This window comes from Phyllopteryx taeniolatus, chromosome 13 (genome assembly GCF_024500385.1).
Source record: "Phyllopteryx taeniolatus isolate TA_2022b chromosome 13, UOR_Ptae_1.2, whole genome shotgun sequence".
NCBI classification, from domain to species: domain Eukaryota; kingdom Metazoa; phylum Chordata; class Actinopteri; order Syngnathiformes; family Syngnathidae; genus Phyllopteryx; species Phyllopteryx taeniolatus.
In genome coordinates this window covers 13,758,948-13,896,412 of record NC_084514.1, presented here as the reverse complement: position 1 = coordinate 13,896,412, position 137,465 = coordinate 13,758,948, and the positions used below count along the sequence as shown (strand labels likewise).

General features: G+C 42.8%; 15 protein-coding genes and 1 long non-coding RNA gene across 44 annotated transcripts; 7 read left to right on the top strand and 9 right to left on the bottom strand.

The window, feature by feature from the left end:
• Positions 1-18,511: 18,511 nt before the first annotated feature.
• Positions 18,512-29,104, top strand: gale (UDP-galactose-4-epimerase). 9 transcript variants are annotated; one of them, XM_061795447.1, is made up of 12 exons: positions 18,526-18,659; positions 21,214-22,221; positions 22,723-22,846; positions 22,931-23,046; positions 24,686-24,799; positions 24,990-25,166; positions 25,243-25,356; positions 25,439-25,505; positions 27,279-27,364; positions 28,143-28,220; positions 28,344-28,458; positions 28,555-29,104. In XM_061795447.1, exons 3-12 carry the CDS (start codon positions 22,726-22,728, stop codon positions 28,617-28,619), a joined length of 1,053 nt encoding a protein of 350 aa, XP_061651431.1. In that variant the 5' UTR covers positions 18,526-18,659; positions 21,214-22,221; positions 22,723-22,725; the 3' UTR covers positions 28,620-29,104. The 9 variants fall into 9 exon arrangements, with proteins under 9 accessions (XP_061651433.1, XP_061651430.1, XP_061651426.1 ...); XM_061795443.1 differs by having other exon boundaries at positions 22,922-23,046; XM_061795444.1 differs by having other exon boundaries at positions 22,666-22,846; positions 22,922-23,046.
• Positions 29,105-29,344: 240 nt separating this feature from the next.
• zbtb8a (zinc finger and BTB domain containing 8A) lies at positions 29,345-36,617 on the top strand. Of its 2 annotated transcripts, none has more exons than XM_061796101.1 (4): positions 29,345-29,546; positions 31,570-32,453; positions 32,558-32,724; positions 35,848-36,617. In XM_061796101.1, exons 1-4 carry the CDS (start codon positions 29,482-29,484, stop codon positions 36,160-36,162), a joined length of 1,431 nt encoding a protein of 476 aa, XP_061652085.1. In that variant the 5' UTR covers positions 29,345-29,481; the 3' UTR covers positions 36,163-36,617. The 2 variants fall into 2 exon arrangements, with proteins under 2 accessions (XP_061652085.1, XP_061652086.1); XM_061796102.1 differs by lacking the exon at positions 29,345-29,546 and adding an exon at positions 30,164-30,472.
• Positions 36,618-39,281: 2,664 nt separating this feature from the next.
• On the top strand, positions 39,282-45,189 carry hmgcl (3-hydroxy-3-methylglutaryl-CoA lyase). Its single transcript, XM_061796103.1, has 9 exons — positions 39,282-39,577; positions 41,329-41,412; positions 41,523-41,630; positions 41,738-41,833; positions 41,920-42,068; positions 42,160-42,223; positions 43,120-43,308; positions 43,890-44,015; positions 44,563-45,189. The coding sequence occupies exons 1-9, from the start codon at positions 39,410-39,412 to the stop codon at positions 44,662-44,664; spliced, it is 1,086 nt and encodes a 361-aa protein (XP_061652087.1). The 5' UTR covers positions 39,282-39,409; the 3' UTR covers positions 44,665-45,189.
• Positions 45,190-47,193: 2,004 nt separating this feature from the next.
• On the bottom strand, positions 47,194-57,159 carry gjb3 (gap junction protein beta 3). Of its 2 annotated transcripts, XM_061796107.1 has the most exons (3): positions 57,023-57,159; positions 51,033-51,156; positions 47,194-48,970 (listed from the first exon to the last, which is right to left on the bottom strand). In XM_061796107.1, the coding sequence occupies exon 3, from the start codon at positions 48,908-48,910 to the stop codon at positions 48,047-48,049; it is 864 nt and encodes a 287-aa protein (XP_061652091.1). In that variant the 5' UTR covers positions 48,911-48,970; positions 51,033-51,156; positions 57,023-57,159; the 3' UTR covers positions 47,194-48,046. The 2 variants fall into 2 exon arrangements, with proteins under 2 accessions (XP_061652091.1, XP_061652089.1); XM_061796105.1 differs by lacking the exons at positions 51,033-51,156; positions 57,023-57,159 and adding an exon at positions 50,439-50,966.
• On the bottom strand, positions 53,114-57,160 carry gjb10 (gap junction protein beta 10). 2 transcript variants are annotated; one of them, XM_061796108.1, is made up of 2 exons: positions 57,023-57,160; positions 53,114-56,518 (listed from the first exon to the last, which is right to left on the bottom strand). In XM_061796108.1, the coding sequence occupies exon 2, from the start codon at positions 56,486-56,488 to the stop codon at positions 55,706-55,708; it is 783 nt and encodes a 260-aa protein (XP_061652092.1). In that variant the 5' UTR covers positions 56,489-56,518; positions 57,023-57,160; the 3' UTR covers positions 53,114-55,705. The 2 variants fall into 2 exon arrangements, with proteins under 2 accessions (XP_061652092.1, XP_061652093.1); XM_061796109.1 differs by having other exon boundaries at positions 53,114-56,539; positions 57,023-57,153.
• Positions 57,161-59,021: 1,861 nt separating this feature from the next.
• On the bottom strand, positions 59,022-62,597 carry ppie (peptidylprolyl isomerase E (cyclophilin E)). Its single transcript, XM_061796104.1, has 10 exons — positions 62,536-62,597; positions 62,160-62,258; positions 62,007-62,050; positions 61,783-61,809; positions 61,606-61,687; positions 61,420-61,520; positions 61,220-61,343; positions 59,959-60,144; positions 59,729-59,871; positions 59,022-59,233 (listed from the first exon to the last, which is right to left on the bottom strand). Exons 1-10 carry the CDS (start codon positions 62,564-62,566, stop codon positions 59,165-59,167), a joined length of 906 nt encoding a protein of 301 aa, XP_061652088.1. The 5' UTR covers positions 62,567-62,597; the 3' UTR covers positions 59,022-59,164.
• A 2,872-nt stretch (positions 62,598-65,469) lies between these two features.
• Positions 65,470-77,834, bottom strand: pabpc4 (poly(A) binding protein, cytoplasmic 4 (inducible form)). Of its 2 annotated transcripts, none has more exons than XM_061795567.1 (15): positions 77,291-77,834; positions 72,909-73,102; positions 72,385-72,500; positions 71,419-71,558; positions 70,432-70,526; positions 70,204-70,341; positions 70,018-70,113; positions 69,664-69,933; positions 69,247-69,334; positions 69,066-69,155; positions 66,427-66,557; positions 66,241-66,331; positions 66,023-66,153; positions 65,810-65,928; positions 65,470-65,718 (listed from the first exon to the last, which is right to left on the bottom strand). In XM_061795567.1, exons 1-14 carry the CDS (start codon positions 77,481-77,483, stop codon positions 65,827-65,829), a joined length of 1,875 nt encoding a protein of 624 aa, XP_061651551.1. In that variant the 5' UTR covers positions 77,484-77,834; the 3' UTR covers positions 65,470-65,718; positions 65,810-65,826. The 2 variants fall into 2 exon arrangements, with proteins under 2 accessions (XP_061651551.1, XP_061651552.1); XM_061795568.1 differs by having other exon boundaries at positions 65,470-65,713.
• A 1,107-nt stretch (positions 77,835-78,941) lies between these two features.
• Positions 78,942-82,694, bottom strand: zpcx (zona pellucida protein C). 2 transcript variants are annotated; one of them, XM_061795979.1, is made up of 9 exons: positions 82,267-82,694; positions 82,092-82,201; positions 80,885-80,958; positions 80,643-80,814; positions 80,439-80,565; positions 80,271-80,356; positions 79,858-79,943; positions 79,161-79,785; positions 78,942-79,009 (listed from the first exon to the last, which is right to left on the bottom strand). In XM_061795979.1, exons 1-9 carry the CDS (start codon positions 82,651-82,653, stop codon positions 78,982-78,984), a joined length of 1,695 nt encoding a protein of 564 aa, XP_061651963.1. In that variant the 5' UTR covers positions 82,654-82,694; the 3' UTR covers positions 78,942-78,981. The 2 variants fall into 2 exon arrangements, with proteins under 2 accessions (XP_061651963.1, XP_061651964.1); XM_061795980.1 differs by having other exon boundaries at positions 80,439-80,541; positions 82,267-82,693.
• A 461-nt stretch (positions 82,695-83,155) lies between these two features.
• LOC133487498 (tubulin beta-4B chain-like) lies at positions 83,156-86,371 on the bottom strand. The gene is made up of 5 exons (XM_061794149.1): positions 86,101-86,371; positions 84,886-84,994; positions 84,677-84,787; positions 84,167-84,411; positions 83,156-84,080 (listed from the first exon to the last, which is right to left on the bottom strand). Exons 1-5 carry the CDS (start codon positions 86,155-86,157, stop codon positions 83,271-83,273), a joined length of 1,332 nt encoding a protein of 443 aa, XP_061650133.1. The 5' UTR covers positions 86,158-86,371; the 3' UTR covers positions 83,156-83,270.
• A 980-nt stretch (positions 86,372-87,351) lies between these two features.
• Positions 87,352-94,085, top strand: tmem54a (transmembrane protein 54a). 2 transcript variants are annotated; one of them, XM_061794150.1, is made up of 6 exons: positions 87,354-87,530; positions 89,754-89,950; positions 91,737-91,796; positions 92,513-92,707; positions 92,780-92,917; positions 93,775-94,085. In XM_061794150.1, exons 1-6 carry the CDS (start codon positions 87,518-87,520, stop codon positions 93,910-93,912), a joined length of 741 nt encoding a protein of 246 aa, XP_061650134.1. In that variant the 5' UTR covers positions 87,354-87,517; the 3' UTR covers positions 93,913-94,085. The 2 variants fall into 2 exon arrangements, with proteins under 2 accessions (XP_061650135.1, XP_061650134.1); XM_061794151.1 differs by lacking the exon at positions 92,780-92,917 and having other exon boundaries at positions 87,352-87,530.
• Positions 94,086-94,129: 44 nt separating this feature from the next.
• On the bottom strand, positions 94,130-100,575 carry LOC133487497 (histone deacetylase 1). 2 transcript variants are annotated; one of them, XM_061794146.1, is made up of 14 exons: positions 100,421-100,575; positions 98,704-98,816; positions 98,510-98,627; positions 98,342-98,416; positions 98,119-98,257; positions 97,510-97,651; positions 97,343-97,435; positions 97,165-97,273; positions 96,947-97,087; positions 96,563-96,671; positions 95,911-96,041; positions 95,640-95,810; positions 94,975-95,026; positions 94,130-94,902 (listed from the first exon to the last, which is right to left on the bottom strand). In XM_061794146.1, the coding sequence occupies exons 1-14, from the start codon at positions 100,467-100,469 to the stop codon at positions 94,875-94,877; spliced, it is 1,470 nt and encodes a 489-aa protein (XP_061650130.1). In that variant the 5' UTR covers positions 100,470-100,575; the 3' UTR covers positions 94,130-94,874. The 2 variants fall into 2 exon arrangements, with proteins under 2 accessions (XP_061650130.1, XP_061650131.1); XM_061794147.1 differs by having other exon boundaries at positions 95,658-95,810.
• Positions 100,576-102,959: 2,384 nt separating this feature from the next.
• Positions 102,960-114,467, bottom strand: lck (LCK proto-oncogene, Src family tyrosine kinase). Its single transcript, XM_061794145.1, has 13 exons — positions 114,204-114,467; positions 113,149-113,261; positions 112,783-112,843; positions 112,412-112,502; positions 111,485-111,583; positions 111,246-111,349; positions 109,892-110,041; positions 109,644-109,796; positions 108,220-108,399; positions 105,662-105,738; positions 104,897-105,050; positions 103,421-103,552; positions 102,960-103,329 (listed from the first exon to the last, which is right to left on the bottom strand). The coding sequence occupies exons 1-13, from the start codon at positions 114,235-114,237 to the stop codon at positions 103,133-103,135; spliced, it is 1,545 nt and encodes a 514-aa protein (XP_061650129.1). The 5' UTR covers positions 114,238-114,467; the 3' UTR covers positions 102,960-103,132.
• LOC133487500 (uncharacterized) lies at positions 104,265-112,394 on the top strand. 10 transcript variants are annotated; one of them, XR_009791352.1, is made up of 7 exons: positions 107,430-107,630; positions 108,249-108,698; positions 108,787-108,843; positions 109,613-110,270; positions 110,350-110,450; positions 110,588-110,747; positions 110,921-111,251. It is a non-coding gene; the product is annotated as an uncharacterized LOC133487500 (long non-coding RNA). The 10 variants fall into 10 exon arrangements; XR_009791348.1 differs by lacking the exon at positions 107,430-107,630 and adding exons at positions 104,265-104,332; positions 106,878-107,421 and having other exon boundaries at positions 108,249-110,270; XR_009791354.1 differs by adding an exon at positions 111,275-112,394 and having other exon boundaries at positions 108,249-110,270; positions 110,921-111,111.
• A 3,949-nt stretch (positions 114,468-118,416) lies between the features above and the next one.
• fam167b (family with sequence similarity 167 member B) lies at positions 118,417-121,926 on the bottom strand. Its single transcript, XM_061795818.1, has 2 exons — positions 121,414-121,926; positions 118,417-120,034 (listed from the first exon to the last, which is right to left on the bottom strand). The coding sequence occupies exons 1-2, from the start codon at positions 121,849-121,851 to the stop codon at positions 119,771-119,773; spliced, it is 702 nt and encodes a 233-aa protein (XP_061651802.1). The 5' UTR covers positions 121,852-121,926; the 3' UTR covers positions 118,417-119,770.
• Positions 121,927-122,987: 1,061 nt separating this feature from the next.
• On the top strand, positions 122,988-131,185 carry zgc:154055 (uncharacterized protein LOC556036 homolog). Of its 5 annotated transcripts, none has more exons than XM_061795465.1 (11): positions 122,988-123,378; positions 123,565-123,624; positions 123,902-124,010; positions 124,118-124,243; positions 126,555-126,728; positions 126,882-127,024; positions 127,854-128,015; positions 128,105-128,246; positions 130,325-130,545; positions 130,629-130,780; positions 131,011-131,185. In XM_061795465.1, exons 1-11 carry the CDS (start codon positions 123,194-123,196, stop codon positions 131,109-131,111), a joined length of 1,575 nt encoding a protein of 524 aa, XP_061651449.1. In that variant the 5' UTR covers positions 122,988-123,193; the 3' UTR covers positions 131,112-131,185. The 5 variants fall into 5 exon arrangements, with proteins under 5 accessions (XP_061651449.1, XP_061651446.1, XP_061651447.1 ...); XM_061795462.1 differs by having other exon boundaries at positions 122,989-123,378; positions 126,807-127,024; XM_061795463.1 differs by having other exon boundaries at positions 122,990-123,378; positions 123,568-123,624; positions 126,807-127,024.
• Positions 131,186-131,333: 148 nt separating this feature from the next.
• On the top strand, positions 131,334-135,989 carry tdh2 (L-threonine dehydrogenase 2). The gene is made up of 8 exons (XM_061795467.1): positions 131,334-132,208; positions 132,671-132,713; positions 132,790-132,860; positions 132,938-133,087; positions 133,172-133,344; positions 134,523-134,613; positions 134,699-134,968; positions 135,243-135,989. Exons 1-8 carry the CDS (start codon positions 132,037-132,039, stop codon positions 135,374-135,376), a joined length of 1,104 nt encoding a protein of 367 aa, XP_061651451.1. The 5' UTR covers positions 131,334-132,036; the 3' UTR covers positions 135,377-135,989.
• Positions 135,990-137,465: the final 1,476 nt, after the last annotated feature.

The window sequence follows — 137,465 nt, the reverse complement described above, 5'->3', positions numbered from 1 at the left end:
CGTTTTTTTGGTCAAAGTGCCTCTTGTCGCATTTGCGGATATTTGCTACGTTTGTGCTGCCGCCTTTGTTGAGACTTTGATGGTATTTGAACGCGTTCCTCTTTCTGACTTGCTGATTTTGTGGGACGCGCGTGGGCCGGTTGAGGCCTCAGCGACGAGTGCGCATGCGCGGTGTTTGCTTGTACGGGAAGCATTGGCGCCTAATTAGCATACAGCTGCCGCCGGGAGGCCTCCTCGAGCCTGTTGTCATCCCCCCACTTTGTTGTTTTCTTTTTGGGCGTCTTGCTGCGTTCACTTGAATTACTGCGATCGTAGAATACGTGTTTTACGTCAAAGCGACGTTTTAATCACGTGCTGGGTAAATATTTGTAAAGCCTTCAGTAAACCCGGCCTGTAAATTGCGTCAGGTGCCCTTGAAATAAAGGCTACTCGAACATTGTTACAAAAGGCTAAAGCTGAATAGACAAAAGGCATCGACTAGCCACTTGCGATTCAATTCTCTTCAGTTGGAGTTGATTATATATATTTTTTAAATATTTTGCTTACCCAGAGTGGGAAGACAAAAAAAATATATATCTTTTATGGGGGAAAGAAATCGTCATTTTGTTGAAAATATTGCATTTTCTCATCAAACGCGTTGTGTCGGAGAGGTGGCAAAAGTACTAACACTCTGTATTTATTGTCAAAAATGATTCTTACCAGCAAATATTCCTTAGCTATATGTGTTTTTTCAGAGTGGACTCTGAAGCTGGCAGTGTGTGTGTGTGTGTGTGTGTGTGTACGTTGAGGAAGTATAATGAGTATACTGTAATACGGTTTTTAAATACCATACAGTAATCCCCTCCTCATCACGGATTTTATTCCAAACCACATCCGCAATAAGTGAAATCAAAAGTATAGAAATACGGTAGTCATATTTTATTACTTATTAGTTTGAGTATTTACGGCACTTACATTTTTCAAGATCCTTCAACACACTTTTAAAACAATACAAACACTTATAATATATCGGGAGAAAGAGCAAGAGCAATGGATAGCACCAAAAAGTACAAAAATAGAGTAACAACTGTAATAACAATCCGTGATATAGCAGGACCGCAAAGCGTGAACCGCGATATAGCAGGGGATTACTGTATATTCATAAGGGGGTCAAAATATTACGAATGCTCAGTATGATGGAGTGAAGTGTTACACCACTGCAAATACACAGACACGACGATAATGAGCATGTCGTTAAGGTAATAATAGTATAACAGCCATGTTTCATGCAGCTTTTGATTAGATTGGGCAAGTGGTCACAATGTTGTGGCCGCTTAAATCTAATTTTCCCACGGTTTGTCAAACATTAACGACTGTTTCCAGGGTAGCATTTATTATTTTTATTATTCTTTTTTTTTTTCCACACTGATGTGAAATAAAATGCCTGATTCCCACCGCAGAGGCCTCCAAATGAATGACCGGCAAGCCAAATTGAAAGCGCAATAGGACAGGATTCCAAACGGTGCTCCCTACATGGCCGTCCGTCTTCAATGCATTGTCAATCAATTACTGTAATGGATTAGCCGAGGTCTCGTTCTCGCTGCTCCTTTCCATTCCAGATTTAATAAGGCTGGCCGTGGACCCGGCACAGCCTCGCTCTCAGCCTCTGTCCTCCGGCTGAGAGCGAGAGCAGGTGTCAACAAGAGAACAAAAGTGACAAAAAGTCATGCACATGACTGCTTTAGTGGCTCGCTGTCGTGAACAACTGTCGAGAACTCCTTTTTGATTCTGTGTCGATTGCTAAAAGTGTTGCTTGAAGTCCATAGGCTGTTTTTTCTTCAGGTAAGAGTTGACTGAAATATCTTTTTATTTTTTATAAGGGATCAAGTCATTGCAGAGAGCTGGCGCAGACATCATTTGTGAACATCCCCCGTCTGTCAGGAACTATCCTAGTGTGCTTAGTTGTTCACAGTGAAACTATTTCTTTCCATGAAGTCATGGCGACATTTTACCTCACGCAAGCTTGTTCGAGATCCAGTACAAGATCCTCCTGCTACTTCATGGACAATGCTCAGTTTGGTGTTGTTTATCATGGTGGATGTAGAACTGGATTTTATTTTGCAATGAGAGATGTTTCTAATATTCTGCACTCCTTGCTTGCCCCGTTTGTCACAGCGCAGTCATACACAACTACAAGTCCCATAAGAGCATATTATTAAACAAATAAACCTCTCTAAATACTCAGACTGTTGGTTTTGTAAAGTTGTCCTGTGTAACATACAAGAGTGTCAGAAAGGTTCCAGGACATGTGTTTTCACACCTCTTCTTGCGCATGCACAGAACCAAGCACACACACGCCGCGGAATCTCTTTGTAGCCATACCGGTGGATCGTCTGGCCGACATTGAAGGCAAAAGCCTTTTGGTTTTTGTAGCTTGGGGTCTGAAAGACGCCCCTCCCGGAACTTTTCTGACACGCCTTGTAATTACTGTCGATCACTGATTCACAACTGGCGGATCGCAGACAGCTCGTAAACTATTACATGTATTTGTTTTCTATTTCTTGTATGTTTTGGTACAATGCAGAGGCAAACCAAGTTCCAACATGGAACATATTAGGTAAGTGACAGGAAAGGTTACTCACTGGTAACTATAGTTTACTCCATAAAGAAATACAGCGCAACTCAGTCTCTGGCTCGCGGCGCCATCGCTAGCAACGTGGGCATACTTTACTGTGCATGTGTTTTCAGAGGTTATTTTTGGATTCAAAAATGTTTGTTTTCTTTCATTCTTAACTTCAAAAAGAAGTTCACGACTCTGCAACAATCGGAAAACGGAGACCTCGGGGTGACGACAGTTGAGAACCACCGCTGCGGAACCTCTTCGAGACTTCTCGATTGAGTCTACTATAAAATAGTCAGCAAAATGGTGAGAGACCATAATGTAGACTAACGCTGTGAGGTGTGTGTAGTGTTGTTTTGACAAGGATTCTGATGTGCCTGCCTGGTCCTTAATCCACACTCATTGGCCACAGTATGAGGTACAGCACCAGTACAAACCGATGGGATCCACTACGAGAGCTGTATCAAAATGTGCGCATGTGAGTGCAAATGCTTGCCCGTGTCTATGTGTGCCCTGCGACTGACTGGCGACCAGTTCAGGGTGTAGTCCGCCTTTTGCCCGAATTCAGCTGGGATCGGCTCCAGCGCCCTGCGACCCTAATCGGGATAAGCGGTGTTGAAAATGGATGGATGATATGAATATTCCGATTATTGGCAGTTATTACCATATCATTGTTCCACACTTTGAATGCCAAAATGTCTTGACCATTGCGTCCCAAATGAAATCGAATCATTTGCTCCGTTTTTTGATGATGCTAACATTTCTGGATATGAAGGATTTTTTTCCTCCTATTGCTTAAAATGCTTTTTCCATGAAAACTAACACAAATGTCTTGTTAGTGTTGCGAGAGTTCCCCTTTTTCGCGTCTTTTAAAAATGGTCCTTCTATGTCACTCAAGCTGTCGTCGCCATTAACGCCGCCGATGTGATCTGTGATCAGGAGTGTCCGGGCCATTTTGCATTCACACAATAGTTATTTCTGAGGTATGTGTGAATTGCATGTCTTTACTGTTACTATGAATGCATCAAGACAAGAGTGCAATGGGTTTAGGATCATTTATCCAGTTTTATTTGCAGAGTTTGAAGGGCGACACATATGCAGTAAATTGTAATAAATAAATAAAAGTTATCATTGTTTCTGATTTTTCCCACACATGTTTACGAACTTTTGTTGTTCAGAGTACATTTGCATTGGACTGCCATGAAATGAGTGCATTTATCTCTCAACTGTCTTTACTATTATGGCCTAAAATGGAAAACAATCAATGACTTTTTTAATAGAATACTTCAACCATGGCTGTTTCAGCATATTTAAAAAAACAAACAAAAAAAAAAAGTTTCTTTCCCATTATTAATCAAATTATATGAAAATGATCCATATATTATTATTATTATTATTATTAGTAGTAGTAGTAGATATACTGTTTTATATAACCGTACATATTTTGTTATTATTGTCATGATAAACGCTATCACTGTCAGTGAGGTATTAGTGTCGTTTGAATGGGGCCAGTCATAATGTTAGGTCAGCGGATGTAGTATGAAGCCAATGATTAACATGACACTTGTCAACAGACACAGCATGGCGCTGAGGGATTGTGCTCACATCCATAGCAAATAAAGCTAAGTGTTGCTGAAGATGATTTCAGCATGGACGGACACACAGTATGAGCACAAGCTTTAAAGGGACAGCTAATGCATCTAAATGTCACATTTGCGTCTCTTCCGGAGACGCTATTGTTAAACAAACCAAAAATGTCTTCCTGCATATCAGTAGCTGGAGTCCCAGGGGCACGTTTAGCTCTAATTTCCTCATCAAAAACATCAGAGTGTCTCCCGATAATCTCCACAGTCCATCGGTTGTTTGGGGTGGGGTCCCCTGCCAGAAAGCATGCCATGGAATGTTAAACACTAATTCACCTCTGAGCTGCCGAGGTGGATAAAGTGATTGTTCTATCTGGGAGCTGATTAAAGCCGCTCTGGCCTCTTTCTCCCCACCTCCCTCGTTCACCTCTGACGTCCATCACATTCATTTCTGTATTCATGAGCAGACGAGGAGGCGCAGGGGGCTCGGAGGCCGTATTACAGATAATAAGGCCAGCAGGCTTCGCATTTGCTGCCACAGGTCCCCCCCAGCACCCTCACCCCCCAGCTCATTCAATTACTCCACAAGAGTTCTCAGAGGCGCAGCTGCACTATGGGGGTGAAGAGCAGTAAATTGAGGTCCATGCATGTAGACGCTCGTGCAATGCACGCGCGCACACACACAGATACAAAGAAGGCGCACTGTATCAAGGGGGTGCTGTAGCAGGTATTTGACCTACATTTTTCACGACAACAAAAACTGCTGTGCGACGATGGTCATGGTGTTGATCATGACTTCTGCAGAACACAAATGATTGCAAATATGAGGTCACCATTATCTTGATGAAAGTTGAGACAGCAGCTGTATCATGTGAGAGCATGACGGCTGGACTGTGGCTCACCTAACGGCTCGAACCTTTTACTTATCCGCCACCTTTTCCACCGCCACCTTTTCTTCCAGCAGAATACGATTTGTATGCTAAGCCCACTTACTTATTGCAATGTGGTCACAATTTCTCGATATAACTATGCTGTTTACTTTTCAAGTGCTTAAAATGAGATGCAGGTTGTGACTCGGTGTCCGATTGCTATCCATGGTGCTGAAACTGCAGACTTTACCAAGCATTCATTCATTCATTCATTCATTCATTCATTTTCCGTTCCGCTTCCCCTCACTTGGGTCACGGGCATGCCGGAACCTATCCCAGCTATCTTCGGGCGAGAGGCGGGGTACACCCTAAACTGGTCGCCAGGCAATCGCAGGGCACATGCAAACAAACAATCATTCACACCTATGGGCAATTTCGAGTCTTCAATTAATCTAATCTGCATGTTTTTGGGATTTGGGATGAAACCGGAGTACCCGTAGAAAACCCACGCAGGCACGGGGAGAACATGCAAACTCCACACAGGCGGGGCCGGGGATTGAACCCCGGTCCTCAGAACTGTGAAGCGGATGTGTAACCAGTCGTCCACTGTGCCTCCCTTTACAAAGCAGTCAGCCAAAATTCATCACATCTGCGACTCCAAAACTCAAGCTTTCAATATGTTAGTCACTGGAAATGTCTTGATATTTTGTCATTTGACAACGTTACAAACATTCTTACCAGTTGTTGTGTTCAAGTTAGAAAAGGAACGCATTATTGTTTTGTTTTTCTTTACACTTGTGGCTATTCAGTCTTGAGGTCATGCCACAGCATCTCAATCAGGTTGAAGTCAGGACTTTGACTTGGCGACTCCAGAACACATATTTTCTTCTTCTGAAGCGATTCTGTTGTTTGATTTGCTTCTGTGTTTTGGAACATTGTCCTGTCGCAACACCCATCTATTTTTGAGCTTCAACTGTTGGGCAGATGGCCTCAAGTTCTTCTGTAGCTGGATAAACTTGTGAATTCATTTTTGTATTGATGAGAGCGAGCTGTCCAGGCCCTGAGGAAGCCAATCGCGCCCATAACACCAAGCTTCACAGTTGGGATAAGGTTTTGATCTTGGTGTGCTGTGCTATTTTTCCTGCACACACGACGTTGTGTGTTCCTCCCCAACGATTCAACTTTGGTTTGGTTGATCAGCAAGACTTGAATAGATACTTCTGCAACCTTGTCCACCTTTATACAAGTTAGAAATTCTTAATCGTAGGTTTCCTGCATGGTACACATCAGGCAGTACTTCTTGACAAGAGACAGATTCTCAACTGGTGTGTGTTTTCTAGTGGTCAGAGCAGATTTAAGCCACACCTCCAATCTTGTCTCATTGATTGGACTCCAGGGTGGCTCCCACCTGACTCTTGAGTGAATCCATAGCCAATAGGTTCGCTTACTTTTTCCTCTCTGTCCTGTGAATGTTTTATGATCATTTCAATAACAATATGAAAACAAAATAATTGTTTGTGTTGTATTAATTTCAACAGACTCTGTTTATTTTTGTGATTTAGATGAAGATCAGACCACATTTAATGAACTCATTATTCAGAAATGTAATTTTAAAGCGTTTTTTCTCCCACAAAAAAAAAAATTAAAAATAACAATAAATTAGATATGCATGTATCTCTGCGATACAGTAAAGACGCAAAAAAAAAAAAAAAAAAAAAAGAAGTGCGATATGGTGGGGGACAATTGTAAACTTCCTCTGGAACTCAAGAATGTAAGGACCCTTAGCATTAAACAACCCCACGTTTGTTTGACCTTCTTATTTTTTGAGGATTTACAATTTTCCAAACAAGGTGCCTCCCAGAAAGTGAACACTCCTCATTAGACAGCCTAATTTGCTTCTCGGTATAATTGTGCTGTTTCCTTGATTATTAAATGATCACCCTAATTAGTGGAGAATAATAGGGTTAATCAGACTCAGCTCATCACACTTATTGCTATTCCTTCAAAAATGAAAGGAAAAGATACAGTACTTGAATAATTATATCAGCCTTTTCATCAAATGGGCTGCATCCCCCCCCCCAGCCCCCCTAAAATTAATATCATGTTGTAAATGGAAGGAAGGAGCCGGCCGGACACAGACAGATGAAAGATTTCACTCAAATTAATTAAGCACTAATTATGCGGCAGGAGTTGGGAGCAGTTTGCATAATGAGCGCTATCAAAAGAGATCAGTCATGGAGAGGGTCTGTGTTGAGTTTCAATGCAGCTTGCAGACGATACGCACGAGGCTGAACTACATGAAGGGGAGTGGGCACGGGGGTTAAATCACTTGTCAGGCTGAGAAGTATTTCTTTTTGTTTTGGGACAAATTCAAGGCTTCCTCTTAGTGCATTACTGTATTTCCAACCCTGCAGCAAATTTGGCCTATGTTTGTGTGTCCGTGTTCCTCTTTTGCTCGAAGCACCAGATGATGAAATCCCTTGTCTGGCAAGGAGCAATAAGAACCAAATACAACTTTAAATCGGAGCTAATCACCAACAAGCACAAGCCCCCTCCAGGGAGCCTTAAAGACCCAAATCACCTCCCCGCCCCAACTGTTGCTATATTGTGTTATTGCTGATCCACTGTGGCTGTCCACGCACGCAATGTGGGGAAAGGGATTAAACGGACAGAAATCATCTCTCGCTCTCTCCTTCTTAATCGCCTGTTTAATCGCCGTCCATGTGTGTGCTGTGGTGCACGGAGTTGAGCATCTTCAACTGTTTTTCACCGCAGCGGCGGCGGCGGCGGCAATCATGCACACGCAGGCTAATCAAGGTGTGCAGCCCATCAAGGTCTCCGAGAGGAACTACAAAGACTATGATTAGTTAATCAAATGAAGAAGGCTATGTCCTTTCTTTATTTGTGTATACGCCTTATCTAAATGGAAATTGTATAGTAGAGGTACTTCCACACGGACACATCTACATGTGAATGATTCTTCTTGAACCTTGGCGGCGAATACACAATAAGCTCGCTCACCAGTCACCATGATCACGTTGTGGCATTGTGGAGACTTTTGCACGTCTCAGTTCACATGATGGACCCAATCACTCAGTCTCTGGTGGAAAAAGCCAAGGAGGACGCTACTGCCATACAGATGATTGGAAGGGGCAGAATGTCAAGACAGTGTTATGGAGTAACTTGTTGGAGGCCTTTTACTCATCGTGCAGCAATAAATACAAACACGTGAGCAGGCTGCGAGTTCAAATCCTGTGATATTAATTTATTTCGTATAATCTGCACAACCCAAATGTTTTTTTTTTTTTTTTTATTCTTTTAGAGAGGCGGGGTACAAATAAGCAGCTGAGATCATGTGGTTGCACAGGTGTGCACAGCCTCTTTTAACTGCGATGTGGCTGTGTTTTTTAATTGACCAATCAAATGGGAGTTAGCACAAACCTGCCAACATTTAAAATGTCTCTGATGACCCCCAAATGAATTTTAGATGTCCAAGTTGGCTAATCCTGGCTTTTTAAAATGTGTTATTTGTTTGTTTTCTGTCAGAAGCCTGAAGGCTTTGTGGTAATACTTCCGGTATTTCAAACTGTTCATAATTCCCTCCACCTTTTCTGAGACCCTACCTCCATCTTAAGAACAACAGCTCCAAAGCATGATGCTGCTGCCGTGCGTCACTGTAGCTTTGCTGTTCTTTTAGTGATCAGCAATGATGTGTTTGCGCTAAACACGCCTTTTGGAATTGTAACTAAAAAGTTCAACCTTGGTTTCATTGGACCATCACAAAATCTCCCAAAACACGTTGGAAAATGTGTGGATCGAGCTCCTGCCTCTACTTATTTTCCACCTTCATTTTGACCAATACTGGCCACTCATGCCAGAGTAGCATCAACCCCATTTGCACAATTGACTGAGTAGTATCTGCAACATTTGTCCCAGATTATCGCGCTACTCGTCACTTTAAACCGCATCCACTCCTTGAAGTCTCGGCGCCCTTTGCACAATGGTCATTGCACCGGTCTACTGCTATATTAGTCATTCGAACTGTTCCAAGTGCGAGAGGACTCTGCATCTTTTTGCACAATTGTCAAAAAAAAACAAAAAAAAATGTACTGGCATTACCAGATAACGAGCAACCCTTTATTGCTCAGTGACTGTTTTTTTCAATGTCTTTATGTCTCAAAACTCCAACTACCGCAGACAAATTCCTTGTGTGTTTTTTGGACATACTTGGCAAATAAAGATGATTCTGATTCTGATGTCTAGCTACTACATACCTTCATACCTATGTGCCTACCTTCCTACTTTTCAAACTGCCCATCTAATGTGCCTACACGAGCCGGGTAGAATTTATTTCATTTTTATTTCAATTGAATTCTTTAAAACAAAAAAAATAAATAAAAAAAATGAATGCTTTGAATCTGTGGGCTTCTCACAGTGGACATGAGAGGCCTCATAAGATCTACTGTTCACTCCAAAATATTTGAAAAGTATGCATTCTTTGACTTTGGATTTTAGTTTTTTTTAGATTGATTACAATCCTATTACTTCATTCAGTCGTTGTCGCCGGAGCATCAAGGCAAACTCTAGCACACGTCCGTCTGTCACAGGCTTTGTGAGGGTTGTTGTTCCCTAAAGAGAAAAGAATTTCCCTCCATTGCTTTGTTCTAACTTCCTTCCAGGGGCAGCAGACTTGACCTCGGCACTCCCTTTAAATCCACTCCTATTATTGGTCTGCGACAGCCGCCCCTTGGATGGCAGGGGCCTCCCGCGAAGGTACAGGGTCGTGGACGACCCAATCCATCTCTGTCTGCCCAACTATTGATTGTAATTTAGTGCGCAAGCCCCAGAGATGGCGGGCTTCCATTCTGACGAGCAATAGGTGGGACCCCCTTTGACTCCCAACACATGGCAAGCAGAGGGAAGGCTATGATAAGGGGTCAGAGGCAGCTGGTGCGGGAAAGTGGGGGCGATCTGGGGTGCATAGTTTGCACAATCGAAAGTGTCACAGATTCCGGACAAAGCCCCCCGACCGACAGACTGAGTCTATCTCTTCGCCCATCCATCACCCAGCCAGTATAACGTTTGCTAGCTTTAATCAGTTTATGATCATATGGATAAAGAAGATGACAGTGGTTATAGAGCAGCAACACCGTTGATTTTTGCGAGGCAGGTGTTGACGCACCTTTAGATGTTATGCACTCGCGGCTCTGGCGTGATGTTTCAGCTTCGCTCCTGTAACTTGTGACATTAAGTTACGTGCAATGACACTTCTGCGTGCAAAATGAAGTTTGGATACGCCAGTCCATTTAGTCGTACAAAAACAAAGCGTGTACTGTTATTGTTGAACCAAGAACTTCAAAATTGCTGCCAGCCTGCGGTCAAAAACAAAAGACTTCCCGTGCATCAATTCGCGGACACCTTAAATATCCTTCCACCACCTCACACCAGGGACACATAAGTATTCCCACAGCTGCTCGGCGACGCTCACCATGGGCAACTCCAGTGTGGAATAGAGTCCAATCCCTCTCAAGAATACTGGTACCTGAGCCCATGTGTTGAGGTGAGCCTGACTACGTCCAGTCAGAATTTGTCAACCTCACACAGCAGTGCAGGCTCTTTCCCTGCCAGAGAGGTGACATTCCATGTCCCTAGAGCCAGCTTCTGTCGCCGAGGGTTTGCCACGGGCGAGCCTAGCAGGGGCATAGAGCCCAAGACGACCGAGCTCATAGGGTCATTGGGACACGTAAACCCTTGCACCACGATAAGGTGACGACTCATGTGTGCGCTAAATATTACGGTTTTTTGGGGGGAATTGTCACTAAAACTAGGGTAAAAACCTTTTTGAGTTTTGCTGGACGAAAACGACTGAAACTATCACGTATAGAAATGAGTAAAATGTGCCTAAGACTAATGAGCATTTTCATCCAAATGGCTGCCAAGAACAACACTGGCCGCGACGCGTACTGAAAATAACATTTAACTCTAATTTCCCCGCCCTCATTATATTGCCAATTTGCAATGTGCAGCATACATGCTTCTTTTCCTCGTCTCATGCCTCCAAAGAGACTAGAGGACAAGAGGGTGGGGGAATCTTTTCTCTCCCAGTGCTAAGGGGAGGCTTGACTGAAACGGACTGAATCGATTTTCATGACTTTCCAATCTTGATACCATCTAAGATTGAAATAGCCATCCTACATTCCAACTTTTGTGGCTGGATGACGCCAAAGGAGAGGCCGCCTTGATTCATCAACAGGTGAAATCCGAGGGCCAGTCACCTGTGTTGGTGTCTCAAGAGCAGCTCGCAGTGATGGACTGCTCTGGTGCTCCTTCAGGACCTTCTTCCATCTTCCTCTTCTTTTTGGTCCCCATGGCAGACAGGCTTTTTATTTGCATTTTCAGTCTGCACTCAATCCATTGTTGCAACGGACTGTAGGCTACCTAACACGCGAGCGAGTAAGGCGGTCAGGTCGACATTTCAGACTTTCATGGCCATCTCGTCACAGCACACTCGGGGCTCGTTTTGTTGTGTTTCTGGCTATTTTCGATTGCAAACATCTCTCCATGTTGGGCAAAGCCTACGCACGGTCGTCAAGATCTTCTGAGTTTGGACCGCGAGCGCAGACCCCCCTCCCACCGTAGCTCCGTTAACTCCAATGTCCACCATTATACAGTTATAAAGTTATGTAAAGCTTGTAAAGATATAAAATATATAAAGATATGTATGCAACTGTTAAGTCCTATGTCCGCCAATAATATAGAGACTACTATACAGTGTCAGCGTCCCACTTGACTCATCATGTAAATCCACAAGTTCCTCATGAAAATAATTGTGAAAAGGTTCCAACTGAAGTCGTTTAGTTGTAATTTTATGTATTACATGTTTTGAAGTGGCACGGTGGATGATTGGTTAACACATCTGCCTCACAATTCCGAGGAACTGGGTGAAGTTTGCATGTTCTCCCCGCGCCTGCGTGGGTTTTCTCCGGTGACCTCGGTTTCCTTCCGCATCCCAAAAACATGCACGGTAGGTTGATTGAAAAACTGAAATTGCCCGTGTGTGTGTTAATGGTTGTTTGTTTTATATGTGCCCTGCGATTGGCTGGCGACCAGTTCAGGGTGTCCCCCGCCTCTCGCCCGCAGTCAGCCGGGATAGGCTCCAGCTCGCCCGCGATCCTCGTGAGTGTAAGCCGTACGGAAAATGGATGATTGTTTGGAAAGCACATCGTGACTAATAATCAAGTTCTGCTTGTTTTGAGCGGAAGTGTTTGATATTAAAATCCCACCTTGTTTTTTTTCTTAACATAACCGCCCACGTATGCTGATGCTACGTTCAAGTTATGTCGCTGTCATGCTAATACTGCTAAATGCACATTCTTATGTTGATGAAATGAAATGCTTTGGTTCAATCTTCTCACACACAATTATCTTACAGTAATGAGGTATAGCTGCGGTAGGGAAACACTTCACTCACATGCAGGCCTGGCGTTTGTTTGAACTTCAGTTAACGGTTAAACGTGAGTGTGTACACAAGTGCATGGTGGAACCGGTGGAATTCCATGAAACAATTAGGCATCCCAGAAGTTAACCTTCAACTGAAAATCCAAAGGCTCCTTTGCTGAAATGTAAAAATCCCAGAGGTAATATAATCCTATGAAGAATATTGGGATTGGGATCGACAGGGATCTAGTCCAACTAGTGGTTGAGGCAGGATGGGACTTCGCACAGTTCTACCGAAGATCTGTGTAAAGTCTGGAGTGAGCTGGTCCACGCAGACTTTCAAGCAGGAGATGGACACACTATCAGGGTCCGCCGCGCTGTTGCTCTTTTATTCTTTCAACATACGACGGTATCTAAATAACACAAAGTACATTTCAATAATGACACCGAGCTGTTCTATAAATGACGCCGCAATTTGCAGAGGGGAGAGAAAATGCATTTTTGAGGGTATCTAACTGCATGCTGTAGTGGTAGAAATGATAAATAATTAAACTAAACTAAATCATCATAATTAAAGCCACTGATGGCAACAACAAAGTAGCTGAGTTCTTAGTGGGGGAGGAGCCGCTCACGTTGGACGCCCAAGCGTGTCACTGGGTGCCATTTTGGGCCACGCTCCCCAAAAACGAAAATGGTGAAAAACAGTTCCATGTTCTATCGCCACAACTGAGTACTACGCAGTTCTCAGTCTTTGCTCATGTTTTTCATCAATGCTCTTCAAACATGTACTGTATAATGGTTATCGTATTGTCAGTACTCAATATATGTGGAACGTACAGAGGGCCGAGAAGTAGTATTAAGAAACAAATCTCGGAATTCACTTTACAAGGAAAGCAGCGTTCGTGTTGTGTATTCGTGCAGGCCAGCGCATTGTCAGTGACAGGACGTTGTGTCAGCCAGGTGGATGTGTGGCAAGGAACCTGATCTGCTGTTGACAGAAGAGGGACAGGTGCTCCAGCCAAACTAATCCATACGTGCATGCTTGACTCGCGTCGTCCATTAAGGTAGATTGATTAAAAGCTTTAAAAGACCACTCTCTGCAGTTCCCAGGGCTTCACCTTCACGGTTGCCATGATACCAAATTGCACTACCGGTAATTCCACATGGCCTGCACTGGAAAATGAAAGGAATGTCCAATATTTGCTTTGATAATGCTACAAACATAAGATGAGTGGACATGTTTGGAAAATGTCTCGCAATCAGGCACACGGAAACCTAATTCAGCTTAGTTAGCGGGAAATTTGTGACGGATGCTGGTTTCAGATAACCACATCGGCAACTTGCGAAAGCGCATTCACTTTGATTCAGTGTGTTATTATCCAACCCACTCTGTCACAGCCCCTAAATGCCAAATAAAGGTTTACAGGGAGAGCGCTGACATCTGCTGTGCTTTGATTGGCTGAGAGGTCTGCAGTGGTCTCACCTGTTATCCACAGCCCAGTGGATGGTAAACACCCTCAGTCAGACCTGCAGGGGAGAAGGAGCCCATCTGGTCAGCCGCATTAACAACCACCTCTTTAACAATAGCTTCCAGGAAAAGGAGAAGGGTACAACAGGCCATATCAGCCAATAAAAGTGGGGCTATGCATGCCATTTAGCGCCTGATGCCTGCCTTAACTGTGTACAGGGTTACCGAGTGGCTGCATCACCCCCTGGCAATAAAACAAAAAGCAATCTCGCCGAGCTTTAAGTCAAAAAAAAAAATGCTTTTTGCTCTCGTGATCTCTGCAAATATTCATATATCTCACATTTGATTCTTAATACAACAAAACGACAGGCTACTTCAATTACACAACAATTCCCTTCTTTTAATTACAGCGTCTGACAAATATAGTTTTTTGGGGTTTTTTTTTTTTTTTTTTTATTGACAATAACAACATTTCCCACTTTTAAAAAAAAATGAGTGTAGAGAAGACTATGAGAGTATCAATCATTGTAACGGGCAACTATCTGACTCAACAGTGACACCTTGTGTTCAGCAACTCTTAAAGAAGAGTGACTACTCTCAAAGGGTGACTAAGTATCACGTTGAAATGTTTATTCCCCCCCCCCCCCCCCGACAACAATCTAACATGGCACTAAATAGGCTCATTTATTTAACGGCTCCTTTTCCCCTCAGTTCTTACTATGCTGACTATTTGCTGCAATCGAGCATGTTTAGAAATGGAATGTGAGGAACAGAAAAACGAGGGAGGCAAAACAGCAGAAATGATCGGGTGGGGTTTGAACAGCAAGCAGTGGGCTCGCTACAGCTGCTGGCACTAATGAGCATAATTACCACAGTAATAACATTAGCCTATCTGAGGGAATGGAGGAGAAGGACAAGTGTTTGTATTGATGTGTGTGTGTGTGTGCCAGTGATTGCTGACCATACCATCTTACTTGCAGCCTCACTCCCCTTCCCTGAATCTCAATATCTCTTTGTTAGCCTACAATAATTGTGTTTGGGCCTCATATCCGCCATATCAGATTGGAGTTTGTACAAGGTAATTAGCAGAGGAAGGGAAGCCTCCACACCAGGAGGACAAATGCCCCCATGACATCATTGTGGAGCGGGAGGCATCCTTTTTCCTCGCTATCTTCTCTGCCTCCAATTCATCTTTCATGTCATTAAGTCTCGGAAGAAGCAGTGAAAAGGGCAGAAGGGCAGGGGAAAGTGAAAGTTGATGACATTGAAAGGCTGCAGAGTCTGGATTAAGAGTGATGAAGAGAAGAAGGGGTTTGAAAGTGATTTGAGATAAGATGGAGGGCTGTGTTGTCGCTGCAGGCCTGTAATCTCCAATCAGCTTTGACTAACAGACAAGCACGAGGGGGAAAGTTCTTGGCGTTAATGCAGCTCGCCTTTCAGTGGGGGCCGCTACATCCTGCTGGGAGTCGGGGGGGATGAGGAGAGGATTAACTGGCACTCTGGTAGAGAGAGATGAAGAGAATCAGATGGGGACCCCGCAGATGGTCACACCCTCGCTCGTTCCATCCATTACCTTGGTTTTTTTTTCCATCAGTGAATCAAAGCACCGTATGCTTTTAAAGGTGACTCCATCCAATTAACACATATTGTGACTTAAGGGCGGAGACATATGCCAACAATAAGGGTCAAGATATTGTCACAAGGTGCAGTGGAAAAGGTGAGCATAAGAAAACTTTGGATTCAAAAGTGAAGATGTTATTCTTTCCCATTGGCTTCTGTTGTCTGCAACTATAGAAAATACTTTTCCCAGAAGAAACAGTTTGGGCTTGCTATAGTATGTATGATGATGTTGAGACTCACATGACATCACAGAGGTGGCTCCATAAAACACTGGGATTCATAATTAATTCAATAAATATATATGAATTATTATATCCAATAAAATTAATTAAAGCCACATTCAACCCAACAGCAAAGTTACATTTAACATAATAGCACAATCACATTTAACCCAACAGCAAAGTTGGGTTACCTTAACAATGCGTTGGGTTGGGTTATATATATATATATATGGATAACCCAACGCATTCCTAAAGTTGGACTGACACAGCCAGTGGTTATTGTCGACCCATTGACCGTTGTATTGGGTGGGACCCTGCATGTTGGGTTGGGATTGGATGTCCCAAATGGGTTAAACAGGAGGTGGCGGAAATGAAGATGTTGAGGTTCGCTCCAGGAGTAACCAGGTTGGATAAAATTAGAAATGAGCTCATCAGAGGGACAGCCAAGGTTCGATGTTTTGGAGAAAAAGTTGGAGAGAGCAGACTTCGATGGTTTGGACACGTCCAGAGGAGAAATGGTGAGTACATTGGTAGAAGAATGATGAGGATGGAGCTGCCAGGCAAGAGAGCGAGAGGAAGACCAAAGAGAAGGTTGATGGATGTCATGAGGGAAGACATGAGGACTGTTGGTGATCGGGAGGAACATGCAGGAGATAGGCTTACATGGAAAAGGATGACGCGCTGTGGCGATCCCTAAAGGGACAAGCCGAAAGGAAAAGAAGAAGAAGAAGAAGAAGACTTGTAGACAATAGCATGTTTATGGCTAAAAAGGGGACACAGTGGCCTTCAGACGAAAAATCTAATGACGGTACAGACGTTACTTTTGGGCATGACAAATTATTGCAGGTCCTGGATCAGTGATTATGCATAACTGACCGTGACTGATTTTTTATTTCTTTTTTTGCTAATGTTAGCATCTGATGAGCACCTGATGAACCTTCACTTAGCAACATGATTCTGTAAACAAGCTGACTGTGTACCCTTTAACAAATACATTTGAATTTCTGAAAGGTTTTTATTGGATTTGATAGGACCGAGTGGACATGTTACTATTGACATTATCAAACTACACACATATGATGAAAATGATTAACTATAAGTGGAAATATTTATTCTGAAAACTTTGGACTAATTCAGTCTCCATTAAAGAAAGACCAAAAGGCTGCTCTTAATGTCACTGAAAACAGCAGAGAGTTTCTTAAAGGGGCACTTACCTCCTAATGGACGGGGTGGACAGCAATTTCAGGGACACCGGCAACATTTTCAATACGATTATAAAAATAGAATAAACATGATCAAAATTACTCATTTATATCAAATTACCTGTTGTAGACAATAAAACCATGTATAAAAAAAAATCATATTTAGTGTCACTTAATCAGTTACTGTAATTACACACACTATAGTTCGCAGAGCAATGTGTGGGACGTGCCAAAATAACGTACATCAAATTCAAAAATGGTATACAATAAAAGAAAAATGTTTTCAGGATTTATTGTTTTACTGGTATGTTTGAAAATGTTTGGGCACTTATAACAACACCTAAGAATTGTATTATTATGATACATTTTCATGACTGAATGATTATGTTGAGGACACCAAAGGCACTTTACAGGTACATCTACAAAAAAAATTGAATACGGTAGAAAGGTCCACTTATTTCAGTACTCATAGATTATTTCGAATCTAAATAAGTGATCAATATTATAGATTCATTAAACACTTCAGAAAATAGCTTTCAGAGGGGAAATTCCTGCCTAATTTCTACATTTAAAAAAATCATTGTTTATTGATTGTTTCTTACAGAATATTCTACTTTCTAGAGAATTTGGGGTTTCCGTTTACTGTTAGCTAAAAAAAATCATTACATTTATTTATTTTGTTTTTTTCTAAATCATGTAATATTTCACTCTGTGTGTTGCGCGCATCTCTATAATATGAATTTCACTTTTTGAATTGAGCTGCCATAGTAAGTTAAGCTTTTGACACTATGCTAATTTATTGAGATGTACCTTGACCCCCAAATAGAACAAAACATTGCAATAAAATGATAATCTCATTGGTTTCCAAATGTTCTTTTCTTTCATGTTGTTCACGTGTCACTATTTAAATGTTGAGAAAGTACTTTTCAACACCAATCGTCCTTCAGATATTATTATTAAATGTTTATATTAATATACTGTAACATACGTCAGGTTATTTCATTACTAGAATAGTAACAGTTCAAATACTTTGGATGTTCTCAAGCGAGATTTGTCATGTTTACTGTAATTGAGATTACGTATCCACTGAATGTATTTTTTTTTTTTTTAATTTTATTTTTTCTCCCTCCCCCTACTTGAAACGTGGCACTTTTGCTGTCCTTCACTACCATGTCATCGCAGTCTCAGGTAGGCGGCTTGCTTACAATCACCTCTGTGTGAATGGCCAAGGACTCGGCTTCGTTTCCGTACGAGCTGACGTCAGTGGCATGTGACGCCCCCAAAGGAAAGGAACTGGAGGGGAAGACCATCAAGCAACTCTGCAGTTTATGGTGAAACTTTCAAAATAAAAGGTTTTTCAAAACGTTTTTATGGAGTATATCGCTATTTTACCAAATTTCTAAAATGTTTTAAATACGAAATAAGCGTATTTAATTTATATTCTTTGAAGATTACGTGAATTTAGTTTAATTAAAAGTGGGATTTTTAAGCTTTTCTTCTATTTTGAAAATACTCACAGAGAAGTTACGTTTCAATCGTGAACTTGACTCCAGTTGACGTCTAACAGGAAAAAGACATCCGCAGGAGGCAAATATTTGGTCACGTACACTTTACATGCTACATTTTCATCTCATTTCACGACCACCGGAAGATTATCTCAGTGAGTATTTCCACTCGAAAGAAGCGTGGAGTATTTTTTGGTGGTTTTCTTACAAGTTGTAGGCTACCTTTCCCTCTACCTAATTGGTCAGCCTAGATATATTCATTGGTATGATGACGCTTATTTAAAATAAATGCCACATTTGGCAAATGCCTCTAATGCCAACGAGTGGCTGACTAAACAGAACATTGGACATGATACTTCACAGTTGCATATATATCCTTATTTGTTTCACAAAGCTCATTCCCACAACTTTAAAACTGTATAATTGTGGACAAATGAGTCACCGAAGTTGAGTTACAGGTGGGGAGGACTTGCCGTGCTCGGCGCTGCAGCTTTGCTTCGCTTTCTGTTATAGTCTTTTTGCGGCATAATCCTGGAGACAGTACGTAGGCTTTGCCCAGCTTGGAGTGGTGTTTTCAAGCGAAAAGACAAACAAAAACAGCACCGAGTGCACTGTGACGAGATGCCATTACGCCGGCTGGAGCAGCGTCGCTTAGTGTTGTTATCTTCACGAACGTTTCGTTCAGAAGAACGAATCTTTTTAGTGAACGAACTGAACCGAATCAGTTTATGACATGATTCGTTCTTTTAGCTTCGCGAGTCGGCTGGGAACGGAAACGGAACTGTTGAAGCGTTCTGTCACTCACTTCTGAATCCTCGGCGAATGACCAATGAGCAGCCAGCGTGCAGTCGGGGGCGGGACCTCACTCAACGTACTGTCGTGTGATTTGCGATTCGCCACGTTGTCACTCACTTAGGCGAATGACCAATGAGCAGCCAGCGTCAGGCAACGCCGTGTAGGCGGGGGAGGGACTTAGTTGAACTGGTGTACTGAGGAACTGAAGAGTGATTCGTTCGTTGAACTTCTTCGTTTGTGATCCACTAAGGAGCCATGTATTAGTACGATGAGTGATTCGTTTGCGCAAGGAACGACGTACTACGCAGTGAACGTACTCATGAGTGTTATTAACCGCAAGTCGTGATGTCCTCGCGGGGATAGCTTTCACTAGCAGCTTCAAGCTAACGGCTAATTTTTGAGTCAGTCAAGTACACGAATTTAAAATAAATGTGAATTTATAATAAATGTATATAAGTACACATACATATCATTCTTAAAGCTTTTTTAGTTTATAATAATAATACATTAAACTTCTATAGCGCTTCTCAAGACACTCAAAGATGCTTTCCACTAATCAGATGACAATTACAGTAAGGTGAGTGAGCAGAAAGCCCGGGTGCCGGTTGCTGGCGTCAGCGACCTTCCACCGCGGTGGAATGCAGAAAAGTCATGCCGGCTGGCGAGCGCCGAGCTGGACGTCAGGGGACACAGAATCAGAATCAGAATCATCTTTATCTTTATTTGCCAATTATGTCCAAAAGCACACAAGGAATTTGTCTCCGGTAGTTGGAGCCGCTCTAGTACGACAACAGAGCTGAGCCCGCTGCATGCATGTTTACGACTCACAACCGAAGCCGGGTGTTCGAGCGCTTGCTGAGAAAGAGATAGGTAGGTGATCATTTGGCCGTTTTTATAGATATAAAAATAATCTCCCCGCCTTTGCTAGTTTACAATACATGACAACAACAACGCACAGTCCTTCAGTGAACGTGTTGAGTGACCGTGAACATCAGGGATGGATCCTTAACTGAATGAGGAAGCACCTGAATGATTTTGTGGAAAAAGAACTGAACGATTCTGTGAACGAACCTTTAGAATTGATCAGTTCTTTTTAATGAACTGATTCCCATGATTCAGTACACTCAAAAGAACTGCCGTGCCCATCACCATGGTCACTGGCGTGGGGAAGGATCGATACTGTCTTAAATGTCGATGTCACTGATACCAGATCGAATCTCAAAATGAAGTATTGATACTTTAGCTATTTGCAAGAAACACACGAAAGGTGTACGTGGCGCATGTTTTCATAAAAAAACATAAATAAATGCTTAACGGTGTGAGGGGTTCAAAATTTTTTTTTTTTTTAAAAGTCATACATGACTTACTTATGGGGAGGCACAGTGGACGACCGATTGGCATATCTGCCTCACAGTTCTGAGGTTGCGGGTTTAAATCTGGCCTCGCCCGTGTGGAGTTTGCATGTTCTCCCACTGCCTGTGTGGCTTTTCTCCGGGTTCTCTGGTTTTCTCCCACATCACAAAAACATGTCAGGTTGATTGGAAAAAAAACTATAAATTGCCCATAGGTGTGAATGTGAGTGCAAACGCTTTTTTGTTAACAGCCATTGCGCCACAGCGATAATGCGTTTTAAAAAAAATAAAATAAAACTGTTGTTATGACGTATTGACCTATTCAAGGCTCTAATTTCTTCATATCAAATATTCCACTTTGAAATTTTTTTTTTTTAAATATGGCATATTTAGAGTTATAGTCATCATAACACTACTGCTTGTATTGTTCATAGAGGGCATTTTTAAAAAAACGACTATATTTATGGATGGGTGTGAAGCTGCTGAACATTTCGAGAGGTTGAAATAAAAAAAATATGACTTATGACACTTTTAAGAGCTTGTGCATTTTTTGTGTGCGTAGATCGACCGGTAAATCGAGAGCTTCGCCTTTCGGCTTAGCTCCTTCTTTACCACAACGGATCGATACAAAGTCCGCATCACTGCAGATGCCGCGCCGATCCGCCTGTCGATCTCCCGTTCCATTCTTCCCTCACTCGTGAACAAGACCCAAAGATACTTGAACTCCTCCACTTGGGGCAGGATCTCATCCCCAGCCCGGAGAGGGCACGCCGCCCCTTTCCGACTGAGGACCATGGTCTGAGATTTGGAGGTGCTGATTCTCATCCCAGCCGCTTCACACTCAGCCGCGAACTGCTCCAGTGAGAGTTGGAGATCACGGATTGATGAAGCCAACAGAACCACATTATCTGCAAAAAGCAGAGATGCAATACTGAGGCCGCCAAACCGGACCCCCTCTACGCCTTGGTTGCGCCTTGAAATTCTGTCCATAAAAATGATGTACAGAGTCTGTGACAAAGGGCAGCCTTGGCGGAGTCCAACCCTCACCGGAAACGAGTCAGACTTACTGCCGGATATGCGGACCAAACTCTGACTCCGGTCGTACAGGGACCGAACAGCCCGTATCAGGGGGTTCGGTACTCCATACACCCGAAGCAGCCCCCACAAGACCCCTCGAGGGACACGGTTGAACGCCTTCTCCATGTCCACAAAACACATGTAGATTGGTTGGGCGAAGTCCCATGCACCCTCGAGGACCCTGCCGAGGGTGAAGAGCTGGTCCACTGTTCCACGGCCAGGACGAAAACCACACTGCTCCTCCTGAATCTGAGATTCGACTTCCCGACGGACCCTCCTCTCCAGCACCCCTGAATAGACCTTACCAGGGAGGCTGAGGAGTGTGATCCCCCTGTAGTTGGAACACCCCCCCCCCCCGGTCCCCCTTCTTAAAAAGGGGGACCACAACCCCAGTCTGCCAATCCAGAGGCACTGTCCCCGATGTCCACGCGATGTTGCAGAGGCGTGTCAACCAGGACAGCCCCACAACATCCAGACCCTTTAGGAACTCAAGGTATACCGCGGTTTTAAAAAGTAATAGTTTCAAAAGTGCTACAATTTTCCATCAGTGATATTATTAGCTGTTTTTTGTTTTGTTTTTGTTTTTGTTTTTGAGTCATCAGTGAATTCAGTGACATGACACCTGGCCCTCCTGTTGTATGTCTGAGCAGTCTGTGAGGGTACTGCAGCTTGGTGAAGGAAGAATATCACATTTACAACGGCACCGTCCATCCAGTGGTCATAAATTCGAGCCCAGGGCTGGTCCATGTGTAATTTATTTTTTAGATTAAAAAAACAAATGAGAAAACACCAAATTATTTAGGGGGGGGGAAGAAATAAGCTTATCGATGCAACTGCTGTAACCCAAATTTTATATTCCACAGTTGGCATGTTGCATCATAAAACAAAGTTAGTTGTACCTTTAAAATTGAACATATATCCTGTTTTCCCAGAGCAGCTTGAATGATGATGATGATGATGATGATGATGAGTAGCTGCTAAATTTGACGTACAGAGAATGGCAGAGAAGGTGCTGGTCACAGGCGGTGCAGGCTACATTGGAAGTCACTGTGTGCTGGAGCTTATTGACGCAGGCTACCAGCCAATTGTGGTTGATAATTTCAGCAATGCTGTAAGAGGTAAGCTGCGATAGGCGTATGTGTTTTTCCCCAGTTATGATTATATGTGTTCACAATGAATGTATGTATGTGTTGTGAATGGAGGAGAAGGGGGTATGCCGGAGAGTATACTTAGGATAGAGAAGTTGCGGGACACCAGCATTGAGTTTCATGAACTCGACCTTCTGGACAGAGCCGGCCTGGATGGACTTTTCAAAAAGGTTAGTGCGTTCCTCCAACACAATTCATCCAAGTACCTGAATTCTACAATTTACGGTACTCTTTACTGGCCCCAAATTTACAAAAATACATTATGAATTGCTGCTATATTTATTTACTACATTTAATGCAGAGCACCAAAATAATGATACAATAATTATAGTATAAGTACATGCAGCACTGTGGATTAGAGGTTAGCACGTCTGCCTCACAGGTCTCTTCGAATCTCGGCTGTGTTTGCATGTTCTCCCCGTGCTTACCGTAATTGCTCGTGTATAATACGCTCTTGAGTATATTGCGCACCCCCAAAGTGGACCTCAAAAATCAGGAAAATGTGTCTACCTATGTATAATGCGCACCGTCCATTTGCTGCGATCCATATGCTCAAAACATTCCGGATTATCGGTGTTTTAGTAGGTTTTACCAATAATTATTCTGCTCTGTGTGCATGCACTAATGTAATTGTTACTTTGTTCTTCATTATCTTAACTTTGATAGTGCTACTAGCGAGCACACTTTCCCTCCGCTGTGCTATATTCTGCTACGGTTACTCCATTTCTGGAAACTGTGCCACTTTCCCACATCCCGAAGGTCTTGCATGTGCTTTTTCTCTGAGGCTTTTGTGCTTTGATTTCCTCCACAATCTCACGTTCGATTGATTCACATTGGACTGCCGCACTGCTCGACAGTTTCCTACATCTTTAACAAAATTTCTTACTTTTTGTTTAAAGGTGATTGAGTAACAACACCTGTTAGTAGACATTTCCTACTTTAGGTTTAAGGTAAAACAAACTCACGCGTGAGCACTTATACCATCTATTGCAGTAGCAACAGATAACAATAGGAATATGGCGGCTGACACGAGGACGTCAGGATGCTCCGGTGAGCAGCGCCCATTTATCGTCGTAATACTATATAAAAATGTGTAAATGTGAATGAAAGTATACACCTTTTTCACACGCCCCTAGGTGGCAGTATACAGTTATACCATTTATACCCATGAATAACACGCACTATTGATTTTTGACGATTGTTTTTTTAGGGGAAAAATATGCATTATACAGAAGAAATTGTAGTACATGTGTTTTCTCCGGGTGCTCCTGCTTCTTCCTGCATTCCAAAACATGCATATTGGGCTCATTTAAAACTCTATACTGCCTACACCACAGATGTGGATGTGGATGGTGGTTTGTCTATGTGTGCCCTGTGATTGGCTGGCAACCAGTCCAGGGTGTACCCCTGCTCTCACTCAAAAGGCAGTACTTTGCACAGTGTGGGACAGTCAGGCTCCCATCAAAAAGTAATGACTGGGTCCTTCAAAATCATATTAGAATATCAAATTTTAACAAATTAAAACTCATTCCTTTTTTTCAGATCAGAGAATTTTTGAACACATTCCAGTGTATCTAGAATATTTGATCGCTACAAATCATGCATAATTCTCCTTTGCGTATTTCCGTTGTACGGAAATCATCTTTAATATCTGCCCTCCTTAAAAACCTTTTTTTTTCTCTATTATAGCAAATATCACTTCTCTCAGAGTAAGGACTAAAAACATGTTCTCAAATTGTCCTTCTTTTTTTGGGGTTATTCTGTGAAGACAATTTAACTTGAATCACTGAAATCTCATGTGCATCACAGCATTCTTTCAGTGCTGTGATCCACTTTGCCGGCCTGAAGGCTGTTGGAGAGTCCACGCAGCAGCCATTACGCTATTACAGGGTCAACCTTATCGCCTCCATGAACCTGCTTGAGGTCAGTTAAACCAAACTCAATCTGCACTGTGATGTGAGCACAGTTGGATTGCAAACAACATGTTAATCTAACCTTGTATGTTCAAATAACCAACTAGACCCCGCACTTGTAGCTTGATTAACTGTATGCTCGCCAAGCCTCAGTTGTGTTGCCTGTGTGTCATGATTGCGTGCAACCGCATGCGCTGCAGGTGATGCAGGCTCACGGGGTGCACAATCTGGTGTTTAGCAGCTCGGCTACAGTGTACGGAGAACCCCAGCGTCTGCCCATTGACGAGCAGCACCCCGTCGGCAACTGTACAAACCCTTATGGCAAGACCAAGTACTTCATAGAGGAGATGATCAAGGACCACTGTAAGGCCGAAAAGGTACTGAGCTGGAGGTAGAGAGACGTTCACATGTGCATTCAGGAACTGAGTTCTTCTGTGTGTTCGATGTGAGCAGAATTGGAATTCAGTCTTGCTGCGATATTTCAACCCCATCGGTGCTCATTCCTCTGGCCTCATCGGAGAGGACCCTCAGGGTATCCCCAACAACTTATTGCCATATGTCGCTCAGGTACATGCACAATATGATTTGTCTTTTTACTAGTTGCAGAAGATGATGTATGGTGTGGCATCACTTCATGTCTTTATCATAGGTTGCTGTTGGGAGAAGGAAGTGCCTCAGCGTATTTGGAAACAACTATGACACACTGGACGGGACAGGTATCGAATATCACATTTTTATCTGGCTTAAGGCAGGCTACACACATAGTGATTTTGAATATATTTTCACATTTTTTTTTTAATGGGAGCGACCCCACACGACAAGGAAAAAAAATCATCATGCGTGTTCTTGCTGCTGTGGCAATTTCGTGTTGTTGTGATGACAAACACAGCACACCGCACATAAAAATGATACCTCCACTGACAATTGTGACTCTCCCCCCCTACTCCAAGCCAAATATCTGCCTAGTACCAAGACTGACCTATGAGTCGCAGCATAGATGTGTCTTTGTTTTAAGGTTTCGGTTTTTGTGACATTTGCCTGTTGAGAAACAATGTTGGCCCTCTGTATGTTCCACTTATACAGTATTGAGGACTGGCAATAAATTCATACCGTACCATACAAAGAAGAAAGAGAAGTAGCAGTCGTGGTAAAAATAGAAAAAGGGAGGCGAACTGTTAGTTATCTGGTAACTGCATTGCAGTTGTGAACTTTTCTCCTCGTCATTTCTACTGTGGTGACTTTCTTGGGAGACCCATGATACAAAAAATTCCACACAACCAGTCGCTCCTCCATTTGTAAGTCCGGCAACAGCGCGAGCTTCAGGTCGCTTTCTACTTGACTATCGTTCTGTTTAACGTCACAATTACAGAGTCCGTGGCTCGACCAAACTTGGTGTCGACCGCACACATAAGGATTTGCTATCAGAAATATTGAACGGGTTTACAGTATTTCTCATTTGCTAAAACACAAAACCCTATTGTCTGTGGTGCCACTTATTGAAATGATCACTCTTATGGTAGAACCTTAAGCACGTTTCACGTAGTTAGACACAACTTGCCAACATATTTTCACCCACTTAAACACATTTTGCACGTGTTGCATAATGGTAAGCACAGGTAGTAAAAGTGAAACTCTACTAAAGCACCGTTGTCTCAACTCAAACACAGCAACTCAAAACTGATCACACTTGTGGCTAATGACGTGAAGAACCCAATATAAAACAGTTCAGTGAGCACTAGTTTTTGAAGTTCAACTATGGCTCGAGACAATCAGAGAGACAGAGTAAGCATAAGAGGTGCTCGAGGAGGACGCGCGAGAGAGAGAGAGTAGGTATTGTATTAGACAAAGGACAATTTTGGATTTCAGATGAAATACGCGTAACTTTTGTAGACCATGCCCTTTTCCTCGGTTTGACAATGAGAGAAATGAGAATGCAGCGAGTGTAGCTCAACCTGAGCAGATGCACTGCGTCCACCGTAGTCCAAAAATTCAAAGACGTGAACGAGTAGTCCGACTCGTTTTTTTCCACTACGTACGTTTACAGTATGTCTCTATACAGAGCTGTACACAAAAAAAGTGTGCATGTATGTGTGTACACGTATACACGTACAGTGTGTGTATGTGTGTGTGTTTGCAGGAAGAATCAGGGGTTTTGTGAATTTAGGTTGAATTTTTGGATTTGCGTTGAAGGTATTGCGAAAATGGGTGTCAGTTTCAAGAAATGTGTTTTAGCAACTGAGAAAAACTGTAACATTTAAGATTGTCAGCCTAGATTGTTTTCTCAGCCATGCGGGGAGGAAAATCACTCTTACTATAATCCACACAACAGGATAATCAGTCAGGATAATCTTTAAGATTAGAGTCTTTGACAATTGGGAAATGGGGGAAAATGCTCAAATTCGGCCCGTATTGGTATGTGTGTAACATGCTTTAAAGACATCTTTTTTCAGTATTTCAATCTAATTTGTCATGTATTTTTTTCTTTCAAGGTGTGAGAGATTATATTCATATTGTCGATTTGGCAAAGGGACACATAGCTGCGCTGAAGAAGCTGGAGGACAACTGTGGGTGCAAGGTAACCAAACAGGAAAAGGTGCAGCTTTCTCATGTGAATGCTGCAGCAGAATATCTTTGCTTTTTTTTTTTTTTTTAAATAAGCATACACAGTTTTGACTGACACAGGTGGGTTACATTCAGTCGTTTTCCACTCTAATCCGGGAGGCGGTGGTAATGCAAAGTGGTTGACAAAAACCTCTCTGACCATGTCAAACAAATTTAACACAAACAAAAGTTACAGTACTGCTTCTCAATTGTAGGAATGGGAAACAAAGGATGCAGACCATACCAACCATAACAGGTTTTCTATTGGATTTCATTTGATGGTGCATGTCCAGTTTATTGTGTTGAGTATGCGTGTAGGATATGCAATAATGCACTGATTCCCAACCAGTGTGCCATGAAAGATCATCCACTTTCACTTGATAAATCCCCACCCATTTGTATTTATTTTTTTGCCACAAATAATCAATCACTCAAATTGTCTTTATATAGCACTTTTCGTACATAAAAACTGCAACCCAAATTCCCTCACAGAGATAAAAAACAGGCAAAATACCTCCATTTAGAAGCATCAACAGTCTCTGCGTTCCAGATGCCCTCTGGCTGGTTTGTGTCAATGTCTTTGTTCAACGATCGATGCTAGCGACGTACTGCAAGTGCGGTGGCACAGCCACTTTTTGTGATATTTTTGTTTGGTGGTGACCCTCGGATTAATTCCTATGTAAAATACAGTATATGCCTTTGGTCAGTAAAGGTTGAGAAACGCTGCATTATTATTCTTATTATGTCTGCAGGTTTACAACCTGGGAACAGGAATAGGCTACTCTGTGCTCCAGATAGTAAATGCTATGAAGAAGGCCTCTGGGAAGGAAGTGAGTTACAGAGGAAGTCTTACCTCTCCAAAATAAAATCATTGTCTCATATGGGTTAAACTCCAAACCGGTAGTAAACAGCAATTTTCTGTAAATTGAAGGTGCCATCTTCTCTCTCTGTAGATTCCCTACAAGATTGCCCCCCGTCGAGAAGGAGATGCGGCATCCTGTTACGCTGACCCTCGCCTGGCCGAGAAGGAGCTCGGCTGGAAGGCTGACTTTGCACTGGAAAGAATGTGTAAATGTTCCCACAACTTCCTCCTTTTTAAAAGTTACATTTCCAAAAGTATCATACAGAAAACGGATATTGTAATCTGTATCTGTTTGCGTGTAGGTGAGGATATTTGGCGTTGGCAGTCGATGAACCCCGCCGGATTTTCCAAAGAGGCAGCTTCCTGACCCCATTCCAGTTTATTAGAATTGCTAAACCAAAGGGCCAAAGCACACAGTTTTATTTTTGGTTCACATTAAGTAAGGGGATATGAATGATGGTTTTAACCAATTGGACAGGAAACATAAGACTTTGGTTATTGAAGTTGTTGTTTAAAATGAACCCTACATGCCTTATTTGAGCAAATAGAAAATGTCATGGCTGCTAAAACAGGGATATTTTTTTTTAAAATGTTGAATATAATGTTATGGTATGTCTGCGGAAATTATTCTTATATACTCCAATAACTGTCAAGGGTGTGATTTTGAAATTGGATGTTGTATGGAAAAGGTGCCCTAATTAGGGTTAGCATCCCATCACTTGTAAAATGAGATTGTTGAAAACATAATTTGGTTTTTATCCGTGTCTCTTGCCTCCATATTGTTTGTTTGGTTTCTCTTCCTGTACTGATCTCCAAGCCATAATCATGAATAATAAAGTACTGTTTCACACATTTTGCGTGTATGAATTATTGTTGTCGTCAGCTGACTTCGAACGTCAATACTTACACTTTCGAGGGCCACTCCAGATTTCTTTGGGAAATCCGCTACGTATTTCGAATACTATTGAAGGGTGTCGACAAAATAGAAGCCTTTTAATGTTTAACACAAATGAGATATTGTGCATGCAAAAGAATATCCTAAGCGCGGCGCTGGGGCTTTAAATGGCTCCTTGAACCCTCGGGCACCCAGTTAATAAAACACCCACGTCAGCACAGCGCTCCAGTCTCTCTCTCGCCGGGTTTCGGTCTTTAGGGCTGAGCAGGAAGTGGCTGACTGTGGACCCTGATCGACAGAAAAGGCCCCAAAAAAACTACAGGGAATTCAAAAAATGGATATTGTGACGGACGAGGGGGAGAACAGACTCTATCGGGCGTCGGGTGAAGCCAACCACCAGTGAGTATCGATGGATTTGTTCGCGGGTATCACGGCGAGGGGCGTAAGCGGGTCCTGACGAAGGCTCGCGCCGGGAGAGAGTCGCTGCATTCGGGTAAGCGAGGCAAATCCTCCCCGCTGCTCGCCGTGCTCCGGACCTCCAGCGAGAAGTATCAGAGGGTGGGCGGTGCGGTGCGGGGCGGTGGGGGTTACACTCGAATAAAAGCGGGTGTTTTAGCACGTATAACCCGTAGACGGGTTTTCCAAGAATACATATGAATACTAGCCACAAGTACGTTCTGTTCGGAGGTTTATTTTCCATTGTGTGCTGGTCGGAGCCTGAAGTGGGCGTCGCTCCAGGACACAGTGGGCTGTTCTGGTGCGCCACTGCCCGCGTTACCCTCACAAGGACTACCGCACTCATACGACGCTCTGCAGCTCCCACGCGTGGACGAGCAGTAATTTCAATATATTGACATCATAATACATTCCTCTGTTAAAGATTTGAGACTTCTGGGTCTAATACGGGCGGGTGGGTTATCGGGCGATGCAGGCTGGATCGCATAATTAATAATGAATGTGTGTCGTAGTCGACACGAGGATGGGAAAATAGGTTACTGTTAATAATAATAATTTTCTAAAAAAAAGTATGAATTTGGTTGAGTGTATTTAAAGCTCGTGCCTCTCCACGATCTTGTATTGCCTCTCCCCCATTCTGTAGAATGTTTGTGGCATCACATATTCGACGTGCAACGCGCCTCCATTAAGGGTGATTACAGGATTTGTCACCCGAAGCTCCCTGCCTGGTGTCGGGTGGAGCCCAGGAGATGACGCCGTTTGATTGAAGGCGGCTTTAGCCAATGGGCGTCCACAGTTAGGTCGACTATAGGCGGCGCGTCTGCAGGATAGTCCAAGTGCAGACAACGGCATCGTTTAGGATTAGCAAGGTACATTTAGACGCATACTTTATACACACTGGAATAATCTAATGAAAATCAGGACACGTGTTATTCGTAGATAATGATGCTAAGTTTTCATGGACGCTTTAGAGAGGTGTTTATTTAACAATCGATATATGGTTGTGGTTACAAGTGGTGTACTGCATTTGGCCTAGGTAACCAACATGTGGTATTATTAACCCTTCTCACTGTAATGCAGTTGTACTTTATATTGCTGCAAAAATGGCAGCTATGAACCACTGCGTTACCGATGGCCCTCACAATAGGCCCATTCATCCATGGGTCTTCCTTCCTTCCTCCCTTCCTTCCTTCTAGCCTAAAATCCATCGATTTTATTTATTTCTTTACTTTTAACTGCTTCCTTTTCCGGGTCACACGGTTAGCGCCACCCCAGGACAGATAAAGCAGCGTACACACTTAACAAGTTAATTATTTGTATTTTATTTAAGTTATTTATTTATTTGGGGAAATCTTCGAGATCCCACACATGACAAGGGGGGGAAATGGCATGTGCGTGCTTACCGCTACCACTCTTAATGCGTCTGGTGTACTCGAGATCGCCAACACAGCACCTCACACACGTAGCGATATCGCCACTGATGATGTCTGTCATTGTACCAAGACTGATCTGCCTGAAAATACAAAGAAGTAAGAGTCGTAGTAGAAGAAGAAATACAAGTATCTATCAACTATGGGCAATATATATGCTTCATTAACATAATATACAAGTTTTTGGATCATCTTTCCATCTCTGAACTTCCTGCCCCCTTAACCAAGTCTTTGGTCAAGACATGGCTCAATATAATACAGACACATTACTACTTTTACATCCTGCAGTAACATTTAAATAGCGTAAGTCAATCAAACTATTTGGCTCCAACACCCCATCATTTCAGCAGACTGTTTTATACAGCTCCTGTTTTTTTGCCTCATTAAATTGTACATGTGTGAACATGACAGCCATTAGACTAGATATGATGCCTCAAGAGTCCATAGTTTTCCTTCAGTCAACTGCAAACACTGCACAATGCTTGATGCTAAGTGCAAGTGATGACGAAAGTGTCCTGCATTGTTGTGTCCTGCAGGCAGCCTCAGAGATGGTTCAACACGGCCGACATCACAGTGGCTCACCAAACCAACCTGCTAAAGCAGCTCAACCAGCAGAGACGTCAAGAGCTCTTCTGTGACTTCAGCGTGCTGGTGGAGGGCCACCTCTTCAGGGCCCACCGCAACGTCCTGTGCGCCAGCAGCGGCTACTTCCGCATGCTGCTGACCCAGGGCCCTGATGGCATCCCGGAGTCCGCTAATGCCACCTTTGACTCCTTCAGCCCTGAGATCTTCACAGTCATCCTGGATTTCATCTATTCGGGCCAGCTGGACCTCTCTGGTCAAAATGTGATTGAGGTGATGTCTGCGGCCAGTTACCTGCAGATGAACAATGTCATCAACTACTGCAAGAACTTCATCAAATCATCTTTGGATATCAGTGTGAAAGATGAAGACAGTGATCGATGTCACAGCTTGTCAGAGACGTGCAGCTTCACCAGTGGGGCTGGAGAGGAGACTGTAGAGCAGCAGCAGCAGCAACAGCAGGAGCCGGAACCACGTTCTGACAGTCCACCACCTGCACTTTGGACCAGGGACAGCTCCAGATCCCAGTCTAGCTACATGGGCAAGGACTCGGAGCAAGACATTTCAGGTTCAGCTCTGAAGACTGAGCCAAGTAGTCCCACCAATGAGCTCAACACAGAGTCAGAAGATCCCCAGGACCCTTTGTATACTCTGCCAGTGTCAGAGAGGCGGCGTACCAAAGGTGCAAATAAGAGGAAGGCGACCAACAGCACCCACTCTAACCAGCATGAGGACCAAGACATCCAGGAGGCCAGCACAGTAAAGGCGGAGAAGGCTGATGAGCTTTATGCCAATTTACCACCAATTGTGGGTGTTGTTGCACACTTTAATGACAATGGTAAGCAGAATGCTGTGGAGAGAAATGAGATTGATGTCAATATGGCAAAAATGTTGATTCCATGGATTAACAAAAAGTGAACAGCTTCTCCTTCTGCTTTACAGAATCCAATGCCATGCGCTTCAAATGCCCTTTCTGTACACACACGGTGAAAAGGAAGGCAGACCTAAAGCGTCACTTGCGCTGTCACACTGGTGAGAGGCCGTATCCCTGTCAAGCCTGCAGTAAGCGATTTACTCGCCTGGAGCACCTGCGCAGCCACTTTGAGACGGTATGGCAAAGGTTCAGGATTGTTTTTTTTGAAGGCAAAGCTACTGGGAAACCACCATGACCACCAGTAGAAAGATCGGTTCCCCTTTTGCAGCTAAAACAGCTTCCAATCTTGAAGGAAAACTTACTTCAAGGTTTAAAAAAAATCATTGTCCATTCGTCCAGATTGTCAGGCCGGGAGCTCAATCTCTGTTTTAGATCATCCCAAAGATATTTGACAGGTTGAAGTCAGGACTCTGAATGGAAGAATTCCACCGCAAAGTCATCCTTAGCATGCCTTTATGGACCTTGCTTTCCGCACTGGGGCACAGTCATGCTCGGGGGAAAAAGGCCCTTCCTCACACTTTTTGGAAGGTAAAAAAGAACAATTGGGATTGACGGGAGGAACTCAGCCTAACCTGTAATTTGGCCATGTAGTATATACTGTATGTTGTTTCTAAACGGGGATCTCGTTTGTGTGCGCCCCGCATTTGAGATGCACACAAATTAGCAGGGACACGTAAAGTACTATCAATCTGCGTTTTAGGATGCAGAGCTATGACTTACTACTCCGCCGTGGTGCTGGAAATCCGGCGTATGGATTTTTTTGACCAGACAGGACTCTAGAGTGCGACTCATTTGGTCGTGTCTGCACCCTTATTTCTGAATGGTGCAGCAAAAAAAAAAAAAAAAAAAAAGAGGGTGCGTACAGGTGCGCAATTTAAGGAAGAAAAAAAAATTCCGCACCTTGAAAGCACACACATGAAACCCGAAGATAGTGAAGGGCGGGGACCCTCCGTCTGATTGGTCGTGCGCCCGTGGCCAGTATTTTTCTGGCACTGTCTGCCCAAACGTGGATATTTCAGCTCACTTATAACTTTAGAAAACACCATGCAGTAAATTGCAGACGTTTCTACACACACACACACACACACACACACACTGCAACATATGAATTTGCACATTCACATTTTTATTATTTGTTCTTTTTATTGATGGTCATGCTGTGGTTAAAAAAAAAAATCAGACGTTACTCACTATTTACTCAGTACTTGAGTAATAATTTCACTGTGTACTTTTTACTCTTCAGTCATTTTTTTGGAGGATTACTTTTACTTGAGTCGCATTATTGTCAAGGAACAGTACTCTTACTTGAGTTCAATATTTGGCTACACTACCCACCTCTGGAGGGGACCTCCTCTATCGCTATTCTTACGTTTAAGCAACATTTTTGCTCATCGGACCAGCCCGTGTCATATTTGTTGCACTGGTCTTTTTGTATTTTCGCGTTGAGGTGCTGCGGGTCGTGGCCCTGGTTGTGCTCCCAACGAAACCGCGAAGCACACATAACATCGGTGACAAGAGTTGATCCGCTAGTACATCTTGTATTAATTAGGAAACATGGCTACAATTATCTAATTAGTTTACGGATGTTAATGTTAACTGTATTAAGTGACGGAGCGATGTTAGGCATTATGTTGCAACACAATGAACTAACTTCAAATTCAGAAATGGCCAATAAAAAGAGAAAAATATCGTACTTAATATTTTCCTGGAGGATGCATTTGGGATTAGCCTTTGAACTTGGTCAAAGTGAAAAATGAAGTGAAACAGACAAGGATTTGAGTCAGTTCTTTTCCAGAATGAGAGTGCTTAAAGAGGAGGATGCTATTCATGTGGCACAGCTTGAAGCAGGCATCGGGTGCAGGTGGAGGTGGGCCTGGCCCAAGTTGGAGAACAAAAAAACAAAAGCAAAAGCAAAGAAATTAGGCAAATTTAATTTGAATCTTACATTTGTACATCAACATGTACTTGAGCGGTGTAAATAAGTTTTTCTGCGTAAATACTTTTTTTGTTTGTTTTTTTTGCGTTATTGTTCCAGATTGCTTAATTTATGTTAAAATGTTTTAAAAAATCTCCCAGACCCCCCTACAGTGTGTTTTTTTTTTTTGGTCACCTTTTTCATGCCTTTGTTGTTTTGAAACGCGGCCACTCGCATACTCAAAGCTTAGTTTTATGACGGCAAGCCGGTAGCTGCACAGTTACAGCATTGAGCGGCATAAATGGAATTAGTTACAAAGCCTAACGCCACCATGACGATTTGGGAACATTTTGGATTCAAGCCAAATGAACACGGCCATCCCACTAACACCAACGAGCAGATGTGTCGAATTTGTATGAAGTCACAACAAAGACAACACAACTTAAAACCTAAACGTGGCAAAATCCATCCTAAACACAACCATCCCACACAATCTCTTCATGTGGGAAGAAAAAACACGGTTGAACATTTCCCGGCAGCTCGCAGTTATGTAACTCTTTGCCCAAACAATGCAAATACAAATGTGACAGTGTATATGGTGTACGTATGTTCACATTACAGTATAGCGTTATTCGCTATTGTAAGAGATGTAGCCATTGAACTTGGTGACAAAGCAGTGTTTAAAGAAAGGCTGCACACTGTTGAAAAGTAGTACAAATCTTGAATCAAAACAAGTTGCTTTGTTGTTATTAATGTTTCCACTTGGCACATTTGCTTAACCAACTGGAAACTTGATATTGGCAGTATATTGCCTGTTCATGCATTAATGAGTGTTTATGCCGCTCCCAAATGTTCAAGTCCAATTTTGGTGAACAGAGCCTGAGTCTGTTTTATTTCTATTTTTATATATATAAGATATTTTATTTTGGTTATTGTTCTACATTACAATGTCAGTGTTCATTATTCTTAGTGGCATAAAAGCCATCAACGATACTATTGTTTGTCGTGATAATGTTTGGGGAAATATATCATCCTAAAAAAAATTGCTATCGTGACAGGCCTAAACACATCATATATTCAGAGAGAGCAAGAAGCAATGGATAACACAAAAAATATTATACAAACAGTATAAAAAATAGAGTAACAACCGTAATAAAAATCTGTAATATAGCGGGACCGCGACGCAAGAACCGTGATATAGCGGAGGATTACTGTATCCGTACTCCGTAATGATAAGTTACAGTAACTCATTGTTTCCATGACATGTGCATCCCGGGACTCACGTAGTCTCAAGTGTAAAATGATCTATGCTAAATAACACAGTAGCAGATATACCAAATTAAATGACAATATGCTGTGATCGGTGCGACTTGTTGTTGTTAGATTCATCAAGCCAGGAAGCTGGTGTGCAGGAGGTGCAAGTGTCCAGTGACTGAAGACTCCGGGCAGGTGGTGTGTGAGGGCACACGGCGTTACCGCATGTGCCCCCTGTGCGTCCACGAAGTGGGTCGCGATACTGTGCCCATGGAAAGTCTCGAGGGAAGCAATGAGGAGCCGGCTCTGTTACTGGGCGTGGATGGCGAGGAGGAGCAGAGTAACAGGGCCTGGATGGCGACCGATGATGATGACCTGGCCGAAGACTCGGGGGCTGACCTCATCATTCAACAAGTGGATGACAGTGATGAGGAGCTGCAGTGAAACTGGACCAAAGTGTGTGTGCGCGCGTGTGTGTGTATATAACCTCATGACTTACTATGATATGCTGTATTATTCTTTTACTGTAATATAACTGGCTGATCAATTCTTTCGAAGCAATCTTTTTACTATTGTGACATCCTCCTTAAGTATATGCAGTATCTAAAGCATGCGTCTTGAGTGTTTCTTTTGCTGTGTTTAAGTGACAAATTGCTACATACAATTTTTGTATAAACAGAAAACTTTTTTCACTTTTGGAGACATTCAGCTCTGATAAAAGTTAACAGTTGAACAAGATAAAACACAGAGGACTGTTTAATGTAGAACTGAACAATATGAACCCTTCTGTTTTGAACCATATGTCATTGCAAGGCTACCTTATAATATGCACTATGACATTGAGGCAATTCACATTGGTTTTTTTTTGGACACATTAAAGATATTTTTGTAGACTTCCACGACTGGAAATTTCATCCTAAAATCCATGGAGACCTTCTATATCCAAAGTCTGATTTTTCTGTTGAAGTTACAATTCATAATTTTACATGTAAAATACCTTTTAACTGAAATGAATTGAATGAAGTCTTGGGGAGTTAAGACCTTGAAGGGATATAGCAGTGGAGGACCGTGCATTTAGTACCGAGCCCTTTAGTCGTGACTAAAGCGACAATCCACGTCTTAATACCACCCATATTAAGTCACAGTTAAAGAAAGCAAAAAGTACTACACAAAAATGCAATATAAAAGTACACAACTATGCCACACACATCATTTGGAGCAGAATAATTAGCTACTGAGATCCCAATTCCAATTAAGTTCGGATGGGGTGTAAAATAAAAACTGTAAATAAAAGAAATTCTAAAAGAATACAGCCGGCACGGTGGGCGACTGGTTAGCACATCTGCCTCACATTTCTCAGGACCGGGGTTCAAATCCCGGCCCCGCCTGTGTGTTCTTTCTGTGCCTGGGTGGGTTTTCTCCGGGCACTCCGCTTTCCTCCCACATCCCAAAAAACATGCATGGTAGGTTGATTGGGGACTCTAAATTGCCCGTAGGTGTGAATGTGAGTGCGAATGGTTGTTTGTTTGTATGTGCCCTGCGATTGGCTGGTGACCAGTTCAAGGTGTACCCTGTGGAATGTTCCAAAGGGGTGTTTTTTTGTTTTGTTTGTTTTTGGTAGCATACTTCAACATTCCAAGTCTTTTGTTGCCCCTGTCCCATCTTTTTTTTTGGAACATATTGCAGGAATCACATTCCAAATGAGAGAACTATTTTCATGAGTGGCAGATCAGTGAGCCACTGGTTTTGCCGTGATTCAAAATTTGAATCGCCTGTGCGCAGTGTTGCAAGGTCGCCGATTACAGCCAATCAAAATGCACAGGGCCGGGGTTAGCAAACGCGAAGGGTGTAGTGGCCTCAAGGGGGCGCCAGAAATCAGGTGGAAATGTTTTTAAATTAATCTAAACAAATAAAAGAAGAGGAGCAAGGTCAACTATGAACAGTACTTTAAAATCAGGTCACCTCGAGTCTCTCTCACTCCATTTTCCCCCCACAATGTGCGGGGCGATGCATTCAAAGCCCATCGGAATTAACAGCGCTAACGACAACGGAACACTTCTTGCTCTCACACAACAATAAACACACGTAACAGTTTGGGAAAATTTGAAAGGGCAATAAGAACTTGTAGATACATTAATTATTTAATGTTTAACTAAAACGTTGAAAAAACAACAGTGACGGCCTCATTTGTTGTGGAGAAAATTAAAAAATTAATAAATCTAAGGCTGGAGCTTAGATTAATACAAATTGGTGTATTATTTTTCTCTTTTACTACTTACACTTACTTACAATAAAACATTTTCTCTTGTTATTTTCTCAGATATTTCTCAACAGCCTAAATATAATCAAAATGCACATTATAAGGCACTTAAAATTCCCTCATTGCGAGAGACAATTTTAAGAAATGAAACTTCTTGATGAACTGTCAAACTACTGTATGCTAAAATAAAATGAAAATTCCGTCTCTTTCAAGTGGGGAAGCTGCACATATTTGCAATAACTTGACAACTAGCTTTTAACATGGAAAACATAGATTCAAATTTGATTTGAGATGCCCAATTAATATTATTACAAATGATAATAACAAATACTCCCACCTTTGGCTAATTGGTTTACTGATCGCTCTCTGTTAGGGCAAATTTATTGATGTGACAGAACAAAAAGAGGGAGCAAGAGAGGTCAAGTTGTTGTTACTTTTGGTTTGTCCCATGATGTTCTAACAGCAAGTTACTCGCATGATTTGTTTGGCAGTAACGATACAGTAACGGAGTGAAAAGAAAATGTTCTATTTTATATTTTAAATTGGATCTTGGATCTATGTGCTCTTGTACTTTTGTAATACAATAATCTGATTTGTATTTATTTTTTTGCCAATGATTGTATGCCACCCCATGGCGATTTTGTTCGTATATGTTATATAATAAAAAATAATGGGAAAAGAATCTCTAGCTTGTTTTCTTTATTTTCTGTCCTTTTCCGGTCCATGTTTCTGTATTTGATATTTTGTGCTGACTGTTCTTTTTTCTGTATTGATAGTAATGTTAGTGTTACATTTACTGAGGCAAATTTGTACGTTTGTTTACATTGCCATTGTCCACGAAGAATGTATTCCCAGCGCACGTTTGTGGATATATACTATTGTGGTAATACAGGGGGGGGGGAAATTGAAATTATTATAAACAATTACATCCATTTCCCGTGCAGTTTATCCTCATTAGGGTCACGGGTATGCCGGAGCCTATCCCAATTGACTGCGCGCGAGAGGCGGCGTACACCCTGAATTGGTCGCCAGGCAAATCGCAGAGTTCGGTGCCATTTTTACTAAAATAAAAGTTGTATTTCATTATTTTTTCAATCTCTTACGTGAAATTCTCCGTCGGTGGTCTGTTGCTTTAAATATTGCTGCCGTAAAGGACTGTGGGTAACGTATCTCATTTCCTTTCGTAACGGTTGCTCATTCGAACGTCCTATCCTCCAAGTACTTCCGGTTCATCTCGCTCGGATAAATTGTGAAAGGAAAGTTCCTAAGCAAAAACGAGAAAACGAAGAGGGCCACAGCTTTCTTCTAGCCGTGTCTTGCCTCGCGATCTCTGATGGTGATCTCTAACGAAGAGATGATAAAGCACCAGAGGTTGCACTGAAAGAAATAAGATTAAATCAATGAGCGCGTCAACCAATTTGTGGCCACTAGATGGCGCCCGGGCGCTACTCATCAGGTCAAGTGTTTCTTCAGAAGAAGAAGCGTTTTCAGTCTGGAGACCGGACCAACATGGCGGCCGTGTGGAGGCTTGTAAACAGGAGTGCATTTAGCTCAGCGGCAATGGGACATCAATACCTGTCGTTCAGCTCCGCAGCGAAGGTTAGCGCACATTGTGTGTGGATTTGGTCGCCCAGCAGGTTGTAGAGCCTGTCTCGAGACGGCCTCTCTTGCGTCTGACGTTTTGAAAAGAAAGTAGCACACGGCACTGCTAAATCCTAATACAGGAAATTGATTTTGACATAAACCTCATAACTCTCCAACATCTGAGTTTATAGACAAATGCCTGGAATAAAAATCATTCTCGCTCTAAATTGAGTTGGAGTAGTTTGTGCTTTGTAAACTGAAAAGAATTAAGATACTGTATCCCCCATGTTGTAGGTATGATACTAAAATTTTCAAAATACGTTAATATCAATATAGACGACATCGTTGGATAGAGGAGTGCTATAGGAATAAAATGAGCCCTTGCTTGTAAGAATCGGATAACGATGAAGGATTTTCTGCCACTTTTTATGTTGAACATTTCCCAAAATGCTCTGCCCAAAAATCAGTGTAAATTAGGAAATGTGTGACTGAAACCTTGACTCTTTGTTAGAAAAGTGCCCGGATGTTTCTTATTAGTCGAGAAGAAAATGTGACGTTTTAACAGTGCGACGTCCGCTCGAGCCGTCTGAGCATCTTCTTTTCATGATCAACCTGAGAGCAAGCAAAGAGTCAGAATTACTTCAAACTTCACAGAAATTTAGACTAATAATAATGACTCACTACCATCTAGTTATCTCTTGTCACCAAAACCTATGAATGTGTGATTTTCAAAGCTGAAATCGAGGAACATTTTCATCTTTGTCAGAACCACAGAAAATCTCATCTGAATTGAAACATTCATTTTAAAATACGAGCTGGTAAAGGGATTCACCAACAACGTAATCTGAAAAGAACAGGAACAACAACTTTGACACAATGAGAAAACGAGATTTTGGGCACCCTCCTTTAAATTCACCTATCAGATTTCCGGCACACCGAAATGGAAAGAAAATGGTGGGCGGTTTTCTGGATTTAGTAACATACCTACATATTGGGATAGAAAATTCTAAATGTATATAACATAGGTTTGATATTGATGCTGGTTATAAAGAACCTCGAGTCAAATGTTCATTTTAGTCTGTGCTGCGGATAAAATGGATGTCTATAATTTGGACACCATGCAAACGTTTTGGACCCAGCCCCCGAAAAGAATCGGAATCGAGAAACGTTTGGAAGCGCAATTGAAATAAAGAACCGAAATCGGAACCGGAATCACTCAAATTCAAACGATGCCCAACCCTAGTATTAATACTTTTGAACACTTTTGTTTAGTGGTGTGCTATGTGATTTTTCGAATTTAAATGGGTGCCTTAGCTCAAAAAAGGTTGGGATACACTATTGTACAGAATTATTTATTTTCTCAGGAACTTTAAAAAGAAGCTTCTCCACATCTACAACGAACTAAAATATTATTTTGAGAAAAATTAAGAGCGATACATATGTTTTTTTACCCACCTTTAATTTTTGTAAAATCATGCTTGACTTAATAAAAGAACATTTCTATCAGTTTTGTAGCGCTATGACAGAGCTTTAAAATGCTACCATGATTTGTGTCAGTTTCAAAGATAGATGTTTAAAGATGACCGGTAGCGCTAATTAGCTGAAAGTTTCGTAGTCTGTATTTCTCAAATGTTCTGGTCTGATTCTACTATTTCCAACCACACCTCCAAATTTGAAGAAAATATGAGGGGCAAAGGGAAAATGCTTGATGTTTGCAAGGAATGCTGCTGGCAGGCTCTGTTTCAAGTGTTGTATTTTATGAGTAGGTTGGCATGAGAGCAGGTCAAACGCTCCCGGAGAGGGTAAAAATCGTGGAGGTGGGACCCAGAGATGGCCTTCAGAATGAAAAGGTGCTGTATTATGTTATGTTTACTCCATGTTTCTGTCTTTCCGTTTCAAATGGTTTTTGGAGTTTCGAGAAAAGAGGGGAAAAAAATCATTTCACTCTTTTCTTTGTCAGGCTATCGTTCCAACAGAAACCAAAATCCATTTGATTGACATGCTGTCAGAGTCAGGTCTGTCAGTAGTAGAAGCCACCAGCTTCGTATCACCCAAGTGGGTTCCACAAGTAAGTTTCTCCTTCCATAGTGATTCACATGCAACATGGTGTCACGCCTGTACACAGCAGCGTTGAAACTCATCCCACCAATGAACATTTGCACCGATTTGTTTCAGATGGCGGACCAGGTGGAGGTGATGAAGGGGATCTGTAGGAAACCTGGGGTGTCTTACCCGGTCCTCACTCCCAACCTTAAGGGCTTCCAGGCTGCTGTGGGTATCGAGCACACCTTCTCCATCAGTGCCTTCGTCCTACTTGGCGCTTACAATGGTATTTCCCGACCCTGACTTCATCAAAGGTGAAGGCTGGAGCCTCCGAGGTCGCCATATTTGGTGCTGCGTCCGAACTGTTCAGTCATAAGAATATAAACTGCTCAGTGGACGAAAGTTTACGCCGCTTTGACGACGTCGTGAAAGCAGCGAAAGAGGTTGGCGTGCCAGTAAGAGGGTAAGATGACCGGCAGCTTAAAACAAATATTTACACTTTCGGAATTGTCTGCTTTATCAATGAATGCACAAGCTTTTGTTGTCCCTTACAGCTATGTGTCTTGTGTTCTTGGCTGCCCATACGAAGGCAAGGTTCACCCTGAAAAAGTTGCACATGTGAGTTCTCAATTATATTTGTTAATCATGCTTAACGAGGCTTAAAATTCAAGTCCATGTTTCGATATTGTCATGGTGACGGGGGCTGACACACACAATATTACAAAGTACACTTTTCAATGACCTCAACCAAAATGCCCCAAAAGAATTGAGAACGATAGCACTGAATAATATATCACAGCACACTTAAGCACATACGTAAGTATTGTAAGTATTGGAGTCACAGAAAGATAATTGCAGTCAGCAGCATTGCCTGTGTGCATAACATGCTACACCTATCGTGATCCTTTATTGATCCCACATTACGGGTTGAACCGATGAATCCACGAGTCGACTTTACGAAGTCGATTAATCACTCGTCACACGTTTTTGGCATCTCGTTTTCTTATCGGCCAATTCACAGAGGACTTTCGGCTCGTCTGTCCACTACCGTGCCGGGCTGTAACGCTCTGTTGTGCAGCCAAATGTCCAGCCGTAAAGGTGACGCAGTCTTTGTACGTCTGTGAGTGCAATCATTTGTTTGTTGCGGAAGAGAATAGTGCTTATCTTTGCTAGCTTCGGCAATTCCAATCGCAGCTCGTCCTCAAAGATTCATACCAGCCGTACCTTAGGACTGACTGGCGGTGAGGAGAGGGAGCAGCGGTGCGAATTTAAACTCCATTTTCTTCCTCAAAATGTTGTCTAACAATGCACAGACAACAACTATATGCTCACAAGAACTTTATCATAGATTTGGAAGTTGTTTGAGACAACACACACCGCTCATCGTAACAATTTTGTTGCTTTCTAATCCTAACGTCACTGTGGCTGCTATACAATCAATATTATGTATGTCTTTGTATGTGATGCAAGCATAGTCACGACTACCAGCTTGTACAGTATTGGTGTTCCTGCAGGTAGCAAAGTGTCTGTACTCCATGGGCTGCTATGAGATTTCCCTTGGCGACACTACTGGGGTGGGCACTCCAGGCAGCATGCAGGAAATGCTGATAGCGGTGAGCCGCGAGGTGCCAATCAACGCCCTGGCGGTGCACTGTCACGACACGTACGGGCAGGCCCTCGCTAATATCCTCGTAGCCTTGCAGGTTTGTTATTTCGTTTATATTTCAAGTTCATTGTCAAAATACATTGGGCATGCGTGCAATTTAGTTAGTTCAGATAAAATTGGTGCTTTTACAAAGAGAATGATCCTCAGTTTTCTCTCAAGCGGTGTTAAGCTAACAATTCATGTGTATATTTGTTCTGGACTGCAATATAGTCAGAGCTGTTTCTAATATTTTGCCCCACACTAGAAAAAGTGACCAAAACATCAGAAGTGCAGTGAGTCCCTTTTATCTTGGGGTATATGGTCCAGACCCACCTGACTGAGTGAAAATCCGCAATATTGAGAGACCACATAAAATGATACTTTCTTTTTTTGTTAGTTTTTTTTTTTTAACCTGGTTTAAACACAAAGCTGTTTGTCACTCCCAGTTGAGATGTACTGTAAAACTGACACATAAAAAGCGAATTAAACATTGTATATTTAAAACACTCATCCCCGAGACTTCACCTTATCGTGGCGGAGGGGTTTGCGGAGCTGTCAAATGTTACGGATTGTCCATATTTTGTTACAGAAATCGCTGAACGCTAACTTGTTACACCCGTGAATTTCTTTTGCCTGTAGATGGGAGTGAGTGTGGTGGACTCTTCTGTTGCTGGGCTGGGCGGTTGCCCCTATGCACAAGGTGCTTCTGGGAATGTTGCGACAGAAGATGTTGTCTACATGCTCCATGGACTTGGGATTCAAACTGTTAGTAATTGTCTCTGTTTACAGTGTAAAAAAAACAACAGAAAAACATAATGAGATGTGTAAAGATGAAGTTTAATGGTGAACTTAAGTTTGTTTCTTAAAGGTTTGACTTTTTCTTCTTTTCAAGGGGAAGAAAGCCATTATCTAGCAATGAAAATGTTAGAATGTGTGTTAGAATATGCTTGAACACACTCAAAAAGTGTGCGCCATGCAGTTTTGACGACATTCTGTAGAAAAAGAATACGCTCGCGAGAAAGCAGATTTGGACATGGTACAACAAAGCAATTCAAAGAGGAAGGCAAAAAGAAAAACGTGTCACTGATGGTGTGCATGTTGATTGGGTTATAAACACGATAGTTGTGTCAAATTTTCATGGCAACATGAAGACTTGAATTTTGATTGCTTCGGACATGGAGTTACTCAAATTTCAGTTATTTGGAACACCTGGCATTGTGAGATTGTTTTATTGGATAATCATTCATGACAATCGTTTTGTTAAAAGCACTTGTTTATTCTTGTCATCAAAGTCATTCTCTCTTCTACGCAGGGAGTGGACCTCACCAGGCTGATGGATGCAGGAGCTTTCATTTGTCGAAGTCTCAACAAGAAAACTGGTTCTAAAGTGGCACAGGCAGCCTGCAAACTGTAGGAAAGAATTCAGTCCTGAGGACTTCCCCACTCTGCACTTTCATCAGCACACATAAACCCAAAACCATCAAGTGTTCTCTTGCTCGCTCTCAAATGTTCGTCTACCAGCCTTTTGACGTTTGTATGATGCTGATGTGGAAGAAATTCTCATCTGTTTCCTTAAATTCTCACTGTATGATAGTGGAGCCCCAACAGTGCCTTGGATCGAGCCAGTCGAGTTATACTAACTATCGAAAGAAGCAGTACCTTCCTCCTTTGTTGTATTTTCAATGGTACTATTCTGACTTTATTCGCAGTTACATCCAATCTTCGAGTAAAAATGTGTGATGGATCAGCTAACTGTTTATGAAATGTTTTGTTGGTCCTGAAATCTGAATTTCTATTATTTCAGCTGGCTTTTGAAATAAATCTGAAATTTGGGAGTTTTTCATTTTATGCAGAATTTAAAGTTTGTGTTTTCAAAAATGTTGTATTTGTGTACATAGCATTCTTGTGAATGATGGAAATAAACACTTCTGGTCCACCATCTGGCGTCTCTGGAGGGGGAACCAGTGCACCACCAACACTGTGTATCGTGGGGATGGGGCGCTGCTGACCTCGACTCGGAACGTTGTGAGTCGGTGGGGAGAATACTTCGAAGACCTCCTCGACTCAACCGACACGCCTTCCCATGAAAAAGCAGAGTCTGGGGTCTCTGAGGCGGGCTGTCCTATCTCTGGGGTTGAGGTCACCGAGGTGGTTAAAAAGCAAGGCCGCGGGGGTGGATGAGATTCGCCCGGAGTTCCTAAAGGGTCTGGATGTTGTGGGGCTGTCCTGGTTGACACGCCTCTGCAACATCGCGTGGACATCGGGGACAGTGCCTCTGGATTGGCAGATGGGTGGTGGTCCCCCTTTTTAAGAAGGGGGACCGGGGGGGGGGGGTGTTCCAACTACAGGGGGATCACACTCCTCAGCCTCCCTGGTAAGGTCTATTCAGGGGTGCTGGAGAGGAGGGTCCGTCGGGAAGTCCAATCTCAGATCCAGGAGGAGCAGTGTGGTTTTGCTCCTGGCCGTGGAACAGTGGACCAGCTCTTCACCCTCGGCAGGGTCCTCGAGGGTGCATGGGAGTTCGCCCAACCAGTCTACATGTGTTTTGTGGACTTGGAGAAAGCGTTCCACCGTGTCCCTCGGGGAGTCCTGTGGGGGGGGTGCTTCGGGATTGTGAGGTACCGAACCCCCTGATACGGGCTGTTGGGACCCTGTACGACCGGAGTCGGAGTTTGGTCCGCATATCCGGCAGTAAGTCGGACTCGTTTCCGGTGAGGGTTGGAGTCCGCCAAGGCTGCCCTTTGACACCAATTCTGTTCATAACTTTTATGGACAGAATTTCAAGGCACAGCCGTGGCGTAGAGGGGGTCCGGTTTGGTGGCCTCAGTATTGCATCTCTGCTTTTTGCAGATGATGTGGTTCTGTTGGCTTCATCAATCCGTGATCTCCAACTCTCACTGGAGCAGTTCGCAGCCGAGTGTGAAGCGGCTGGGATGAGAATCTGCACCTCCAAATCTCAGACCATGGTCCTCAGTCGGAAAAGGGGGGCATGCCCTCTCTAGGTCGGGGATGAGATCCTGCCCCAAGTGGAGGAGTTCAAGTATCTTGGGGTCTTGTTCACGAGTGAGGGAAGAATGGAACGGGACATCGACAGTCGGATCGGCGCAGCGTCTGCAGTGAGGCGGACTTTGTATCGATCCGTTGTGGTAAAGAAGGAGCTAAGCCGAAAGGCGAAGCTCTCGATTTACCGGTCGATCTACGTTCCTACCCACACCACAGCTCGTGACCGAAAGAACAAGTTCCCGGATACAAGGGGCCGAAATGAGTTTCCTCCGCAGGGTGTCCGGGCTCTCCCTTAGAGGTAGGGTGAGAAGCTCGGTCATCCGGGAGGAGCTCAAGAGTAGAGCCGCTGCTCCTCCACATCGAGAGGAGCCAGATGATGTGGCTGGGGCATTTGATTCGGATGCCCCCTGGACTCACAGATACTGAATGAAGCCACCATTAACCATGTTTTCCCCCAGGGTTTTGTAATTTTTTTGAAACGGTGGCTCCACTCATTGTTGAAGTATGTTAAGGAAGTGATTCAGACTTTGCATCTTTCCGATGCCGCACCTCATGGGAGCCTGTCTGACTGGCAGGCTGAGATTCTTATTGCAGGCCTCTTAACACTTTGACACACATAGTACTATCACTTTTCCGTGTCATCGTGATTTGCAGCTCAGTCAAATGGTCACGTGCCAATTCAAATAAGCCAACTAATGGTTGATGCTGGAGGGCCACGGTAAGCAATGGAGTGGTACCCGTAGTGATGGGGGCATTCGGGGCAGTGAACCCCAAGCTGGGAGGATGGCTCCAGCAGATACCAGGAACAACACCTGACAAAACTGGGAACAGCTAAGATCCTGCGCAGAAGCCTCGTGCTCCCAGGCCTCCGGTAGGGGACCCGAGCTTGAAGGAGATACCGCAAACAATTTATAGATTTTTATAAAGTAGACCACAGTCATATGTTCAATATATTTAATATGTATAAAAATAAGGTGCCAAAATTACATATAATACAATTCTAGGAGCATTGTCGCGTTAGTCATCACAGAACTATCAGGAACATTCCTTTTGGCTGATTTAACTCAACAGCGGTCATGGAGAAGGCGAGATTGTGTACGAAAAAGCCAAAACAAATGCACAATGAGATGCTGCTGTTTCGAAAGTCATGAATGTGCCTGTTCGGGGGTTTACATGAGGAACTACTGTACGTGCAATGCACTTTGTCACCCCTCCCGCCCCCCCCCCCCCCCCCAAAAAAAAAAAAACCTGTGAAAAAACAGGTTTTGAGCCAGTTAACATACTTTTAGGTACAGTTCTCAGCCATAGTGTGTGCTCAGATTCCAGAATCATTACCACTCTTCAGTGACTTGGGCTCTGCTTCCAAGCGTCACCAGCACGTCGGAATGAAATTGAAAAGCTGGACGAAACGTACAGGCGAATGGCAAGGCGCGTCCAATCTCAAGTGTCTGCCTCCCGACCGCTCACAAGAAGGAGAGGGAATAATGTGTGTGAAGGGGTGACTGGAAAGGCCTGCAACTTTTATTGTATTCCAAAACAATCCCACATATCAATAAGAAATCAATCTGCTGTAGGTGACATGTAAATATTGTGGATGTTGACATCTGCCAAGTTCAGATGCTCAGAAAGAGTCTCAAGGTGTCGGCGTAGGGGCCCACAGCTTCGCTCAGTGACAGGAGCTGACGCACACTATGGTTTGGCCCATAGCTCCTAGTGTGTTTTTAAGACTGCAAATGAATCATTGCCCAAGCTCAGCTGATGGTTTGGATCCTCAGTCTCCTCGGCTTTGGCTCTCAGCAAGGAGTAGACAGATTTGGAGCAGAGGCCCGAATCTTGTCTTCAATCATCAGCGTGGAAAATCTGTACGCTGGTTTATTTGCAGAATTGAAGGATGGAGGCTTATCCTTCAAGTCCACTTTGGACGGAGGCTGGACGCAGTTGTTAAAGAGGTTGTCCATGTAGTCGTCCTGGACCACGGGCAGGTTAAGTTTGCGTCTCTGCGCCTTGTTGGCAATTCTCACGATTCGCTTGGAGATGAGGTAAATAATCTCGCAGATGTTGAGGACGATGCAGAGCGCAGAAGCGCCCACCATGAAGTAGGTGAACACTTTCTTCTCGGTGGGATGGCCGATGTAGCAGTCCACTATGTTGGGGCACGGCGACACCTCACACTTGACCAGCCTGGGCAGGTAGAAGCTGTCATAGACGTGGTGGAGGATGTAGAGGAAGGCGACCTCGATGCCCGTCTTGACAAAGAGGCTGACCAGGTAGGTCCACCACAGGCCCCCGTGCTTCTTGCCTGTGTTGTTGTACAGCTTGGTGCTCTTGCCGTGCTTGGCGCTGTGCTTGCGCTCGCGGTCATCCCGGTAGGCCACGTGCATGACCACCATGAAAGACGGGCAGGTGATGAAGATCAGCTGCAGCGCCCACAGGCGGATGTGGGAGATGGGGAAGTAGTGGTCGTAGCAGACGTTGGAGCATCCCGGCTGCTTGGTGTTGCAGTCGAAGTCCTTCTGCTCATCGCCCCAAACCCGCTCGGCCGCCACCACGTACACCATCACTCTGAACACAAACACCACAGAGAGCCATATGCGCCCAAAGGCTGTGGAATATTTGTTCACCCCGCTCAGGAGGGCTTGGAATGTCTTCCAGTCCATGACTTTGGCAGTTGCTCAGATATCTCTTCTTTGGAAGGCTTAGTCTTTACAAGGTTGTGGCTTAAAGAGCAAGGAGAGGACACGTTAAAATAATTACTTCATCAAAGATGGCTGTCAACATACAGTGGGTACGCAAAGTATTCAGACCCCCTTAAATTTGTCACTCTTTTTTATATGGCAGCCATTTGCTAAAATCATTCCACATTAATGTACACACAACACCCCATATTGACAGGGAAAAAAACGGAATTGTTGAATTTTTTTGCAGATTTATTAAAAAAGAAAAACTGAAATATCGCACAGCCATAAGTATTCCGCCCCTTTGCTCAGTATTGAGTAGAAGCGCCCTTTTGAGCTAATCCAGCCATGAGTCTTTTTTGGGAATGATGCAACCTGGATTTGGGGATCCTCTGCCATTCCTCCGCTCCAGTTCCGTCAGGTTGGATGGTGAACGTCGGTAGGCAGCCGTTTTCACGTCTTTCCAGAGATGCTCAATTGGGTTTAAGTCTGACGTGCACTGTGAGCTGTCAGGTCTTATATCGACAGGGGTGTGGCTATCCTAATCAAGTCCAATCAGTATAATCAAACACAGAACACAGAACAGAACCATCTCAAGGATGATCAGAAAAAATGGACAGCACCCGAGTTCAATATATGAGTGTCACAGCAAAGGGTCTGAATACTTATTATGGCTGTGTGATATTTCAGTTTTTCTTTTGTAATAAATCCGCAAAGATTTCAACAATTCCGTTTTTTTCTGTCGACATGGGGTGCTGTGTGTACATTGATGATGGGGGGGAAATGAACTTAAATGATTTGAACAAATGGCTGCAATATCACAAAGAGTGAAACATTTAAGGGGTCGGCAAACTTTCCGTAGCCACTGCACATTTGAACTCAGTAACATAACGAAGCAACACAACAACATGAATAGTTGAACTTGAAACCAATCGACCTTGAAATGAAACCAATCGTTATTTAACCAATATTTATATAACGCCACAAACAAATATATGATTTCGCTTTTCTGTTGACCCATAAAGTAGATTTCACATATTTTCATGGACAGTATAAAAACAACACAGACTACACGACACGCAGTTTCAAAGCCTTGTATTTCCGTAACATCACGAAAATTGAGTCTTGTATTGCCACAAGGTGGACAATATATTTAATTGATGTATGTACATTTACATATTACATTCGCAATTATAATCAATGAGAAATGTTTATTACTCTCGGGCCTTGCACTGAACGCACGTTTATCACACCAATTATAGACAAGCCTTATGGTATATATAGCTTTTACTCTTTCACAAAAAAACGTATAGGCATACACAACAACACATATTACACTCAAGGCGATCTTTCATTTTCTGAGTTGGTTCGATTCTAGTTTATAACACAACCCGCGCGACCGCTCTCGGAAGTACAAAACCGTGGAAAGCGACAAATCCAGTGGAAACGCAAATTTACAAACGAGCCCCGAACGCACCAGGGGGAGGATGAAAGCGAGTTGTCTGCTTACCAAAAGACGCCTCAGTCCATTTGGAAAGTGAGCAAGACGACGGAACGAGCGTGTTGCCGACGCATTTGTCGATTATTTGGGGGTGTCCTTTTGCGCCGTGAAACTGGAAGGGTTGGCAGCGCGGACAGGTAGACGAGCGCAGGCTTGACGAATGCGTCTGTGGGTGTGGCTCGAAAAGCCCCAAAAGAAGTCAGCCCGGATGTTCCTCCCTCCTCAAGCCTCACGCTCGCGCTCACGCTCGCGCTCACGCTCACGCTCACGCTCACGCTCACGCTCACGCTCACGCTCACGCTCACGCTCACGCTGCTATTTACGTTCGACTATTACTTAGAAAAGTGCATTGCTGTACATGAGGATCCCCTTCCGCTTGCGTCTTTTCAGCTTCGGGACGCTTTTGTTCTCATGCCAAGCTAATGTGCGCGTAAGAATGTGTTGTTTGCGCTCCGTGTGACCGGGAACCAAAGTCTTCCTTTGTCCTGACTTGTTTCCACTCGCTCCATATTCACCAAGACAGACACACCCTCCACTGACACGTTTGTACCTGAACCAGCGAATATTAAAACGCTATTGTGTTCGCTATGTGCGTCATCATACCTGCAGGGTGGAGTCAGCGCGAACACAAACTCTGTGGCGTTTGGCTTGTGGCTGTGCCTCTCTGTGACTCTTCCGGTCTCGCTGTATCTCTGTTAAATCTGCTAATTTCCTCTGAGAAGGTCACCTGTAAAGGCGATAGTTTTATATTTTAGGTTCTTCCTGAATTTTTTTCTTAACTTTTTGTGAGTCGTGTATACTGAAAAAAACAAACAAACAAAATGCCACATCTATTTTTTTTTTCGATTTCGTAAATAATCTTTCATGTCCTTTCAAGATAATTTGGGTTGGAAATGCCCAGGATGCCCTTTTCCAAGCTATTATAGGTAGTCCAAAACACCTGGTAGATGAGACAATAATAATAATATTAATAATGATATAAAGTAAGATATTACTATCACACTAATACAAAAAACAAGTGATCTACTGATGATATTTAAACATTAAAACAACAAAACAACTTAACTATAGTGATGTAGTGTATAACAAAGGCATAATGCGAAGGTTAAGTTGTTCATCTTACTTTGTTAACACTGTCACACAAGAAGTCAATCGCTGTTTATGTTAGAATGTAAAAACAAAAACTTTGTTAACAAGGGCATAGCTGAACGCTCAGTATGGCGTCCGGTTTATATTTTTCTCTTCTCAACTTATGTTTTGTGAATAAGTGTGACAAAAAAAACAACAACAACACAAAAGACAACATCCTTTCATGTGATGACAATTGAGTGGTTTTTCATTCTCAAAATCGGGTGGAATTTTGAATTCTGTCCTCAATCATGAATTGAAATGAAATGAAAGTTGAACGATAAAAGGCCAAATCTTAATAACTCTTTGATAGTGCAAATGTATCTCAACTGTAGAAAAGCTCGATCAACAAGTCAGAAGCCAGCAAGTGTTGTCTTGTCTGCGTAGACTCTTAGTCATGCAGGTCTTGGCACTCCGCAAAGGTTGAATTGCAGCTTGATTTACCAAACAAGTCGACACTTGTAGACGAGGGCTCTGTTTTCAGACATGTTTATGATCATATTCAGGTATTAATGCAGCAAATATCCCTTTCAAGTCCTGTCAAGAGCCACAAAGGATTGCCTGTAAGCGGACACAAACCCACAAATTCAACGATGAGGAAGCACGTTCGGTCCGATAAATCACAATGCTGCAATACGGAAACTGGTTCACTGCCACCATTTCAGATTGAAAAACAAAATAACAGGAAACCTGATGAGCAAGCCAACAATGGAAATATGTTTGAAAATGTGGCACACTTCCTGCGCATGTAAAAACTTTCAGGCTTCCAAGATTGGGAGTTGACAACTTTGGTTGAAACGTTTCAGGGTGTCCTGTCAGCGAAATGAGAAATTCTCAAAGACCTCGCTTCCAAGGTCTCGCAGCCCTGAGCTAAAACTCACAGAATGTCGCCAGGAATCCAGAAGAACCTGTGATCCTTGTGAACTGAAGAGACACAGATTGTATACAAGATAGAGAGGGGGAAGGGTGAAGCGCTTGCATTTTGGCTCCATTTGAAGAACCGGTCCAAGCAGTTTGTTGGGACACACCTGGAGGAATGCACCAGTTTACTCAACTTCTTCCAACATGTTTCCACAAGCTCACCCCACACAGCAACGTCACAACAACATGTTGCACCGGAGGATTAAGGAAATATAATAGCAGGATGGAGACAAGGCAGGGACCAGGGAAAGCCACAACCCGGAAAGTTCTCATGATTATCAGCACATTAGCGAAGCATTAACACGTTCACATCCACGTGTTGGTGACGTGTGAGCCTTTTTGTGATATGACCCTTTCTTTTACACTCAGCCTTTCACAAACTCCCCAGTGCAAATGAAAAGAATAAGCAATCAACAGGCAGCACGGGCAGAGAATTCCTAAGCCGGGTGGGCCCGCACGTCAGCGGGGTTGACTCAAACCACGGAGCACCGGGCTCCTCCTTTTTTTCCCCTCCTCACAGTACCAATCAACCCAAACTTAAAGGGTGTTGCTCCTGGCAACAAGGCAGACAACAAAAATGACACAACGTGAGGAGAACCCCCAATAATGTTTTTGAAGAAGAAGAAAGAAAGCAGTACAGTGGGAAAACAAGTATTTACTGGAAATATATACATCTTAACAGTGTAAAAAACAAGCAACTTGCATCTTTCATACTAAAGTGGTGATAAATTACATACACAGTGTAAAACAATGTAAGCAAATGTACATACACGCACTCAAACATACGAACACATTATGGGCAAAGGTATTGGGACAGGACCACGCGGAAAGTAAAAGCGGAAGGAAAATATGACCGATTCCACTCTTTTGGGAATTCTTAAGATACTTTAGTAGTTCCTCTTGGCTCAGTCTCTCTCTTGGAGTTCAACCCGTTGGTATTTGATGGCGGTTAGCTCTAGGATTTGACTTAATAATCCATTCAGTGATCGTTAGGAAATGATCAGTAGATGGTGTGGAACTGATTGTTGAGCAATTACAGAAATTGGGGCAAAATGGAGTGCACTACTTGGCTGCAAACGGTAGTTGATTTGGTCTCAACTAGTTAAGAAAGTCGACGATATTAGCGTTGGGAAGTTGAGTACGAGAACACTAGCGTGGAAACAGGAGTTCAGAACATTCAAAGAACATTTCCATCCCATTCCAAAGTAATCTGAAAAGACGTCTATTCGTTTTGACTATCCAGCCATCCAACCATTTTCTACAGTGAGCTGGAGCCTCTCCCAGCTGACTTTGGGCAATCAAACATGAAACAACTAGACTTGACACCGATTTGATCGGGCTGATCGGTATCGGCCGATATTTAGCATTTTATGCTGATGGGCTGAGCGGCTTTAATGCCATAATTCGCCGATCCGATCAAAGACATTTACTCCGCGTCGCCACGTGCACAGTATGTTTGAATCCAAAAGCTAGTTTATTTTTAGCCTTGTCGCGTGTCTTTTGACGTAGTACTGTAAATATCTGACGGCCAATGCAGTTGAAAAAAAACAAAACAAAAAACAATAAAAACATGTCGGCGGTGACGTCTGAGACAGACAACACGTAATGCCCGATCAGACGAAAAGACAAATTTGCTCAGACCACTGCAACAAAAGCTTGTATTCTGATACCACCGCATCCCGTTTTTTTTACGATCATTGGGCTTTATCTTGTCAACTCAAATGCGCCCGGATGAACTCGTTACCGTGGTGACGACAACAAGAGTGGAGCGGGTTGACTTTGTATTATGAGGACAAAATGGTGTGTTGGTGGTCAACGGTGCTCAGGACAGGAAAGGACGTTCGTTTAAGGGTCGCTTGAGGTACGTTCACATACTTTGAATACGATACGGCTCACAAGCAGGCAACAAAACGTTATGTAGCCTAGCAAGCTAGCGCTAGCGCGAATGGTTGGATATAAACATGCCGCCGTTCTGTCGTATCATGCTCTAAAGTTTCGGTGTGGGTGAAGTAATTGAATTACAATAAAGTAATTGAATTACAGTAGGTTAGCAGCCATTATTTCCGTCATGTTGTAATGTTGGTTTGACCCGACTGATTAGAATACACGATCTGACTAGAGCAGTGATTTCCAACCTTTACGGAGCCAAGGAACATATTTTACAATTGAAAAATCTCACAAAAAGTGGATTACATGAATTAGTGTATTGACTTCCTGCCATCTAAATGGAAGACCATTCATTTGTTCTGTCTGTCACTATGCCTCACTGGCATAAATAGAGGAACAAAGATACATTATTTATTGTAAATGTAATTTTTGGAGCAATTAAGTACACAAGTACATACAGTAAATGAACATGTCATTTAAATAGACACCTTCCTCCATCTTGTGATCGGATCGGTCATCGTTTTTTTAAACTCGCCCCAAAAATCCTGATCGTGTAAAGCCTAGAAACAACCATTCACACCGATGGAAAATGTAGAATCTTTAATTAGATAACATTCCTGTTTTTGGAATTTGGGAGGGAGCCAAAGTACCCGGAGGAAACCAATGCGCAAACAGAGAACACGCAAACGCCACAACTGAGATTCAGAACCCCTCGTCCGCTGCGCTGGCCAGTAACCTGGGAATTCTTTGTTAGTTTCCCCCAGAGCTGATCAAGAAAATGTCGTCAAATGCCCATCCCAACTTTCATGTTCTTCCTTGACTCTTCCAACGATATGATTTGGATTTGGTCTGACAAAGCACACAACGTATTCATTCATTTCAAAGAATTAAGATTCAGGGGGAGGTCAAAGGGTCTAATCCCAATCTCTGATTTGCTCGATTAAGAGTGTCCCAAAAAAATGTTGTCCGCGCAGTTGATATGCGAGTTGCAAAGACTCCGTACAATTTGAATGAAAACATTTGGAGGTTTGGCACTGGCCACAGAGGAAAATCTGACACAGAAACCCCGTGGGTGTGGAAGAGACCACAGGAACCAAAGCACAGACTGACTCATGTAATGCTCTCAAAGCCCACGTCACACAAACTTGCTTTTTTGCTTTGTTTCACAAACTGCCACTGAAAACACTACAGTGACCATGTGCCATCGAGGCGCAAGAACCTCAAATTTCCAGACGGTAAGAAGTCATTGCAGATCATTTTCAAAAGACATGAGGATGCCTTGTCAAGTCTTTGCCTGAAAAACAAACAAACACACACAAAAAAAAAGAAGCAGCATGATTTCAAAATATGGCCGCGCTGTACGCAGGGGCAGGGGTTTCCAGCGGATTCTTCTTGGACATCTTCAGCTCGTTTGACTCCATCAAGTTGCTGCCACTGGTGGTCACAATGTGGTGAGAGTGAGGGACACCGCCGAAGAACTCGCGGCAGCGTTTGCCGACCAGGTAAAGGATCTCCAATACCGAGAGGAGGATGCAGGCCAGGCTGGTGACCACCATGAAGATGGTGAAGATTTTTTTCTCAGTGGGCCGGGAGATGAAGCAGTCCACCTGGTTGGGACACGGCTTCTGCGAGCACTTGATGAGCAAGGGGAAGTCGTAGCCCTCGTAGATGTGGTAAACGAGGTAGACGAAGGTGGCGTCCACGCTGACCTTGAAGACCAGAGTCAGGACGTAGGTCCACCACAGGCCTCCGCGCTTCTTGCCCGTGTTCTGGTAGAGGCGGCGGCAGTTCTCGCCGTACTTGCGGCGGTTCTTGCGCTCCCGGTCCTCCCGGTAGGCCACGTGCATCACCACCAGGAACGAGGGGCATGTGACGAAGATGAGCTGCAGGGCCCACAGCCTCACGTGGGACACGGGGAAGAAGTAGTCGTAGCAGACGTTGTGGCAACCCGGCTGAGCCGTGTTGCATTTGAAATCCTTCTGCTCGTCGCCCCAAACCTTCTCGGCCGCCACCACGAACACCAGCACCCTGAAGACGAACACGATGGACAGCCACACTCGCCCGAAGGCGGTGGAGTACTTGTTCACCCCACTCAGGAGGCCCTGGAGGAAGCCCCAGTTCATGATGAAGAACTTGCTGCTGTTTCTTTCGTGCTGCCGGCGAAAGTGGCAAAGCTTAGAAAACGGAGTCAAAACAGTCTCAACATTTTTGCTGGGGCTCGCTCACGCCAAAACACATGCACACTAAGCGACAGTAATTCATTACGGCAGTAAATTATATACCAGTACTTTTGTATTGTTCTTGTCGCAATGAGGTCACAGATTTGGAAATGGGGTCCGCAAACTGAGAGAGAAAAAAAAAAAAAAAAAAAAAAAAAAAAAAAAAAATTGGGAAGCTGTGATCTCGTGTAGCAAATGAAAAGTTTTTCCTAAGCCCTAAAACGGCCGAAAATAACACTATTACCGGGAGCCGAATAGAAACGTTACTTTCATCTCGTCCATTTCGATTACAAGTCAGTCAAGTTGCGTTCACGGGATCAAGAGTTAAGTCGTACAGCCGACGTACGAGAAAGCAAATTTGCTGCTTTCGAACCTTGACGAAGACGACAAAACAGAATCCCCTCCATTGTTAGGATTTATGATCATTTGAGGACTTACGGGTTCAGCGCGGAGGAGCAGCGCTCAGATGAAGCTCACCGACGGGCGAATCTGGGCGCAGTTGTCAACAGGACCGACGGGTGGAGGCTGGAGGGTGGAGGGTGGAGCTGTACCTCTGCTGCCATGTCTTGGCGAAATGCAACCCGCCCGCCCAGGTGTGGCACGATCATGCCACCGCCGTTTGTTCACCGAAGCGGCCGCGTTTGTCTTTCTTTCTAGATGTTATAGAGCACAATTGCAGTGCATTTGCTCACCCTTGTGGGGAAGTTGGTGGATTTCGGTTGTTGTTGTTGTTTTTTTAAGCCCCGGAACCATCATTATGGTGGTCCTTAATGAGATTTTCATTCACAAGTCAAGAATAATGGTTTGTTCAGCCATTGTTCAAGTCACTGTAAGGTTTAGGTTATCCAATGCGTTCTTTGGCAAGTCCCTTGCCTATATGTTGGCTTCTTTTAAATAAATGCACAGTGTAAATAGAAAGTCAACACACCCCTGTGCAAATGCCAGGTGTTTGGGATATAAAGACACCCTTAATTGACAGAAACTTTCCAACCTTTATGTGACTGACTTGTACAACACAAATGGATTTTTTAAAATATATTTGAAGGAGAAAGAAAAAACAAAAAAAAAGTACAATAAGCTGATTGCATAAATATTCAATCAACTAATTAATACCTTGTTCAACACCTTTGGCTTTTCTTTTTTTTACAGCACTTGAGACTTTTTGGGAGGGAGTCTATCAGGGCAGCAAATCTTGATGTGGGCAATATTTGCCCACTCTGGAAAAAAAAAAAAAAAAAGAAAGGTGGCTCCAAATCGTTCAGACTGCAAGGGGCAAACAAATCGAGTCGGCCTTCGGAGAATTTTCTCTCTCCAAGATCTTTGTCTTGCCACCCGACCCCTAAGCCCGGACATATGAAGAAGATGGGAGATTATCGCATATAATAAACAGCCAGTACATGCCAGAAATTCCTGCAGCTCCTTCAATGTTGCTGTCAGCCTCTGACCAGCTTTCTTCTTATCTTCTTATCAATTTCAGAGGAACATCCAGTTCTTGGTAATATCATTGTGGTGCCATAGTTTCTTCACTGACTTCAATGATATACAGAATTCAATGCCTTGGAAATTCTTTTGCATCCTTTGTACTCTGATGTTGTGTCAGCATCGCTCACCATGGCTTGTACTGTAAAATGAGACTACAAAAATGTCAAGAAAAGCCTACTAGAACCGCATAATTTGATTTGGATAAATAGAGGAACATGACATGGCGGCAGGTGTGTACTGACTCCCATTTAACGTGTTGGAATACGATTGGTTAATACTGAACCACATCCCAAATTACAAGAGGGTGTGCACACTTGTGCAACCACATTATTTCAGTTCATTTTTACTCCCCCTCTCTATAACATATTTTGTTTTACAGGTTAACAAGTCAGTTTAATGGTGGAAATAGTTTGAAGTGTTTACCTTGCTCATTTTCTTTTTTTTTTTACATCACAAAAGCATGAAACAATGGTATGTGGACTTTTTTTTTTTTTTTTTTTACATCCACTGTACAAAGTAGTCTAATCATCATGGGTTGAAATACCATTACCATAGACTCCATGCAACACAGATGTAAACCAGCTCTCATAAAATTCTCTTACAACAAATAATTATTTCAGCGATTCACAGGAAAGCTAAAATCCTCAAGCATTTTTCAATCCAGAAAATGTTGACTATGTAAAGATATGGGAGACCTATTTTTTGAACAACCTAATATTTCTTCTTTACTTTCTGCAAAGGAACAAGATGTTGGATACATTTTCCTTTTTTTCATTTGCGACAATAAGTGCAATCCCAATTTATGTTGATGCATGGAAAGAAAGGCTATTAGAAAGGATTTGGAGTTGTACTCACTTTTTTCAAACACACCGTTATTATTCTGAACACAACTACGTCGCTAATCTAGTAGGCATTTAGTTGTCACGGATTATTTTCATCAAGGCGCACCACTGAGTACAACTGTTGCGGTTTCTTTATTTAAAAAAAAAAAAAAAAAGTTTACTGAAATATTTACATGCCGAAAGATTTGGGCTCACCGTGTAAAGGATGGCACCATTCAGAGACAAATTCAAACGGGCACACAAAGTTCTGTTTCATTTACACACATTCGCCACAGTCTGAGATGATGACTTTCTGCTTCGCCTTGCCATCTTTGGTCCCTTGGGCCTGCAAAATAAAATGAGAAAACCTGTCCTGTTCAGTTGCTTGGTCACGAATGGCGGAGCAATTTTTCGGTGCAACAGGGGACTTTGATATACTTCCGCTGTGCTTATTCATATTGTGATGGATATTTCTTGGGAATACAGATGGACAGAACAAGGTTTGAGAGAGAACAGAGGAAAAGAAAGAACGAAAGCGCCGCCCATGCCGAGGGAGCCACGGCTGTCCTGTCGGGTTCATTTCAGCGAGACAAGAAATGAGGTGTGAAAAGTGAAATGCTAATTATCGTTCCCAGGGATGTTGTGATCAAAAACATGTTCCGAATATGTTATCGTAATAAGTAATATAATACAGAGACCCGGGACTTTTTGTACGCATAACGTCCTTTAACAAATATATTAGAGCGCCCTTCCCTACTTTTCTCATTGACCATCCATCCTCACAAAGTTCTTTCATGTGAACGCTTTCCTTTTCAGTGAGCTTTCTTCCATTAACCCTCACCTCCATTGCACGAAGCACATCCATCCCCTCCACCAGCTCTCCGAACACCACATGTTTGCCATCCAGCCAGTCTGTTTTGTCAGTGGCGATGAAGAATTGAGAGCCGTTGGTGTTGGTTCCAGAGTTGGCCATGGAGAGCTGCCCTGTGATCACCAGAGACAAAGCTAAACCACTTGACCAGTGAACACAAACCACGAAGTTTAGTAGTATCGAGACGGGACATTCTTCACCTGGAGCAGTGTGTTTGAGGACAAAGTTTTCATCATCGAATTTCCGGCCATATATGGACTTGCCGCCAGTGCCGTTGTGGTTGGTGAAGTCCCCACCTTGGCACATGAACTGGGGAATGATGCGATGAAAGCTGCTCCCTTTGTAGCCAAATCCTTTTTCGTGTGTGCACAAACAGCGGAAATTTTCTGCAAAATAAATCAATCGGTTCCACGTCAGTTTGCATTCATGACACCCAGTTTCAATTCTCCAATCTGCTTACAGAATATATATCGCAAGTGTATATTCACAAATGGAGTCTCTAAAGTACTGCACCTAGGGTTGTACAGTTTGAAATTGGATCAACGTTTTCAGGAAAAATAAACCTCTTAAGTCAGACAAAACCTAGTTGAAACGCCGTCATGCAAGATGTCACAATTCTTCAGCGGAAATTAAAGGAATTCTGCTCAGTATGCATCTAAAGCAGCGGTCGCCAACCTTTTTTTTTTTCCCCACCACAGACCGGTTTCACATAAAGCAATATTTTGATGGATAGAAACAAAAAGCAAATCATTTAGCGGGAGCTAGGCACTTATTTCTCTTTCCGCCGTATTTTTGTTTCGGTCACAAAATTCCGCTTCACAAAGATTGTATATGTTGGCAAGGGAACCAAGATATTCAGTGTTTTTTGGGAAGTCTTGAAGGCTTAATTGCCTCATTTGTGAGCTTGGCTGTCACCACATTTTATGTAGCGGGGGCTTGAAAATCACTTGTCGTAATAAACCCGTATTTTAAGTAGGACTGCTGAGATCGTCTTTTAAATGCGGCTTTCTTTGTCTTAGAAGTTGTAGACTTTTTCTCCAAAGGAGTATATTTTTTGTATTCATTTTTGCTAGCTTTCGGGGCTTTCTTTTTTACCACCATATCGCGTGACCAAGATGAACGGTTTGACGTGTACGGAGAGGAAGATGCAACTGACTTTCAAAATAAAACTACCGTCAGACACTGATGATGAGTATTATTTTTTCAGTCTTTCTGTGCAGCCCGGTACCAAATGTCACATGGACATCTGCCGGCTCGTGTGGTGAGAGCCCTGATAAATAGGATCCATCGCCTGTAGAGTACATAGCGGTTTTATGATGGCATCAGTTACTCCCTGGAACGGATGAGTTAATTTTCCATTATTCCTCTCGGGAGAAGGAACAATTTGTCTCCCTACCCAGAATGGATTGCATTTGACCTAAGATGTCTCACTGAAAGCCCTGTGCAGAGCAATGTACAGACCTGCTGTCATGGGAACAATGTCGGCCCGAAGGAGGAAGCGAAGTCTCCCTGCGGGCTTGTTGCCGATCTTGATGTCCATGTAGACCTGCGGATTCATTCTGCCCTTTTTAGCAGGGGGCTCAGCCTGCAGAAGCACATAATACCCATCACAAGAGGCTTGCAATCATATGCTGCACACAGTCGAAGGGAAGTTAACCAACCTCTTGTGCAGCAGTGTTGCCTGTTTCACCCGCCGCGTCCACCTCAGCTTCTTCTAAAGTCTTCCCCGAGAACTTCTTCAGCCAGTCATCATCCGACCACACTAAACGAAGAGAGGAAAGATCAGATGCAACTCGGGACCTGTATCTCAGTTCAACAAAGCAACCAGTCTGTTATCATGTCCCCACCTGGTCGAGAGGATCCTTCTTTGATTCTCATTGGCTTGGCGATGTTGACGCGGACTGTCCGACCGAAAAGCTCAGATTCATTCTAAAACAAGTATGGAAGTACAACAGAACATCATAACGTGGTGACCTATTCACAGTACATTGCCGTACATGTCTGCAACAGCAGAAAACACTCACCATGTTATCAATAGCAGCCGCAGCATCCTGCGAAACACGAAAAAGTGGCACACACCAAAAAAAATGTTTATCGTGACTGTAACTGCAACCAACCATTCATCAACTGTTACATTAGTGAAATAAATAAGTTATCATTTCTTTGTCAATAGCAACACACCTCATGTGACAAATCAAACTGTTTCCAGAAAAAAGCAGTTCATAAACAAGTGTAACCTTAGACATACCTCTGCCAGCTCAAACTCAACAAATGCAAATCCTCTGTGTTTTTCTGAAAATAAGAGGATAGGATTCACTAACACACTGCAGTTTATCAACAACTATTAATCGTAACCACATTAATGTACAGAAAATGGTGGAGGAATTCTTATTGGCCGAACCTGTCTCATAGTCTAATGGTATTTGGATATCTGTGATGTCTCCGAAGGGGATAAAAGCAGCATGCAACACTTTCTCGTCCACTTCCTCTGCCAGCCCACCTAAAACAAAGACGCAGCAAAATGTCGGATCAATAAACAAATTCATCCCGTTGTTATTTCGAATTCCCTTCAAATTTGTCACAAAACTAAGTAATGTGCATTTCAAACTGCGACGCTGAGAACACTTTCTACGTGTTTCGCCGGGTCATTCAAAACGGCTTTTTTTTTACACGCACAATAAACGCTTATTAATTCGTACACATATTTTATAGCATTTATGTCGTCAAAAATACGCTTGATTATTAAACTACGTTGTGGACATGTAACCAAAACCCACCAACATACAAGACTCGTTTGCTTGCCGCCATATTAGAATGTACCTTTCAACTTTGATCCGTGCCCTGATTGGTGGAATGAAAGCAAAACCCCCAGATATAAAGAGAAATAGAACTGAACACTAGGTACGCTAGCGCACCGTACCAGCCGGGCGAAGCGATGTCCCTACCTGGCGGCCATGTTGGGAAGGTCGACGCTCTCATGAAAGGCGACACTGAAATGAAGTCGTAACTTGCTCAATTCTCAACCGATTTTCACTAGTTTTACTTTTTTTGTCAGCGCAAAAGCGTCTGCTATCAACAAAACAAAAAGTAAAAACATATTTTTCCCCTTGAAACGTTATTCCCAGTTCTCTTGATGTGATTGTGCAGCACTGTGTGCAATTACAAGGGAACGAAGAGAAACCTTTCACAGGTCAAAATATTTTTGGGGCTGTTTATAAAAAATATTATTATTATATACATTAGTGATAGGGCCGACTGGTTAGCACATCTACATCACAGTTCTGAGGGCCGGGGTTCAAATCCCGGCCCCGCCTGCGTGGCTTTTCTCCGGGTACTCCGGTTTCCTCCCACATCCCAAAAGAAACATGCATGGTAGGTTGATTGAAGTTTGGTAACTTGCCCTTAGTTGGGAATGTGAGTGTGAATGGTTGTTTGTTTATATGTGCCCTGCGATTGGCTGGCGACCAGTTCAGGGTGTACCCAGCCCCTCGGCCAAAGATAGCTGGGATAGGCCCCAGCACGCCCGCGACCCTAGTGAAGATAAGCGGAACAGAAAATGGATGGATGGATTAGTGATGGACTACGGCCAACTTGTTACACATTCGGTTTATGTATCGTATCTGAATAATATACTATAGCCCGTGTGTGGTCCCACATAAAGCCTTCTAATATCAAAACGCGTTTGTTAAATGTCCCATAATACAAGTGTATTTCAAAATGTTGTGATTAACATACAAATGTGCTTTACTTACTGGGTTGTTCATTTTTAACCACAGCGATCTCTTCTATTCTCCTCCACTATTCCAACATGTAGCTTCACAGATTTGGTCATTAAGTAGAGTATTTATGTAGTCTTTCCCTGCATAACCAAGTGTAGGGCAATGACCACAGTATTTTATTTTAATTCTATTCCAAGTGCTCTGCAATTGATGGTGACAAGTCCAGGATGTGCCCTGCCTCTTGCAGAAGGAAGCAGGGATAGGTTCCAACTAACCCCTGAAACTGAATATAGTTTTTAGAGAGTGCATGGATGAATGAATAGATGAATGCATGGATGAATTAATTTTCTATACAGAAATACAGAGATTTCACCCCCCTGAAAAAGGAAAAAAAAAAGTGTCAGGTGTCTTATTTAATAAATATTATAGGTGCAATGATACACAAAATTCCCGGTTCGGTTTGGTTCGACAGTTTACTGTCGCGGTTCAATATATTTTCCCAATAATAATTAAAAAAAAAAAAAAAAGTAGTTTTCCTTTTTAAACTAGTAGTTTATTGAAATTACTAACATTTGTTTCAACTCAAAAGTGCAATTTTTAAATTAAATGTATCTAGTGCAGCTATACCTTCCTTATTTTATGCTGTGCATACTTAGAAATTAGAACCAGCTGCATATAAAACAAAAACAGCTCCTTGACAAAATAATAAAATAAATGCATCTGATGAATCACCCATCTTCTGTTGTGAATTATTAGCAGCAGTTTATATATTAAAAATAAATAGGTCCCTAAATATATTTTGGAACATAATTATCCATCCATCCATCCATCCATCCATTTTCAACACCGCTTATCCTGGTTAGGGTCCCGGGGCACTGGAGCCTATCCCAGCTGACTTCGGGCAAAAGGCAGACTACACCCTGAACTGGTCGCCAGTCAATCACAGGGCACATATAGACACGGACAACCATTCGCACCGTCACTGAGTGGGAACTGAACCCACGCTGCCCGCACCGAAGTCAGGCGAGTGTACCACCACACCATCAGTGACGTGGAAGATAATATTTGGAAATATTCTGACAACACAATGTCAACCAAATGCAGTAATGTATCGGAGGTGTGGGAGACCACACCCATTCCCTGACATGAGAACAACTTCAGAACCACTATTCTACAGTGTACAAATATATATATACACATTTTCTGCTGTGCAGTTGAAACTGTGAGGCACACAGTTTTTGTGTTTGCAGTTTCAAATGTGTAGCATGCAGGCTTCTTGTTTTCGTGTGGTTAAAATTGTGTATTGTTCAATATAGGGCTTATCGAACCGAGATGGTTTGATACAGATGCATACTGTATATTTTTGCACCCCTAATACAGTGGGCCAAAAAAGTATTTAGTCAGCCACCAATTATGCAAGTTCTCCCACTTAAAAAGATGAGAGAGGCGTGTAATTTTCATCATAGGTGTACCTCACCTATGAGACTACAGATTTACGGAAAACATTTGACCTCTATCATTGCCAACAAAGGGTATATAATAAAGTATTGAGATGAACTTTTGTTATTGACCAAATACTTATTTTCCCCCATATTTTGCTAATAAATTATTTAAAAATCAGAAGTGATTTTCTGGATTTTTTTTTTTCCTCATTTTGTCTCTCACAGGTGAGGTACACCTATGATGAAAATGACAGGCCTCTCTCATCTTTTTAAGTGGGAGAACTTGCACAATTGGTGGCTAACTAAATACTTTTTTGCCTCACTGTAAGTACTTATTATGTTACGAATTTAAAACCATTCTTGTGATGTTTTGCCTTAACAAGTGGGTATGCATGCCGTGTGATGTTCCATTAAAGGATATATGAATCAGACAGGACTGTTAAATGATACTTCATCCCTTTATTGAGAATACCACAAACCCATTGTAACATAATGGGATGCAGAAACCCACCATTTAAAATCAAATGGAACACTTTCAAGCACAAAAAAAAAAAAAAAAAAAAAAAAAATGGACAAGGGTCATTTTCCTTTTTGGAAGTGGTCTTTATGACTGCCTAGTGTTTGGTTTACAGTTTATTAGATTTGGAAAATAATCACCTGTCACTTTCTTCTGAAATCTTCACATTTTCTAGTTACATTTTACTTTTTTTTTTTCCCCCCCTCCAGATTTTTTTTCTTCACAATTGTTCTAAACTTGTCTGGTTTCAGTGTAACGTTTCTCTCCACAGCTCAATCTGCTCTGCAACACACAGTGATTCAATTCATCAATACTTTGTCATTTACAATATATACAGTCAGTGTTGATATATTCAGAATGTGTTGTATCATACCGGTTTAAATTAACCATTCAGGAAGTGGTAGCAGCACCGCTATTAGTCATGCTGCCTACTTTCTGAGTGGCATCTTTCTTTGCCTGGTGGGCCTGCAGTACTGCAACAGCTTCTTCCACCTGTATCAGGAAAACCAGCAACAATCATAGAGTGCAACATTCCACATAAAAAAACAACAACAACAATATGGAAGGAATACAGGAAGTGACGCACCTTGGAACGCAATGATTCATGAGATTCCAGCATATGTAGCAGTTCAGAGTTGTCGATCTCAAGGAGCATGCCTGTGATCTTTCCTGCGAGGTTGGCGTGCATGGCCTGAATCAGTGGGAAAAGACGTTCTCCTGTTTGGAACAATAGAACAGCATGAAGGAGAACAATCAACATCATGAACATGGAAATTGTGATGCTTTGAGGCTACGGATCGTTACCGAGCATCTGCTTCTGCTCCTGTGGCGGTGCAGAAGCCAGCATGGAAGCCGTCAGCGGCTCCTGACCCTGAACATGCACAGCTGGCTGAGTCTGGAGGGGACAAAGATGAAGTCAACATATTTACAGAACTTGACATAAACAACAGCATACTGCTAATGAGATGATGCTTTCTGCTTCGACCATACCTGCTGTAAGGCAATAGGTTGCACCACCAGGGGATTAGGGTTGCGCACACCAGTGGCGTATTTGTAAGGCGGCACAGTCCGGGGGCCTGGTACTCCCATTGAAGGACGAGGACCAATGGTCTGGCCAGAACCTGCCCCAAGGGGGAGGGGGGGGGGGGGAGAAGTACAATATGAATATCCAGCCATCCAGTCTCAGTCTCACACGCCAACAGATGTGGAAGCTGATCTAATTGATTAATTGATCCAACCAGGATTGCATCAGCCAAACGGGCATATTGGCGCACAGTTTGTTTTACGCGTTGCGGGAAGAATATATGAAAATAGATGACTCAAGCACGCCCAATGTGATTTCTCAAACCTGAGAAGAATTGTGGTGGCTGATTTTGCATCTTTAAATATCACGTCTGAAAGGCAAGTGGAAACCCACACCAAAAGCGGTGCCAGCTTGGCGCAGGCAAAATGAGAGGCAGCGGGGAGAACTTTTCCACTTGTTTAAACATTTTGGAAATGCCACCAAAAATTATCATGACATATCGTCTATTTAGCAATACAATTTTGGAGCTTTTGGATGATCTAAGCCTGGGCCGACCTGGAGCATGGCTTTTGTGCGGTTGCTGCGCAATCCATTGATTTTCTGTGACACAGTAATATGTTTGCTCGCCTCTTTCACTAACAATTCTAATTCTATCACTTCAAACTTCATTTCAGGCTTGCGGTGCTCCTACATTGTGCATGGTGAAAAGCATCAGAGCTTCCTAAAGTGCAAAACCTTCCTTTAAGTATGACTTGTTGCCAACAGCACGCCCAATCTGTTAACGATTGAACATGCAACTTAGAGCCTGCTGTTAGTAGCTTGGTAAAAAAAGTAAATCATGCGCAACACGCTCACCAACAGCATCCACAATCCGTTGGATGGTACACGTAATTTAACACTCGCTGTTTGGGTTTTTAGTAAACCAGGGGTGTCTACATGTACTGATACCACAACGGGTACGGAAAGTCTCCCTGCGGGCCTTCAATTTTTCACTCTTTTTTTATATTGCAGCCATTTGCTAAAATCATTTAAGTTCATTTTTTTCACATTAATGTACACACAGCACCCCATATTGACAGGGGAAAAAAAACGGAATTGTTGACATTTTTACATATTGATTAAAAAAGAAAAACTGAAATATCACACAGCCATAAGTATTCAGACCATTTGCTCAGTATTTAGTAGTAGCACCCTTTTGAGCTAATCCAGCCATGAGTCTTTTTGGGAATGATGCAACAAGTTTTTCACACCACGATTTGGGGATCATCTGCCATTCCTCTTTGCAGATCCTCTTCAGTTCTGTCAGGTTGGCTGGTGAACGTTGGTGGGCGTCCATTTTCAGGTCTTTCCAGAGATGCTCAATTGGGTTTATGTCAGGGCTCTGTCTGGGCCATTCAAAAACAGTCACAGAGTTGTTCTGAAGCCACTCCTTTGGTATTTTAGCTGTGTGCTTAGGGTCATTGTCTTGTTGGAAGGTGAACCTTCGGGCCAGTCTGAGGTTCTGAGCACTCTGGAGAAGGTTTTCGTCCAGGATATCGCTGTACATGGCCGCATTCATCTTTCCTTCGATTACAACTAGTCGTCCTGTCCCTGCGGCTGAAAAACACCCCCCACAGCATGACGCTGCCACCACCATGCTTCACTGTTGAGACTGTATTGGAAAGGTGATGAGCAGTGCCTGCTTTTCTCCACACATGCTACTTATAAATTGTTGGCCTTAATTCTATCTTGGTCTCATCAGACCAGAGAATCTTATTTCTCACCATCTTGGAGTCCTTCATGTGTTTTTTAGCAAACTCCATGTGGGCTTTCATGTGTCTTGCACTGAGGAGAGGCTTCCGTCGGGCTACTCTGCCATAAAGCCCCGACTGGTGGAGGGCTGCAGTGATGCTTGACTTTCTCGAACTTTCTGCCATCTCCCGACTGCATCTCTGGAGCTCAGCCACAGTGATCTTAGGGTTCCTCTTTACCACTCTCACCAAGGCTCTTCTCCCCCGATGGCTCAGTTTGGCCGGACGGCCAGCTCTAGGAAGGGTTCTGGTCGTCCCAAACGTCTTCCATTTCAGGATTATGGAGGCCACTGTGCTCTTAGAAACCTTAAGTGCAGCACAAATGTTTTAGTAACCTTGGCCAGATCTGTGCCTTGCCACAATTCTGTCTCTGAGCTCTTCAGGCAGTTCCTTTTGACCTCATGATTCTCATTTGCTCTGAGATGCACTGTGAGCTGTAAGGTCTTACACAGACAGGTGTGTGGCTTTCCTAATCAAGTCCAATCACTATAATCAAACACAGCTGGACTCCAATGAAGGTGTAGAACCATGTCAATGATGATCAGAAGAAATCGACAGCGCCCGAGATAAATATATGAGTGTCAGAGCAAAGGGTCTGAATACTTGTGGCTGTGTGATATTTCAGTTTTTCAAATCAGCAAAAATTTCAACAATATTTTTTTTTTCTGTCAATATGGGGTGCTGTGTGTACATTAATGAGGAACAAATAAACTTAAATGATTTTAAGAAATGGCTGCAATATAACAAGAGTGAAAACTTTCCCCTACCCTTTGTATATTGCATAATTCAGTCAGCATGGACGATTATGAACCTACCTCTCGGGCCCTGCGTGTTGCTGTTGGGAGACATGTGTCTCAGGTTGGTGCGCGGTTGACGCAGCGAGCTGGGCATTCCTTGGAAACCACCTGGGAGCAGAAATATCAACAATGAGATTAGCACAACCATACTCACATCTTAAAAGGTTGATTCAAATACAATGTGTTGTTACATGCCCACCTTGACCCCTACCACCTTGTTGCCACCGGGGATTTGGTCGGATCTGGGCCATCTGATTGGGTGCGTAGTAAGTCGTTCTATTCTGGGCCTAATGAATACAAGAAATTGAAAAAATGAGGACCAATGAGTCGAGAAAAGGCTGAAAATATTTCTTGGTTTTCAATATATTTTCGATCTAGTCAACATCACGCCACGCTAAACCTCCACTAGCTTTGTGGCCACCAGTTATACAGCATATATATATTATTTTTTTTTGACCGTTTTCTTCTCTCCAGCTCGGCTCCATTGCAAGTGGAGAGTTAGGGTGGAAAGTGAAAATATATTTCCTGATGGAATCTGTCATTCTACTGAGTTATGGCTTTCATTTACCCTTCATACCGACCTCCGGCAATCAAAAATGTGTTGTAATTCTTGTACCTGTGGTACGGTTGGCATGAAGTAGCCACCGGTGGGTTGGAACTGATTAATGATGGCGTTGGCCGGCATGGCCCTCATGCCAGCGATGCGCTGCATGTACTGGTTGGTGAGATGAGCTTTACGCTCCTCTTTGCGCTGAGCAAGAGCCACATAGAGCGGTTTGGAGCCAACGATGCGTCCGTTCATCTCCGTTACGGCTTTGGTGGCCTCCTCGGGGGAAGAGAAGCAAACAAAACCAAAGCCCTTGGAGCGACCCTCCTCCAGCATCACCTGCCACGGCATCGAGAGTGTGGTAAACTTTTCCGACATCTACAGAGCAATCACATCTCATCTCATCTCTTTGGAATCGCTCACCTTGGCACTTGTAATGGACCCAAATGGTGAAAACTCCTTACGCAGTTTTTCATCATCAATGGTGTCATCTAGATTCTTGATGTAAAGATTAACACCCTAATTCCAAAAAAACAACAGTCATGAGCAGAGCAGCTCATAAGAAACATTAACTCGATCACGCTTGTTGTATCAGTGAGTCCTGCAGACCTGATAGCGGCTGATTCTTTCCTGTTTCAGCATCTCAAACTTGCGCTTGAGCTCTGCCTGTCGCTCCATTTTCTTCTGAGCTCGTCCCACAAACACAGTCTTGCCGTTGTGATCTGTGCCGTTCATGTCCTCCACAGCCTAAGGATTACGTTATTATCATCAGAGGAACCACATGGGTTTTGACGTTTGAAATTGGACATTTTACACATTTGCATGACGCCAAAATACCTTGTTAGCATCCTCATGCTTCTCATAACTAACAAATCCAAAGCCTCTGGATTTGCCAGTAGGGTCTGTCATCACCTTCACACTGAGTGTTTTGCCTGCAGAATTAAAAAGCCAATAGTAAAAACGCAGTACACTGAATGACCCAAGAGATACAGCTCGGTATCAATGAAAGACCCCGTCAAGTGACTTCATGTGATTTGTTCCTTAATACATTATACATGTTTGAAGACAACTGCTGAAAACGTCCAAAGACTGAGCATTACGCAGTACTCAATTGTGGAGAAAAAGCGTTTTCAGATTTTTTGGGCCATTGCGAGAAGGGGGCCCAGTGACACACTAGGGCCTCAGTATGAGTCGCCTCTCCTCCACTACATAGGAACTTCAGCACCTTCATTCATATTAGCCGTTAACTGGCACAATTGCGGGTTACTTAAGCCCGCCGCACACCAAGCGACGTGCCCAAAAGTGACTAAGGGTGTGTCAAATTGAGAAGGCACATTTCTTTTCACCTTAGTTAATCCACCAATCAGGGGTTTGGGTTGGATCCCTTACTACCGATAAGGTTTGGATGAGTTTGATGTGGAAGGACCTACAAATCCTCACCTCAACTCCATCAAACACATTTGGGATGAAATGGAAAAGAGATTGTGAGCCAGGACAAGTGGCCTCATTTATACTGGTGCATGTGCACAAAATGTGACTTTTTTCACCAACAATGTCATTTATTAAAAACAATATCGACTTCCTAATCTCCCCCTCATCCAGATGACGTCCAGTAACGAGCCACTGATCAAGAGGCTCGATGGTAAGGATTTTCATTCAAAAGCTGCTTTGCATTGACCTTTTATGGTTGAATGGGGCACGCAGAGGGCCGGGATATGACATGGTACTTAAAAGGCACTTCCATCCAGGTGGAGTGTGAGTGCACTTGTGCACAGTTGATGGCGAATGATACGAGGTAAAAATGAAAAAGTCCGGACCGCTTACCATATTTGTCAAATAGCTCCTTAAGGTGCTCATCATCCATATCGTCACCAAAGTTCTTGATGTAGACATTTGTGAACTCCTTGGCTTTGGCGCCAAGCTCGGCCTCACGCTCCTTGCGAGATTTAAAGCGACCTACAAACCTGAAGGTGGAGAAAGAGCAACGACACACACTCTTTTAAAACAGCCCTGACTGATGTGGAAAATCTCACTAGGGTCCAACACTTGATAATCTTGCTTTTTTTTTTTTTTTTTTTTTTTTTATATCCCAGCTGAAGATCCACATCGACCATACCAATCAGAGAATAGTCACTATTCACAAAACAAAGCCATATTTCGTCATCGCCGGTGGGGCAAACAATGAAAAAATACATTACATTGCTGTTAACATCACCAGAGGCAGGCAAAGCTAAGTTGGCATGCTTGACAGTGACAACAATCAATACCATCTTGGTCCAAAATGAGGATGATGATGGGGAAGTGGATGGAGAGAGGTGGAGGAACAGGGTCTCACAGTAGAAAGGAAAGCTGAGGAGGACCAAGTGTTCTTATATATACCTTGCTATGATGACCTCTCCCATTCTGCCATCCAGTATTGCATTCCTGCATTCGATCCATCACTAAAACACACAAGCGTCGTCATACACACAAACACACTCAGACGGGTGACCAGCGACTCAGCGAGTGCAGTAATGAGCCTGCAAGAAACTGTTTTTGCTAGAAAAGATAAGCGTTTTAGTTGGTTAGCTATCAATTCACGAGTTATCTTCACACTGGCGAAAGCAAGAGATGAGCTTGTTAGTCAATATTATTTAGTCACCAACTGAAAAAAAACAGTCAACTTACTACACACAACAAAAGAGTTAAGCACAGAACAAATCAGTGTGACACACCAGAGCTATTGACACTCGCGTCATCTGTTATCATGATACACAAATTGATTAAGTAACAAAATGATCAGACACTCACACCTTGCGGTCATTCAAAAGCATGCCGTTCATTTTCTCAATGGCACGGTCCGCGGCATCCTGGGTCTCAAAGTGGACAAAGGCGTAGCCTTTGGAGCCATTTTCATCACACACCACCTAGAAGATAAGAAGGTCGGCAAACATACATGGTGTTTACACAATAAGTTCGTCCATCCCTTCTTATAAAAACCTAACTTGAATGTGCTTGACCCAATTTGACTGATCCACTGTCCTCTGACAGAATATATTTAACATGAATAGATTCTTTTTAATCATAGTTGTGGCACTGAATCATACTGAAAGATGTTTCTAGGATTGATGTTGCTTTATTTAGTGGTTAGCCACATAAACCAGGAATAGTACACTACAATAAACATTCACTTTAAACTTGCAACTTGCTGTAATGGCAGAAATGTTGATGCAGCTCTCGTTTGGGATTGTATTATATGGGAGTCCAAGTCCACGACTGCATCTACACCTGCAGTTGCATCTATCTACATGTATATTTCCACATAGTAACTCTACCTTGCAGGACAGGATGTTTCCAAAGGCAGAGAAGGTGTCATACAGCGCTTTGTTATCAATGGACTTGTCAAGGTTCTTGATAAAGACGTTGCCCACTCCAGACTTCCTGAGGGAGGGATCTCTTTGGGACCACATGATTCTGATCGGCTTTCCTTTCACCACGTCAAAGTTCATGGTGTCCAAGGCTCGCTCGGCTGGTTTGGGGGGGGGGGGAGGCACACAGATGGGATAAGGGTGCTTGTTTACATAAAACACTGGTTGGTGCTGTTATTGGTATGTTTGATTTTTGGGGCCGATCACCGATCAGCGAGTTTCAAAAAACAGGTAACCGATCCGATCACCAGATGGAGGAATGCGTCTATTTGAATGCCCTGTTCATTTACTGTATATGCTCGTGTACTTAATTGCTCCAAAAAATTATATTTACGATAAATAATGTATCTTCATTCCTCTATTAATGCCAGTGAGGCATACTGACACACAGAACAAATAGATGGCAGGAAGTCAATACAGTAATTAATGTATTCCACTTTTTGTGACAATTTTTGTTTGTTGGTGTGCCGTGAGATTTTTCAATTGTAAAATATGTTCCTTGGCTCCATAAAGGTTGGAACTGCTCTAGTCAGATCGTGTATTCTATTCAGTCAGCTCAAACCAACATTACAACATACCCTCAGTTTAGTAAACTGCACCCAAGGTATGAGAAAAATTTAATTCATTGATATATTCCCTCAGTTTAGTAAACTGTACCCTCAGTTTAGTAATCCGTTCCCTCAATTTAGTAAACTGTACCCTCAGTTTAGTAATCCGTTCCCTCAATTTAGTAAACTGTACCCTCAATTTAGTAAACCGTACCCTCGGTTTAGTAATCTGTACCCTCAATTTAGTAAACTGTACCCACAGTTTAGTAATCCGTGCCCTCAGTTTAGCAAATGTCTGGGGCTCCGTATACCTATGTATATATGTCAAGTGAAGTAAATTCGATTTGGATGTTATATTCTTACTGGTGTGAATTTTGTGTATAAATTCTCATGTCGTGATATATCCTACATCCCATGTTTTCAACTGAAAGGCAATATTGCTACGGAGCAACATTCCGTTTGGCTGCGCTCATTTGTGAGTTAGCTGTGCTTAGCTTCCATAACAAGGCCCATTTACCACTCCAGCTTGCACTTAGCATGCTAACAACGCCTACACCCCGAAAATGCGTCTTCGCTGGATGCCTCAATTTACAGAACAGCTCGGTGATGTTATTTGAAGCTCCCAAAAAAATGGGAAATAAAAAAGCTATCAAATGAATTTTTAAGACACACGCAGATGGCGAGCGGAACATCAACACCACCAGCCAACTCTGCAGTGCGCATTTTATGACGGATAGTTTTGTAAACTTTCACCAGAGACAACGTGGCTTCATGGGTAACTTGATACCAGGCTTTACACGATCAGGATTTTTGGGGCCCATCACCGATCAGCAAGTTTAAAAAAAACGATAACCGATCACAAGATGTCTATTGACATGACCTGTTCATTTATTGTATATACGTGTGTACTGTATCCATCCATCCATCCATCCATCCATTTTCTGTACATCTTATCCTCAGTCGAGTTGCGGGCGTGCTGGAGCTCGTCCGTCCCAGCTCAAATTATTCTCTTAGCATTTTAGACAAAAGTTAAAACACCAATGACCTCTCGGGGGCATTCAAGGATTGGCCAATGACATAAGTTTAGGTCAAATCGACATTACAACTGACAGAAATAATGGGTGCTATCTTATTGCAATTAAATTACTTTAATAAATACTGTTAATGACATGCTTACTCTAACTTTCTCACTGTCCTGGCTATATGGACGGACGGGTGTTGTCCAGAGTTTGAGTCCATAGGACACTTTTCACTGCCTCTCAGTTCTGAGGACCCGGGTTCAAATCCGGCCTCGCCTGTGTGGGTTTTCTCCGGGCACTCTGGTTTCCTCCCACATCCCAAAAACATGCATGGTAGGTTAATTGAGGACTCTAAATTGTCCATAGGTGTCAATGTGAGTGCGAGCGGTTGTTTGTTTAGACTGTATGCGCCCTGCGATTGGCTGGCGACCAGCTCAGAGTGTAGGCCGCCTGACGCCCAAAGATAGCTGGGATAGACTCCAGCATGCCCGCGACCCTAGTGAGGATCAGCGGTACAGAAAATGAATGAATGAATGTCTACATCATCATTTGACCATTGCTCTACAGACACAGACTACGCAGTTATAGTAGCCTACTGCAGCGTACAGGGGTTGTGACACACAGTCTACGAGCAGTAGGGAAAAGTGTGTGTGCGTGTTGTAATGGTCAAGCCGAGAACACATGGGCTTCTTTCTCCGCCTCAACACATGCGCTTGGCCTGGCAGTAGCACAGTACACTGGGCCCTGATTACACCAGCAGCCTCCAACTGCAGTGTGAAAATGACATCTGTTTGCACCGAACAATACCTTTTTTTCCTGCTGTCGGGACCTCCCTGAGATTTGACTCATTATCTGACTCCTAACATAGGGCAGGGCTCCTACGTCCATGTGGTTGTATAGAGCTAACATGCTTTTGTTCGGTCACTCCACATTAACACACACATAGGCTAGGCTGGCCCGCAGAAAAAAAGTGTCTGGTAAACAAAACAGAGCTGCCTTGCGTCTGCTGGCATCAGCAGTTTGCCTCGCAATTGTACTTCACAAGCCGTATATTCAGAGGTGTGTGATGGTTGTCAAACGTACCCTTTGACACTTCAATCTTGGCTTGAAAACATATTCCTTTCTACTACAAGTGTACTTGTGCTGTAGCCCTTGAACGAACCAAACAAAACTTAACGTCTCTCTCATTTTGTCTCGTCATGTCTGAGAATTTATTAGAGCGCAGGCAGGTTTTTTGCAGCTTGGATAGATGTTCTATATTTAGCGAGGGGTCCTAAGAGGTATGTGCTGGCGTGGTGCGTGAGTGGAGAACTCTCCACCATTGATGGGGAGAGACATGCAATGCGTGTCAAAAAAAAGGTTCCAGGGCCGGTGTCACAAAAAATATATTTCCAACCCAAACTATAAACTACAGTTTATACACTACTTTCAATGTGGGCCAGGCGATCAACCGGCACGTTCACAAAAGAGAGCCTGAGCAATTGCTTCATTCAGTTGTGGCAAGAAAACGTGTGGCTGCTTCACCACGACAACGTACCTGCTCACAATGCCCCGAGCATCCGACAGTTCCTGGCCAATAAGAACATTGCCGTGCTGGAGCAACCTCCCTAATCGTCCGACCAGGCACTGTATGATTTGTTTTTTTGAAGACATGGATGACAACAGGACGATGGAGGAGACGGGTAGGATCTCGGAAGAATCCTTCTAGGAGTGCATGAAGGCGTGGCGGAGAACTTGGGGAAAAGTGCATTGGAGGATTACAAAGTACTTTGAAGGGGCAAACGCGTAGTTTGCTTTCGGAATATATCTTTTGTGAAATGAGTACTGGAACTTTTCTGAAACACCTTGTATTCAGTCACAAGTCTTGGATGAGCAATACCACGTGTTGTGAGCCTCGCTCTCAACAAATCAGCACCCCACGGGGCTTCACCGTCAACTAAAACCACTCGACAGTCTTTGTCAACAAGTCCGATGCAAGTTGTCCTTTAAAAGCAACAAACATATGTCAGTCAGACACGTGCCCCCCCCCCACGAACTCCTACACTGTACACGCCTGACAACAAATGGTGTCATCTCATCAGAGGCTCATCTTACAGTTTCAGACCAGCGACACCAAAACTTTGGGAAGTGAGCCAGTTGTGAGCGATGGCTTTACCGCCTTTTGGTGACCGACTGGAGCCCAGATACGTTGAGACAGGTGTTCCAATGAAGGGTGATACAAAGAATTTCAACAGCACCCACCCTCCATCACACACACACACACACACACAATGTAAGCACCTGACATTACTACTCAATCCGTAGACATAACTGTCAATATCGTAAAAGACATGCAACGCGTTTTGTATATGGGGACCAAGAATGACTCCACTTGTTCACCTCTCTTGGGCAGCGTGGTCACTTCAATCTTTATGACGGCGCTATGAAGGACAGGCCCCATCTTTGTATCTATCGACAAAACACTGCCGTGTTGCACAAGCAGCGTCAGTCTATTTTGGGTCCAAACTGACCCTATACACAAGAATGAGGCCGTGCTTATTTGGGTCAGAAGAATTTTAAAAGTGGTCATGAAGAAGGTGCTTTTTTTATGCCTTTTGAGCAAAAGAGCAGTTCGTGATTCTGGCTGCTAGATAAACGTACATTTATTGTTTTTGACTTTGAAGCCACGCGTTAGAGTGTCATTACTCGAGTGATGCAAACAGCAAACGGGGGCTTTTCTTACCATCAGCAGGCTGGGAGAAGTTGACATAAGCGTACCCCAAGGACCGCCGGGTGATCATGTCTCGGCACACCCGAATGGACAGCACCGGTCCGGCTGGGCTGAATTTCTCGTACAACATCGCCTCCGTGATGTCGGGGTGCAGGTCGCCCACGTAGAGAGAAGCCATCGGATAACTCCCCGTCGCTGTGTTCATATCTCGAGCGTCTTATGTAAGCCAACTTCCCTTCAAAACGGAGGAGCGATTCTGATCCAAAATGTCACAGTCACCTTCGACGAGGAATCGCGTAAATTTTTTTTAAATAAAATCTACCAGAAAAAAATAAAGTTGTTTTCTTAAGACCGGGGGTCTCTCGTCTTTTTTTATTTTGCTTTTTTTTTTTTTTTTTTTTTAAAGGACTATATTTTCTTAATTTTAACACTTCGTTTCTTTTTATGAAGGTTTTATAATTTTTATATTTTTTATGTATTTTTTTTTTTTTTTAAGTTTTTCGATAACAGTGAGTTAGACACTCACGGAGGTTTTGCGGCTGTGGAAAGAGAGGGCATGGGGGCGGCGTGGGTACTTTATACAGCGTGCGCAGCGTGAGGAGGAAATGGCTGCAGGGTCAAACGTGGAGGAGGAGAAACAGGCCTCAGCGCATGCGCAGTCGGAGAGAACGCGCGTCCCAACATAGACATATAGTTCCTAGAAACTTCATTGAGCGGGTTGGCCCGGTGCTGCGATAATTATTTAAATATTAAATATGTAATCTGTACCGGTATAATAACCGAATCAAATGTAGAGGTGACGCGGTGTCCCGATGGAGGACCAAGAGTGCCAAAATTAAATCAATTAAATAAATAAATATTAAATGATGTTTCCTTCACCATTACAATCTGCACCAATCACGACTCTCTCTCTCTCTCTCTGTCTGGGATGCTCAGAACTCCTTCGTCCATCTCCTTCCAGAATTCCAGAGCCCCATCACTCGATCTGATACTCTTTTCACCTCCAAAGACATTCGTAGCTAACTCTTCCTTTAAAATAACCCCAACTCAATTTATCTTCCCATCTACACCATGGTAAAATAGTTTAATTTTGAGTGTCTCTGATGCAAATGGACATTTACAAAGAAAATTGAGCTGTGAAAGCCATTTGGACTGCTGGTGACTTCGACTATGGGGACCCTATACACCCCCTTTAACCGGTCCTGTTCAGCTGCATAGCCGTGCAGAAGAGTGGCTCTTTATCCCTTTTGTGCAGGAACAGTTTCGCTGTGCCCCAGAGGAGTTTGAAATACTCCCTCCCTCTGCTCATTTTTGAATCATTCTGATGTTTATTGAGGTGCTCCACTTCCTCCCACATTCCAAAAACAATGCACATGAAACATTCATATGCCTGAAAAGACCAGATATAATTTTTTTTTATCACGTAATGCAAACGTAATCAAGTTACATTAAACAGGTAATTAGTAACTGTGTTGGAATATATTTTAAAACCCTCAACCCTATTTATACAATTCTCTCGTGGCCCCTCACAAAAAACACTTAAGTGCTCAATAACCATGTGATCATGATTGAAAAAGTAATTTATGTAATGTTACACTGTTACTCGCATTACTGGTAGAGATACAAATTACATTATATAGACAAATTAACAAAAGCCACTTGATTGAATGGCAAATATTTTTAATACACCTGGAGAGTTGCAGTTACTCCGCATGAGCCATCAACCTGGAACTGAAGGAGAGGGGGGGGGGAAGAAAAAAGAAAAAAACAGTTTACCACCCACACAAAAGGAGGTATTGAGCTGAGATTTTGCAAGTGTTACAGTGGGAGATTTTGTGAGTGATGAAAAATAGGGGAAAGTGTATGCTACAAGCTCAATTACCTCAACAAATGCAGAAAAATAGAACGTAGTTCTCTGCCTGCTCGCTTCCGTTTACACGCCGCTTCATCCATTCCATGGGTTCCGATAGCATCTGCATCTTGCGCTGCCACTGCTTCCTCATAACTTAAAGTTTGGGAGCCATCAGCATTTTTGGACAGCTGAATTTTAGAGTGGCGTATTGGCTGTGCATCATTGACTCGCTCTTGGCGTTTCCCAATTTGGTTGTCACGCCACAGTTTATTTTGCACCTCCGTGCGCAGGGGCCTACCCAGGGCCAAGTTTGCACTTTGACCTTCGATATCGTCAAGGCTCGTCGTCTGCCGCTCCACGCTGGGACTTTGGAGCTCGTTCAATGGGCTGTCGCTTGCAGTATCGCCTTGTTCCTTCCGTGCAGGCAGCACCAGCGTCTGGCCGGAGATCGGGTCCCGCCTCACAACCGCAACAGCGCCTGGTGGAGACGGCCACTGGAATTCCGTATACTCACTTGGAACTGAAGTGTCAATCACAGGCTCTTCCTCTGGTGCGGCAGCATCTGACTGCATGGAATCCAAGACTGGTTCTGGGATAGAAGGCGCTGATCTTTTCACTATGAATAACGGACCAGTGCTGACAACTGCCTTCGCATCTGTAGTGACAAGATTGATTCAGTATGACTTTCGATGCGGTTCTGTTGAGTTTAATTAGATAAACAACAGACCCAGAGGATGGTGCTTGACGGACAGGCCTTTACACTTTGAGCTACAGCAACGGCACACCTCCACATTGCCACTTAGCTCCTCCCATCTGAAATACAACCAGAATTGTGCACATGGGGGAGGGGACTATCATCATCATCATTGACTCAAATATAGATTAACAGGCAGTTATTTGTATGGAGTTCTAACAGAATTGTTACTTCCACGTTACACTGGAAATTGACAACTGTCCCACATTAGTAATTTATCTTCCTTTTACTGCTCATTTGCCGTCGTTAATGCAGTTGGAGGCGGAACTAATTTCAGCTACCTAGTGGAACCAGTCTGTAAAAAAATGAATAAAGCAGCAAATAACAGCTGTGCCGTGTCACTTAGAACATAGGCGACTACTGTGATCCAGTCATTTAGCAAATACCTTGAATTGACCAAGTCAAAGTTGCAGGATTTGGAGGCACTTGTTATCCCAATGTCTGAGATGAGCACACTACAGTGGATATACATCTTCAAGAGGAGGAGGGGGGAGTAAGATCACTGGGTCACTCATTAAACAATAGAAACTTTGGAATGTTTTTATACAACTCACCTCTGAAATTAAATCAGTAGAATTGAGCGCAAACTTCACTTCTGAATACTCAGAGTCAAGAAATGTAATGACCATATAAGGAGAACCAGATGTGGCTGCACACCTGCAAGGAGCAATAGCATCAATTCTGTACAAATTATTACTAGAATGGGCCCCACATGGTACGAAAAATAAAAACCAAAAAACAGTTAAGTGTGTGCTCACCCTTTATTCATTATGATTGCGTGCCGGGGTTTAGCGTGAGACTCCGGAGATGAAGAGACAAAGCAGGACTGGATAAAGAGTTGCTGATGAGGACCGATTTGTGCAGACACCTGAACATTGATGATTTGGCCTCGCATATAGATCTTCGACTCTGCTGCACTGGTCCACGAGGCTGCACGACAAACATTTTGCGCTGCAGCGTTCAACACAAATGACAATTATCAGCTGTACTACGTACTCACCATCCATTGCTTGTATGCTCAATTGTCTGCTTTTATCAGCAAGTGTTTGATCAGGCAAGTTCGGTTCTTTTGACCTGGAAGACATACATTTATGCCAGTAAGCAGATTTCTCCCCCCCCCCCCCCCCCCCTTATACATTTGCTGGCCTTCCACTGCTCCCCGATCTTTATATTTAAGAGAATTCCCACATTTATAACAAATAAAAAAAGCTCAGATCCACAATTGATAGTGGATGACTGAGAAATCATATCACAAAAAGAAATAAAATGTTCCTTACATTGTGTCCCATCCAAAGCCGTAGAAAAATAAACAGGAGAGGGCGCCATATAGTTACCCAGTTTAACATAACGTCACTGCAAGACAATGCAATTTTCTATTTCCAAAATTTACCATATGCAAGAGATATTTTCCACATAAACTGTAGATTACCATGGCCAGTTAACTAAAAAAAATAACACTTTAAACCAAAGGGGGGCGGGGCATAAATTGGCAAGCACCCACCCACGTTTATTGTTTTAAAAAAAAAAAAAAAAAAAAAATATATATATATATATATATATATATATATATATACACACATTCATTATTCAGCTCTTTCAACGTTAGCTTTTGTTTGATTAATATAGAGTTGACCTCCCACAGGCTCTTTTGCAGGCTTTCGGGAAACTACGCATCCGCATGGCCTCTTCAGGATAAGTTGAACGGCCTACAGCCGCACAACCGTTGTCCATAATAGCACAATGTCCATTTAGAAAGGCCAAAAAGTGTCTGAGGCTAATGCAAGACAATGAAGGGAATAGAAACAACATGGCATCCATAAACCATGAGATGTGGATTTAACCAGTGCGGAGCAGTGCCATGAGTTCAGTGTCCAGACTATTTTCCACGGCTTTGGTCCCAAAAAAAAAATCTATTCACACAATTCATTTTCGAGAGGGCTTCAACTCTTTATGGGCGCAGGTGAGTTGGAGCCTGTCCCAGCTGACTTTGGTCAAGTGGCTGGGTAGGCTACACCCTGGAGTGGTCGCCAGGGCACATAGGCAAACAACCAAATTGAAAGAAAAACCCTTCAACTTAATTTCCTGTGCTCATGTCGTCTAACGTATATTTCAGAAAATCTTTTACATTTTCCTTTCAGGATTAAGAACAATTACAGACCTGTATTGTCGTCATTCATACAATTGTTACACACACACACACACACTACCTATTTGGAATGCAGGAGACATGCACAGCAGAAGGCGTGAGCCTCATGTTGAAGACTTTGCCGGGACTGAAATGGAGAGAATTGGAGAACACATCCAGGCCCTTCTCCACCTGTTAGACAACATTAATTAGAACCTCATTTAAAGGAAGAAATTCAGTCACTCCGGTCAACTCACTTTATGACTTGTTCCACACTGATCAGTTCCATATGTGAACATCAGTTGGCTTGGTAGCTCACTGTTGCTGTAGCAGCCATCACCCAACCGGATGTCCTCTCGGCTGAAGGTGGCATCACCCGTTCTCTTGTCCACAAGTAGCGTGAGTTCACGTTCATCGCAGTAAACCTGCACAGCGGGAACCTTCATGACAGAAGAGAGCTTAGCGAATATGCCAAATTCAGGTGTTCGTGCTCTCCAGGGGTTGAAGATGGTATTGAACCAGACGAAATCATCGCTCATTTCATACAGAAGAGGAAGGCTGTTTTGGAAAAAGACAGCTTCTGAGACATGAACCAGCAACAGATGACCTACAAATGCATGCAAAATGACCTCAAGTCCACCCATTGCTGAGCTCAAAGTGGACCAACGAGCCCATGTGCCTCTTAATAAGTGAGGTGACAGCTGCTGCCATTCAAACTAATGGTAGGCAGTAGTGATGCATTCAAGATTACAATTCGTTGGACGTTACGCAACGTGTGCCTGTGGACGGCATTTTGCAGTAATAATTGAATATTACATTATACGGATAGTGGTATTTACGTATGTTGTTAATTGAAACTTGTTTTTGCATTTAAAAAAACATGCAAGCCATGGCTGATGGCATTGCAAATACTAAACTGAAAGTGTTTATTTTGCATATTCCTTTATTTTGCAAATACTTACTCTCTTTTATTTTGCAAATACTAAACTGAATGGTTTAGTAAGCATGCGACATCTTTTTGGTTACTATGAAAATACTTTTTCCCATTTTATTTTGAACTGAACATTTATAATAGCATGTGGTTGACGCACGAGACTGAACATAATATAGTTTTGATGAATGAACACACAGTCGGTCATGTCGATTCCTTTGTTTTAATCAAAAGATTTAGCAAACATATCCTGTCGAGTTCGAGACGAGCCGCTTTCTATATTAGTTTCTTCATTTGACACGAATGCATTGACATTGTTATCTTCAAGTTTCAGTCTTCTTCAGGCTCCTCCTCACCTTCTCCTTCATCCTCAGCAGTGGCGTCCTGGTACTGCTGGTACTCAGAGACCAAATCATTCATGTTGCTCTCAGCCTCAGTGAACTCCATCTCATCCATGCCTTCACCTGTGTACCAGTGCAGGAAGGCCTTACGACGCAGCATGGCTGTGAACTGCTCAGAGATGCGCTTGAACATCTCTTGGATGGCCGTGGTGTTGCCAATGAAGGTGACGGCCATCTTGAGGCCACGGGGCGGAATGTCGCAGACGGCGGTCTTGACGTTGTTGGGGATCCATTCGACAAAGTAGCTGCTGTTCTTGTTCTGGACATTGAGCATCTGCTCGTCCACTTCCTTCATGGACATCCGGCCACGGAACACGGTGGCAACTGTGAGGTAACGGCCTTGACGCGGGTCACACGCGGCCATCATATTCTTGGCATCGAACGCTTGCTGGGTGAGCTCAGGGACCGTGAGCGCTCGGTACTGTTGGCTCCCCCTGCTGGTCAAGGGAGCGAAGCCGGGCATGAAGAAGTGCAAACGAGGGAAAGGCACCATGTTGACAGCCAGTTTACGGAGGTCAGCGTTGAGCTGGCCAGGGAAGCGTAGGCAGGTAGTGACTCCACTCATGGTGGAGGACACGAGGTGGTTCAGGTCTCCGTAAGTGGGCGTGGTCAATTTGAGTGTGCGGAAGCAGATGTCGTACAGAGCCTCGTTGTCAATGCAGTAGGTTTCATCTGTGTTCTCAACAAGCTGGTGAATGGAGAGAGTGGCGTTGTAGGGCTCGACCACGGTATCTGACACCTGAGGACAAAAACACACAAGCCAAGCATTGGGCATAGTTAGCCGACACAAATACAAAGTCCATGTGAGACAAAAGGACGGCTTACCTTGGGGGAGGGCACCACGCTAAATGTATTCATGATCCTATCGGGGTATTCTTCACGGATTTTGCTGATGAGTAGGGTTCCCATGCCAGATCCAGTTCCGCCGCCGAGGGCATGCGTAAGCTGGTACCCTTGCAGGCAGTCACAGTTCTCCGACTCTTTGCGTACCACATCCAGGACCGAGTCGACCACCTCAGCTCCCTCAGTGTAGTGACCTTTCGCCCAGTTGTTACCAGCACCGCTCTGACCTACGGAGGAAGGAGTGACACTTGGATGAGTCGATTTAACACTTTTTTTTTTAAACCTAACCTGGGCCACTTTTGTTTTCAGATACATCTGATGTTGCGCAACGACACGCTGTCGTTTTGGACAACATTTTGGGATGTGAAACCCCGCCCGTCACAATACCAGCACTCCTGAAAATGTGATATCTTATGTGAACACAACCTGGTGTCTCGTCCAGTTATAAAGGACAGCACAGAGTAAGCGGCATAGATCATTTAAATCACTCACCAAACACAAAATTGTCAGGTCTGAATATCTGTCCAAAGGGTCCGGATCTCACAGAGTCCATGGTGCCTGGTTCCAAGTCCACAAGAACAGCACGTGGCACATATTTACCTCCTTCAATGAGAAAGAATAACAACGACACGAGAGAGATATAGAAACATTTCTAAGTGAGAAATTCCGTGTGAATGTGTCGTTTTAGCACAATACAGAACCTGTTGCTTCGTTGTAATAAACGTTGATCCTGTCCAGCTGCAGATCACTGTCTCCATGGTACGTCCCTGTCGGGTCGACGCCATGCTCGTCGCTGATCACTTCCCAGAACTGCAAAAAAAAACAAACAAAAAACAAATAGGATCACAAGATGACTCCCTTAATAAAAGCACACTAGCAATCTTATCAATACTGTTGGATCCAGAACCTTGTTGCAGTGGACAACCTTCTTGCTCTAGCTAAACGTGGCACCGCTCTTTTAATAACTAGGGGAAAAAAGTGATTTCGATTTCGACTCGCGTGAGTGTAGAAAATGGATGGATGGATGGATGGATGGATGGATGGATATTCTAAAACGAAAATCCATTCCATTCATTTTAAAGTTTTCTTTTGCACTGGCAACTATTTACATGTTGTTTGTTGCAAAGTAGTGCAGCAAAAATACAGATGTTTTCCAAAACATGATGAACAATTGTGATACATAATCACGATAACGACATTGATCAAAATTGTCACTACCATTTCGGCCAAAAATGCTGCATGCAGCCTTACAGAAAACCATACACTGTATGTAGTGCAGTGGTTCTCGTCCAAATTTTACATGAAAAACTCACATTATATGTTGTAATATTATAATATGACAATGTTGTGATGTTATGGGTAAAACAAGCCAAAGTTTACAGGAATAAAGTCAAAATATTATGAGAAAAAAGAAATCATTTATCCAAGACCAAAGACAATACGACAAGAAATATCAAAACAATTCATGAGAAAAACAATATCAAACAAATTTGTTGTATTAGACGAAAAACCTGTTTGATTTATGAGAATAATGTCAAAGTATAATGCAAACAAAATCATTTTATGGCAATAACGTCAAAATGTTATAATTCAATCCGAATGTATTGCACATAAGTGAACAAAAACAAATTGTTTTAAGCATACAACTATTTTTCAAGGGTTTTGGTGGCGGGGGGGAAATGTAGTCTGCTCAAAGCGAAGAAAACAAAATACAATTTCCATCCATATTTTGTGTTCACATGAAAAGAATCCATTCAGCAAGAAACCCCCACTTGATTTGCTGTAGTGAATCTGGCCCCTGTCCCTTAGTTTGACCCCTTTGGTTTAAGAGGTGTGTGTAAGAAAAAAACCCAAATCTTCGTTTGCGTATTCTCCCAAACGGCCCTGGATAAGCTCCAAATAAAGATGTCATTTACCTTGGCACCAATCTGGTTACCACACTGGCCAGCCTGGATGTGAACGATTTCTCTCATTGTCGAGACAAATAAATACGACGGCAGTCAGCTCGATTGAAACGGAGGGAGGTCGAGTTCTTTCTTGCGGTCTTCTTGCAGTCAGCCGCTCTTGACTCCTGCACCCCCAGCAGAGCCGCTCGGCTCTGTCACAGAGGTGCACGCGCACGTATGAACGTGCGCGCAGGTGACGCCTGCACGTCGACTGTTTTAATTGCCGATTGTAAGAAGGCACTTCGGCGAATTAAAGCTGTCGATGACAACATGTTTTTCTCGCGAATAATGAAGACGGAGACTCACACAACACAACTTCACAAATTAGTCATCACACGTGAAAAGACGTCACATCATGTCATATGTTTTTTTTAAAAAAAAATAATAACATCAATTAGATCATCACATAAGACATCATGTATTTACATACCGTACATTTAAACAACAATTACATTAGCTGTATAAAATGCAGATAAGAAAGTGTGCGTTTTAACTGCAAGTGCGTTTTCTCCACAGTATCCAATTTTCTTAACTCAATCAATTATGAATACAGTATCGTATATCGTTCCACTCAACGACCACAGCATGGCGCACCTGCACAATCTACATATGATTTGTTTAGTCAACGCATTTTGAATGAAAACATTGGCTGTATTATTATTATTATTTGAACGCTGTATTTAACTTTTGTAACCCAGCAGTCGACCAATTAGCAGCCTACATTATGATTCCTGATTCTGAAACAGTGAGAAACACCCATTGGCCACCGCATTCGCCACATTTGCACAATATACTGAGATGCAAGTCGTGTTCCGGTTGACGGTGAGCTATGAATGGAACAATGCATTTCTCGGTAGTTGGTGTATCGATGCTTCGAATGTTTTGTCCCCGTATGTTACTCAATGTTAATAATAAACAAAACAAAAAAAGAAAACAGTTAAGAACTCTCTTATGTCAGCGCTGATGCATGAGGGGCATGTACGTGCTTTACGCCGTATAAATGAATCACGTTGGCTTGCCATGTCCGGAAAGCGCGTGCTCGTTTTCAAAGCGCGCTCCTGCTCCTAAATTCAACTGCTCAAGTGCGATAAAATACATCCCATTTTTTTAAAAACAAAAAAAGATCTTATCTGCTTTGTAAATATTTAACATTTTTATTTGATATTTTTCCTCCGAGGCTGTGCGATAACAATATGACTTGGGGGAGAAATTGTAGCGCAGAGAGGCGGGGCTCCCGTTCGGGTCCGGAAGTTGGAGAAATCGCAGGTGAGCGACGTCGAGCGAAACAAGTCGCCCACCACAATGCGACTTTTCCAATAAACGCTGTCAGAAATGAGAGCGGCCCACCGTGGATCCTCGCGTGATATCCGAGAAGAGGAGCCCAATCATGGCGAACTGCGGTATGTTGACTCTCTTCCGCGTCTTTGACTTGAAGTCGTGCCGGTGTTAAGGCGTCGTCTTTCCGTTCGTCGTTGCCGCTAGAAGGCGCTTCGGGCCAGCTCGACACTTATAAATGTTGTATACCAAGCAACTACAGCATTATTATCCATATGCCAGATTGTAATCATTCACAGAAATGTACGGCCTTAAAGGAAGAATGATGCCAAATCAAGTACTGTATAATTGCAGTTGGGCAACTCAGTCAAATGCAAGTGTGCTATACTAGAAATGTTTTGTCTGAGGTCTGCTCGCGGTCCGCTTTTCGTTGAGTGCATTACAAACGTGCTGAGGACCTCTGGCCTTCCTGTGTGGCGTTCTCATGTTGTCCGCATGCTTGCGTAGGTTTGGTCCAGGTTTTCCGGTTCCCTCCCACATTCCCGCAACAAGTAGGGAGAGTAGCGGGTTCATTGGAGACTAACTTGTGTAGAGACGGAGGTTGACATACCCTGTCCTGTAGGGTGCTCAAGAGAAAAGGTGAAAAACACAGACCTACTTTATTGACTGATTTAAAGATGCTTCATCTAAAGAGGTCTAATAAAAATGGGATAGTCTTGTTCTGAAGCCAGCCAACACCTCAACATTAACTTTACACTTGTATTAGGGGTTGGATGGTACTTTGTAAAACCAAGTATACGCTCAAGTATACAATATGCCCCAATGGACCGTGTTTTTTTTTTTTTTTTTTTTTTTTTTTGGGGGGGTTTTGTACTCCGGCTATGGACTCATTATGAGTTAAATAAAACTAATCGTGGATTTTATTAGGTTGCTTGCTTCCCCCAAATGATCAGACTGATCAATTTAATTTCTTTTAAATACGGCTACGAGCTGTCAGGATGTTTCGTGTGCAGAAGTCTGTCCTCTCTATCCTTAATCAAGTGGCCATCCCTTGCTCGTTGCTTGAATTCCACGAAAGGACAAACAAATTCAAGAATATGTTGGGCTGATGTATTTTGCCTCGCTTAAAGATGCGAGTCAAATGTCAGCGATTTTGTAGACCACCAAAGCACGAGTGGGGTCTAGTTAACTCACATTAACAGCTACGGATTAGTTTTAGCATTATTGTGCAGCTCTCTCGTCAAAATCAAAACTCTGCACTCTATTGATCAAACAACCGAATAACGTCGCTGATCTAAATATTTAATATAACATATATGAATATACTTTTAACCATTTAGGCCCCTCCTCTGGGGTGACGTATGCATTAACGTATGAATTTCCGGTTTGGGGACGCATGTGTCCGTCCTGTGTGTGGCCGTTTATTATTTTCTCTCTAGACACGTATTCATTTTCTTACTAATGTGCTGCTCATAATCGTAATAATGTTCATGCTGTTTCCAAACTTGCACGTAAAAAGGTGACTTAAAACACTGAAGTTTGGGCATTCATTATTACAAGTATATAAATCACTGGTGTCCCTCAAACAATGTCATATAGCAAATGGAATTGAGAGTTTTTCTGTCGCTGAAATAGTTGAGTGAACGGGGCTGTTATTGGCAACAGCCTCTCAAATATCTTTGGATATCTTGACAAGATTGAACAATGGCCCCTTTATCATCATGAAAACATGTTTCTTTCACCCTGTCCCGTCCGTCTTTGTATTCTACCGAGACAATCTTGACAAAAATCTGCTGCCATCGAAGAGGATGAAAATGAAACGAGGGTGGACATTTCATCAGGATAATGATGTAAAACATACTGCCAAAGAAACTCTCAATTGGTTTCAAAGAACACAAATAAATCTGCTAGAATGGCCCAGCCAATCACCCCTGACTTGGATCCAATCACAAATCTATGGAAAGAACTGAAACTCAAGGTGCATAAAAAAAGAAAAGCCCACGGAACCTTCAAGATTCGAAGACTGCTTGTGTGGACGACAGGAGGTGTCTTGAACCTGTCATTGCAAAAAAAAAAGGCTTTTGTACAAAGTATTAAGTAAATACCAGTTGGCGTGTTCAAACCTTTTTCCCTATGTCATTTCACATTACTACACAGAAGTTAATGTCTGAACTTATTTGTTCTACTTTATTTGTATGTATGGATTACTTGGGTTGTCCACAAAATCTGGTGACATTTTCATGTCAATCGCACCTTTGGAAATACATTTAGTGAGAAAAAAGCAATAACGCCTTTCTAATTAGTTACTACCACCACCGAGGAAGGTTGACATATTTCTGTTTCTGCAGGAGTGTGCTGTGCCAACCTCAAAGACAACAAAACCCTGATGAAGATGGGCCTGGCGCTGGTGCTGGTGGGCCATGTCAATTTTCTGCTTGGAGCTCTGGTGCATGGTGCAGTGCTCAGGCACATCAGCGTGCACACCGAGGCCCGTATCATGGTGTACGCCATCACTAACGTCATTGCCATTGTGGCAGGCTTGATGGTAAGAGTCCCTTATACACACATGAAGGCACGACTGCATGTATAGCAGCTAAATGCATGCTAGGAATGACATTCGTGCTTTATTTTTAATGATTTTAATTTGAATTCATGGATGTACACCCACATGCGTGGTAGGTTGATTGAAGACTCTAAATTGCCCGTAGGTGTGAATGTGAATGGTTGTTTGTTCATATGTACCCTGCGATTGGCTGGCGACCAGTTCAAGGTGTACCCCGCCTCTCCGCCGAAGATAGCTGGGATAGGCTCCAGCACGCCCGCGACCTTATTGAGGATAAGCAGTACTGAAAATGGATGGATGGATGGATCTACACCCCCAATTAACACATTCACTGCCATTGACGGCTTTCGAAGTCAAATATCCATGTTAACTGGGAAAGCTGGCAGTGAATGAGTTACAAGTATTGGAACTGTGTGGGAACATTTAGGTTTGACAGATTAAAGTGTCAGCTTTCTTTATTTCCAGGTATTTACATCTGGATCTGATACACAGTTTAAAACCCACTCATTTTTTTGCACAAGCAAAAGTATTGTAACTTTTGTGTTTTGTTTTCAGGTGTGTCACATTACATCTTTTACTCAAACAACAAATTGCTTTGAATGGCTTATCTCAATTTCAGAGTTGGTGAAATTTCTAATTATAATTGGTAAAAACAAGCAAATGTGAAGCTGACATAGAAAATCCGAACCATTTGACAAATACAGTATTGAGAGCCAGTCCAACCTTATGGGATGCCTGAGGAAATCCAGAGACGAGTCTGAAAAAGTCTGGGCAAAGACGATTCATGATCTGATGACACAAAAAAAAACCTTGATGAAATGCACCACCCAAAAAAATGTCATTAACTAGGCCATGCCCCCTTCAGGGCATACAGCTCACGTGCACAGGTTTTGTTTTTCTGGCTTGATATAATCCTTGTCATTTATCATGTTTTATACAATACAGTGCATTTTTTCAATAAAAAAATGTAACAAAAAAATTGCAGTGGATTTTGGGGGCTAGAATGGGGAATATTCATCTCATGTAATGCACTAGTGAATTTAGTTACGAGCTTGGTCACAGAACAAATTCAATTCAGTCGAGGTACCACTGTATCTACCTGTGATCCCAAGCCTACAGGCTGAGGCTTGCCAGTCTTTTTCTGGGACAGGCAACACATGACGGCAGCGGCAAAATTAACAATGGCGTTTACATAAGCATTTTTTTCCCCCTGCCAATTTCAAAAAAGATGCATTCAAAATTCAGCGATCCTTTAACATCCAGCAAGACAATGACCCAAACCAAGGAATTCATCACGGGAAAGATTTTAGAACGTCAAAGACAATTTCTATTCCTAAACCCTGTCGTGTATTTGACCTAGTATAGAAGACACTGAAAGGAGTAACCCAAAAACAAACAACAGCTGAAAGAGGCTGTGGTGATTTAAGTCTGTTCCAATACGTTTGCCCACCTTCGTTAATTGTTTTGTAATGACATCTTTGCAGTTGTTTAGCAGATCCAGATGTATGCTATGTATCTTCAATTAAAACCTGACATGTTGTTCTTTTGTGTTATTTTCATATTTTGATGTTAAACCAATATGTCTTAGTCTACAGCAAAAAGAAAGGAAGTGGCATTACATTACTTTGGAGGAGAGGAAACTGGGCATGCTTCATTTGTCATACAGGCTAACCATTATTTTGGGTGGATTTAAAGCAGTTTGTCCTGATGAATAAAAAAAAGAAAGTAAATACAAATTTATTGGTCAAATGTCTCTTCTGCTCCTCAGGGAATTATTGGTGGAATAATTGCAATTGTCTTGTCCAAAAACAAGAAAAGCAGGATTTTGGTAAGAAATGTTTGCTTTTCTTTTGCCAAATCTTTAAATCTGTTATTTGCATGCTTCAGTTATAACTTTCTCTTTTCTTACAGTGAGTGTGAAATAAAAGACTGCTAAGAGTGGAAGTACACAATTCATTTCAATTGGACCTCCAAAGCCAAACACAACCCATTCCAGTATGATGGTCAATCTCTGAAAACATCCCCCCCCCCCCCCCCCTAACAAATATTGTAAATTAAAATTAACCAGTAAAGTCAGTTCCATTGTAAAAGTGTCTCTATCATAAAACAGGCAATGTTGTATCATTTAAAAATCCTTAATTGTCATACAAGTGTAAAACTTAGCGGTAGTTAAACACTGTATAAGAAATGTAATATGTAGCCACCCATTGATGATGCAGTAATTCCAGTCAGGAAGGTACAGTACATGACAGATGTACTGTAAAACTGGAGAAACAAGAAATTATGTACAGCGCTCATCATTCAAGTTGATGTTGCTTGGTGAATGTGCAGAGGGAGATTACCGCGTGTGCCTCAGAGGTGAATCTCTTCAAAATGACGTGAAGAAGAGCACATTTGTGGGTTTGTGCCCCACCATTTTGTGTATGAATGCACCACTACCGCATGCCTGTCATGGAATAAAAAAAAAAAAAAAGTCATCTGCATTGCGGCTATTTAATTTTGAAGACTGCCTGATATTGTTCTTCTTCTGTGATGTCACTGCAGAAATGGGTCCTGCTGGTGTTCAGCTTCCTAGCAGGTCTCTTGGCCGTCGCCTCCACTTTGGGCCTGCTAACTTCCATGATCACTGCCATTATTCACAAAGGACGAAGCCTGATGACACACTGCACTCTCCTCACACATGTTGTTGGATCGTCCAGTGTCACCTATGAATGCCCCTTTGACCCCACTCGCATCTATGTGAGGACATAACATTAGAAGTTGCAAATTGTGTTTGCCGAAGTCATATACCATCTTCTTTTTCTCAATCAGAGCACCACAATCGTTCTGTGGGTGCCACTAATCTTGATGTCCGTGGTGGAAATTGTGTTTTCCTTCCGCTGCTTCGCTGCCTGTACGTCATTCCTGTACCTCGGTCCATGCAGGCAGAGGCCGACAATAGCAAAGAGGGTAAACTGTTCTTATCTTTGGCTATTGATGCAGGCATTCCAGATTTCATTTCGAAATACTTAAACATAGGTTGAGCTCGCGCTTCTCATTTACTTACACTTTTAAGACCGGTGTTAGAAGGGCTATTCAAACAAATGGAACGTATGGGTAAAAATGTTCATCTCAAAACTTTCACTTTAGACAACTATACTCGTTTTTACAATATACTTTCTTTTAATCCCACGTTCATTGGTTCTCTCAATGTCTGCATTTTATACAAATATGAAATGTGTATAATTTCTGCAGAACCGTCAAGTCAGTAGTCTTCCCATGATTCTGAAGCCAACTAAGCCAGACTGAGACTATTTGAAGGCTGAGGAAAACCTCTGCAGGTGTTTTGCGTTAATTAGCTGACCAGATTGGGACACAGGGAGCCTACGGTGTTGGAACTTTGTCAAGATATTCGACATTTGTCAAATACTGGATTTTGTCTTTCTGCCACAATCATCAAGATTGAAACAAATAAAAGGCCTGAAATGATTTCACTTTGTGAACTAATATAACATGTTTCACTTTTTGAAACTAATTTAAATGAACTTTCCCTTGATATTCAAATTTTCTGGCTCATACCTGTAAATTGTTTACAATTCATTCCAACCTGAGCCAGATGAGGCATTTAACACGTTAATAGTACACATCTCATCTATCAGACAAGGGTGTACCTTACTGCGCTTGTATCGGAGAATCTTAACACATTTTGTTACCAATTCAGTCATTCACTCACTGATTTCCAAGGTAACACGTTCAGGTCTTGGAAGATGATTGCACCGGTCAGGTGTTCTTGTCCTGAGTGCTTCACAAAAGCTGTATTGTTTCAGGTCCGCATGCAGAGGGCTGTTGAAATCCCCCAATCGCCTCCATCCGAGCAGCTGAGCGAGCTTGATACCGAGGCTGTGGAGCGAGATGTGCTGCTGGACAGCGGTGGTGCTGCAGCAGAGCAGAGCCACTGGCTCTGAGCACACCAAACCCGATAAGAAGAGCTTGAAACTACACGAGCCCTAACATTTTGAGTGATACAGACATTTGTCTTGAATATTTTTACTACATAAAGCTTTTTTTTTTTTTTTTTTTACTTGTTAAAACACTGCCATTTTATGTAATTACCATATTATTAAAAATGTTAATAGAAGGTGGTCAGCTTTTTCATTCGGCTGCTTATAGAAACATGCTCCATTATCTTTACAGCAATTTTATTGGTGTAATTACATTTATTGGTATGAGATTAGAAAATATTGAAGGTTCTCATTTCGATTTCAAATAAGCAATTACACTTTAAATTGAACAGCATTAAACCTGCCACTTTTCCATATTCAAACATTGATATGCCGTTTCAAATTACACTACACAAACTCAATATCTGTAATCCTTTTGAACCTCAAATATCCCATTATTATAAATATTCCCAGGTACACAAATCATTCCTGGAGACTTTAGCAGGGAAGACTACAGAGACAAGTATTATAGAAAAGGCTCTATATTATTATACAAACATGCAAGTACTACCATATACTCTCAAAGGCACAGGACATAAGTGAGACTGAAATACAAAAAAAAAAAAATAATAATTCCTAAAGGGTGAAAGTATCTATGATTTAAATAAATTAAATTCAAAGATATAAAACCATGACTGGCAATGCCAAGCCATTTTTGAAGTTGTCTGACAAAAGAAATACAAGAGTTGGAGCATAAAAAGGTTTGGGTGAAGATCAGAAGCATACAAAACACATTCTAACAGTAACTTATTATAAACAGTAATATTGGAAAAGTGTCCAAGGTGGGGGGAAAAAAAAACATCCTGTCCCATTTTAGAACCTATTCCACAGAAGCAATCCCTCCACCCACAAAGTATTAAAAAAAAAAAGAATGTTGCTTTAAGATCTTTTCTTCCCAACGTTGGCATCATTGGGTGGGTAGGACCTTAAGGTGTCTTCGACTCCTCTTTTGGCCTAAAGGAGCAGTATGTGACATGATTAAAACTACTTCCTGGACACGATGCGTGTCAATAAATGTTTTCTCACTTTGATGTGTCCATTTTCTCCTCCTCTGGTGTCTTTTCCTCATCTTTTACTTCTGTTTAAAACAAATTTAAAAAAATAAATCACCACCATTGCAACCCAAATAAAAAAAAACAGCCATGTTCATAGAAGTGAATGTTATGAAACGTTCAAATGTTCCAAAAGAATGTCAACTACCGGTATTCATGATTTAATGCACTTTCTAGCTCTGAAAAATACAAATTCCGAACATTTATTCATGATTTTTATTTAAGCAGGAAAACCTCACTGAGATTAAACAGCTTTTCGAAACGTGTCCTGGAAAGAAACAATACTGGCAACCTTCAATGCAATGTAAAATGGCTGTGTCTCAATTTGAGTACTTTTGCACATTTGGCAATTTGAATGTACTACATATGACTAATGAGTATTTCAGTTACAATATTGTATGTATAACAATGTTACATACTAACTGAACATCTCAGCAAACAGTTGTTTTCGGAACGGTAGATGCCAAGGGAGTCATTACAAAATGTGATTAGTTTTAGTGGTGGTCAGTGTGGAAACGGGACAATCCAATAAGAATTCAAACAAATGGCTTGTGAACTGAAGCATCAAATGAGGCACAGCACAAGTCAGCTGCGTGAGCTGAGAAGAGAGACAAAAAACCAAAACCAAAAAGTAAATACCTTTTGTTTCCTCCTCACCTTTCTTCTCCTTTTCTTCACTCTCTTTCTCTCCTTCCGTCTTGGCTCGCTTGGCCTTCTTGAAGTTGGCCGTGTTTCTGCGGCCTCCTTCACCTTCATCCTCCGAGTCAGAGAACTCCTCCTCACACGCTATCCTCTTGTCATGAGCACGGACTGAACACAGACAGGAGGGTGTTACATCAAAGCTCCGGCGCCTTTCATGTTCTGATTGATGCCTTGATCCCATGTTTTCGGGAAGTAAACTGAGGCGTACTGGAGATGCGTTTGTTGGGATCCTCCGCTTCCTCGTCTCCGCTGTCTTCCTGTACGGCATCTTCTGGAATGGCCTGCATCTGTACCCCTGGAGCGTGGGGCAGCATGCGCAGGTTCTCAAATAAACGCTGCCTGTAGGACACAACACAAGCCACAGTTTTCGAAAACATTTGCACCTACCGCTTGCTTTCGCAGGGTCAAACATAGGGAACTTGCAAGAGCTAACCTCACGCTGCATGCAAAATATTCACAGTCCGTTTGAGCGGCAATTTAGCAGTGTTTTCCCAACTTTTGAGTCAAAGCACATATTTTACATTCGAAAAAAATAATCAAAGCACACCACCAAACAAAAATGTCACAAAAAGTGGATACACAGGTTAATTATACTGAAGAAAAAAAATAAAAGCTAAACTTTTGTTGTGCTCATACTTTTCACAAGGTGAACTCAAAGAGCTAACACTATGTACACAAAAAGCCTGTTTCTCTCAAATATGGTTCACCATCTGCTCAAATCGGTGTTAGTGAGGACTTTTTCGGACAAATTCAGTGAAATTGGGTCATTCCAGCGGGCCACCTAATCTCTCACGGCACACTGTAGTGCCACATTAGTGTGCCGGCAAACTGGCTGGGAATCACGGCTTCAGCAGACTTACTTAATCTTCTCCAGGTAGTCGTTGGTGTTCTGGTTGGTCATGTTGGAGGGGCTGATGTGCAGCTTGAAGTCTGGTCCAAAGTACTCAAAGTAGTCGTTGTATGGGAGTTCTGAAAAGGTTAGGATGGATAAAAAGCAATTTGAAATGTTACAAAAAAATGACTCCAAATTCTTTTCATCTGCCAATTATCGGATTCTGCTATTAGCCCAATGGCAGAATGTGATGTGGACATTTTGCAATATGCATTCTCTAAATTCCATCATTACCGAATATTTAAAGCCACAGCTTGCCAAGTTCAAATCTCCTCCTTCAATCTTGAATGGTGATCAATGGCACCGTGTTAATCTCACTTCATATTAAAACACCTCTCAGATGAGGACGCACCATTAGGGATGGATGTATCAAGTGCGACGGCGGTTTCATATGTCCAGCAGCGTGCTACATTCCGGATGGTATAGCCGCCTCCTCCCAGCATGAGGAGAGGCAGGTTGAAACTTTTCATGTACTCCACACACTTGGCATGTCCTGAGGGAACATCACGAGGCTGTTAGAGAAAATGCTTCTTACAGTGTCATGGAGAGCAGGTATGTTTCGCTGCTTACCTTTAATGGTGAGGTTGAAGCAGCCGAGTCTATCGCCTGACAAAGAGTCTGCGCCGCACTGCAGAACCACAGCGCTGGGCTGGTACATCTCCATCACCTTGGCCATAATCTACACGAGACAACAGCAGACACTTAGAAATGCTACTTTTAATCAGAGAAGGGAGTTGAATCTACTCACAGGCTTGAATATGGCTTCATAAGACTCATCATCAATCCCATCTCTCAGAGGGTAATTCACAGCATAATATTTGCCCTTCCCAGCACCAATATCCTGCAGAGAACCAATCAAATGTCACAACAGTATTGCACAATTTTGACAGTCAGTGTTACTTGTCAAGTACATACTCTCAGGTCGCCGGTGCCGGGGAAGTACTCTCCATACTTGTGGAAAGACACAGTCATGACGCGGTCTGTCGTGTAGAACGCCTCCTCCACGCCGTCGCCATGATGGATGTCGATGTCTATATAGAGAACTCTCTGGTGGTACCTAAAGCAAGAAAGCAGTGGCGACATCAAATCACATATCACATCGGCGAGTAGCCTGTAACGCCTCATTGTAGGGTTTAACCCAAAAAAGCCAAATGTCACACATCCACATGGACACCTACGCCTGTTAAAAACTTTCCAATTGACGATGGAGAAAATTTTAACGATTCTATTTCCTATTTGATCCCATTTTTTCATCGTATAACTAGTTCACGTAACCGAAACGCACAGCTGTAATTATGATGCAGGACAGTGCTACGCTACTGCAAACTCCAACCACAATCATAAACATTTAAAACCCGTCAGTGTCAATCACAACTGAACATTATTAACTCTGCAGAGGCAGAACATTAGATAACTCTTTTGTATTGGCTAAAGGCGTAATCTGTCTTAAAATCTAGTTTCACTATTTATTTGGAAAGCAACCATTTAATCAATTAAGGCTATGTGCTAAGTTTGGGTGCTTACTTCAGTAACTCCAGTATAGCGAGGACAATGTCATTGACATAGCAAAATCCAGAGGCCTCAGACTTCTTGGCGTGATGCAGGCCACCTGCCCAGTTGATTGCTATGTCTGTCTGCTGTTTGTTCAACTTGACGGCACCGGCTGAAGCGGAGAGAGGAACGTGAGAATTAGCAGCCTGTTTTTACCAAAGTTAACAAGTTGTCCGGCTGTCGAGCACGATCTTACCAACAGAGCCACCTCCTGAGAGCTGGCAGAACTCAAATAAACCATCAAACACTGGACAATCTTCACCTACATTGACTGGCGGAATAAGAAAATAGCAAACAATAAGAAAGGTTTTGCATTTCAGCCGAAAGCAAGAGAATGCTACATAGACTGGGTGATCGAACTTACACCGCTGCATTTGTTTGCTGTATTCTGACATGTTGTCTGGACGGATGGAGCGCAGGAATTTGATGTAATCATCGCTGTGATACTTGGTCATCTCCTCACCACTGGCTTTGTGTGGACGCTGCAACACAAAAGAAAAATCACACTAAAGACTCTCAAGTCCTCCCCCCGAAAAATGATCAGCATAGTTAACCTACATATATCTCCATCTTTCTGTAGAGGCCATAGTTGAGCAGTAAGTTGTGCGTCATGCGGATACGGTGGGGCTTCATGGGGTGCCCCTGGCCATAGTAATAATTTCCAACATCACCTGAAATGAGAACAAGCACAGTGAAAATAATATCGGCCGCTGGTTTGTTGTCGGAAGTGGTCACTCAATGAGACCCCGTAGATCGCGAAATTTGAGAAGCAATGGAACTGCTGTTTTCTGTGTTTCACTGCATTCACATTTTCCACCTTACCTCTATACAAGACTCATGATGACGTAGAATACATGTCCTAGTTTTAATCACGACTTCAAACTTTCTCGAAAGAGCAGGTACATTATAATAATCAGGACAACATTTCCTGAATTTATAGTTGACCCCCCACACACACACCACAAAAAAATTTACAATTCCAGGTGAATAAAGCCATTTTTCAAATACATAAGCGCACCTTTGTTATATATTTTCTATGACTCTTCCAAATGTGATGTAAATTGGTCAGTTCTCAGACACATCATTTTGGACCCCCCACTGGCCAGGTCCCTTGTGATGTTACTCTGAACGGCCCACTAAGGCTCATATTTTCTATATCTACTACAAATGCCTCTAAATGTGCTATATTTATATATAATAAATATTTTAACAACTTATGGAGTGTTTGTTCGTTCTCAACTAAATGTATTTTTTTCCCTGTGCCAAATTAAATCACGTCACCTGACCGCCATGGGCAAACTCTGTTAGGTTTTTGACAATTATTTTGTAAATCTGGGCCCTTGGCCTCCTGTATTACTTTAACTATATTATTATATGTGATCTGTTTCTGTGTTTGGCAAGTGTTCCAATGAAAGCAGCCTTTTGAAAACAGGATAAAGATGAAGACAGTTATGAAAGTTTGAAACTCGAATTCAACAAAAAAGGTCACACCCGAGATTTAGACTCCTATTGTGTTTGTATCAAGACGTTGGCCAGAATTTAGTGCATTCTCACCGGTTTTAAAGAGTCATGATTTTTGAAATATTTGTCACAGGAAAATATATCACTGAAATCGATAATGCCGGTCTCGTGTAGTTGAAATAATCTTTCATTCCCCGCTCCCCCCCCTCCACATAGCTGTTCGATGTAAAGCGCAAACTTCCATTGCTTTTACAGTACATTCCTGTGCAAAGCATTGGTGCGCTGAGGCGGAAATCTACGCACGTCGGTGTGATTCTGCAAAGGTTCGGTAAAACACTTGATGGGGGGGGAAAAAAATGCTTTGACTTATGTGAACATTTAAGTCGAGAAAACACACAGAGATAAGCATTCATGTGCAAGTCACCATCTTCTATTTAAACCACAAATGTGTTCCACTTCCCGCTGGCTTGATGATCTATGAGCTAGCTACGTGTTGTGTTGACAATGAAGCGCTCATCTCGCCATTGTTAGCTCAAGCCACAAATGAAACACGAACAGAATGGGTTAATTGTTCTCAATATGCGCTAATTATGCCTTTAATGGCGTGTTATTTACAAACGCAGAATAAGTCGAATGGTTAAGCGTCGTCTCGTGTGCCCGAGTATGACAATGAAAGCAGCTCGAGCTTTAAGCTAGCTACCTAGCTAGTTTGCACGATTAGCAAGTGAGGAAATTAATGAAACATTTGCTGGCGATAAACTGCAGATTTCATAAACCAGAGCGCGCTCTCCTCAAAGCACACGATGGAACTCACCGTCGTAGTAGTAGCAAACTTTTTTCTTTGTTCCTTGACTAAGCGCCATTTTAGTCCTTTTGGTTTGCTTTAACCGCTCACCAGCGGGAGGCTACGGCGACAAGAGGGGACGGACGAGTTGTAAAGCGTTCAAACGGATGGGCTCGTGTTGAAGAAGCTCTACGTCTCCAAAAGGGGCCGCCAATTTCACGCAGTTTCCATTCTTCTTCGCCTTTGCTTTTTGCACAAAGACCCCAAAAGATGGGATGCCGGGGTGTCTAAACTTATTCTTCCAAGGGCCTCATACAGAAAAATCAAAGGACGCAAGGAGACCTTTGAAATTCTTTAAGTTTTAATCACGCTTCAACCAAATAGTTTCAAATTGTTCATGGTTTGGGCGTGAATGATAGCTTCACATTCAGAACCGAAACAAGAGCAATCTGTAGTCAGCTGACAACATTTAAAGCAGGGTTTATAGAGGATTATCAATGTAATATGTTAAAAAAGCAGAAAGTGGAGCAAACAATTTTTGCTTCAGTAAATAAGTGAATCCGCGAGTGCCCAACCGTGAGTATGCGGGGGACACTATATACAGTAGTGTCTTTTTTTAGTGTCTGAACACCTGTAACAACCTGGGAGTTGATATGTTAGAATAACCGTTGTTGTTAATAGTGGTCCCAACACAAGCAATTAAAGACTATAGCGTGTCTATCGAATTTATTTGTGAATAAACACCATATCACATGCATGTTAGTCATCTGGTGTACGGAGTTACTGGGCCTGCACATTGAGGAAGGGTGCCCGGCCCCCTCCACCCACAACGGGGGGCCAACCCAGCGAGCTCGTCCAGCGGGGGACCCAACCAGGGGGGTGCCACCCACCTTCAGGGACCCAGGGAGGTTCCCAGCCCAACCGAAGCGCCCCGACCATTCCCAAAGGGAGGAGGGGGGCAGCTACCCCACCCTTCAGCTAACCCCACCCCAAAACTGACCATCGCCTAGCGACCAGAACAGGGCCCAGAAGGAGGGCAAGTCCAAGGCAAGGCAGGTACATGCAAGTGACCCTATGGTGTGCACAGGGGTCTGAAATAAGAAGATATGATTAGGTCACATTACATTACATTTCTGTATGACATTATTTCCCAGGCAAACAGAATTAAGCTTCAAGGTTCACCATTTTAATAAAAGGTGACCAGTTTTTCTTAAAGTTATCCATTTGCTTATTACGTTTGGCAGAGATATTTTCTAGTGTGATATACTCTATGAAAAGATGTTGCCATTGGTTAATGTTGATAGCTTGTTTATCTTTCCAGTTAAACAAAATTGTTTTTTTAGCGACTGCGAGAATTACAAGTATTGGTTGAGCATGTTTATTTGGAAGAGCTATACCTTTTAAATCACCCAGCAGACAAAGATTAAGAGAAATCGGAATCCTACAGTTCAAAAGTGAGGAATGTTTCTGTGTAACGAGTGACCAGAAGCGCCGTACAGGTTTACAGTGCTAAAGAGCATGAAAATAATTGTCTGCAGTGTTTTCAGTACGAAGAATGTTATGTTCAATCCGTTCCTTAAAGGGTTGTAACACTGCAACATACAGTAGATATTTAGCATTAGCATTATGCTAGCAGACTGTTCAGGGTCGTGGGGCGCTGGATCCTATCCCAGCTGACTTAGGGCAAAAGGCAGACTACACCTTGAACTGGTCGCCAGTCAGTCACAGGGCACATATAGACACGGGCAACCAGTCGCACTCAAACCGTCACTGAGTGGGAACTGAACCCACACTGCCCGCACCAAAGTCAGGTACCACTACACCGTCAGTGACCCACTCCAACCCATCTTTAAAAAAATACAGGATGTGTCAAATATTAGTGTATTTGCTTCGGGTTGCTAAAAAAAATAGACAGGCCCCAATTTTGTTAATATCAAATACATACACTGCCCCGTGATTGGCGAGCGTCCAGTCCAGCTGGGATAGGCTCCAGCGTGCCAACGGCCCCAATGATAAGTGGTATAGAAAATGGATGAATAAAAATACAGTATATAAAGTATTTAGTAAGTCGCAATAAGTTAGGAATATTTGACTTCCTGGTGAAGTTTCAGGATGAACCTAAAATGCACTGTAACCTTTACAGGTGAACTTAATTGGACCTTTTCTAAACTTTTGAATGCACGTTCAACTGTTCAGTGTTTCAGAAGCTTTTGCACAATTGACTGTTCTCTAAAAGGAACTGAAAGCACAATTGACAACAGGTGTTTAACCCATCAACCAACCACTACATTTCCTGCTTCAGTTAGAATTGGTATTCAAATTCTTCATCATCCTGTTCACATTTTGACACCATGAGACCAAGACGATGCCTAACAATGGATCAACAGTACCTCGCCATTGAGGCTTCAAACAGGATGTTCTCAGAGGGAAGTCGTCACTGAGCTCAGAGTGTCATCAGCAGGTTGCAACAGAGACTGGAAGGGTCACAGAAAACTAAGGCTATATTGATAAGGAACCCACAGATGTGCTAGCCACTAGGCCACCATGTGCTCCTATTTAAACAATTCCAATTATTCATTGATTTATTGTACAAAAAGACAATCAAAGTAACACACATTGTTAGGAAAACAATGGTAAAACATTCCTTTAACAAATGTGGTGAAATATAGAGCTGAAGATTTGCAAGAGGCAGCCGACAACCAGATCCAGCATTAACACTTGGATGTGACTGAGTATTCAAGGCTACTCCTGGTACTGACGCTCTGTGGCAATAAAGAAGTCCTCCAGAACACTCCTCAGGTACTCAAAGGTGGGTCTAGTTTCTGGGTTCTCCCTCCAGCAGAGACACATAATATTATAAAGTCCATCCGAACACTTTTCTGGCTTTGGCATCCTGTAGCCCTGCTCCAGGTTCTGGATCACCTCAGGGTTGGACATACCTGAACATTGATCGAAGTCAACTTCCAAATGTGTTTAACGTGAAGGAATTTATGTAAATATTACAAAGAACAAAAACAAATGAATGCTCACCAGGGTATGGTATGCGTCCGTATGTGACTACTTCTGTTAAGAGGACCCCAAAGGACCACACATCAGACTTGATGGAAAATGTTCCATAGTTTATAGCTTCCGGGGCAGTCCACTTGATGGGAAACTTTGCTCCTGTTAACATGAAAGTAAATGAATATTTCAGCTGTTGCACTGTGAGACACAGACAGACAGACATCTATTGTACATCTGATATATGCATGCAATGCACTGAAAATACTCCAGGCAGCTATGTTCATGCTATATGAGAATGCACAACAATTGAATGCTTTTGGACTTGGGTTATGTAGAAACTCTCATATATTTTGAAATGCTGCATGTACATAGCGAATGAAATATCTATTGTATGCATAATATGTATGCACAATAGTTCTATTGCACAATCATTCTTCAAGTGTCACAACATTAAAGGTACAGTTGCAGTTTAAAAAAACAACAACTTTTTTGTCATATATGGTATATTAAAACTGTATGACATGAATATTATTAACATTATCTTTTGGTGACCCCTCTGGCCCCATCTAATGCTTCTAATTTAATTTCAATTATTATTTTAACACTTGGCACCGCGGGACAAGATTAACCAATCAGAGAGTGTGGTGACAGGAGGTGTGACTGAATAGTCTTGTCCATCATTTGCACATTCTCACTGCGCACAAGCATGCTTGCGGGAACACATGCAGCCTCTCGCAAATGGAAAGAGACTATGCTAGTTTCTTGGCCGATTTATTCTCCGATTAGCGACAAAAGATACAAACAAGGAATTGGACATCTACTTCAAATCAAGGGTAAAGATTTATAATGCTGGTATGTGCCCTATATGCGGATGGCTGCATGGCTTAGCTTGGAAAAGGACTGCGTACGTCATGGTCACCGTTTTCACCGAGTCATCAGGTAAGTTGATCACCTCTCTTATATCTATAATTGATTGTCCATCCATCCATTTTCTTTACCGCTTATCCTCACGAGGGTCGCAGGTGTGCTGGAGCCTATCCCAGCTGTCATCGGGCAGGAGGCGGGGTACACCCTGAACTGGTTGCCAGCCAATCGCAGGGCACATACAAACAAACAACCATTCGCACTCACATTCACTCACAAACTGGCGTGCCCGGAGAAAACCCACGCAGGCACGGGGAGAACATGCAAACTCGACACGGGCGGGGCCGGGGATTGAACATATAATGAACTATAGCCTTTAAACTGAATTAAAGCTGTTAACCCAACCGGGCATTTTAAAATGTTGACTTGAGTATGCTAAATGTGCTAATAATTAAATATTCTACAGGCACATTTGAACAATGAGGGCAAAATGAGAGGTACAATGTGGATAATAGTGTCCAACGCATTATGCATATAAAGTGTACAGTTATAGTACATTATAGTATCACATGAGTGGTATCCACATAAGTGGAGACTAAAAAAGATTGAAAAAAAATCCAAATCAGCTGGTCTCGTTACCCTCCCGAGCCGTGTATTCGCTGTCCTCAATGAGTCTGGCAAGTCCAAAGTCTGCTACTTTACAGATGAGCTCATGGGACACCAGGATGTTGGCAGCCCGCAGGTCCCTATGGATGTAATTCTGCTGCTCAATGTAAGCCATACCGTCTGCTACCTGCAGGGAGCAGCACACCATCAATCAGTCAGAGCCGTCTGTGCTTTTATACATACAATACGTTTTCGGGTACACCCTGAACTGGTTGCCAGCCAATCGCAGGGCACATACAAACAAACAAACAACCATTCGCACTCACATTCACACCTACGGGCAATTGAGAGTATTCAATCAACCCACCCCGCATGTTTTTGGGATGTGGGAGGAAACCGGAGTGCCCGGAGAAAAGCCACGCAGGCACGGGGAGAACATGCAAACTCCACACAGGCGAGGCCGGATTTGAACCCCGGGCCTCAGCACTGTGAGGCAGATGTGCTATCCAGTCTCTTCATCAAACAATGAAAAAACGTTTTTTAGATGAATCTTGTCTTGTAACAACTGAGTGTTAACCAACATTTTTAAAGGCTCTGCGCTGGTGTTTACGATCAACACATACTTCTGTAATGCAATTCTTCTGTTGAGTTTATGCCTCAACACCACAGTGGTTGACTTTCTGTCTGTGAGGGTCATGCTCGAGAAAAAAAAAAAGAATAAATCAGGTAGTGCAAGAGGTGTGATAGAAGAGCAGAACCCCGAGAGACAGAGAGAAAGACAATGGAAGGCTGTCTTACCTGGGATGCCATGTCTATCAAGGTTTTCGTAGACAAATTGCTCCCCTGTGTTGTTTTTAGGTATTCCAGCAAGCTACCTGTCAAAAGTACAGATTTCATAAAGTCACTTCTATTGTCCATAGAACATCCATCTATTCATTTTCTATCCAGCTTGGCCTCATTAGGGGCGAGCCGGGTGAGCTGGAGCCTCTCCCAGCTGACTTTGGGACGAAAGGCACAGTACACCTTGCACTGGTCGCCAGTCAATCACATGGCACATATAGACAAACAAGCATCGCACTCACATTCACACCGATGGACAATTTACAGTCTTCAATTAACCTACATGTATGTTTTGGGAATGTGGGAGGAAGCCGGAGTACCCAGAGAAAAGCATGGGGAGAACAAGCAAATTCCACACAGGAGCTCCTGAGTAGAAATTTGACACGGTAACCCCAATTCCACTGTGCTGCCCGTCCGTCCGTGGGACATCATGATTTTAATATATAAGTCATGCCGGCCTTAGCCATTGTACCCGAAGAACCATCATGACATTTTTGTTCAATAACATCAAAGAAAGTTTCATTCGATCCATACTGACACTTAACAGCGATCGTTCCATTTAATATGTTCATACAGAATTAATTTACGTCAAATCACACCAGTTTTTATTTATTCTGCTTAATTAGATTGCTATTATTACACCCTTAGACGCAGAAGAAACTTACATGACCTTTTTTTTATCTTCCTATTTATATCATGGAATGTAAAGCATCTTAATTTGTTGAAGACAAACAAACATCAAAGTATTAATTTCATCAGAGGACTCCATGATTCTAAAATGAAAAGATGGACTTGGACCAGAATAGCAGTTCAAATCAGGGAACATAACAGTGGAAGGAAGTACGTACAGTACAGCATCAGTCATTTCGATGCTATGTCGACTTCCCGAGACTTTTGGGGGGTTTAGATTAGAAAAGAACAATACCTCTGCAGGGCAGCCAGAAAGTCTGGCCAAAAGGAAGCAGTCTTAAAAACGGGAATGTCTGTGCCAGGAAAGAAAAGGCTTCACTGCCCTGCGCTTCGATTGCGTTCGAAGTCGGACAGCTAAATGCATGCTCTTTGTCAAGGTCACACAAGGAACCTCTGAGGGCCCGCCTTTTATTTTCCATCTTTGTTGTTATCCATGGCAAAGAAAGGGACAAATTGACTGAGCACTCCTTTCTCTTGACAACAGAGGCGGCAATTGTTTCCTGTCTACACGTGGATTTCAGACAAAGAGACAGTCTCATGTAGAGCCACGACTGGTGGTTTTACAGGCCAGTCATAGAAGACCTTTACAAAGGAGCTCCATTCAGTTAAGCCGTAAGGCCGTGGTCGTGTTTGGGACAAGACCTCAACTAATTTTGGTATTGTTTTTTTTCTTGTGAGAATAAATCCTAAACCTTTGGAGATTGAAGTGAACTATTATGCAGTTGCCTGCTTCTTTGTATTACTTGCCTGCTTATTGATCTGTCAAATTGTTATAAAGCATGGAAAAGAAGATCCATTGGCAAGATACTGTACAGACTGCCTTTGTCGTGAGGTTATTTGTTTACTACCGCAATTGGGCTGTGCCATTATTGGAGTGCATGTGACCGTGGCATGTGTTTGTGTCTGCGGATGCGCTGATTCTGGAGAGGGGCCAGGCATTGCTGAAGGTCTCGAAACAATAACCCGGTGAATCAACTTCTCCAACTTTAACACCTCCCCTCAGACAGGCCTTGCGGGACTTCCCATTGGTGAGTAAACACCAGCGACATTACGGTATCTGCAGGGGCACGCAAAGCAGTGAAAGTTCACGTTTCCGATGAGCGTGCAGGGAAATGATTGCACGATAAAGTGAAAATAGCCGATCAGACCACTTCAGCATAGCAGAGGATTACGGTCTGGTAGGGAAATAGCCACAGGTGTTATTTTGCTTGATCGGTTGAAGACCCACTCCATTTTGGTAAGTATAAAAGAAGGGTGCAGATGGAAAAGTTCATTTTCACCTTTGATACACAGAATGAGGATTAGAAATATCTTCCCTTGACAGAGGTCTGCCCTCCACATGTGGCTGACTGTGCTTGCCTTTGCAGATACTCAAACTGAATTGTGCCGCAACACCTTTTAAAATAAGGATTTGCGCACTTGTGGTTGAATGATGAAGAGGTCTTCAAAAAGGCATAGCTTTCTTTACTGGAATACATGAAAATATAATATGACTCATGAACAAGGTGTAAAATTAGGGCCATTCCAGGTTTTGTTCAAGCATGTGATCTCTCATCCGGAGACTTAAAACCATCTTGACGTGTTTGATCTTGAACATGGATGACACAACTCTGACTGTTCCTTTTTTCGTTTGCTCTACTGTCTATGTAGTGTCCAAGGGTAATAAATTACTTAGATCTGTCATAGAAATCTGTAATGTTTTTAGATTTTGCAAGTCATTCATTGGAAATACCCATGCGCCAAATTCAGTTTGGTTTTTGTTCTTGATGCCTTCAGTGATACATTTGGAATTTCCACGCAATAGTCAACTCATACAGCGTACATACCATTTTCCATGAACTCTGTGACAATATAGATGGGCTCCTGGCTAACCACAGCGAAGAGGCGCACCAGGCGAAGATGCTGAAGGTTCTTCATCACATTGGCTTCGGCCAGGAAGGCTTCCGTCGACATTGTGCCGATCTTCAGACCCTTGATGGCAACCTTCCGGTCATTATTGTATAAACCTAAAAAGAGGTTGTTACTGTACTTGAAAATGAAAAACCCTACTGTACATTCATAAAACCTACTGTTTAGTCATGTATAAAAGAAGACTTGGAGGACAAGGATGAATCGCTCAACAGTCGATCACAGTACATGATGTCTCTAAGAGCACCATGTCTATCTTGAAAGCTGGAGGTCAAAAACCAGTTGGCCGTGGAACCTCTCGATGAAGCCATTCAATGTCACCGTTTTCAAGAAAAATACACCACTAAAATCGTACCGTCAATCATCAGGCATTCATACGCGGCAAGATCTCTTTTTAGTGAGCATCAGTCAATCTCTGTCTGGGTGTCTTACTTTTGATTTGACTTTTTTCATGTCTTTGTTATGATACGTTTTCCACAAAAAAGGACACGCCTTAATGAGGAGTCCGAAGTTGAATGGAGTGCGTGGAAACCTTCAAAGCGGTAAGACTCGAGTGTCAACCCATATACGTTGTTACTTGTTATTACAGGTAAGGCGGACATTTTTTTTTTTCATGTTTTACACATGAAAAAAAACAAAACATTTAAGCTTTGCATGACACATTTGTCACTGAAGTTAGGACGGAATGTTTTATTGTTGTTACCTCTTAATAATAACAGTGTTTGACAATGACAGTTTAGAATGTTCAAATTTGACAAATAGTTGCCTTAACAGTTGATAAAGATTTTATTATGTGAGACAGTTTGATCTGGAATCCATTATTTCTATTTCAGTTACTTTCCTAGGTGAAAAAACAACCCCCCAAAAAACCAAATGAGGTCGATGGGTTGGACTTGAAGTAGCTGAAATATGAACAAGTCGAAGCGAAGGTCACGTTTTCCGATAGTTCATCGCAGGTGGTATGAGGACATTTCCAAACAGAGGAAACAGTCTTCCAATGAATGATGCAGGGGCCGTGACTCATATTGTGTAAATACTGTAATAGCCATTTAAGCAAAGCTATTTCGCCGCCGGGTGAACTTGCACAATGTCTGGTCATGCTCCTATTGTTAATAGAGAATTCCTTAAATGCAATAAAATCAGCGGATCAGGTCGATGAATGGACTTTGAGTTATGCTTCATGACAAGGTTGATTTCTTGCATTATTCTCCAGGTCAAAGAGCTCAAAGTAGCACACCGTTAAGACTCTACTGGGTAATTCACCCTGACTAATGCGAGTGCTGACGACTACGTGTGGTCTTGCCCATACAGCGATAAAGAACACGGTGGTTGCTCCTCTCACCCATCCAGACGTCTCCAAACTGGCCGGCACCAAGCTTATTCACCAGTTTCAGGGACTCCCGGGGGATCTCCCACTCATCTTGCCACCATGGTTTCTGAGGAGCTCTCGACTGGCATGGCTTCACCAACCGAGCACACAAACCGTCTGCATCGCCTGGATGACGGAAAGTGGATCAGTTGGAGGCATCGCAACAATTCACTCGGCACTTTTGGTTGTTTTTTTTCCCAAAGTGTACTAAATACACATACGTGTATGATGCTGGACGAGCTCCTTCAGTGAATTAAAAGATATCTTGGTCGTAATGTAGAAACCACCGTTGTCCAAGTTACGGATCCTGTAGTGCTTCACTTCATCGCCCGTGTTTTGGTCAAAGTCCCTCATTGATAAGGAGAAAGACCCTGAAACAAATAGGATGCAAACATTTACCTTCAAATCATGCGGGTAACATTTGATTGCCAATGAACAGTTGAGCTTTTATGATTTATCATATTTATTATCATTATTACAGATTCGATTTGGTCTCCACGAAGAAAGCCTGCTTACACTTTTTGTTACCTCCACCGAGCGGAAAAGTGCAGGTACAAAAACGATAGAATCGATTTCCATCTTGTGGAGTGGCGGTACGGGGTAAGTCCCGAACAAGAATCGATTAAATGCTGCAAAATCAGAGACAAATCCAAATCAAGGCGTTTCATTTCTCTTTTAGTCACTGGAGTCGCATTTGAAACCCAGAGGGCACGGCATCGTTGGCGGTCTTCTGCACTTTGGGTGGATTCACAACATATGCTATCCATTGCTGTACATACAGTATATCCCCTCCTTTATTTCTTGATTTACACATTTTTTGTTACTTTGTCAACAGTTCCACCTTGGAGAATGTCTGTCTACTAAGTGCCAATACGATGGCATCAGCATTGTTTTCATATTATCTGGTTTGTCTACAGCGGCCCTAAAACGTCTGAAGCACTTCTCTGCTACAAAATGCTTTCGTTGATCAGGAACCAAATCACGCAACGTGGCAAGACCACCAAACTCTCACCGCCAGAGTCGAGGTGCTGCACTGGTCTCACATCTGGACCCATATTTTCCCTTGGCCATTCATTTGTGAGCCACTTTTTTCGTTTGAACAGTTTAAAATTTGAAACGTAGCCTTTGAATATGCAATATACCTTTTTAGACATTACTATACACCATTACATGCGCAAGATTCATTTCAGAGTACACACATACTAGCAAAGCGATATCAAATCAATAAAGGATTTTCTTCTCCTTTTCAGATGTTTTTCCCCGTTGGGGATGGCTACTTTGGATGAAGCTCTAGCATAGCCCCACCCCCCACCGCCCACCCCCTTTTTGTTTAGTTTTCCTTTTCTTTTCTTTTTTGTGCGTGGATATAACGCTTCCTGACTTCAACACTCCCTTTTGAACCTGGCTTGGGACCGGCACTGAGTTGGGCTGGCAAAGGCTGGTAAGCTTAAAGTGGGTGTTCTCACAGTAGTACGACCATTTACATAAAAATAGAACCCTCTGCGGTTTTTACATAACCTGCTAGCGCAGTACTGCACGTGTTACTGTTGTGCAGTAATAGCATGCATCTTTCACCTGGGGTTGTCTCACTCTCACGAATCAAGAAGGAGCCCTTCGTGTTCCCGGGAGCGAGCAGGAGCCTCATGGAATCGTTTCTCGAAATGTTCTTAAAGAACCACCTGCAACACACGACAGGCTTCACATCCCAAAGCAAACAGTCTTTGACGTCTTTTAGGCCGGTGGACTGGCACTGAGGTTGAATGACACAGCTTTAGGGTCCGCATCTTTATCAATAAATGGCCTGTGTGACGTACGGTTCGGTCTCCTCTGTTGTCATTGCAATGAAGTTGTGTGGCACGAAGCCCTTCTGTCCTGTGGTGAGAGACTCTGCCAAATACCACTCTGGATCATCCCTGACAGTCAAAACACAACAATATCAGGAGTTGGCTAAGATATGTGCAAATCGGAGATAAATGAATATAGATATGAGCATATATTTTCCAGGAATTTCACTTTGTGAATGGAGGAAAGTGTTTCTTTGTAACTTCAACAATCGCAGCCCAACTGTCACTGTCACTGTGTAAAGGAGAATTCGGTTGGACAGATGCCAAACTACACAATGGACTCCAGCTAAGGACTCTCGCATTCTTCCGCTGACTATTTTTCTAATGAGTTTCATCGTACTTTGCAGAAAACACCTCCAAAAAAAACAAACAAAAAAAACTAGTTACCATTACTGTCACATTTACTCCAAAAGTGACACATAATAAGTTTCAGTAGGCTATACTCTGTAGCCAGAATAACCAATTCTTAATAGATAATACATTATTAAGATGAATCCATATGTACTGATGACCTAACTATGCATTTCAGGTGTACTTATATTGTTGCATTGATTAAAACAAGCATCATATGTAATAATCCTTGCATGTATTTTGTGCAAAATATTTGTCTGAAAAGTAACTTGTAAATAAATACTTAGTTCCATTCAAGCTACACGTGTGATAACGTAAGAAAAGGACCGGAATGTGAAAAAGAGTTTATTAATGTAACGTGAAATTCTATCTGAGCACTAAATCACTCCATGAACAATGCAGTGTATATTGATTTATTTTGCCGTTGTATTGGAGTATATTTGAGTCAAACAAAAGGCAGAGGTCATAATAGGCGGACCGTTAAAAGCACAGCAACATCAACCTACAGCATTTGCTGCGACGGAGTGTGAATGTTTGAGAGCTCACTTGTTAATTATCTTGAGTTTTTCTCCCTTTTCAAAGCCCAGGTCGCCATCATGGGTGGGGTCATAGCTGTAGCAAGCCACTGCCAGGTTCTCTGCGAGAGCATTGCCCGTTATTGTGAAACTACATTTGACAAATAGCTGCTCCTGAATGTCTGAAAACACTTTTGAGTGCAATGAACCTGCCAGTACATATATATATATATATATATATACAATGCCAGTTCCAAACTGTGCATACATGAATTAAATATTCATCTTAATCCATAATACTACAGACAAACAATGTATTTTTTTCAACTGATGATTACACTTTCTTCAAAAAAAAAAAAAAAAAACAATCTTAGAGAGACAAAATTCAGTGTTTGTTGTTACCAGGTAGAGGAGATGAAGGTGGCGAACCATGTGATGGATATGGAATTAGTTGAGCCATGTACTGGTGACAGAAGACAAGAAAAGGGACATTTATGACCATTAATGGGATATTAAGCACCCCATCAGCAACATAATCAACATTTACAGTACTTGCACTACTGAGCACAATTCTGGCAAATCAGCTCCCTAAGAATCAGTTTGGCTGTATTCTCTAATGTATTGTAATCTAAAGTACACTTTAGAATTGTAATTCTCTCCATACATCTTGCGTCATGCATGAAATTAGCTATAAAACACAGTTACGGGCAGTTTTATACGCATGCACATCCTGCTGTAGCTCTGAATGAAGCGTGCAAGTGCACTTACTGGTTTGCACGATTGTGGAGGTATGGGACAGTTACAGTGCTCACAGATTTCATCCAGATTCTCGATCCATTCAGCATCTGAGTAATCAGAACTGCAGCTGCATCCCATCTTTTCTGCAAATTGAAAGTGAATAGAGCAGATCCAGTTTAATAATGAGTATACTTAAATTCATACATTGCATTTCAAGCAAAACTGCAAATATTGTGTTGTTTGAGATTTCCCCAAACTGTCTTAGCCACTACAGTGTGCTTTGTGTTACAAAATTGAAGCTTTGTATTTAACCCATCACAGGATTCTGCTTGCCTTCCTTTCAATGTACTTTTAATGCCGTCATGTCAAATAATGCTCCTATTCCAGTCCAATTACAAGCTCGAGAAACATATATTGACTGAAACAGCATGTACTGTGCTGTGCTGTTCATCGTGCTCACTTTTCCTCCCATTGCACCAGAACCGGCTCATTGGGCTGATTGCAGCATTCGTCTCCCCCCCCCCCATAGTCTCAAAGTCATGGGAAAATTTCATGGACTAAGACTCCAAGGAACAAATCACAGCACTCTTTTTTTTTTCTCTCTCTACTATCTTTTTCTTATACGCTCAGTGGAAAGCATTTTTTCCATTGATGCTAACAAAGTCACCATTTTCCATTGAGGGGCTCCTCTTCTTATGATCTACAGCTGAAGGTCTCCCCAAATAAACACAGCTTGTTATTGTTTGCATGTGCAGACGGATGTTCCATTTGATTTATGTTACTGACCAAAGAAGGATTTGTCTATTTCCGTACAACTGAAATGAATACTTCTGTGAATGCAACAACAGCACAAATGCTGAAAATGCTGTAAAACTATTCTAGGATTCATAATTTAATAAGATTTGTCATTTGTACGATGAAAGTTGAAGAGCGATATTTCTGGTTCTGGACTCCTGTTTTGCAAATAAAATATACTGTACCACACATAATGCCGTTCTCGTGCATGTCGAATTTTCAGCCAGATAGTAGTAGCTTGATGCTCTGCCTTTGCCCCTCTCACTTTTTTCTATACGTGTGATACTCACCTATTTGTGTGGGAAAATGTGTCTTCACGCGCATCAGAGTTCAGGTTCCGCCATAGGTCTTTTATGGAAAAGAAGATATTTAGCAATTACGTTTCACCACCGACTGTAACGATATTATCAGTAGTCTATTAAGTCAGATATGTCTCCTTGTTCCTCTGTGTGTCTACACGCGCACACACACACACACACACAAAGAAGCACACTTTGAAGTAGCAGAGGAACGCCGCAAGACAGCTTCCTGTCGTTGAAAGGGCGAGGGTTGCTCTGCAGTTGTTTAACAGGTGCTTAGTATGCAAGCGTTTGGAGGCATGGTGCAGGTTAGGGTTAGGGCATACTTTTCCCAAGGAACTTGGTAATGCCAGTGCGCCACTACGGTTGTAGGCAGTGGGGGGGAAAAAATTGGTACCGACCACTTAAGTTGCGAGCCTACCAGAAAAACTACAACTGTGTGGTGGTTTGGGTACTTTTTATTTCATTCTTTTTCCAACAGTGTTAATTTCACAGTCAATAAACAGATTTTGTGACATACGTACGTAGGGAATATATCGATAGAAATGTCCCACCGGTTACCTTGCTCACTGGCTAGCTAAAGGTCATCAGGAATTATCAGTCATGCACTGTGGGAATTGAAATCAATAACAATACAAATGATGCAGAAGTACAGTATACAGGTTTATTTTTTTAATTGAATAGATTATCTGTACTAAATGTAAATGACTTATCGTGGAAAAAAAAGAAAAACAGCACAATGAGTTTTTGTCAGGTTGTAGTGTTCCGCTGAATCTGCTGTGGGCCACGTCTCTCTTCTTGCGGTGAGGAGCATGCGCCGACCGGCAGGAAGTGTTGACGTGCGTGCGTGCGTGCATGCCTGCATATGCGTGCGTGCTTTAAGGACTGCGACTGTGCACACTAGTTTAATAAAAAAAAAATATATATATATATATATATATATATATATATGGTTGCCAGTCAGTCACGGAGCATGCAGTATAGAGACAGACGATCATTCACACTCACGTTCGCACATGTAATCAATGCTGCATGCGTAGAAGTCAGGCAATTGAACCACGACTGTGACTGCTCTATGTTGTTTGACGTACCACGAAACGAGAAAGGAATAGACACGTGTTAGCGATGGTGAGACAGCTAAAAGGTTTTGCAACCCTGAGCTGTTTGGGAGTTCGGTGCGTTGCTCAAGTGTACTTCAGATGTTTTTGATTGTGCGATTGTTTTTGATTGAGCATATAAAACATGTGACAGAAGACATTATCATGGGAAGTAAAATAGAACATGTTTGAAAAGAGACCAACATCAGTCGAGTCATCGTTAAAGACAGTTTACAGGAGGAGCTAAAAAAGACCTAGCTATTCCTACGCCTTGTTTTCTATATTTTTGAACTTATGTCCTGTTAATATAACAAGAGGCTATTCATATCATATATTCCGTAGAAAAGAAAAGACACATGCCTCTCTAAACCCATGTGGAGATAATCATGTGGCTGAGCTCAACATAAACCTTTACATATATACAAATACACTTCTGCATGTACTGTAAACATGAGCGGATGTGCATTGCACGCACGCACGCACGCACGCACGCACACACACACACACATACATATGCATACTTAAACCCTTACACATATTTATAAATCGTATGATTGTTTATAAATACATACTTTTTGCGAATTGGATCTGATGATTGCGCATGGGTGCCTAATGAAGTGTCTGTTGAGTGTATGAAATGAAATCGAAACCTGGGCCGACTCAACTGGCACACTATGTGAAAGAATATCCTACTTCAAGGGTATTCCCATTTTCTCTAGCACAACAGCTGTCTGTGACTTTTAAAATTTCACATATTATACAGTCAAAGATGCGATACTATCATCATGTTTTCCGACGCCCACCTCCCACGTTCACAGAGCAGGTGTTGGCGCATTTGTGCGATACTTGCTGAGGCTTCGAAATCTTCTAGAGCAGCCTTGCCGCGGAGCAGGTTTCAATGTGCCTCTTGATTCAATGAAGTATGCTGATAAGTTTATCGGTCATACGTGCTTTATTGTCACTCCGGTGTCAGCCTCTGCTCTTAGAATAACAATGGAAAGATTTGGGGAAAAGGTCAAGGGAAACTATCCACGAGGCATATCAGTGGCAAGAGAAACATAAGTCTGCAGCACTTTATTATAAAAGCACTCACTGACAAATAAGGCCTCAAGGTACAATGCTGTGGCCTCTATTCATTTTCCATATGATATTTATTTTCACAGTGGAGGTATAAAGATGCACGTTGATGCAATCTGTGTCCAGAGGAATGCCACGCTGTCATCAGTGCTTGCAGCGCTCTTTTTCACACAGAGGCCGCACTCTGCAAAGACATATTTGCTTGCTTTCGTCCATCCATTTTATATTCTGTATCGCTTCTCGCTATTTGAGAGGTGGTCTGGACTGATCGCCAGCCAGTCGCAGGGCACACATAGAGAACCAAGCATACTGTACACACTCACGTTCACACTTTTCACACATTCACACTCACAAATTTAGACTTCATTTAACCTAACGTGGATGTTTTTGGGACGTGGGAAGAAGTAAGACGAAAATGGCAAACAGCCAAGCCCGAGATGAAATTCGAACCTCTCAACTGTGTGCTAGCCACGAGGTCATATTTAGTTTCTTGTTCGACTAATTGTGTCCGACAATATCCACGGCACTCTATCCTCCAGGGCGCCTTTATAACAGGAGGACTTGAAAAAGCACGGATGGACAAAAGAAGCGGGTCATGTTATCCTGAAAAGTCAAAATTGACAAAAATAAGGAGCTGATCTCCCCTTTTCATCAGCTTCCACTTCATTCATCCAGAAGTTCAGATATCGGTGATGAGAGAATCTTGCTAGCCAATCCCAAGGGAGTAAAATGAGGGTGTGGTCAGGGCTCTTGTGTTCTTCCGGATCCAAACTCTATCCATGCATCCATTTTCTACTGCTTATACTGTTCAGGATAATGTTTAAACATTAGACTGATGACAGTCAATCACATATAGCCAAACACATGCACACATATTTCCCAAGTGGTGCTCAAGTACCTGCCTTTTTGGTGAAGACCTTTTTTTTTTTTTTTTTTTTTAAATTAATCAATCAATCAAGCAATAAATAAATAAATAAATAAATATGAGCCTCTCTGTCAACCCAAAGTATTTTGATATTTGGGGGGCATTTATTTGAGTCCTTTGGAGAATTGTACGAATGCTCCCACCTTAATTTATTCGGGGTCAATCAGGGGCACTTTCAACGGTGGCAGGTGTGTGGTGTCCCCCATTTAACGTGTGTTTGAATGTGATTACTACATTCTGAACACAACCATAGCCCCATATATAAGAGGGTGTGTGCACTTGTGCAACCACGTTATTTCAGTTGTTTATTTTTAATTTTCAATTGAGTTGTACAGGTTATAAGTTATGTAATAGTGGGGGAAAAAAAGTTTTTTAAAATATTTATCTTGGTCTCATCACAAAGACCTGATGTTTGTTAATAGTTGTATTATTGATCATTGACTGCATTGATCGTGTTGTTAGCTGTAATAAATACACAAGTTAAATATAAACAACTGTTTTTTTTCTTAATTGTATGAATACTTTTGGCAATGGGTGCATTTAAAAAACTTTTTTTTTTTTTGCTCTCGCACATGCTCCCCCACAAAAAAAAAAAAAAAAAAAAAAAAAAAAGATTGTGCACATGCCTGCATATAGACACAACAATTAGTACTCACATTCACATCAATATAGAGGCCTGAGTGAACCTAATATGCAAGTTGTTGGAATGCAGAGAGGAGAAAAAAACCACCACGCAGATGTGGGAGAAAAGCTGACAACTCCAGAAAAAAGGTTTGAGCACATTGGAGAACATCGTTGAAATGTCTTATATTTGTGTCCGTATTATGTAAAGAAAGTTGATAGATCTTAATACACAGTCTTATGAACAGAACGAATAAAAAAGCATTTTCTCTCGAATTGTCACTATTTGACACTCGCTAACACTATTCTCAGAGCTTCCCTCGTAGCTGCTCCAAGAAGTGGGCCCGGATTGCAGGAATAGACCAAATTTGGCCATCTCCAAATGGTTCGCTTGTCAATTCTCAACTGCTCCGTTCATGTTCAGGTATTGTCCGAGCCTAAACTCTATTCGTGACAGCAAAAAGATTGCAGAGCTAACAAGAGGTTGTTTTGGTTTTTTTTAATATTGAGTTGCAATGACAATTTACATCTGAGGCATTTGGCTGTTACATGATATATACACATTGAGGATACATCTTACAGTAGCAGGTTTTAACAATCATGCACATAATGTTTTTCTATTAAGCACAAATCCTTCAACGGCTTCAACAGTAACAGTAACGTCTCATGGCAGCCGGTGATATTGTTAACAGGAAGCAAACCATCACACTTGTTACCTTGTGTACATTGCAACGGAAAAGACCCCAACCCTGTAATGGAAAGGCCATATTGGTCCACACACTATTGAGGGTTTCTGAAGAAGAGATGTCAAAATGCTGGTGTCAGATCACATGGCTAAAACTGCATGAATGTAATGTCACTGTATGAAAAACCTTGCCCGTCATTCGTAATTTGTATTCCTATGCACTTTTCAAATAATCAAGTGACATTCACCAATGTATGTCTTCTTAACAACACACCGCAGAATACTTGCACACATTTAAGTGTGTCATGCCAGAGCAAAATGCCGATGTTTCATCATTCTACATTTGTATAATACGTCTTTAAGTATGAACTCTTTGTGAATCCAACTTTTTGTTTTTGTTTCTCTCAGAACCTTTCTACGATCCAATTTAAGAAAGCAAAAAAACAGAACATCGTTGAATCGGGCCCGTTTCTTTGTGAAATACGATCGCTACTCAGAATGATTGTGCAGAGCCATTCATAAAGTGCATCTCGGATTCGCTGATCATCATGTTGGGAACATCTGCACTAACATCTGCATCCATTTTCGATGCCACTTATCTTGTTCAGGGTCATGGGAACCCGGAGCCTATCCCAGCTGACTTTGGGCACAATTTAGACTGACACTCCCGTCAACAAGTGGAAAACAACTTCACACTCCATTCAGTTTGCGCAAGAGGCGTTTATTGAGCCTGCTGATTATCGTGGGTGCGGTTTACAGTGGTGTGTTTTCAATATTTGATTTACCTTATGTAGCTACAGGTTAAGGGCACAAAGTATGGCAAGCACGATGCAATGCATTTCTACAACCACAAATGAAAAGTGTAAAAATAAAAGAAACGGAATATTATCATCTTTAAAAAGGGAGAATTGACTTTCATTGGATTGTGCAGTTGTAAGTGTAAGTGTTCGATAGAGCGGCTCGATCCAGTGTAATGCGACGCATCTGTGTTAGCGCTCCCCACGTATGTCACACCATTGCGCATACAGCAAATAGCTTACAGCAATGTTTCCTTTTGTTTACAGTGCGGACCTCCCAAAGAGTAAATAGGACTCAGCATTCGATGGGAGTCAAGTGGAACGAATACTCATCATCGGGAGGAAGGGGTAAGGCTTTAACACAGTGAGAAACGTCTGGAGTTGATGTTCATCTTGGTGAGGCCCAGGTGTTTCAGCGGGGTGGACAGAGCGAAAGTGGCCTTCATGGGGATGTCGCACAGCAGATCGGACTCCTCGCCGCACTCCTCCAGCTCGTATGTTGCATTGTCCAGCATTTCCTTGTGGCGCTCACACACCTGCTCCACTTTCAGCTTGTTGATCTCCCCACGAAGGCGGATCAGCTGACGGGCCAGATGGTTGTCCTGGTCTTGCATCTCCCTCTTAAAGGTGGGGGGGGGGGGAGACCAGAGAAAGGATAAAGGTTGGGTGAAAACAGTGTTTTTATTTCGGTGAACAACATGATCCATGATCCTTGATCCATCCAAGCTGGTAACAGACAGTCAATGGGTTTGTTTGGTACATTTGCAAGCAACCAGTTGTTACACACTCACCAGCAAGGCACACATGCAAATGACTGAGCTAATAATCCGAACTTTGATTGGCCACATGTGAAAGGTGTTCCTTTAACAATTTGCATTTTTTGAAATAATTGCTACACTATTTATTGCGGTCGTAGTTTGTGATGGTGTAACTGAACATCTTGAGAGTGTTTTCTAATATTTTCCCCGATCTCTTTCTTATAAAGCAAGTGTGGGCAAAGTATGGCCCGGGGGCCTCATACGACCTGCTAAATTGTTTTCATTTGGCCCACCCAACATGGAGATCAACATTCATCCATCCATCCATTCACTATCTATCCTGTAATATTTGCTAAATTAAATTCATGTCCTCCCCCCCAAAAATCCATCCATCCATTTCGGTAGCGCTTTTCCTCACTAGGGTCGCCGGGCACGCCGGAGCCTATCTCAGCTATCTTTGGGCGAGAGACGGCGGGGTACACCCTGAACCGGTTGCCAGCCAATCGTAGGGCACATACCAACAAACAACCATTTGCGCACCTACGGGCAAGTTAGAGTCGTCAATCAAGCTACCACGCATGTTTTTGGGATGTGGGAGGAAACCGGAGTACCCGTCGAAAACCCACGTCGGCTCCACACAGGCGAGGCCGGATTTGAACCCCGGTCCTCAGAATTGTGAGGCAGATGTGCTAAGCAGTCGCTCACCGTGCGGCACCCGCCCCCAAAAAATGTTGAGCCAAAATATATGTATTCATTTATTTTATTATTATTTGTAATTAATTTATCGAATTGAATAATTGGTTCATTTATTTTTCACAAATTAAAAAAAATATGATGAACACATTTTCACACAGTATACATTGAACGTTCCCATTATTTCATTGACATATTCGTTAGCTATTAATGATACTCAAATGAATACCGACTAATACAGTGTTAGCGAGAGAATGAATTATGATTCTAACATCTTTCAATTTGAACTGAACCACATCTTACTGATGACCTGACCCAGCTGTCCCGTTTCAAAATCAAATGTGGCCGCTGGGCACAAAGGTTTGCCCAGCCTGGTTAGAAATAAGCTTCATGAAAAAAATACAATGAAAAAAACCGATGCAAATTCTAAGCACAATCATGAACATTGCGGAGTGACAAGGCCAGTCAATGCTGGCATTATTATTGAAATACAACTCTCACTCTATTGATGGGTGCAAGTAGAGCAGTGGAAGTTGCGTCCCGCTCACCAACTCTTTCCTGAGAAACTGCAAGGCGTCATCAACGGTGTCAAAGCCGCAGATGTTTGGCACGACCACGTGCGGACAGCTGCGCGCGAAAGCTGCAGGTCCGCCGGGGTCTTGTTTGTGCGAAGCGGTGCGAGGTTTTGTGTCCGTCCACAGTCCGCTCTGCAGCGTCTCCTGCCACTCCAGATAAGACGGCCTGCGAGTCTCCAACTTCAGCTTCTCCGCGAGCGCCTTCAAGCTGTCCAGACTTCCCACGTCGCCCTCGTCTGCGGAATGTCTGGAATCCATCACTGACATTGAAAGAGTTGCTGGACGCTCGCTGGGCTCTCGAAGCGCAACAGGTCCGCGCTGCACTTGATCAGCGTCACAAGCAGTGACCGCCCATCCCGGTAATAGACGGCGCCTACGACGCCTGTAGAGCAAAGGCGCAACGTGACGCATGACGTTGCGTGATGTTATACAGCCTAAGCACGTAGGAGTGCGGCGCAAACGTGACACGTTCTACTGCGCTTTCTTTCCTCAGTCGTTTATTGTTCTTTATTGCTTATTGGATCCCCATTTCGCCTGGTCACCATCGTTATTGTGACGTGTGCTCATATGACACAGCTCAACAAAATTGACCTGAAATGATGCAAGCAAAACCCACAATGACCACTGACAAACGTGAAACTTGTACACGAGGAATGCTGTCGTTTTAAAGAAAATCGAACATCTTTATAAGTACGTCGCCCAACAAACAGAACTATCCAGTAAAGCGGACAGTAAATCCACAATATGAACTTTTTATTGTTTATTTTTTTAAAAAAATATATATAATTACTTGTAATGAATGCAAATAAAACAGAATCGAGGCCAAGTACTTTCAACGTTTGTTTTGTGAAAAAAAAAAAAAAAAAAAAAAACACGTTGTCAAATGATTGCTTAGAAATAATATATTTTTTAATTTTTTTAAGAAGCACCTTTCAATTACAGGACTTGTTTGTACTGTATCGTCATCTAGTGGTTATTAGTTATATTGCAGTTAATCGCCGTCAAAACAGTACGCGCGCGCGCATGCGTGGGCATGTGTGCTGGTTAGAGCGTCTGCCTCACAGTTCTGAGGACCCGGGTTCAATCCCCGGCCCCGCCTGTGTGGAGTTTGCATGTTCTCCCCGTGCCTGCGTGGCTTTTCTCCGGGCACTCGGGTTTCATCCCACATCATTGAAGACTCTAAATTGCCCGTAGGTGCCACTGTGAGTGCGAATGGTTGTTTGTTTGTTTGTTTGTTTGTGCCCTGCGATTGGCCGGCAACCAGTTCAGGGTGTACCCCGCCTCCTGCCCGATGACAGCTGGGATAGGGCTCCAGCACGCCCGCGACCCTCGTGAGGCGAATGGATGGATGGGTGGCTGAGATTCCAGTTGCAGTTCGAGCAAAAGCACTGATACATTTGAAGTGATTATGTAAGAGTCAATAATTATAAAATGAAAGCAAAATATGTTCATCCAATTCTTCTTTAAGAGAGCGAGAGAGAGAGAGAGAGAGAGAGAGACAGGAAATGCACTTATAATTCTTGCCACCTCAATCTTGCAACAGTGTTGAAAGCATGTAGGCATGTTAGGGCTTTGCCTAGTTATGTTCTCATTGTGACATACAGGAGCAAGGGGAGGAGGATAAGAAAGAGAAAGAGAAGGAGGAGCAGTTGGAGGGGAGTTTTCTTTCATTTTTTTGTGCAAGTGAGGAAGTGGTTTTAAGTTGAGGCGCTTTATTTGCTCTCAAAGTTTGCTCGTGCTTGACTTGGGTTGAATGGAGTTTTCTGAACACATCAAGACCGCCAATGTAGAAGATGTTGTGCTCCAGCAGCCTCTGCACCCTCCCAGCAAGGGCACCCTGTGCATCACCAGCCACCACTTGCTCTTCTCCGACAGGGAGGAGCGCAGCGGTCGGCAGGTTCTGCTGCTCCTCAGAAACATTGATGCTGTTGAGAAAAGGTGAGGCCGTGCAAATGGCATAGCTGAGAGATAAGGATCATATTCTATGAAACATTTGTTGCTCATAACGCTCAAATGGTGGAACAGCATGGTCTTTCTAACTCTGGTTAACTCACACTCTAATGTACACATAATGTGTTCAACGGTCCAATAACTAACAACATCATTCTTCCAATGTGTTTGAAGCAGTGTTGAAAACCTTGTGAACTACTTCGGCCTCTTTCCTAATGCCGGCCGCAGCGACAGGTTAGAGGTTCATTTGTGTTGCAATGTGTCAGCAGTTTGTTGCACCTACATATACAGACCGCAGGAAACATAACTGCAGCACCTCTTTGTGACCACTAACAGCTTTTACTTGTCCTCTGCAGCTATAAAACTGTTCTCACAGCCAGCGGAAGCCTCGTGTAACAATGTTGTGCACGTGTCATTTTCTGCACTGCTCCAGCCAAAACATGGGGCATCTAAAGGGGGAAGCAGTCACGGGGGTATTGTGGCTACTGTTTTGCTCTGTGTCTGTATGTAGGGCTACAGAATCTTCGGGGACCCTCGTCATCAAATGTAAAGACCTGCGTGTACTCCAGCTTGAGATCCCAGGCATGGAGCAGTGTCTTAACATTGCACAATCTATTGAGGTACATGAAATCATTGGCATGAGATAAACATATCCTGTAAGTTTTTAATCTGCCAAGTTGTTGTTGTTTTTTGTGGGTTTGTTTAGTTTTACTTTCGTTTTCTCCAGACTCTGTCCTGTCTGGATTGCGTCGCTGAGATGTACCCTTTCTTTTACCGACCCTCCAATGCCAGCCTCCGGGACCAGTGGGGCCTCTCCACCCCCGAAAGGCATTACACCGAAATGGAGGCGCTTGTAAGAAAATGCACATACAATATGTCTCCTTGCAACTTTTTCCTCACCATGAACCAACGATCACGTGACAGGAAAACGGCAAGGAAACAGAAGGTAGAGCGGGTCAGGAATGAGGACCTCCCTTGTTCCAAGAATTACAGCTTTACCTACGAGCAACGACATCCATTTGTGACAGCGAGCGGCCTCCGAAGCCAGCATTGGCGTTTCAATTGGATACGCAGAGTTTCCTCTTTATTGCTAAACAATAATAATCACATTTCTAATGAGGCCCTTGGTCAAGCATGTGAACAGAACAATAAAGAAATCTGCATCTCACCCAAAGGTCAGTTGGGATATTCCCCAGTTTACTGCAATGAGGAGAAGCAGTATAAAAACAAATAGATGGGTAAACAAGAAAGAAACACCTTCATACAATTTCTCCCCCCGCCCTCCAGTCGCTTATTTGTAACTGTTATTCCCTCAGCAATCTGTTACGAATGCTGAGAAATGTCGTTGCTGAACAAAAATGTCACTGCATCTCGGTAGCCTTTTTTGTAAATAGAGGACGCTATAGTGCGGAGGTGCCTTCAATCAGACAAAAAGAAATATTGAAAATGAAGTATTAGAATAAATGAAAATATCTATCTTGTGATGAGCAGGATAGTGTACAGTTAAGAAGTAAAACTGTTTTGTTTATCTCTGTTGTCTCATTTTGTTCCCCCGTTCTCCCTGTGCTTATACGGGTTTTGTGTTATGTTAATCGAAGACTTTAACATCACATTGTCTGATTTTTAAAGAATGTATTAGCAAATTATGGTGGAAAATAAGTATTTGGTCACCGACAAACAAGCAAGATTTCTGGCTCTCACAAATCCGTAACTTCTTTTTCAAGCGGCTCCTCTGTCCTCCATTGTTACCTGTATTAATGGCGCCTGTTTGAACTCATCTGTCCACAACTTCAAACAGTCACACTCCAAACTCCACTATGGCCAAGACCCAAGAGCTGTCAAAGGACACCAGAAGCAAAATTGTAGACCTGAACCAGGCTGGGAAGACTGAATCTGCAATAGGTAAGCAGCTTGGTGTGAAGAAATCAACTGTGGGAGCAATTATTAGAAAATGGAAGACATACAAGACCGCTGATAATCTCCAACAATCTGGGATCTCCACGCAAGATCTCACCCCGTGGGGTCAAAATGATCAGAAGAACAGTGAGCAAAAGTCCCAGAACCCCACAGGGGACCTAGTGAATGACCTGCGGAGAACCGGGACCAAAGTACCAAAGGCTACCATCAGTAACACACTATGCTGCCAGGGACTGAAATCCTGCAGTGCCAGACGTGTCCGCCTGCTTAAGCCAGTACATGTGCAGGCCCGTTTGAAGTTTGCTAGAGAGCATTTGCATGATCCGGAAGAGGATTGGGAGAGTGTCATATGGTCAGATGAAACCAAAACGGAATCTTTTGGTAAAAACTCAACTTGTCGTGTTTGGAGGAGAAAGAATGCTGAGTTGCATCCGAAGAACACCGTGCCTACTGTGAAGCAAGGGGGGTAGAAACATCATGCTTTGGGGCTGTTTTTCTGCAAAGGGACCAGGACGACTGATCCGTGAAAAGGAAAGAATGAATGGGGCCATGTATCGTGAGATTTTGAGTGAAAACCTCCTTCCGTCAGCAAGGCCGTTGAAGATGAAACGTGTGGCTGGTCTTTCAACATGACAATGATCCCAAACACACCGCCCGGGCAACGAAGGAGTAGCTTCGTAAGAAGCATTTCAAGGTCCTCGGGTGGCCTAGCCAGTCTCCTCAGATCTCAAGTCCAAAGAAAATCATTGGAGGGAGTTGAAAGTCTGTGTTGCCCAGTGACAGCCCCAAAACATCACCGCTCTAGAGATCTGCATGGAGGAATGGGCCAAAATACCAGCAACATACTTGTCAAGACTTACAGAAAATGTTGGACCTCTGTCATTGCCAACAAAAGGTGTATAACAAAGTATTGAGATGAACTTTTGTTATTGACCAAATGCTTATTTTACACCATAATTTGCGAATAAAGTCTTTAAAAATCAGACTGTGATTTTCTGGATTCTCTTTCCCATTTTGTCTCTCATAGGTGAGGTATACCTATGATGAAAATGACAGGCCTCTCTCATCTTTCTAAGTGGGAGAACTTGCACAATTGGTGGCTGACTAAATACTTTTTTGCCCCACTCTATGTTAATGTCAACATACTGTACGTGTTGTGTGCACTTGGTCAACACTTTCATGTTCACTGTGGTTTTCAGTAATTTATTTGCCACGTCGTGCTTGGATGGCACCCTCTCTGTTTGCAGCATGGAAGATGGAGACTGAGCACTGTGAACCAAGACTACTCAGTGTGTCCCTCTTACCCTCCAGCTGTCATTGTTCCCAAGGCGATTGGTGACGATGCACTGAAAAAGGCGGCCAAATTCAGACAAGGGGGGCGCTTCCCTGTCCTCTGCTACTACCACAGGAAGAACGGCACGGTGAGCCCAATGTCCCTCGATTTACTTCCATTCACGGTAGTCTTATTGTTTTGAAAAGCAAAGAAAACCCGTTTTCAGGTCATTTTGCGCAGTAGTCAGCCACTGGCGGGAGCCAACCGGAAGCGTTGCATCCAAGATGAGCTTCTTTTGCAGGCTGCGATTGAGGGCTCAGACAAAGGTTACATTATTGACACGCGCTCAGCTCAGCAGGCGCAGCAGGCCAGGATGATGGGCGGCGGGTTTGAGTCCAAATCATGCTACAGCGGCTGGAAGAGACTACACAGACATATGGAGAGGTGTGTGGAGATCACACTTTATGCTTTTCTCTAAAGATACAGAGCCTATATCTTCATGCAAATTTTGTTTTTGTGGGTGGACATTGAAAACTGTCCACAATACTGCTCCTACTTTACATCTTTACACATATTTTGCTCCTCGTTTGTGTAGCTTAATAAGCTAAGCAGTAATAATACACACGATGCAATTCTACACCAGTGCAAACAACCACCACATGAACAGACATTTTGTCAAATGAATACCTTTCTGTTGATCCAGATTGGTTATCCTTGTTAAGGTACTATTTCTTGTATTGGATCCTATAGCAAGCTATATCTGAAATCGGAAACGTGTCGAATGAGATGTACTGTGTTACGCAGCAGTGTTTCTCAAAGTGTGCTACGAGTACCACAGTGTTTTACTGTTGGAACTTGGAGAGCTAAAGTTCAGTGGATCCTCCAGCGGAGCTAAGTACAGTGGATCCTCACATACTCGATTTTCTTTCCAATTATTTTTTAGATAAAAGAAAAAGTTCTTTTACCTTTTGTTTTTGTTTTTTTCTTTTTGGGTGGGGAACCAACCCCCGAAAACTCCAATTGGCGATTTATCCCCGCTTATTCAAGTATTTTGGGGGTTTAGAAAAAAAAACACATAATATATATATATTTTTTTCAGTGAAATTATAATGGCCGTCAGTTATCCACGGATCTTTGCTATTTCCAGTCCATATCGCCTGTGTATAGCGGGCGTCCACTTTTTGTATTTTTGAGGTGGTACTTGGTCTAAAAAGTTTGAGAACCACTGATATACAGTACACAATGGATGTCGTGAAGAATTACCTTTGTACAGGGGTAAAACACTTCAGGAAAGTCTAATCAAGCTGGTGGAGGCCTGTGGTGACAAGTCCCCTAATATGGACCGCTGGCTCAGTAAACTCGAAAATTCCAAGTGGTTGTCTCATGTCCAAACAGCTCTATCAACTGCTGGCCTGCTGGCAGAGTGTGTGGAGAGGTAGGAGCTATTTGTATGAAACACATCCCTGTCAAATGTGTTTCGTATGATGAGGATGAGGATGATGACGATGATTATGTTTTGTCCAGGGACGGTCGCTCAGTTCTTGTTCACGGTTCTGAGGGGACAGGCTCCACGCTGCTTATTAGCACTCTCGCACAACTCATTATGGATCCAAGTTGTCGTACACTGGAAGGCTTTCTCACACTTCTCGAGAGGGAGTTTGTACAGGTGTGTGCACGACTGGATTTAAATGATCATAAGGGCATTAAAAATGACTTAAAATATGCCATAAACTGTAGTGAATGGTTGTTCATCTCTATTGTCACAATTTGATTGCCTGACCTCTGGTAAGGTCACTGATGGTGTGGTGGTACACTCGCCTCACTTTGGTGTGGGCAGCGTGGGTTCCGTTCCCACTCAGTGACGGTGCGAATGTGGGCGCGAATGGTTGTCCGTGTCTATATGCGCCCTGCGACTGACTGCCGACCAGTTCAGGGTGTAGTCCGCCCTTCGCCCAAAGTCGGCTGGGATAGGCTCCAGCACCCCGCAACCCTTGCCAAGATAAGCGGTGTTGAAAATGGATGGGATGGATGACCTCCGGGATGAGAATGTTTTTTTTTTTTTGGTTTGCAGTTTGTATACACATTCTGCACGATTTAGATGGCCATTCTTGGGGGGGGGGGCGTTTATTATAGCTAACTAATTTTACATCCAGCTATCCATTTTCCATTGCTTATCCACTTAAGAGTCCTAGGTAAGCGTAAAGACTATTTCAGATGACTTGGCGAGAGGCGGAATTCACCCTGTACCGATCGCAAGTTGATCACACGGCATATATAGACACAACTTTCAAAATTTTGAATCTTCGGTTAACCAAGCATGCATTTTTTTATGTGGTAGGAAGCTGTAGCACCCCACACAGTTGTTTTTGTTTTCGACATTTCCCCTTGATGTCCTGTCTGCTTTCTTGTCTACTTTGTCATCTTGCTTGTCTTTTTTAACCTGTTCAGCTTTGCATGTGTATGTGTTGTAAAGCGCTTTGTAACTGTTTGTTTTAAAAAGTGCTATATAAATAAAAACTTAGTTACATGCTGTTAGGAAGATGTGCTAACCACATGTTCCACTGTGAGCCCGCAAACTATATATCCTTATCACATTATTTATTTTTGTTATGCTATAAATAAATGTCCATGCATCCATCCATCCATTTTCTGTACCGCTTATCCTCACGCGGGTCGTGGGCGTGCTGGAGCCTATCCCAGCTATCTTCGGGCGAGAGGCCGGGTACACTCTGAACTGGTCGCCAGCCAATCGCAGGGCACATACAACCCCAACTCCAATGAAGTTGGGACGTTGTGTTAAACAAATACAAACAGAATACAATGATTTGCAAATCATGTTCAACCTATATTTCATTGAATACACTACAAAGACAAGATATTTATGTTCAAACTGAAAAACGTTATTGTTTTTAGCGAATAATCATTAACTTGGAATTTTATGGCTGCAACACGTTCCAAAAAAGCTGGGACAGGTGTCAAAAAAAGACTGCGAAAGTTGAGGAATGCTCATCAAATACCTGTTTGGAACATCGCGCAGGTGAACGGGCTAATTGGGAACAGGTGGGTGCCGTGATTGGGTATACAAGGAGCTTCCCCGAATTGCTCAGTCATTCACAAGCAAAGATGGGGCGAGGTTCACCTCTTTGTGAACAAGTGCGTGGGAAAATAGTCGAACAGTTTAAGGACAATGTTCCTCAACGTACAGTTGCAAGGCATTTAGGGATTTCATCATCTACGGTCCATAATATCATCAAAGGTTCAGAGAATCTGGCACTGCATCAAAAACCGACATCAATGTGTAAAGGATATCACCACATGGGCTCAGGAACACTTCAGAAAACCAATGTCAGTAAATGCAGTTCGGCGCTACATCCGTAAGTGCAACTTGAAACTCTACTTTGCAAAGCAAAAGCCATTTATCAACAACACCCAGAAACGCCGCCGGCATTACTCTGGGCCCGAGCTCATCTAAGATGGACCGATGCAACTTAGAAAAGTGTTCTGTGGACGTCGTGTTCTCCGGGCCAAAGAGGAAAAGAACCATCCGGACTGTTATGGACGCAAAGTTCAAAAGCCAGCATCTGTGATGGTATGGGGCTGTGTTAGTGCCAATGTGTACAGTGAGCTTGTAATTACGTTTCGTGTGCGTATTTTGGTGTGTGTCTGTGTGTTACATGAAGGCTACCTACTGTATGTGGATGAGTGGTTAGCACTGCTGTCTCATATCAGATGTCTACCCTCCAGGCAGGACATCCATTCCAGCAGCGATGTTCGCACTCAGCCTTCTCCCACGCTCGTCTCCAGCAGGAATGTCCAGTGTTCTTGTTGCTGCTGGACTGCGTGTGGCAGTTATGGTACCAGTTCCCCCTCGCACTTGGCTTCTCTGAGGCACTTCTCCTCAGGCTGGCTACTGAGGCCTACTCCTCAGACTACGGCACCTTCCTCTGTAACAGCGATATGGAACGGTCAGTCATGCTACACCATTGTTGACTACTGTGCAGAATTCAACATGTCATGCAACTTCACCATCTTTGGCCTTCCTTTCTAGCTGTGCTCTCCAAGTCAAGGGCAAGACTCACTGTTTGTTTCGGGTCCTGCTGAAGCCAAGGGAAAGAGAGCAATACACCAACCCACTATATGAGCCCAATGAGCTGGCCATTTGGCCATCAGTCCACCCACAATCCTTACAGCTATGGAGAGGTGAGCTTTGGTTCACATGTGGATTCAATATTAACTTCTACAAGCGTGAAAATGCGAGAGGTGTTGTTCAGATCGGCATTCATTTGTTCATAGTGAAATGCAAAACATCTTTCTATTAAATTAAACTTTGACGAGAGGTTTTGTGTAAGGCTCATAATCAGAATCCGAATCAGAATCATCTTTATTTTGCCAAGTTGTGTGTCAACTTTTCAGTCTATATCTTATTACAGGCTTCTTTCTGAGGTGGACCCAACAGACTCATCACCTGGAATTGGTCCAGGAGGACATAAGGAACATGGTCATTGAGTGGGGGAAGTTGGCACTCAGCTGATGACCATTTGTCAATAAAGAGCATGATCAATGAGTTTTTGAGGAATGTTACATCGGTCATCCTCATTAACACTGTCTTGGTTTTTTTTTTTTGGGGGGGGGGGGGGTTGGGGGTTTGATATATGAAGTGATTTCTGTATACAATGAACCCAAAGCTTAAAATGTTTAACACTAAGTGCTGTTACTTCTACATTGTCAGAAATCGGGTACAGTTGGAGCTAATTTCACCCCCTTTCCACACTGAGGCATAGCTAAATATTGGTGTATTTTCCAGATCTAAAATCTACAGTATATTTCCAAGCTGGCAAAGACAAGGGTCAAAGGTGCAGAATTGATACATTTGATGTTATCACCTCAGGGAGACGCAGTTGTAATACTTAAGATAAAATATATTGTACAGTATTTACAAGTGTAAACCCAAACAGGCTTTCTAAAGACTCATTTAAGAACAAGTTGTAATTATGTGTGGATTCAATGTTAAAGCCTAGACCAAGACCTTTATTGGACATTTATTAATTAACAGATCCATTGACATTAACCACAATACACTCAAAAAGCACAAACGTGCAAGACCATCCACTTCAATCAAAATCAATGTTTTGAATATTGCATGAGACATATATATATATATATATTTATATATATATATATACACAGTACTATAACTTTACTATCCTTCCCAATAGGTAATTGGTAATACTATACTATTGTAAGCTCCCATGCTGTTAAATACACAGTATGTTATCAGTCAAAGGCTGCATCATGGACACACCTCCCAATCCTGTTAAGCTCAGCTAAACACTCTTCACAATACAAATCCCTCTGCACAGCATGTCAGCGTTATCCTTAGGCAGGGGCCATAAGTGCAAGTGAATGTAAAATGTACACAAGAACAACGGACACTGTTTATCGAGCGAACTTCCTGGATGAGGGTCAGCATGTTGGCCAGGCTGGATCTGTTTTGTCAAGGTGGTCTAAGGATGTGGAGTTTGTCTCGTTGTGGCTTCAGCTGCATACATGGACACATGAGCAGGTGGAATAGCAGCGAGCCTTCCAGTGCACCACCTGCTCAGGAAAACCCACGTGTCCTCATCACAGGTGAGACACCTCTTTTTCTCGCACAAAAGAATTAGGGAAAGAAGGTTATTTTGCTGTCACTGTGCAATTCTTAAATTAGGCGCTGTGGGAAACAATGGCTGAAAGGCAACAAACATGGCTTCCCTATTTCTAACTTAAGATACTGGAATACAATGTTATTTATAATGGTTCAAATCATTATGTACAACACTGAAAATACATGCGCTGCTGTGCTGTGTTCACTGTGCTCCTGCAGGAGGACTACTTGTAACAATTAGCTGACTGCTAATGATATAAAAGAGCCAGCGGTGTAGCTGTGGAAAGAATAATAGCATGCTAGGAAAACTACAAAAAAAATGACTTTGCCGATTCAGTAGAACAGTACAGTGTAACAACAATGATTTCATTTTTATTCCCAGAAACAAAACAAAGAAACCCAATAGATTTGTATAATTGAAATAGTAAGCTTGCCTTTGTATGCAGGTGGACTTGGGCAGTTAGGTGTGGGGCTTGCCCAAGTGCTCAGGTGAGTTCTTTCTGAAATTAATTTGCATTCATGAAAAAAACACGTATGATGAAAGAATGCTTGAATTGTTGATCAGGAAACAATATGGGACAGAGAACGTGATCCTGTCAGACATAAAGAAGCCCCTGCCTCATATTTTTAACAGTGGTATGTTGTGTTCCTTCAATCGTAATAAAAGCTTCATCAACATATGAATCAATAAGTGAGCTCTCTTTCTCCATCAGGTCCATTTGTATATGCTGATGTGTTGGACTACAAACATCTCAGAGAAGTGATTGTAAATAAGCGCATCACTTGGCTTGTCCACTACAGTGCTCTGCTGAGTGCTGTTGGAGAAGACAATGTGGCTTTAGCACGCAAAATCAATGTCACAGGTCTGCTTAATCACGCTATTAAACAAGCCACGTTTTTAAGGCTCTTTATGTTCATACAGGTATGATTATCTGTCTCTTATCAAGGTCTTCATAATGTGCTGGACTTGGCTTTGGAGAACTGTCTGCGCCTTTTTGTGCCTAGCACCATTGGAGCATTCGGTCTGTCGTCTCCTCGTGATCCGGTGCCTGACCTCTGTGTCCAAAGGCCACGAACCATCTATGGCGTGTCCAAAGTTCACGGGGAACTCATGGGAGAGGTAGATCAATTGTAAATACACGGTATTTTCTCAACGAGTGGGCTCCAAGCTAATTGATATGGAAGTGCATAAGGATACTCAAATCAAAATAAGCAAATGCCACACCTCCGAGAGACACGTCCTTTTTACTCCTCAGGAACAAAAAAATCAACAAACAAGTAGTGCCACTCAGTATCTTTACTGTGACTGACCATAACCACCATGTGTCATAATCAACCTCTTCACAACAACACACAAAGTCTGCAGAGCGGACGTGGCATCTGTAAAGCTGAAGTTTACGGTGGAGCATACCGGTAATGAGAAAGTTCAACTAGGTTTTTGCTAAACATTGCAACAATTAACATAGTATATGTGTTATGATATATGTTCTATTATATTGTTGTAATAAGGTACCATTATTTTTATTGGAAAATGGAAAAAAATAGAGAACAAAAGCTGAAGAATTTGGATTAATGGATAATCATGAATCCAAATTCAATAGCATTTTTTCTCAAGAGGGTCACAAATGACTTGGAGCTTATCCCATTTGACTTATGCTGGACTGCCACACGCCAATTCAAACCTGTGGAAAATTTTGCATCTTCAGTTAACCTGACCTGCATCATTTGGGAATGTGAGAGGAAGCCGCAGTGCCCGGAGAAAACCCACGCAAGTACGGGCAGAACATACAAACGCCACACAGGAAGGCCAGAGCTGACATTCAAACCCCAAACCTCAGAAGTGAGGAAGACGGGCTAACCCACCCATCCATTCTCAATACCGCTTATCCTGTTCAGGGTCGTGGGGTCCTGGAGCCTATGCCAGCCGATTTCGGGCGAAAGGCAGACTACACCCTGAACTGGTCGCCAGTCAGTCGCAGGGTCCATATAGACAAGGACAACCATTCGCCCTCACATTCACACCGTCATTGAGTGAGAACTGAACCCACGCTACCTGCACCGAAGTCAGGCGAATGTACACCATCAGTGACTGACGTGCTAACGCCCAACATAATATTATTATAAAATTCATTCGGACAAATGATCCCAAACAATGACTTCCCCCCCCCCCAGTAGATACCAAATACTCTTTGAAGTTGCCAGTAAATGCCCCACCACTATAGAAAGAAGTAGATGAGCAAATAGACAGATTTGTTAGTTTAATATAGAGTAAGCAACACATATGTATGCTTCTTTTAGTACCTTCATCATAAGTATGGCTTGGACTTCCGCTGCCTGCGTTACCCGGGAGTAATATCATTCAAAACGCTTCCTGGTGGAGGCACAACAGGTATCGCTTCACCGTCACCTGAAATGTCCAAATATACACAATATCCACTTGTGATGAACTTGGTGTTTGCCACCTTTATTCACAGACTATGCAGTCCAAATCTTCCATGATGCCCTCAGAAAGGGTCACCATGAGTGCTACTTGCGCCCCGACACCCGTCTTCCTATGATGCACATCTCCGACTGCCACCGTGCCACTGTAGAGTTTATGCAGGCCCCCGAGTGTCAACTGTCCCTCCGTACCTACAACATAGCTGCCATGAGCTTCACTCCAGAGGAGGTGGCCCAGGAAATACGCAAGCACCTTCCACAATTTAAGGTCACCTACAATCCAGACCCTGTCCGTCAGGCGATTGGTATGACTTAAAATTTTGTATATCCAGGGCTTGACATTAGTACCCGTCAACCCGCCAAATACGGGTGAATTGATGCAGTGGCGGTCTTTACCCGCCACTCCCACTAGCCACTTTGGCAAGTTATATCAAGACCCCCTTACCCCCCGTGTTGACGAATGCATTTGGAGTTAATGTCAAGCCCTGCGCGTATTCTTTATGAAAGGTTGATCATTGACACGTTGAGGTTTTTCTACACTTAATACAATAAATTCTTGTGATGGTTGTGTCATTGCAGCAGACACCTGGCCAGTGAGGTTTGATGACTCCAATGCCCGGCAAGATTGGGGCTGGGTGCCAGCGTTTGGACTGGAGGACCTGGTTTCAGACATGCTGCACTCTGTTTGGGACAAATGTTCACCAGTCAGCTAGCACATTAAGACCGATCTTTCTTTTTGTATTTTTTCCAGGAAATGACATAATGTCCAGTAAAAAAAAAATTAACTCTATTATTACATGACATTTACATTATAAAATGTATTTTTCCCCTGTTAATTTACCCTTGGTGACACATTCTTAAGCTCACCTCTGTCTGACAGAGCTAAAGGATCAATAGCAATGACAGCCAACCCTGGATTCAAACCCACATTCTCTGATAGGCAGGCAAGTGTGCTAACCATTTGGCTAAGCTTCTATCCTCTTGACACACCATCAGGTGCAGTTTTTCCCAGCCTTCTGCAGAGGTTGATAAGTTCTGAGCTTATTTTGACAGAGTAGAAAGTACAGCTATCATTTTTCAAATGTAGGGAGTATAAATAAGTTGTATGCATCAAGAATCTGTGGGCCTATATTAAAAGTTATACACATCGCCTCTGGTCAGGCCAGGTGTATGGATTTGGGACCCATATGTCCGTAACGTCGTATTTAAACGGGACATAGTTTGCCAAACCAACTTTTTCGAGTCCTGTATTTGGGATGTAATATTGTCTCTTATGGTGCCTCAGTAAAGGTGAAATATGAATTAAAATCATCCACGCATTCCTGACGTCCAGACGTTTTTCTGCCGAGAGGCCTGAAAACAGGTCATTCGAATTTCTTGAGCTTATCTACGTCACTAGCGAAGTGACGGCTGTCAAAGCGGATACAAAACTGGGTCAAACAGAAGTAGCTTTTCTAGGGGCCTTTTGTAGACACTCGTATGAGGAAAAGCAAGGCATTTTTGAATGAAATTGACACTTTTATACTAAGTCCTTGTTCGAGAGTCACTCTATGGCGCTTGAAAAAGCCAAAATATGGGACCTTTAAGGCAAATCCTGGTTGCTGCTGTTGTACACAAACTGCATATATTTGTTTGGCATCAGCTGGCACAAACTTGCATACTGCGATAAAAAGCCACGAAAACGGGGTTTCTCAGCCAATGTGACATGGAAATGGTTGGGTCTTTGCCAATGAATTTGATGTGGTTGCGCACAATTACAATGACGTTTCACAAATGTTCCCATTACAAGGCCAAGTTTACCACTACAGGGTGCAGTTAGCTAGCAAATTATGCCTACAACCAGAAAAATGCATCTTCCCTGGGATGCTACAGTTTACAGAACAGCTTGGAAGTATTATTTAAATTCCCAAGTGTTATGTGAGTGAGAGCATGTGGTCAAATGTCTGTCAGTTTGAGCCACGGGCTGAATAACGTGCCACTGTGTTTAATTAACGGTTAACTTTCCCTGAAGTGTCTTTGTTATACTGGCCCACACACAACTCCAAGCGAGGTGGAGACATATTGGAAGACACTGTCACCGGCCCACAAGCCTGTTAGCCTGTGAGCTATAACTAGCAGCTAACATTGAGCCGTCGCGGCATGGAAAAGCACCACGACACCTCAGTGGAATATATTCCAGGCACCGGAGGCTTTGATCGGATATACAGTATATCCACGGGTCAAACATATAGGGATGTGTAGGCATAATCTAGATGTATACGAGCGTATTTGTGTGATAGGGGGGTGTTTTCAGCGCATTCACTGAACGTGCCCACAGCGTCTGATATCTGAGGGAACGTCTCAATATTTCAACATTTCGAAGCCTGATTTCATACACTTCTACTTTTTTTTAAATTCATTCAAATTTGGCAGGCTTGTTAACAACACTCTTCTCTGCTGTGTTTCTTTTTGTCACTTTACAAGGACTTTAAGGATATACTATTTGCCTTGCTCATATATATCATTTTATTAGTATTTTTATTTTTTGTCTTCAAGGAAAGTAATGTGGTGACCACTGTGCATGTCCAAGCACCCTATGAATCAGCTGACACCGTTACTACCGACACGTGTTATTACCTCCTTTTTAAAGAAATCCACAGAAGAGGCAACTCTATCGCCTTTGGTATTTAATCTCATGTAAAAGGCGGTCAGCAAACAACAACAGGATGACGAAAAAAACACAAGATCCACCAAGTATGGAGGATCGTACATGGTTGACAGGTAGAAATTCCGTGAACCTCCAGGACTTGAAAATAGTGACAT

Coding starts and splice junctions, on each gene's coding strand:
- fam167b (XM_061795818.1), bottom strand. CDS start 121,851: ATGCGTCACGTTGCGCCTTTGCTCTACAGGCGTCGTAGGCGCCGTCTA. Junction 120,035..121,413: donor AGTTTCTCAGGAAAGAGTTG/GTGAGCGGGACG, acceptor CCCACCTTTAAG/AGGGAGATGCAAGACCAGGA.
- tmem54a (XM_061794150.1), top strand. Junction 89,951..91,736: donor CCATTGTGGCAGGCTTGATG/GTAAGAGTCCCT, acceptor TCTGCTCCTCAG/GGAATTATTGGTGGAATAAT. Junction 92,918..93,774: donor GGCCGACAATAGCAAAGAGG/GTAAACTGTTCT, acceptor GTATTGTTTCAG/GTCCGCATGCAGAGGGCTGT.
- zpcx (XM_061795979.1), bottom strand. CDS start 82,653: ATGGGTGGACTTGAGGTCATTTTGCATGCATTTGTAGGTCATCTGTTG. Junction 80,959..82,091: donor GTCTCCTGCATTCCAAATAG/GTAGTGTGTGTG, acceptor TATGTCTTCCAG/GTCAAAAGAACCGAACTTGC. Junction 80,566..80,642: donor GCAATCATAATGAATAAAGG/GTGAGCACACAC, acceptor TAATTTGTACAG/AATTGATGCTATTGCTCCTT.
- pabpc4 (XM_061795567.1), bottom strand. CDS start 77,483: ATGAACACAGCGACGGGGAGTTATCCGATGGCTTCTCTCTACGTGGGC. Junction 66,558..69,065: donor CAACACGCAGGGCCCGAGAG/GTAGGTTCATAA, acceptor CCCTTGGGGCAG/GTTCTGGCCAGACCATTGGT. Junction 66,154..66,240: donor GGAGCAGAAGCAGATGCTCG/GTAACGATCCGT, acceptor TGTTCCAAACAG/GAGAACGTCTTTTCCCACTG.
- zgc:154055 (XM_061795462.1), top strand. CDS start 123,194: ATGGAGTTTTCTGAACACATCAAGACCGCCAATGTAGAAGATGTTGTG. Junction 123,379..123,564: donor ATTGATGCTGTTGAGAAAAG/GTGAGGCCGTGC, acceptor ATGTGTTTGAAG/CAGTGTTGAAAACCTTGTGA. Junction 124,011..124,117: donor ACATTGCACAATCTATTGAG/GTACATGAAATC, acceptor CGTTTTCTCCAG/ACTCTGTCCTGTCTGGATTG.
- lck (XM_061794145.1), bottom strand. CDS start 114,237: ATGCGCGTGAAGACACATTTTCCCACACAAATAG. Junction 109,797..109,891: donor GCTCGTCCAGCATCATACAC/GTATGTGTATTT, acceptor TCCGTCATCCAG/GCGATGCAGACGGTTTGTGT. Junction 103,553..104,896: donor CGAATACACGGCTCGGGAGG/GTAACGAGACCA, acceptor TCATGTTAACAG/GAGCAAAGTTTCCCATCAAG.
- hmgcl (XM_061796103.1), top strand. CDS start 39,410: ATGGCGCCCGGGCGCTACTCATCAGGTCAAGTGTTTCTTCAGAAGAAG. Junction 41,413..41,522: donor ATGGCCTTCAGAATGAAAAG/GTGCTGTATTAT, acceptor TTTCTTTGTCAG/GCTATCGTTCCAACAGAAAC. Junction 43,309..43,889: donor ATATCCTCGTAGCCTTGCAG/GTTTGTTATTTC, acceptor TTTTGCCTGTAG/ATGGGAGTGAGTGTGGTGGA.
- ppie (XM_061796104.1), bottom strand. CDS start 62,566: ATGGCGGCAAGCAAACGAGTCTTGTATGTTG. Junction 61,688..61,782: donor CGGCTGCTATTGATAACATG/GTGAGTGTTTTC, acceptor TACTTGTTTTAG/AATGAATCTGAGCTTTTCGG. Junction 59,872..59,958: donor CCTCAAACACACTGCTCCAG/GTGAAGAATGTC, acceptor TGGTGATCACAG/GGCAGCTCTCCATGGCCAAC.
- LOC133487498 (XM_061794149.1), bottom strand. CDS start 86,157: ATGAGAGAAATCGTTCACATCCAGGCTGGCCAGTGTGGTAACCAGATT. Junction 84,788..84,885: donor TTATTACAACGAAGCAACAG/GTTCTGTATTGT, acceptor TTCTCATTGAAG/GAGGTAAATATGTGCCACGT. Junction 84,412..84,676: donor ACCTGACAATTTTGTGTTTG/GTGAGTGATTTA, acceptor CTTCCTCCGTAG/GTCAGAGCGGTGCTGGTAAC.
- zbtb8a (XM_061796101.1), top strand. CDS start 29,482: ATGGATATTGTGACGGACGAGGGGGAGAACAGACTCTATCGGGCGTCG. Junction 29,547..31,569: donor TCGGGTGAAGCCAACCACCA/GTGAGTATCGAT, acceptor TGTGTCCTGCAG/GCAGCCTCAGAGATGGTTCA. Junction 32,725..35,847: donor TGCGCAGCCACTTTGAGACG/GTATGGCAAAGG, acceptor TGTTGTTGTTAG/ATTCATCAAGCCAGGAAGCT.
- tdh2 (XM_061795467.1), top strand. CDS start 132,037: ATGAGGGTCAGCATGTTGGCCAGGCTGGATCTGTTTTGTCAAGGTGGT. Junction 132,861..132,937: donor GCCTCATATTTTTAACAGTG/GTATGTTGTGTT, acceptor TTTCTCCATCAG/GTCCATTTGTATATGCTGAT. Junction 133,088..133,171: donor ACGCAAAATCAATGTCACAG/GTCTGCTTAATC, acceptor TCTCTTATCAAG/GTCTTCATAATGTGCTGGAC.
- gale (XM_061795442.1), top strand. CDS start 22,726: ATGGCAGAGAAGGTGCTGGTCACAGGCGGTGCAGGCTACATTGGAAGT. Junction 22,847..22,921: donor TTTCAGCAATGCTGTAAGAG/GTAAGCTGCGAT, acceptor ATGTATGTGTTG/TGAATGGAGGAGAAGGGGGT. Junction 25,167..25,242: donor ACCACTGTAAGGCCGAAAAG/GTACTGAGCTGG, acceptor CGATGTGAGCAG/AATTGGAATTCAGTCTTGCT.
- gjb3 (XM_061796107.1), bottom strand. CDS start 48,910: ATGGACTGGAAGACATTCCAAGCCCTCCTGAGCGGGGTGAACAAATAT.
- LOC133487497 (XM_061794146.1), bottom strand. CDS start 100,469: ATGGCGCTTAGTCAAGGAACAAAGAAAAAAGTTTGCTACTACTACGAC. Junction 95,027..95,639: donor AGGTGAGGAGGAAACAAAAG/GTATTTACTTTT, acceptor TGTTTTAAACAG/AAGTAAAAGATGAGGAAAAG. Junction 94,903..94,974: donor GAGAAAATGGACACATCAAA/GTGAGAAAACAT, acceptor CTGCTCCTTTAG/GCCAAAAGAGGAGTCGAAGA.
- gjb10 (XM_061796108.1), bottom strand. CDS start 56,488: ATGAACTGGGGCTTCCTCCAGGGCCTCCTGAGTGGGGTGAACAAGTAC.